The sequence below is a fragment of the Sesamum indicum genome, linkage group LG3, assembly GCF_026168435.1.
Source record: "Sesamum indicum cultivar Baizhima isolate 11 linkage group LG3, ASM2616843v1, whole genome shotgun sequence".
Classification (NCBI taxonomy): domain Eukaryota; kingdom Viridiplantae; phylum Streptophyta; class Magnoliopsida; order Lamiales; family Pedaliaceae; genus Sesamum; species Sesamum indicum.
Genome location: NC_142659.1, coordinates 2,925,496 through 3,069,674, shown reverse-complemented (window position 1 = coordinate 3,069,674; position 144,179 = coordinate 2,925,496). Strand labels below are relative to the sequence as shown.

At 34.0% G+C, this 144,179-nt stretch overlaps 10 protein-coding genes, 1 non-coding gene and 2 pseudogenes across 13 annotated transcripts; 6 read left to right on the top strand and 7 right to left on the bottom strand.

The window, feature by feature from the left end:
- Positions 1 to 6,744: 6,744 nt before the first annotated feature.
- Positions 6,745 to 11,130, bottom strand: LOC105157113 (protein NRT1/ PTR FAMILY 2.11). Its single transcript, XM_011073414.2, has 4 exons — positions 10,895 to 11,130; positions 10,576 to 10,793; positions 9,904 to 10,460; positions 6,745 to 7,726 (listed from the first exon to the last, which is right to left on the bottom strand). The coding sequence occupies exons 1-4, from the start codon at positions 10,980 to 10,982 to the stop codon at positions 6,850 to 6,852; spliced, it is 1,740 nt and encodes a 579-aa protein (XP_011071716.1). The 5' UTR covers positions 10,983 to 11,130; the 3' UTR covers positions 6,745 to 6,849.
- A 16,218-nt stretch (positions 11,131 to 27,348) lies between these two features.
- On the top strand, positions 27,349 to 31,980 carry LOC105157146 (ent-kaurenoic acid oxidase 2). 2 transcript variants are annotated; one of them, XM_088878301.1, is made up of 10 exons: positions 27,349 to 27,470; positions 27,576 to 27,801; positions 28,129 to 28,453; positions 28,641 to 28,790; positions 29,860 to 30,114; positions 30,200 to 30,283; positions 30,416 to 30,494; positions 31,156 to 31,262; positions 31,338 to 31,456; positions 31,652 to 31,980. In XM_088878301.1, exons 2-10 carry the CDS (start codon positions 27,707 to 27,709, stop codon positions 31,740 to 31,742), a joined length of 1,305 nt encoding a protein of 434 aa, XP_088734427.1. In that variant the 5' UTR covers positions 27,349 to 27,470; positions 27,576 to 27,706; the 3' UTR covers positions 31,743 to 31,980. The 2 variants fall into 2 exon arrangements, with proteins under 2 accessions (XP_088734427.1, XP_020548506.1); XM_020692847.2 differs by lacking the exon at positions 27,349 to 27,470 and having other exon boundaries at positions 27,531 to 27,801.
- Positions 31,981 to 35,946: 3,966 nt separating this feature from the next.
- Positions 35,947 to 36,027, bottom strand: TRNAL-AAG (transfer RNA leucine (anticodon AAG)). Its single transcript has one exon. It is a non-coding gene; the product is annotated as a tRNA-Leu (tRNA).
- Positions 36,028 to 41,721: 5,694 nt separating this feature from the next.
- On the bottom strand, positions 41,722 to 46,163 carry LOC148788583 (zinc finger protein VAR3, chloroplastic-like). The gene is made up of 7 exons (XM_088879015.1): positions 45,730 to 46,163; positions 44,995 to 45,112; positions 43,535 to 43,815; positions 43,059 to 43,157; positions 42,822 to 42,955; positions 42,287 to 42,665; positions 41,722 to 42,085 (listed from the first exon to the last, which is right to left on the bottom strand). Exons 1-7 carry the CDS (start codon positions 46,161 to 46,163, stop codon positions 41,722 to 41,724), a joined length of 1,809 nt encoding a protein of 602 aa, XP_088735141.1.
- Positions 46,164 to 48,984: 2,821 nt separating this feature from the next.
- LOC105157112 (Leucine-rich repeat protein kinase family protein) lies at positions 48,985 to 53,628 on the top strand. 2 transcript variants are annotated; one of them, XM_011073413.3, is made up of 13 exons: positions 48,985 to 49,393; positions 49,531 to 49,666; positions 49,777 to 49,848; positions 49,952 to 50,023; positions 50,132 to 50,203; positions 50,298 to 50,369; positions 50,478 to 50,549; positions 51,305 to 51,411; positions 51,554 to 51,724; positions 51,813 to 52,145; positions 52,270 to 52,524; positions 52,836 to 52,969; positions 53,073 to 53,628. In XM_011073413.3, exons 1-13 carry the CDS (start codon positions 49,306 to 49,308, stop codon positions 53,295 to 53,297), a joined length of 1,809 nt encoding a protein of 602 aa, XP_011071715.2. In that variant the 5' UTR covers positions 48,985 to 49,305; the 3' UTR covers positions 53,298 to 53,628. The 2 variants fall into 2 exon arrangements, with proteins under 2 accessions (XP_011071715.2, XP_011071714.2); XM_011073412.3 differs by having other exon boundaries at positions 51,305 to 51,420.
- A 9,329-nt stretch (positions 53,629 to 62,957) lies between these two features.
- On the bottom strand, positions 62,958 to 64,186 carry LOC105157111 ((+)-cis,trans-nepetalactol synthase NEPS2). Its single transcript, XM_011073411.3, has one exon. The coding sequence runs from the start codon at positions 64,113 to 64,115 to the stop codon at positions 63,306 to 63,308; it is 810 nt and encodes a 269-aa protein (XP_011071713.2). The 5' UTR covers positions 64,116 to 64,186; the 3' UTR covers positions 62,958 to 63,305.
- Positions 64,187 to 76,412: 12,226 nt separating this feature from the next.
- On the top strand, positions 76,413 to 77,468 carry LOC105157144 ((+)-cis,trans-nepetalactol synthase NEPS1-like). The gene has a single exon (XM_011073454.3). The coding sequence runs from the start codon at positions 76,501 to 76,503 to the stop codon at positions 77,323 to 77,325; it is 825 nt and encodes a 274-aa protein (XP_011071756.1). The 5' UTR covers positions 76,413 to 76,500; the 3' UTR covers positions 77,326 to 77,468.
- Positions 77,469 to 82,477: 5,009 nt separating this feature from the next.
- LOC105157143 ((+)-cis,trans-nepetalactol synthase NEPS2) lies at positions 82,478 to 83,691 on the bottom strand. Its single transcript, XM_020692400.2, has one exon. It carries the CDS (start codon positions 83,452 to 83,454, stop codon positions 82,648 to 82,650), a length of 807 nt encoding a protein of 268 aa, XP_020548059.1. The 5' UTR covers positions 83,455 to 83,691; the 3' UTR covers positions 82,478 to 82,647.
- A 2,908-nt stretch (positions 83,692 to 86,599) lies between these two features.
- Positions 86,600 to 87,704, top strand: LOC105157110 ((+)-cis,trans-nepetalactol synthase NEPS2 pseudogene; annotated as a pseudogene).
- A 553-nt stretch (positions 87,705 to 88,257) lies between these two features.
- LOC148788582 ((+)-cis,trans-nepetalactol synthase NEPS1 pseudogene) lies at positions 88,258 to 89,299 on the bottom strand (annotated as a pseudogene).
- Positions 89,300 to 97,624: 8,325 nt separating this feature from the next.
- Positions 97,625 to 100,045, bottom strand: LOC105157141 (uncharacterized). The gene has a single exon (XM_011073451.2). The coding sequence runs from the start codon at positions 100,043 to 100,045 to the stop codon at positions 97,625 to 97,627; it is 2,421 nt and encodes an 806-aa protein (XP_011071753.2).
- Positions 100,046 to 108,599: 8,554 nt separating this feature from the next.
- LOC148788581 (beta-glucosidase 24-like) lies at positions 108,600 to 111,994 on the top strand. Its single transcript, XM_088878970.1, has 13 exons — positions 108,600 to 108,774; positions 108,868 to 108,937; positions 109,036 to 109,094; positions 109,194 to 109,269; positions 109,337 to 109,414; positions 109,519 to 109,606; positions 109,688 to 110,051; positions 110,126 to 110,244; positions 110,317 to 110,528; positions 110,627 to 110,661; positions 110,906 to 111,014; positions 111,125 to 111,233; positions 111,552 to 111,994. The coding sequence occupies exons 1-13, from the start codon at positions 108,652 to 108,654 to the stop codon at positions 111,808 to 111,810; spliced, it is 1,701 nt and encodes a 566-aa protein (XP_088735096.1). The 5' UTR covers positions 108,600 to 108,651; the 3' UTR covers positions 111,811 to 111,994.
- Positions 111,995 to 139,525: 27,531 nt separating this feature from the next.
- Positions 139,526 to 142,709, top strand: LOC110011519 (oleuropein beta-glucosidase-like). The gene is made up of 12 exons (XM_088878995.1): positions 139,526 to 139,669; positions 139,771 to 139,840; positions 139,948 to 140,006; positions 140,106 to 140,181; positions 140,279 to 140,356; positions 140,462 to 140,549; positions 140,631 to 140,746; positions 140,798 to 140,991; positions 141,077 to 141,195; positions 141,269 to 141,468; positions 142,117 to 142,225; positions 142,448 to 142,709. The coding sequence occupies exons 1-12, from the start codon at positions 139,547 to 139,549 to the stop codon at positions 142,707 to 142,709; spliced, it is 1,494 nt and encodes a 497-aa protein (XP_088735121.1). The 5' UTR covers positions 139,526 to 139,546.
- The last annotated feature ends 1,470 nt before the right edge of the window (positions 142,710 to 144,179 follow it).

Genomic DNA, 144,179 nt, shown 5'->3' with positions numbered 1-144,179 from the left:
TCACCAGCATATAAAAAGAACTGTGGTGTGAGATGATGAGAAAAAAAAATTTGTGAAAAAAATAAATCATAATTATATATTATAATAAATGTACAGAAGTAAAGTGGGAGAAAAATGTCAAGTATGGGCAGTTAAGAGGGGAAAAAAATATAATTGTGAGATTATTAAAAAATATTAAAAATATTAAAATTATTAATCTGACCAATTTTTTTAAAGGTGAGAAATGAATTAAGGGTAAATTTGGGTATTCAAAGTCTGATACGAGAAAATATTTTCTTTTATAATAGTATGGATGGCATAGATTAGATTAGTTATTTATTGAGCTTTTTTGGGAAATTAATGGAAAGACTCAAATAAATAAATAAATTTAAGATAGCAAAAATTTATGTGACTTTGAAAATAATTCTACTTTCATAAGTTTTATATATTACACTACAAGAAATAATGCTAATTGCAACGGAAGCTAGAAGCCGTGCCTGTTGCAGGCTTGTAATTAAATTTTGGGATAATTACATTCACATTCTCTGACTTCATAGCCTACTTATACAAATTAAACGTCGACATCATTTATACAAACTGTCCCTACTTTTTAGAAAATTACACATAAATCCTCCAGAAACGTCAGTATCATTACATAAACTATCCATGCTTTTTGGCTGCTGAAAATGATTTTTGTAATTATGCAAAAAATATAAATAATTTGTATAAATAAACTAGAATGTAAATGTAATTATCCCTTAAATTTTCTATCCTATAGGGCGGGAGCCATAGTTAAAGAATGATATTTTTGCTTGATAGCTTTGGGTCTTGCTAGGTTAGGGAGTCTATTAATCCGAGTTAGGCTGAGAAGTAATAGTTTGTACGTAATTGAATGATTAAATTTATATTCAATTAATAAAATTGAGACCTCGTGACCTTAAATATTATGGATTCAAACCCTAAAAATGCATAAGATGTTGTTGTACTGCATAACGAGTGTTGTTTAGATGTAATTTATCTGATATTGTTGATTAGGGTATATTTATTGGAATTGTTTTTATTAAATAGAGATATTCGAATGACTATAATCTATTTATTTTAAATAATAATAATCATCGATTTCACATAAAAAAAAATAACTACTACATAACCCTTATTTCTTTTTATTAAAAAATTAATTATTCAATATATTAATATTGAAGGCAGCATCTACAAGAACGAAGAGAGTGTAGGTGAAGAGAACATGGGCATTATTTTAGGTAAAATATATAATCATGGAAATTAAGGTTCATTATATTCTCCAATGAAATAATATATGATTCCAATGGACCAAATACTATTTTATTATGGATGAAAATATGTTTTTTTTAAACAAAAAAAAGAAAAAAGAAAAGAGAGAGAAAAGAATTGACCAATGCCAAAAGAGAAACATACATCTTTTATATTCAATTGGCAATCATTAGTTGTTGAATGCAATTTTAATTAGGGATAATTTTACTTCCATGATAATTGGTGCAATTATACATAAATTTCTATGATTTAAAAAATTATATTTAGGACTTCGAGGTTTGTTTTTGTTGAACGAATAGGTCCATTGATTAGTCAAGAATAGAGTTGAAAAAATAATCAAATTATTCGATACTTGATTGAATAATATCGATAAAAATCTCGTTTGAACTCGATTTGTTAAATTTAACAAACCAAAACTTGAACAAAACATTTTGTACAGTAAACTTTTGAGCTCGACTCGAGCTCAATTCGATTAGTGCAAAAATAATAAAATATACTTAAAAATGTCAAATTACTCGAGCTCGACTCGAGCTTGATCCAATTAAAGCTCGTTTGAGCTTGACTAGAATAATAATCAAACTAAATTCAAACACAATATTTGAAGCTCGATGATAAATCAAACAAACTTGAATAATAATGCGTTCGGCTGGACTCAAATTATTTACACCCCTAGTCAAGAATCACTGAATTTGTTGGTATTAACAAAAAATAAAAAAAATTGAATGAAAATCGATTTTTATCCCATATTGATTTATTATTAACTTATTGCAGGTCAAATTTTATTTGTTGTAAAATTATTTATTAACCAGACACACAATCAATATCTCTCAGGTTTTCGTGCATATACACTTGATCAGGTAGATTGCTTAATTTTTGGATTGGCTATTACTGATTTTTTAAGTTGGTTGACCAGGTAACAACAACTAATTTTAAGTTTTTTGTGTTAACTAATTAAATTAATTGTAGTTTACTTATTTTAATTTTATGATTTTTTTGATCTTACATGTTATGTATTCTTAATTAGTGATGTAATATTTATAAACTTATAGACCGAATTTAGTAAATATATATACGTATGAATATGCATTGATATATCATAATGTTACAACAACTCAGGAGATGGATGTATGATAAGAACCTCCGTAGGTGGACAGGTCTTACACAAGAGTTTGAGGATGGGGTTAAAACTTTCATAGAATAAGCCAATTATTAGCATGGACATCTGGATGGAGACAAAATTAGGTGCCCTTGCTGGAAGTGCAAACATACAAAGTTCAGAACACCCGACGATGTCTATTATCACTTGTGTATATGAGGATTTGTGCCAAAATATTATACAGTAAGACCTCTATAAATTAATAACCTTGGGATCATGAAATTTTATTAATTTAGAGAGATATTAATTTATCGATAAATTAATATTTTATTAATTAAAAGAGAGACTTTTTAAATTCAACAAATTTAGTACATATGTATTAAAAATAAATGAATTCATATATGTTTTATTGATTATATTCATACATCAATCAATTCTTTGTAACTAATTAAATATATTTATGTATAATATCAATTCATTGTATATAATTAACTATTATATTCATAGACGCATGTATCAATTTATTGAAATTACTTAAATATACATGTTTACATTAATTTATAGCACTTAAATAACTATTATAGCCAATTAAATATATTCATACATGATGAATGAAACATATACTATATAAATCACAATATGAAAATAAAACAATTCATAACAACCCACCATATCTTCTCATCTAAAAGGCATCATAAAATCATCCATGGATGATCAAATGCGTAAAGCATTACAGATTTCATATTTTAGCAAATTACCATAATATTTATAATTGTAATATTTATGAATTATTAATTTAGAGTTTTAATGGGACCTAGTATTTATAAAGGAATTTTCTGAAAAATTATTATCTTATTATCTTATCGAATTTGATGATTTTTTACAAAGGCCCAAGTCGGGACCGGAAGATTTTATTATTTTAGAGAGTTTATTAATTTATAGAGTATTAATTTATAGAGGTTTTACTGTAATTGGACTTCGCATGGTGATGATGCTGTAACTGTCATCCTGGTGCAAGAGGAGCAGCTCCTGATGAGGAACGTAATTATTCATACTGGGGTGATGAACAACAGATGGATTGACGCAGAGGATGATTTTTTATGCAGCGGGGTGAAGTTATTTTTCTTCTTCTCACGATGGTGTGTCTAATGAGGGTAGGAGGTCCTGCTCTACTAATGTCGGTTCTAGTTCATATTATTACGATGGTGGCCCCTATGATTATGTGTCAGGATTGACAGACCGTTTTTACGATGTAGTGCATGCTGCTGACCAGCCATTATAGAACGATTGCACTTAATCTTAGTTGACATCTGTTGCTGAGTTGGTGAATATCAAGGTGGACGACCATATTTCCGAGCGATCGTATGATCGAATATCCTACTAGGCTAATCACATATTGCCTTTTGGTACACCCTGCCGAGAGATTACAACAGTACGAAGAAGTTGATAAAAGATTTAGGTTTACCTATTGAGAAGATTGATGCAAGTAAGAATGGCTGCATGGTGTACTGGAAAGGCGATGCCGATTTAGAATACTACATGTTTTTAGGAGACGCTAGGTACAAGACGAAGCAGGAGCGAGACCCCGGCCACAAAAAGTCCCCGTATGCCATTCTTAGATACCTGCCGCTTACTCCCCTCTGTAAAGGTTGTGTGTTTCAAGAGCAACTCCGGAGCACATGACGTGACATGCCACACATCGAACGGAGGAGGCCCCATGTGTCATCATTCCAATGCAAAGGCTTGGAAGTATTTTGACCAGACATATCCCAATTTTGCAAAAGATCCGCCTAATATTCAGTTGGGTCTTTACACAGACGGTTTTGGGCCGCACGGGTAGTACGGTCTTACTTATTCATGTTGGCCCATTATCATACCGTATCTAATGGATCTTTCCGTTCTAATACTCTATCTGTACAATCTTCCCCCCGGTATGTGCATGAGTTTTGAGTACATGTTTCCTATGATGGTGATCCTGGGCCCTTCTAATCCGAAGCGTCTGATCGATATGTATTTGGAATCATTGATCGAAGAGCTATTACAGTTGTGGCATGTGGATGTTCGAACATACGACAATGGCACGGACAAGACATTCATTATGCAAGCGGCGTTGATGTAGACTGTGAACGACCTATCCGCCTATGAGATGACGTCAGGATGGAGTACCGCCGATTTTATGGGGTGTTCAGTTTGTATGGATGAGACAGGGCATTCCATCTACAATACCGTAGGAAGGCGTGCTACTTTGATTGCCATAGGCAGATTCTCCCTACCAAAGGAACGAGAAAGTCTTTACAAAAAATCATGTGGAATATAAGGTTGCACGTTTGAAGCTGACAGGAGAACAAATCTGCGATTGGGTTGCAGACATCACTCCTACAATTGAACAGCCGTTGACACTCCCTTCCAGCTATGGTAGCAACCACAAAGGAACAAAGAAAAACATCTTTTGGGATCTTCCATACTAGATAACACATATGATCCGAGACAACCTTGATGTCATGCACATTGAGAAAAATGTATTTGACAATATATTCAACACGGTGATGGACATAAATGGAAAGACGAAGGATAATTTGAATGCACGAAAGGACTTGAAGATCATCTGTAATTGCCCGGAGCTTGAGTTGGAAATATATTCATTTTTTTAGAAAAATAGAAAATAATAAAATATGAGAAAGACCAATAAATTAAATTATAAAAAAAATTGATGGATAAAACTACAATATATAGAAAAACAATTACGGTACAAAGATACAAAAGAGTAAATATATAAAAAGAAATAAGTACAAATGAAATATTAAGTAGAATGAAACAAATAAACATTAAATCAAAATATAAACCTATTAACACCAAATTAATCTATTTCTTTTTGTACAAAAATTAAATCAAGCAATCATAATAGAAATGTAAAAAAAAAAAAAAAATAACACCATAAGAGAAATAAATATTAAAATTTAATTAAAAAAATATAAGAAAATAGTAGAGATTATTATCTCAATAACTTTCAAGTATTATAAAAAAATATATATAAAAAGTAAAATAATATCATGATATATAACAAAACTATATATAGTCTAGCCACATTGAAGATGAGTGTCAAACATAAATAAATATTAAAATTTAATAAGGATATATATCATTAATTCAATAACCACAAAAACCTAAAAAAGTATTATAGAAAAGTGTGAGATGTCCACTGCAGTATAAAAAAATAATGAAAATAAGCATTTGGACTTTGGAGTGTTAAGTTTTGAAATTATTTAATGGAGAATAGAAATTTGACAGAATTGAGCTATCTACAAAAATGAAAAAATGCATAATAGATCTCGTTCTATTTAAAAGATTTCATTTATTAGATAATTATTTAAGATAAATTAAAATTAAATTAGTATCATAGTTTTGGAGATAAGATTTCAAACAAATGAAGAATAAATATTTAATATATTTAAAATAGATGATGTTTCTAACCATAAGACTTTTATTTTATAAATAAAATTTTTGATAAATACAAAATAAACATATAATATATTTAAAATAGATCATGTTTCTATAAGCCCATGATCATTAGAAAGGATAAATATAAATTAAATTAGTTCTTATGTTGGCATAAGATTTCAGATATATACAAAGTAAATATTTAATATATTTAAAAATATTATTAAGTAATTATTTAAGACAAATACAAATGAAATTAGTTTTAATACCGGAGATAAGATTTTGTATAAATACAAAATAAGTAGTTGATATTTAAAATAGATGATGTTTCTAATCAATAAATTTTTTCCTCAACGATTAAATAATTGAAAATATAATACTGGAAATATGATTATGAACAAATACAAAATAAAAATTGAATATATTCAAAATAGATGATTTTCTAACCAATAAGATTTATTTTTATAATTAAAATATTGTGTAGATGATTTTACACATAAATACGGATTAATTATTAATTTTAAAATAAATGAGATTTTCTAACCAATAAAATTTTTTCTTAGTAATAAAAAATTCAAAATTACCAGAAATTAGTACTTGGTCAAAATTGACTTAATTGTGTGCAACTTCGTTCTCCTCTCTCTCTATATATATAGATTTCAAATTCCTTTATATATTAGATTCCAGTGGAAGGATTTGAACTCCTTTGAATTCGTTTCGATGGTTTTAAATTCAAAAGATTTTAAATCTTTCAATTATAATTTTAAACTATGTTTTGTTGAATGTTGATGGATTTTAATTTTTTATCAAATTGAATCATTTCAAATTCTTTTTCTAAATTCTTACCTCAAATCCAAATCTATCAATCCAAACACACCTTTAATATAAAGTAATTTGTAATACTTTTTCTACCCTCAAATCCAAATTCATAAATCCAAACATAACCTAAAAGTGAGCATCCTTTCTCAAGATGAAGGCATTTTCCATTTGTTATTACATTAATGTATTAACTTAAACACTAACTATAGCCTAAAACCTTGTACAAATCAATTTTTGGCTTCCATTTCAATATCAAGAACACTACCTTCTGCCCCCTTGTACCTATACCACTTGGCACAAACAAGAAAGTAGCAAAAATTCAACACACAAAGGGCAGCCACCAAGTAATAGAAGTAGTCCAATCTCCCCTTGTTGAGATCCTCCGGCAGCCAGTTGCCCGTCGACGACCCCTCCGTGGCCCGGTGCACAACCGATATCAAGAAACCGTTCACATAGTTAGCCACGGCCATGCCACAGAAGAAGAACGAACCCGCTATGCTCCGCATATTCTCTGGGAATTGCTTGTAGAAAAACTCAACTTGACCTATTGCACAAAATGCCTCGGCCAGCCCACCTAGAAATAGTTGTGGGACGAGCCACAGGGCCGACATGGACGAAACGGCACCCCTCTTGGCATGGATCCCTTCCATAGGCCTAGAGATGGCCATATCCCTTCGTTTTGCTTCCACCAATCCGGCCACTAACGACTCAATTATCGTTAGGAAAATGCCGATGCCCATCCTTTGGAGGATCGTTATGCCACCTTGTTTACCAGTGAGCCGTCTGAGGAAGGGGACGATAATTCTGTCGTAGATCGGTACCCAAATGGTGAGAGTCAGCATGGCAAAGATGTTGTAGGTTGCGGGCGGGATTTGGAAGCTGGTCGTGCCGACGTGCCGGTTGGATTGCATTGCCTGGAAGACTATGTATTGCTGCTTTTCTCCAACGTGGTAGAGAATGGCTGCAGCCCATATGGGGATCACTCGCAGCACACACTTCACTTCTTCCACTTGTTGCAAGCTGCATAATCGCCACGGATTAGCGACGGATCCGTCGGGTTTGATTTCGTCTCTGGGGGCCGCAATCGCAGCTTTGTCTAGAAATCTAGAAAAAAGTTACTGTGAGAGCATTAGCAACATTGAGTTTCAGATTGTAATAAGGACGGAATTACGAATAAGGAATATCGGAAAGGACAAATAACGTGAGTGTAATAGCATTTACGTGTGATTAATTTATTTGAAAGTGCAAATTTCACACGTTGTTAAGCTTTTCTTACCAATTACAATCACATGATGTTGCTTTCTATGTCTCTTGAAAGGCTAACTATTTGAAAATTATGGTTTTTTGTTGCATTGAAATGAGCCGTAGTTGGGATTGTTTATTGCGTTACCGTCACAAATTTGTCTAAGGTTTTCAACTGCGTGAAAAGATTCTCTAGTGGCTTAATTACTAGCAGACAAAACGCAGTTGAAATATCATTTTCCCGTGGGGATTTAGACTAAGAAACTCCACTGTATCACTGAAATATACTTGTCATATGATTGATATATAATTTAAATAAAATTTGTGCAAAAATTGTGCAAAAAATTCTCTTTGAATAATGAAATAGCAAATTATTCCTCGTGTTTTGGAAAATGAAGTAAACTACCCCTTATCTAAACCGTTGATTGGGATAATTTGCTTTATTTTTCAAAATACAGGTGGTAATTTGCTATTTTTTTAATAGGGACTTATTTGCATATTTCACATATCATTGGGGATAAATTGCATTTAACCCTAATTTAAATAGAGTGATAAGTCATACGTAACATAAAAAAGATTAAATATGATAACTAGCTATTACCTATAATATATATAGGATAGATTACATTGACATTCCCTTAGATTAGACCAAATTATATAAACACCTCCTTTGTTTGACAAAATTACAAGTGTACCCGTTGAGGGGTGTTAATGTAATATTTTTCAAGAAATGTTTGTATAAGTTTTGCATTTGAATAGGGTGTGTAGTTGTAATTATAACTATAACTTCAGAGGTAATAATTATAATTTTATAAAAAAGTAAAGGATATTTATATATTTTGATTTAAATCAGGAGTGTTAATATTATGTATCTTATAAAACATTGGTTAATCAGAACTATAAACCACTTATTTTTTTTTGTCCCTAATTTGATTAAATCCAATTAATAACATGTGAATAAGTGGTGATCCAGAATAAGCAAGTGTGGATAGTGTTGAAAAAGTTGGATTGTTATGAAAAAGGATGATTATACGCCAATCTTTTAAAGTTTGATATAATTATATGTAAATTTTTTATAATTTAAAAAATTATATCTAGTACTTCTAATTTTGCTTTCGTCTAATAACTAAGTTCCTTATCAGTCAAAATTCAATGAACTTATTGATATTAAAAAAAAAAAGTTGAATGAAAATTCATATTTACACTCGATTGACTTTTACTTATTGCAGGTCAAATAAATTTTTTTTATGACCAAACTACCCTTATACATCTTCACACGTTCATGCATGTGAGAGAGGTATATTTTCATCTTTACAAAGGTAGTTTAGTCAAAAAGTATTTATTTGACCTGCAATAAGTCAATCGAGGGTAAATATAGATTTTCATTCAATTTTTTTTTGTAATAACTAACAAATTTGGTGAATTTTAACTAATGAAATGATCTATTTATTAAACAAAAAATAAATCTCAGAGCTACTAGATATATTTTTCAAACCACATAAGGTTTACATATAATTACACAAACTTCAAGGAGGTTTTGGGGAGACTTATAGCCTGTGAATTTATGTTTTCATTTTCAGTGAAAAATGTGTATTTTTATATTTGTAAATGTTTTTGCGTGAAATGAGAATATATTTGAATTAGTTAACCAGATTGTGTTTTACATTAAACCGTGCTATCAGATCAATATATTTTGTGTAAAAATACGCAAACATATTTTTACTTTAATTATTTCAAAAACAGAAAACTAAAAGATAAAAACTTAAACCAAAACCAAAACCCTGCTCGAAGCGTTAATTTTCCAGCAGGTAGGTAGGTCATGCAAAATGTGGGGGCAGGAATCACGACTTTTTTACCTAAACCGGCTGTAGCCACGAGCAGTGACAATTTTTACCAGAAACATTTCTTTTACGTATATGTATTTTGACCTGGTGTATAATAGATTGAATAATTTTAATTTTTTCAGAAAACACGATTTAACTCGAAAAAAAAAAGAGGGAAAAAATTGTTACTAAATCAAGTAATAGTTGAATGCATACCTGAATTGCTCTGTGTGGGGAAGCTTGGAGTTGATAGACTTGAGTGGTGTGTAATTGAAGAGGCTAAGCGACGGATGTTGAAGCGACTTCAACCGTCTCTTCTTGATGGCGGCCGTCACCACCTGGGCTATGCTCGTCAATGGGCTCCCTTCCGGCCTCACTATTACATAAATTTTGGTCCCCATGAAGAAAAGAAAACATGATATCAACATGAAGATTGTCGGTATGGCAAGTCCGATAGGCCAGCTAACGTCGGATTGCACGTAGACGACGAGTGTAACGGATACCATTTGAGCGAAAGTGAGTGTGAAGAAATACCAATTGAAGAAACTATCGATTCCTCTCTTGCCAGACTCTGTATTGGGATTGAATTGATCAGCACCAAATGCTAGGTTACAGGGCCGGATGGCGCCCGCGCCTAGCACCATTAGGCCAAAACCGGTCAGCAGAAATGTCATTTGCCATGGCGTTGGGCCGATGCATAGAGTGTCCTCCTGTCCGCAGTGGGGCGGATGCAGGTTCTTGAATGCAGCCGTCAACATTATCACCAACAAACCCTTCATATGAGCACGAGTCATTTTTAGTAGTCGAGATACACGTACTCGAATTACTTAAGCACAGTTCCGTGTTTAGTAATGCGAAAAACTAGGAAATGTTGAAATTGAGAATTACCAGAAATGAGGCGAACGAGCCGAATCCAAGTGTCTTGTAGCGACCAAAGTAAGTGTCGCACAAATAAGCACCAATTAGCGTTGCAAAATTTGTCGTGCCGTTGAACACATTAAGAAGCATAGTGGCATTAATCCGTGTCATGTTGAAAACCGTCGTCAAATACACCTGCAGATTTGCCAATGTCCCAATTGCTCCAAGCTTCTCAAAAGTCTCATTCCCTGTCAATTTTTCCCACAACAATTCATAAAAAAAAACAGAACCATTGTAGAAACAACCAAAAATCAAAAAAAGAAAAATTAAAAGAAATTACATCCCTCACCTATAATAAAGGGCATGGCTTTAATTCCCCTGTAATTGATCTCAATCTCATCATCATTTTCGACGCCGATTTTCTCCTTCGTTTCCATACTTGCTCGTCTCTCAGGCTCTCGCTCTTGTAGACACAAGTTTGTTGAAGATGAGGAGAGCGACAGTAACTCATATACCTAGGCAATTTGTTTATGTTGTCCCCTCCAATATATAGCAACCTACTGGTCCTGCTGCTTTGAATTAGGTGGACCAGTTTTTCCTGTGCAAAAAGAGTTGGGTGGGTGCACAAAGAGACGCTTTGTGTGGAAGAAATTGGCCGAAGGGACAAATTTTGATACAGATGTAATCAAGAAAGTGACAGATGTGCAATGAGGTGATAAGAAGATTGATGTCCGTAATCAGACAAAATGGAAGCGTGAGGAAGAATCTTATAAAGTGGATTACCAAAAAAATGAAACTTTTATTTAAAACATGGATCTTGTTTTTGTGCTTTTTACTTGTTTATTTTAAGGCCCAAATTATTTTATTTTGAATTTCGAGTTATATATACAAGCGGTATGTATAAATTAATGGAGCGGCATACTGCACAATAAAACACCAATTTAGATAGATGTCACATGTTTGTGGATGTTAGTCTGTTTTAATAGTGTTGTTTATCTATTCTAACAATAGTTGTTGGTTAATTATACATATTATCTAATGATATGTTGACTTCAGTACAGTAAGGGATAATTACACCGTCCTTTTCTGAGATTTGATGTAATATAGACCCCATGTGGTTTGAGAATTTTTATTTAGTATCTATGAAGTTTATTTTTGTCTAATAAAAGATTCATAGATTAGTAAAATTCACGAATTTGCTAAGATCAACAAAAAAGTTGAATAGAAGTCTATATATGTGCCATATTGGCTTATTTTACAAATTTATTGCAAGTCAAACAAATTTTGTCTGACCAAACTGTCCTTATACACTTCACAAGTTAATATCTGTGAGGAGGTACATCTTCAATTTTATAAGGATAATTTGATAAAAAAATTTTTTTGACTTGCGATAAATTTGTAATAAGTCAAATATGAATTTTTTTGTGGATATTAGCAAATTCCATAAAGTTCTGGTAACTGATGGATTTATTTGTTGGGTGGAAATAAATATTAGGCTAGTCGGTGTAATTTTTCAGATCATAAAGGGTTTACATGTGATTATATCTAATTATAATTAATTAACTCAAAACCAGAACAAAAAATAATTTATCTTTTAAAAAAAAAAACCTAAATCGTTTTCCCTTGGTAAAGAGAACATTAATTTCATACAATAAATATATACAAATAACATTAATATAAAATTGAAAATAACGCCAGAATTTCTTTTTTGATTATTATTTTTTACTTTGTCAATATGCACTAATTCGTTAGAACACTATTTTGTCATTATCTTGTAAGAAACAAGAAATGCTTTGATTCATTTGATGTAGTCACAAATAGAAGTACAATACAAGAAAGGAAAATTGATTGTGGTCAAAATATATTGAAAAACATATATTATAAAATTGTTAGTAATTTATCAAGAGTACACGAAAATAAATTACATGATAGAAAAATATTAAAATATTATAAATTTGATTTTTGTATAATTTATATCAAATTATATGTTTAATTGTACATTACTATTTTAATATTATGAGCGTATATATAACCCAAAATTTAATTTTCTTCTTAGGTAACAACATTTTGTTTTGAATTAATTAATCCGTAATAAATTTTTATGTTTACTATTTTTATTGATTTAAGTAAAAATACTTCTAATTAACTTTTCCAATTTGTATTCTATTCTATATTCTTCTTATTTATTATATCATCATATTGATATCATACTATTTTTATTTTTTTTTATCTTTTGTTCTCTCTGCATGGGAGTCTTTGTTCTCTCTAGATGAGAGTCCTTGATTCTGTTGAACTCTGTCTTATGTGGGGAGGGAAGTTGTTATTGGTTGGAGTGGAGGGGTGAGTTAGTTGTGTTTGTCCCAGTCCATGGTGTACGGTGCCTTACTACCATCAATGTCGGAAGGGTCTTCTTTCCCCGGGTTTCTTGTTTGTGTTTGGGGTTAGGGTTTGCGCAGCTTCACCCCTAAACCTTTAGTCTGTGTTCTATTTTTTGCTGCATTTCTTGTTTATCCAACAACTCTGATTGGTTCTTTTTGTTTCTCGTAGTTGTGTTTGTTTTGTATTTTTACTATCCTACTTTTACCTTTCCTTTCTCTATGTTTTGTTTTTCATTTGTCCTGTGTTTTTGCTCGTTTTTTGTTTGTTTCAGGTTGTGCGTGTTCTTCTCCAGGTGTCTGAAGGTTGTTCTTCATAGTAGTAGTGTGGGGTTGTCCCCACTAACAGCGGCCTCTTCTGGGTTTCTGTTATGGATAGTGTGGAACCATGTGGATCGACTAAATAAGGTTTGAAAACTCACAGATGATGAGGAAAAGGGTCTGTTCCTGCCTGTTGGTTTTGTGGCACACCAAATCCAATTCTCTTACTCTTTGTCTAGTGGGTCGTCTTTTATCGAACAGGCCATATCGTTTCGAGGAGTTATGCTCTTCCATCCAGAGCATGCTTTCACCCATTAAAGGGCTAAAAATCAATTAGCTCCAAGAGGGTCAGATACTATTATTCTTTTCATGGCGTTTCAAAAAGAATATTTTTATTCTCAACACGATTGGGGAGTATGAGAATCCGATCCAGGTAGACTTAGAGAAGTGCGATTTCTTTGTGCATATTCACGATCTACCGCTGAATATGATGAATTTGGGAGTTGCTAATTGATCAGGAATAGGATAAAGGGTCATTCTGGGACATGGAGGCGGATGACTCTGGTTGTTCGTGGAGAGCATCTTTGAAGATCTAGATGGGCTTGACTGTTAATCAAACTTTGATGAGAGCTCTTAAAGTTCGCTTGACTTCAGAGGAGAAGCTTCTTATTCATTTCACGTACGAGCGGCTTCCAAACTTTTGTTATTTGTGTGAATGCCTGGGTCATATTGACAAATACTGTGAGGTGCAATTCGAGGCAAATTTCTAAGACATGGGACAGACTACTCCATGCGGACCCTAGCTGCGGGCGCCTGTTCCAATGGGGGGGGGGGCATCAAGTTGTCCCCGATTTGAAGAAGCAATCTTAGACCTCGTCCAGCCATCAACGCCCTCCAGCTTGTACCAGTGCAGCAGTGTTCATGATGATACATTGATCTTTGGGATAATTACATTTACACCACCTGACCTACGGTCTATTTATACAAACCATCCTATCTTTTGCATAACTATAGAAACTACCTATGACAATCAAACAATAGGGGTAGTTTGAGTAGTAATGCTATCAGTTTTAGGGAAGGTGTGTGTAATTTTTCAAAAAAGTAAAAGGTGGTTCATAATAATGCAGAAAGAGACATTCGAACTTATTGAACGGTTGGCTACTCTTCCGGAAGGAACAAAGGTGTCTGCTCTCATCACTCCCGAGCATCAATGGGATATGGAGGCTGAGTTTTTGCCTAATTGATGCTTATTGTATCCTAGGAATTGGCCTTCGAGGAAGACGGGTGAGGGACGAACTGGTTTGGCATTTTGAGAGGCACATCAAATTTTTTGTTCGGAGCGCTTATCGGGTTGCTTATTATCTTCGGGCCGAGGCAGAATGCTCGTATGTGGGACGATCATAAGCTTTCATTCGAAGCTCAAGGGCCCTGCCTAAGGTCGTACTATTCACTTGGAAGTGTGCGTTAAACACATTGCTGACCACAACTCAATTGAGGCGATTGGGGGTTCAAGTGGATGATGGATGTGGAGGTTGTTTATTGGAACAGGAAGACTTGATGCATGTGCTGCATTATTGCAATTTCGCCTAATTGGCCTGGGCTTTATCTTGGCTGCCATGGAGGTCTATTGCTTGTACTGTTTGCAGCACTGAGTAATGGCTTCAGGGGGGTCATAGGGTGCTTGGGCGGAAAGACTAAGACCCTTTCCTTTCTGTTTGCTAGGCGATTTGGTGGATGAGACATATATATGAGGCTCTTTGAAGCCGAAGTATAGAAGCTCATAAGATTATTCGATTGGCACAAAGAATATTTGAGGTCCCTTGTGTTCTGACCGTGTAGGGTGTGGGTGGGTCTCCTTAGGACGTTCTTCATGAGTATTCCTTTCCTTTGAGCTTTGTTGTGCTTCATGAACCTATTTTTATTTTTTCATTCTATTGAAATCTACCGTAATTTCCTCAAAAGAAAATAAAAATAAAAGAGATAGTCATATCATACTATATCAAGAGGGAAGAGTCAAGTTTCGTTTACCCTGAAAAAGAAGAAGAAAAATGAAAGAACCATATCTGAGCGCGAGAAGTCATTGGTTGCTCCAATTTGAACCACTGTTCACTCTCCTCCCGGCGGAATCTCAGGAAATTTCAGATAGTTGAAGAAAAGAGAGTAAATAGCAGCAGGAGAGCGAAAAGAAGAACAGACTGAAACAGAGCGTAAATGGCGACCTCAGGTACTGCTGCAGGAGAGCGAAAATGGCAGATCTTCAGCTCAGCAGCGAAGATTCGCTTCTCACCTAGCTGCTCCGCCCCTTCTCCCCACAAACCAGACCCAACAGCATCCCAACTCCACTGTGTGCGGTTTTCACACACTTACTGCCGCCACCATCTTCAGCCACTGTCATAGGCAAAAGAGGGACTCCCCAACGGCTGGCGACCTCCCCACTTTTTTCTGGTCCCTTTTTCGGCAACCCACGCTCCCTCACGCGCGTTCGACAGCAGCACCTCCTCCCCCCTCTTTGCTCATTTTCTCAGTTTCGATCTCCGCCGTCTGGCACCGCGGAACTTCGAGGAATCATCTGGGCAGAAAATCAATCATGCTAAAAGTGCCTTCATTCCTAGAAAAAAAGCTAACCCGCTGGCACATCGAATCAAATATATTACTGGATTATCAAGGAAGGTACTTCCGATTACTTACCTTAGTGCTCCTCTTTATAAGGGGAACAAAAAAAAAATTCTTTATGAAAATCTGATTGATAAAGTCAGAGTCAAGATTGCAGGATGGGAACACTGCCACCTCTCTTATGGGGGTAGACTTCAACTTGTCAAAACTGTGCTCTCTTCTATGCCAAGTTACCTCCTCCAAGTATTGAACCCTCCGGTGGGAATCATACAAAAAGTCAAATAAATTTTTGCTAAATATTTCTGGGGTAGCACAACGAAACAAAGAAAAATCTATTGGACAAAGTGGCAAAATATTTGCTATCCTACCAAAGAAGGTGGACTTGGAATTAGGAACCTACGTGAGATGATCGCAACATTATCTTATAAAATGTGGTGGAGATTGAGGCTCAACAATTCTCTATGGTCTAAATTTTGCATAAGTAAATACTGTGGAGGATATTTTTCCACGCTTTCCAAAATCTTCATGACTGACTCGAGTATCTGGAAAAGACTCGGTAAGATCTGAACAAAAGCTCAAACCAATATCTTCTGGAGCCTAGGGGCTGGGACTATCTCTTTCTAGCATGACTGGTGGCTACTGGAAGGCACACTAGCGAATATCTTGGGCACTCACTGCAACCTTCATGTACCCATTAACTGGTTCTGGAACAACCATGAGTGGGATGTCAACAAACTCCAACAAGCGGTGCCACAACACATCATCGAATTGGTCATGGAAGTTCCTATTACTGATAGCCAAACTGACTTTCTATATTGAAAACTTTCCAAAAATGGAGCATCTACCACTAAATCAGCTTGGAATGAAATTAGAAGCCATCAACCTCCTCAGGTCTTCTACCGTACTCTCTGGTCTAAATTGATTATCCCCAATATTTCAGTGTTCGTCTGGAAGTTGATCCATAATTGGGTACCTGTTGATGAGAGGCTTAAGCAGAAAGGGATCACAGTAGCCTCCAAATGCTACTCTTGCGAAGTAGAAGAAATCATACTGCATCTTTTCTTACATAATAATAAGTCTTTGGAAGCTTGGGTTATTTCGCAGCTAAATTCTAAATCAATATCCCCCAAACAAATGACATCACCATTTTCATTCAGTCCTGGAAAAATAGAATCTGCACTAAATCACACATCAGAGACATTATCCCAATCTTGATTCTCTAGAACATATGGAACCTCCGAAATGATGCTAAGCATAGGGGGTTCGCATTTAAGGCCAACACCATTATTCACAAAACACTGGCGTATCTGCATAACCTCTATAAAAGTGGGTTGCTAAAACCTGTGCACGTGCAAGGGGATTTTTCCGCTATTAACACTTTCAATATCCCCCTCCAATCGAAGACTAAGCAACAAAAAGCTACTATTGTCCAATGGAGGAAACCTCAAGAGGGGTGGTACAAATTGAACACAGATGGAGCCTGCAAAGGTAACCCAGGCATTTTCGGTGCGGGCGACATCCTCAGAGATCATCTCAGTCAAGTCATCTTTGCCTTTCAAGAACCTCTGGGCATGAGTTCTAACACCTAGGCTGAACTTCGAGCTATACATAGAGGACTGAAACTATGTATTGAAAAGGAATTTCACAATATTTGGATTGAAACTGACGCAATGGTGATTATCAAGCTCATCTCCATACCACAACAAGGGGCATGGAACCATCAGATTGTCCTTCAAAGGATCCGAAATCTCTTGAGGCAAATAGAATATAAAATCTCTCACATTTTTAGAGAAGCTAATCAAGTGGCGGATTTTCTGGCTAATCAGGCATGTACATCTCAACAACTTAGCATCCTCTCCAAGGAACATCTCACAGGTAAAGTAAAAGGTATTGTCAACCTTGATTATTGCAGTCTCCCTCAAGTTCGTTTCAAAATTGTAGTTGATCCCCCCGAGTACTTCTCTTGATATCGATTGCCTTAGTTCCTTTTACTGCAATGTTATCTGCTTACGACTGTGAATTTCTATCTATTATAGCTTATTCTACTGCTTGTGATATTGCATTGTTATCTGCCTTTGGCTGCAAATTTGCATCTGTTGTAGCTAATTATGTGTTGATGGTTGTTGCAAATTTTTGTCTGTATTTCATGCCTGATACTGCAGGGTTCATGGCGGGTAGATTATGCTCATATTTCTTGGTTGTATTCTCTGGAGCACTCTTACCTGTTTTTTTTTTTTTTTTTTTTTTTGTCTTGTGAGCATGCTTGGGTTGTGCCCCAATTTTGTGCATACATAGTTATTACTTTGATGCTCATCTTTTGACTTGTTTAGTGTGATTTGTTGAGAGAGCTGAGGTTTATGTGACAAATGTATAGTTAGCTCTCCCTCACTTTGTCGTATTCTATCCGTTAATGGTACACTACTTTGGTGGTAACTGTTGGATTGCTTGTATAGCTTGATTTGCAAGCTAATTGGAATCGATGATTCGAGTGTAGTGGCATAAACTTTTTGACACACTGAATTATCGTCTCTAACTTTTACTCCCATCTTAGCTCGTTCACTTTTGTAAGGGAGTAGTACTTCTTGTTTATACTTTTGTGATTTATTGTAAGGGAGTAGTACTCCTTGTTTATACTTTTGATGAATATCTGTAAGATAGTAGTACTCCTTTTTTTTTTTTTTTTACAGCTTATTAGAAATGATAGGGAGTACTCCCCGTTGTAAATTTGCTCACTTTCTGATCTTAATAAAGAAGGGTCGGAGACTACGAAAAGCTCCCCCCACCCCGGGTGGTTGAAAAAAAAAAAAGATAATTTACTTTTGATTCCTTAAGTTTGTTACTAAATCATTTTTAGTACCCCACGTTTCAACCTTATCAATTTTGTCTCCCTAAAACTTCTTAAAATAATAAAAAATAATTAGTCATGAGCATTAATTGACCGTATAAACTAACGATCAAACGCACATGTCATATCAAAGAAATGCTTTGGAGTCATTTTATGAAAGTAATCGAAGAAAATTGGGAGAAGAAGATTTCAGATGTAGGATCTTTTGAGAGAGAAGTTGGGAATTAGAAGTTAGAAGTATGAAAATGAAAGTTCCAAACCCTACACCCTTTAATTTATTCTTTTTATTATAATTATTAAAACCAAAAAATCGTTTGAAATCGTATAAAATCGCACTTTCGATTTTAGTTTTTAAAGTCACAATTTGATAAATTATATAAAATTATCAAAGATAATTCCATTAAAAGAACAAAAAATTGAGTGCGTGTAAAATGTAGTAAGTAATTCATTAAAGTAGTGTGAAAAGAGAATTGCGAGTGAAATGAGGACGTGATGGAACATCACTTTCGTGAGGACCGCTAGTTTGGACACACACACATATATATATATAAACCCAATCCCCAAACGCGGCTTCTTCATACATATCACCACACAATAATAACCCTACCATTCACATCAATTTTGATTGGCTACCTCAATGTTGCTCAGTTCCATATAATAATACAAGGTTAGTTACACGTAGCATTCCTATAAAAATATGAAATTATATTTTTTTAAAACAAAGATTTTAAGTTATATTTATGACCCCTTCGAAAATTCATTATTTATACTTGACACGTTTTTGTTAGACTTTGGACTAAAAATGCTAAAGTCAGCAAAAAAATTGGAAGGTAATTTTTACAATGATCGTCTTGAGCTCTAACCTTAGATCGCATAATTTTCTTTCGACCACAATTAACTTAAACATCGAAGGTCGTCATTGGGGACGAACCCGACTAGCTTAATTAATCTACTTGTTTTATCCTCAGGCCCTATCACAGATTTGAGGAGATGACGTGGCCAAGATCGAGCTCGTCGATCCAGGTCGCATAAATTGTGCCGGATTATTTCTAGAAAAATATTTATGAGAATGTTACATGAGGGGCAAAAATTGATAATTTATGTGATTTGTTTTGCTAACATCAGTATTTCTCGTCCAAGTTCTAACGAAATGGAATCGGGTGTAAACAGAAAATTTTTTAGGAGCGTGTAAGTGCAGTTTCAAGATTCTTTTTGGAGGAAAGTATAATTTCATATTTTTGGATAAGATTTAAGTGTAATTAATCCTGAAAATATATGTTGGGATTGATTTAGAAGCAAAAGTCTAAAGGGATCCAAAAATTATTTAAAATATAAAGTAAAAGAATTGATTAGATAATTATGTATATAATTCTGACACTCAAAATATTTATATACAGATAATTTTATGTTTTATTTTTTTTTTCAAATTATAATTCTTAATTCAAAAGTTGCGATCTTATGCAAATATGGTTTTTTGATGAGATGGTTATGAATGTTGCTCTGAACAATGATTTTGGACATGAATTTATGTTAGGAAAGATTGATGGGCATAGCCACCGTTGTGGTCTTCAACATAGATATAATTATGACGATGATGTTTTAATTTAGTGGTTGAAATTGACGTCCCGTAAATATATTTAAAGTGAATTTCAAAAATAAATTAATATTCATCTCATTTTTATGAATTTATTAAAATTGTATATTATTTTTTATTATATTGATACATTAATCGTCCAAATGTATTACTATTATTTATTAATATATTAATGTAATTATACGCTTATTGCTTTTATTTTAAAAAATGAGTAAATTAAAACAATTTTTTTTGAGGTTTGACATAATTACGAATACCCCATAATTATTTGAAAAATTACCAATAACCCCATGATTTGAACAGTCTTCTAACAATTAGTCCATTCTGTTAGTCTCCGTTACTCCCATTCTTTTTTTGTGTTGAACTGACCAAAATGTTCTTGTAGGCTAAGAATCATAATTTTATTTATTTTTTTTATAGTGTTTTCATCCACTTCGTCTGATTTTTTATTGAATTTTTAATTTTTTTTAAAGAAAATCAACCAGGACATAATTGATAATTTCATACTTCAATTCCAGAACTACATAATTTCATAATCAGGAAGTATTTATAATTTTTTAAATAATAAAAAAATATTTATAATTATGTCGAATCTAAAAAAAATCGTTATAATTTACCCTTAAAAAAAATATAACAACAAGAACAACATAAATACGGCACCAATCTTGACCGTGAAATGGACTTAGTGGGTGTTATAAGTGGACCGCCTTCTTTCCTCTGGAAATTGAACTCTGCACCGCATATTTGCAAATATATTTTTTTCCAGCGGTAATTATATATATATATATATATACGACTATATTAATATATCAATAAATTAAAAAAATTATCAGAGAGATAATTTCTTAGAGAGAGAGAGTACGTAATGACTTGTCTTGTTTGTGAACAGAGAAGTGAAGTTAGTTTAAAAAGTACTATATGGGGCATTTATAGCGGTATTGAGAGTTTTTTAGTATGGTAAGATGTATGCGTTTATTATGTGGCTTGTATATGAAATTACATTTATATCCTTACAAATAAATGAATATTGCTAATATATACATCACAAGTAGAGTAAAATAAATATTTAAAAATTTGGTGGAACTCAAGCACATAATTTGAAACTTATTTATAAAACTTCAACCTTAACAGCACGCGTAATATTTTAACGTCCTCATTGTTAGAAAAATTACAAACACCCCCTGATTTTAACGTCCGTTAGTTTTCATTCAATTTTGATTAATTGACAAAAATGCCCTTTTGGATTATAAATTATAATTGTATATATTATAATTTTTTAAAATATTTTTATAAATTAATATTTCCTATAAATTATTTATTTTGTCTATCCTTATTTTTTTTTTATATTTTCTCAAATACGCTTTTTTATTTTTTTTAAAAAATCAACAAGGGTAAATAGTAATGTTTATTTCGCCGTCTATGGGTTACACAATTATTTTTAATTTGAGAAAAATATTTATAATTTTTCAAATAATGAAAGGGTATTCGTAATTATATTAAATTTGATAGAAGGTAGTTGTAATTTACCCTTAATTTTATTATACCAAAATGATCGTCAGCCACTACGTGGACCTATCAATACATAACTCAATACAGTTTTCAATAACAATGAAATAAACAAATTATAATTAAAAAAATGAAACAAATATTTAGGTCACTTTTGTTATTATTGAGGAATTCAATTATGATATTTGAATTATTTTAAATTTTAAAATCAAAATTGTTTGTCTCCGGCCTAACATTTCCTAATAAACATTATAAATTATTTGGGAAATCATTTATGGCATGACATCAAATGCAATATATATATATATATATATATCTAGATAAATAGATCGTGAATAAATTAAGTTAAATTAATTAAATAATATCCATATCTTAATTTGTTACATTTTTTCTTCTAATAATTCATGTACAATCACTAGAAAAATAATTATTATTGGTTATGTTGATTATGGATTAAAGCCGTAGTAAATAACTATTATTAATTACGAAAAAATAAAAATCGATGAAGAAACTTAATTTATTTCACCAGGCAAACTATTTTTGGCATGGGTATGAGTCATGATAAATGTTTTTGCGATGAATTTTAGCCATAACAAATATATTAACCATATTAGCAAAAATCACGAAAAACAATCATTGCATGACCGTGGTCAATAATTTTTCACTATAGCTATTAACTGTCATGATTAAATATTATATTTTTTGTAATGAAATGAACGCTGATGTGGTTACAAATTAGATATAGAAAGAGGGTGTCGAGTCTCTTGAGATGAGGTCAGACTGTAACACAATTGAATGAGTCCAGAAAGTATAACAATTACAATTTACTCCCTACTTTGATTATTTGTGTATGATTGTTATTCGTTCGCCAAAAACGAATGGATAATGTTGCATGTCAACATTCGATATTTTTAAAGACAAATTTACCTTTTTATCCTCAAATTTATTTTTATTCCCCACCAAGTATCTAGAACATAGGAACCATGAAACATGCGAGAACACGAGGAGAAGTGGGCAATCCTCTTCTTCAAAGCCAACATCCCACATGTTGCTTCAAAGTGCACCAAGTGAAGATGAATTTTCAAATATATTTGTTGACACAAAATTTTGTATCTACAAAAATTGCAAAATAAGAGATAATACGGACAAATGAAATATACTAATTTAAATAAGAGTGGCTATAATCTTTGTGGTTTCAAATAATCCCATGATTCTTTGTTTCAAATATCGATACAAGAGTTAACAGTTGTTCTTGAATTGGACATATAATCTCCTCTGAACTTGTGAAAGAAAACTACGAACTTCTTTGAAATAGACTATCAAGGCCTTGAGGTTTGCGAACTTCTTCGTGATAGAAAACTTTTGAACTTGCTCTTGTTGTGGATTTGTTGCATGTGTGTTGCCTGCGATGTGTGGATTGACTTGGGGTGTGGTGAAGGCCGCGTTTTATAAGCATGAATTGTTTTGACTTACAGTTCCAGCTCACTTCTATTAGACCTGAACACTATAAGTTTGATATGAATTAGTCTTCTTACGGCCTTATTTGAACATATTTTTGGCGCAATTTAACCAATTTAAAATAAATAAAATAAATATATATTTTATTTTGGAATGACCCATAAAAATCCAAGTGGACGCTTATATGAATTTGTCACCTTGAGCATATGTAAAGCCTAAATTTATTGTGGAGTTTAATTTAAAACTAAATTATTAGTCAATTTGTTTTTAACTTTTAAGTAATAATTTATTTTATTTCAAAATATTTTGATGTCCACAATATTTATTGAGAATTTCAAATATAATTGTATACTTTTCACCTAACTCTAGGTTTGAGTGTGTGACAAGTACTTGCTAACTTACTATTTTTTTTAAAAAAACAAATAAAGAAATATTAGGCTATATTCAATTTTGTTTTCATTTTCAATTTTCAGGTCATAAGGCCCATAACATATCTTGCTTTAGTGGGAAAAAAAAAATCATTATTTATCTTTTCAATTGGGATAATTATAATAAATTAAACTCAATTTGACCTTTCTTTGATTAAAAAAGAAAAGAAACAACTAAACTAGAGCCTATGAATAAAGTGTACATATCAAGTTGTGAAGGACGCAAGTCCATCAGAGGTTGTTTGGTTGAGTTTATATGATTTTTAAAATTTTCAGATGTTTTAGAGCTTATAAATTCTACTAAATTGTTTGGTAATTATTTTTTATAAAGAGTTATAAATTTTAAAATAAAATATTTAGAATTTTATAAGTTCTTTAAAGAAAAAAAAAGTTCAACCCTCTTTTTTTTTATAAGATCTTTTAAGTTCTTTACTTTTAGTATCTTAAAAGACCGAAACATCCTCATTATTTTTATTAGTTGATGCATATCAGAAATTTGGCCACACCATAAAGGTTAAAGGATCTTCAAGAAAATTCTAAAATTATCAGAGGACTAGCCCTGCAAAACTGATATTAGCACTCTAATGTTTAAGTTAGTAACAGTTTATGAAGAAATAAAAAAGAAAACATAAAATAATGTGAGAATAATGGTATAAAAAGGTGATAAGGAGGATATATTCATGTGAAGTGTAGGTTATAAGTTTAGAATAGCTTAAGAACCTAGAGAGAGTAGTGGAAAAAATCGTTGGTACACAGTTGGATACAGAGATAGTTTGAGAATATGGAATGATGTTACCAGAAATTTGCACAAGACCTCTATTTATAGGCTTGTACAGAGTTGGATATAGGGTCAATTACTAAGTTTCGTACTCCATTAGAAATCTCTTTGTGTTGTCTGTCATCCGCAACAAACCGCTAGTAATTTGGATAAATATTGACTAAGATATATGAGTTAGACTAAACCCTGTCAAGCTTTCGGGAGTTGGTTATTTATAGAATTTTTAGCTCATTTTTCCACCGACTTAGTTGGAACCACTCAGAGATATTTCAGAGTGTTGTGTGCAAATGTCTTGGCAAACTATATGATGCATCCTCCCAGCTGTATGACGACATGTCTGGATAGAATGAACTTATTTCTTGAGCCTACCAGTTCAATAAAGTAGCAAATAAGCCCCTGGGCTTTTCTTCCTTACTGATGGCCTTTATCCATCCTGTTGGTGGGCTTTATCCAGCCTGCTGATGGGTCCTTATCCATCCTGTTGATGAGTCAGCTGGGCTCTTAGCCGGTTGAGCTAGTATATCTAGCTTGTGGGTTTGACCCAATAATTATAGGAGGCATCATTAGTATTCATTTTACCCTTTTATAGTTAACTTTTTTTTTTCTTTTGGCCAAGTGGAAATGCTTATTATATGATTCAAAACTCTAATAATTTGGGCTTTTTATTATTATTATTATTATTATTATTCCAATATAAGGATCTGATTATGCCAAATACTTTATTAATCATTTTTGTAAGATTGTGCAAGGTAAAAATGTATGATGAACTTTCAGCCTGAAATAAGGGTCAGGCCAAGTTTATAATGAGTATTTTAATTTATTTCATGAAGTTTCTAAGTTTTATTGTATGTTGTTATAGACTATTCTTCTAATGGAGGTTGAATGATCTTATAAACTTCTTAGGCCTTGTTTATGTCTAGTATTTGATTAAACGGGTGATAGAACTATCTTTATAAATGAATGATTAAAAAATTTTGAGATCATTTGTTAGTTGTTTACTTTGTTGTATTATATTTTAAGGTTAAAACTTAGTAAGATGTTTACTTAAAATGAAGTTGTTGCCCTCTTTTGTATTTAAGTCCATTTGAAAAATCTTCATAGCATAGATAAATTAGTTCAAAAAGGTAAGTTCTTACATCGTGCATTATACACTGTGACACACACATTTAGAAAAATTTCAAATAACATCGCGGTCGTCACCATTAAAATTAAAACAGAAATAATAGGTAACAAATTACATAGAGTTTTATAAACAACGTAATTAAAATAAACTTACAAACAAAAATTATTCACTATTACTAAATAATCATGCGGAAATATATTGCTACATAAAATAAAGAAATTAAAATTACCAACATAATTGTGAAAGTAAATGCAAGTGAAGAATTGGGGACAAAAAAGACATTTCAAGTCCTTGCCCAATGGACGAGCTATTATCATGATAACTCAACCCATCAAGGTTGGTGGGATGAGTTATGGGGCTTGTATAATGAATAATATCGGGCTCAAGCTATTATACTGGGATCCAATCTTGCAAAGTAAACAACGAAGAAGAGAAATAGAAAGGGTGGCGAGCATGAGCTTATACCTGCAATATGGAGGGCCCATATATATAAGGATCCTAATTGTACGATTTCATATATGCTGTAGATGTTAGAATGATCTAACAGTCATTGTGGGTCGAACATATCAGGCCTATATCAGTGGAAAAGGTGGTCTAAACAGACAATACGGACCATTATATCAGACAAAGGCGAATGTCCTTTTCATAAAGTATGAAGGTCTACCGGAGACCTTGAATACTCTCTGCAGAAAGTCTCTTGGAAGCCCTTAACCATAATATGAATAGATGAAGATCTTAGGTCTCTAAAGGAAGTGCGGAGGTCTTTGCTTGATACCTACAAATAAATAATTTTTTTAGAGAAAAAAATAGAGATAATTATATTTATACCCCTTAATCTATAATCGATTTACACAAAGTACTTCTATTTTTTAGATAATTACATATACATCCACCAAAATGTCGATACTACTTACACAAACACTCCTTACCGCACACCCCCAAAAATTCTAGTATCATTACACAGACTACTCTATTTTTTTGCAATCAAGGATAGTTTATGTAATTATATAAGGTTTGTGTAAGCAGACCTTAGGTGAGGGAGTATAAATATTATTATCCCAAAAAAATTTAATTATGTAAAAAGTAAACGTAAAATACTAACAAGATTATGAGCGTGTTTCAATTTATTATATATTAAATTGAAAATTTTATAAGATGTTTGATGAAGTTATTTTTTTTTTTTGAAGAGCTCAAAAAATTAAAAAGAAATTATTTTATAATTTTATTCGCTTTTTCATAGAAATACAATTTTTTAAAGTTTATAAACTCTCAAAAATTTTATAAGAAATTACGATCCACTAATAATCCATCATATTTTTAGATAAAGCCTTATAACTTTAGAAGTGGGACAGTATAATTCAATAAATAATTTTATACTGTATAATGCAATTTATCCGCTGTAATATAGAAAAGAGCAAAAAATTCTCTGCGAAAAAAAAAATATATAACAAAATATCTCATGTGTTTTGAAAAATAAAGCAAAAACCCGTATCTAAACAGTTGATAGGAGGATAATTTGATTTTTTTTTTCAAAACACAGAGCGTAATTTATTAAAACAAAAAATCATAATTTTTTTTTTCTTTTTGCTCATTTCCAATACCATTGAATATAAATTTGCAATTAATCCTAATTCTATATATCATCCTACCAGATAAAGATTAATAAAAATTGTGATTTTTGGAGCTCGTAGAACAACAGATACGTAATCTAGAGATTACACTGCATTCATCACCTTGTTTACGTACATTAAACCTGTTTATTTTATTCTCTAATGATAGTTGATTATTTTATCCTAATCTGCATTAGGCCTACATCATAGGCTTGTAGCATATGCGGGTTGCATCTCTATCTGTTCGACAAAATAAACATACTATATATTGCTGCTTCCTTTTAGAGCAAGTTCTGTCGCTATGCTGCGTCAACTTGAGGGAATCGTCCTCAAGGTATCTTTTTTTGTTTTTTTGCTTTTTTATGTTGAATTAGTTTTCCAGTTTTGTGCTAAGGGACTAAGGCCTAACTAGCTGGTGAAAAAATGGAAATGGCGACAGGTTTTTGGGTGGCATTGTTGGTGGGAATTCTTGCAGTAGTGGGGTGGCTCTTGTGGTGGTGGAATGACATTTTATATGCCCTGCGGAGTCTCCGGCGTACTGGTGGTGGCGCAAAGCTTCCTCCAGGATACATGGGAATACCATTTCTTGGAGAAATGTTGACGTTTCTTTGGTACTTCAAGATTCTTGGCCGCCCTGATGACTATATCAATTCTAAACGTCGCAAGTACGGTTTCTTTGATCCATTATTGCTAGACTGTTCTTTTACTTGAATATTTGTTTATCCCACAAGTTTGTATCACTATACTGGTAAGATTAATATGAGGAGGGGTAAGTTGGGCACGGGTATTACTTGATGGCCTTTTCTATTCAACTTCATTCGTTGTTAAAATGAGGATGAACGGTGTTCCTGATGGCAGTGTTCGGACAATGATTGATAAGAACTGGGAATGTAATAAGAGGTTTGAACATCATTTGCACTTGGAGACAGTCCAAATGAAGTTGTGTTTATAGAAGGAGATGAACACCTTACTTTTTTGTTGTTAATAATCAGGTATGGTGATGGAGTAGGACTCTATAGAACACACCTATTTGGTTCACCAGCCATCATAGCTTGCACTCCATCTGCCAACAAGTTTGTATTGCAAACAGAATCAAGCTTTTTCTTGGAGTGGCCTTCTGTGGAACTTGTGGGAACTACGTCGCTCGTAGCAGTACAAGGGTCTTCACATACCAGGGTGAGAAGCTTTGTTGTGAGGGCCATCAATCAACCTGATGCTCTTCGTAAGATTGCCCTTATGGTGCAACCCAGAATAACCATTGCCCTCGAGTCATGGGCACAAAAGGGTAGAATCAGAGTCTATAAGGAGGCCAAGAAGGTAGCGTAATCAGTTCATTTGACGAACCAAACTATATTAAATTACTCATTTTAGCATGAAATTGACCTTCCTGGAAAAGAAAAAGTCTCCTGAGTATGCTGCTGATACACTTAATAAATAATCAAACCTCAAGAATCAGTCTCATGCTACCCTTAATCATAAGGTCATTATATTTTTACTCCTGCAGGTCACATTTGCAAACATTGGCAAGTATTTCGCAAGCTTTGAGCCAGGCCTTGTTTTGGATACCCTTGATGAGTTATTTAAAGGTCTGACTGCTGGAATTAGAGCTTATCCTATCAATTTCCCTGGAACTGCTTTTCACCATGCCCTGCAGGTATGAATGTCACAGCTAAGTAATTAATATGTGCATGTAATGTTCTTAACTAGCCCTTGATCATGTCAAAATGCTGCACTCCTTGATACTTAAGTTCTTGTGGAAAGTTGAAGGACAAGGTGCATCACGGGTTGGGCCCAACACGGACTAGTCCGAAAAAGCCCGGCCCACTATCGACCGACTACTTTATGGGTGGTCTTATCTGGGCTTTTAAATGGGTCCTAATTGGGTTTATTTTTAAATTTGGGCCCAGCCCACCAAAAGTTTGAAACCTGGATGTGCCGTTTTATTTTTAGTTTTATGAAATTGAGGTTTTATTTTGAACAATTACTTAGAACTTAGGTTGTATTATGAAATAAATAAATAATAAATTAAATCACACAAAAATTTATGACTAGAAAAAATAATAGTTAAGACTATATAATGAACTTAAATAATAATATGACTAACAAGCTTATAATAATAAACTTAGATAATAATAAATTAAAAAATGACTTAAAATAAACTCAGGAGTATTAATGAATTAAAGTACTAAAAATTTAAAATTAGATCACTAAATAGAAATAATTTTAGAGTTTCAAAAGTATAAAAAAACTACTGAAATAGTCAACTTAGAAGAATAAAATGAAAATTATATACCATGCATTATTATGAGAAAAAAATAGCTCAGTAGACCTGGCCTAGGTCCAACATAAGACTAGATGGTACTGGGCCATTCTTGCTTGGATTAGCCCAGGATCGGCCCAGTCCCAAGCAAGCCTCGGCCAATCCACCCCACCTTTTTATTGGTTCAATCACTACTTGGGTCTAGTTGCCTAATCCGACCCACTACTCATCTTGATGAAGAAACTACTGGTTATGTGCAGTTTATAAATAGTTGATTTCTATTTCATTACCTCATTATGTTACAACCACTATAAAAAATATCAGTTGATATTGCTTAAAATCATGAAATTATGAAGAAAATCATCTCTCTTTTAATTCAAAAAGATTGAGAAATTCCTAGGTATCAATTATCATGAGGTTAAGTCAACAATAACTGATGAAAAAAGTGTAATGCAACCGACAGTGTCGCAAGAAAGCAATGGCAATATTTAGAGACGAGATGGAAAAGCGGAAGAAGTGTGATACTTCAAAAGGCAAAAAAGATCTGATGGAAGGGCTGATGCAAGTGAAGGATGATGATGGTAAGCAATTAACAGAAACTGAGGTGCTTGATAATATTGTCAGCCTTGTTGTGGCAGGATACACATCTACCTCTGTGGCTATCATGTGGGCTTTCTATTATCTTGCAATGCATCCAGATGTTGTCGAAAAGCTTCGGGTAAAACTTGCAACGACTCTATGTGAGTATGATGTGCTATGGTCTGTTCGCTACGTGTTAACTGGCCGACATAATTAAATTGCAGGAAGAGCACACGCCGATAACCAAGAAACTGAACGGTGAGTTCATAGCATACGATGAAATTTCATCGTGCAAGTATACGGGTAAGGTATGTACGTTAAGAACCACGTTGCAATATCTGCTCTACAAGAACAATAAGTTTATTTGCCTAAAATCTTACTTTCTCCAGACCTTTGTTACTCATGAATGTCTCTTCATTCCAGCTAATTGTCTGTTTTAGGTGGTGGAAGAAATAATTAGATTGGCAAACATCGCAGCGTTTATTTTCCGGACAGCTAAAACAGATGTGGAGTACAAAGGTAGAAACATCTTCATTGTCATGGAAACAATAGGAGAAGTGGTAGAAAACCATATAAAGGCTCATGAAACTAGTTACAGACCATGATAGAATGTGATTATGTGAGTTTTAGAACAGGGATACTCCTAAAATTGTCCTGCCTGTTATCCTGGTACTTGTGGGATGTCCAAAAACAAGAAAAGTAAGGGAAAGGAAGAAAATATGAATACGGTATCTGATACAAGTATAGGATTATCTGGTACAGATTGGATACAATGGAGGCACATTTGATATTTTCCAAAAACTTCAGGTCAAACTAATTTTTTTTGTATCATATTCTACTTTCTTTTAGGATTCGTGTGTTTGTCTCCGTAAGGGCATCATAGACGATGAGAATCTAGTTAGGTATTAGATCCTCATAAGTTCCGTTTATGCCTTGATGAATATATGTATCTTTTTCTCAAATAAACTTGTCACTTGAATATGTTTACCTTGTTTCAAGAACTGCATCACGATGTTCTAACTGTATATAAGACCAGATTCACATTACCGTTCAGTTTAACATCTAGCCATCTTCTACCATATTAATACTAACAGAAGATCATTTGACATGGCGTCGGACTTATTCTTAGCATACATGTGATTTCAAGAAGCATAATCTATGCTGCTAATCTTTCAAACAGGATACATAATTCCAAAAGGTTGGAAGGTGGTTTGCTGGCTGCGATACCTTCACACCAATCCAGAAAATTTTGAGGATCCCATGTGCTTCAACCCTGATAGATGGAACGTAAGCAGAAAATTACAGCGCTGAAAGATCCAAGACTCTTATACCTGTTTACTGAAATTCAGTTTGCTTCCTCAGGAACCACCAAAGCCAGGATCATATTTGGTGTTTGGGGGAGGATCAAGAATCTGTGCTGGAAACATGCTTGCTCGATTACAAGTTGCAGTTTTACTTCATCACTTGGTTGTAGGATACAGGTAATGTTAGAACTATTACATTCAGGTTTCGACCGTTTTCTTTAAGACAACTTTGTTTTAGCCATTTAAGATTGTGTACTAATGATGGTGAGAATATGTGCCTCAAAAACACACAGACAAAAAAAAAAAAAAAAAAAGTTTATCAGTGAGAAAGAAGTGATGTAAATTTAACGTAAGTTTTCAATCCGATTCCAGGTGGGAACTGGTGAATCCTAATGCGACAATGTCATATCTTCCCCATCCAAAACCAGCAGATGAAGTTGAGATTGATATCTGCAGAATTTGAACTTTCTTCTTCTGCTTTGAGTTGAAGCATTTGATTCACTACCATTTTACTTCACTTTCTTTATGATGGATTTTACTGTACTTTGCAGATTCTTTTTGTTGAAATAAATCCATGTGAATTGCGCTTTCGAAAAATTTGAAAGTCCACCATATATCAAATTCTTATATTTTACATGTTTATTGTATGAAAGATGTATATTTTATTCTCTAAGTAGTTTAGAGGTATTAGAACTATTAAATTATCTTCTTCTGTTTTTTATAGAATTTATTCTTTTATAACTATTAACTTATTTTATTTCTTATAGTTTAGAGGTATGAGGTTCTTTCTGTAATGGGGAACAAACACTTAGGCCGTGTTTACTAGGTAGTATTAGCATGGATATCTGGTCTTATTTATGCTACCAGTTTGTTTACAGAATTTTTGCATGGCCCGGTACTTTTACCAAGGCCCGGCACTATGCTGCAATATTTGTTGGGTTAAAATTCGGCCTCCAAGGGTGGGATTTAATTATCTCGTTCAGCTTGGAAGACTCCTTCATTCTTGTTTCCCTAATTTACCCCTTTGGTTGCTTCAAATAATATTCTCAAATCCTATCACCCCCAATCTTGTGCCAAATCACTGAGTTGTTCTCTTCTTGGAAGGAGGAAGAGTCGAAGCAGCTTGTAGTTAATGGGAAGCAAGAAATCTGGGAATTGCCGGAGCAATGATGAAGTTTTCTCCTCCAAGAGTGAAACCCTTTTGCAACCGGAAGAAGTCATTAGCTTTCTTATGTTCTTCTGCAACCCCATTGATATACATTGGTAAAAATTATTAATTTATAAGGGCAAAAATGTAATTTATTGTATAGGAGGCATACACTAAACATATACAACCCACCACACTATATAATTTACAACACCATTATAAATACCAAAATATTAATTTTTTATGCAAGTTACTATTCATTGAGTAAGACCCATTCTTCTTGAAAGGAGTACCCTTTTTCGGAAATTACATTTCACCTGGTGTGCAATTGCGTCGTGGTAAAAATCCCGATTTTATTTTTTAGCAGAAAATCCTCAACCACATCACCCATCATTTCCTTCAGCACCTTCATCTCCACATCTTTCAAATATGGCTGCTGCAATACTCAACTCCCCAACCGCACAACAGGCATTGAGGATTTTCAACTCAACTTCGAGAAATGTGAACCCTGTGAAAACTTTAAAACTCCATTCAGCCATCGTTCATCTTTTAACCAAGGCGAAGTTGTATGTGAAGGTCAGGTGTTTGATAGAAGGCCTGATCGAGATTTTGAGGAGAACCCGGAAGCCCCACAAAGTGTGTTCCTCGATTTTCAATGCGCTTAAGTATGTTCAGAAATCAGGGTGTCGTCCAAATATGTTTGGAGTGATGATTGGTGCTTTGTGAAGGCTAGATTGTTGCTTGAAGAGATGATTGAGAGGGGAATAAAACCGACAATCTGAGAAAATGGAGTTCTTAATGTTTGATATCGACCGTATACTGAGGGCTGGTGGATTGCTTTGGTTGGACAACTTCTATTGTTCGATCGATGACAAGAAAAGGGCTTTAACACGATTGATTGAAAGGTTCGGATACAAAAAGTTGAAATGGGTGGTGGGAGAGAGAGTTAATGGTTCAGGAAAATCAGAAGTTTACCTGTCTGCTATTTCTCTTTGAATGCAGGGACAAAAGAGAGAGAGATAGGAGAATTTTTCTTCTTCTATTCCATTTTCTTGCATCATCATATACATATATATGATCCAGTTCTCATCTTGTGCTCTCTCGATCCTCATTGCCATTAATTCATTCAGTACCAACACATCATCTCCATTTCTTTATCTAGCTTCAGAATGAAAAGGAGATACAATATGTCAGTCGTCATACAAAAAACAGAAAGTTAATTGACTAAGGGGAGATCAAGAAATGTAATTAGATGCCTAGCTTCTCTTCCCAAATGTATATCGTAATCTTGTATCATTATTGATTTTCTGTTTACTTTGCTCATCACTGTGAGGCTCTCACTCTGGTGGGAGTAGTGACACAATTCTATGAGGGTAGGCAAAGGTGAAATTTCAAATTCAATGGTACAATAAATTAATTTTACAGTTAAATGATCCCACTTAATCCAGGATGTAAACACGTTTTGGCGGATAAATGCGGATTGTGTATGCCTAGTAAACATATGTATAGTCTGTCCCATTTGGGACAATCCACTTTATTGTCCCAAATCAATCTCAAGTAAATATATCATATCCCATCAAGTAAACACAGCCTTAGGCCATTTTTAGTAGGGGGTATAAAGTGTAATATCCTAATCAATCCTTCTTAATGTGTTTATTAGCTAATTGTCCAATCCGTTATAAATGTGTATGGCCCGGAATTAAGCTTCACTAGCTACATGACTCGAGTCCCGAACTTTTTTGGGTGATTAACTTGTCCCTCAATTGCCCATTTGGGATTCTTTTTTTTTTACCCCTTTATATCCTCCATTTTTAAGTATCAAATTCCCACACTACCCCCAATTCTTGTGCAAATTACATATTTTTGTGTCAGGTGCAAAAAATTGAGTTGTTCCCAATTCTTAGATTAAAACGCACAACTTTTTTTGCACATAATATGATTTGCTTTCATCTTCATAAGTACAAAAAACTTAATAAACTACCCTTCATAAAAATAAAATCCCATTTTTTCAGAATAAAGAGTTGAAACCAACACCGATTATACGACATTTTTGTGATTCATTATTAATTTGGGTTTTTAAATTATCCAAATAAAAAAAAACAAAACATATAAAATTCATAACAAAGATTGAAGGATCGCTACAATATTGAAAATAATTGACAAGATGTTATATTTCGTCCTACTTGGGGGCATTTGAGTAATTTCCCAAAATTATCGCCCAATTTGTCCTACAAACCAAATAAACTATTTATCCCGTTTATTCCATACCCCCTAGTAAACATGGCCTTAGGAAATTCACACTATTTATGTGACCCGTATATGTAAAAGTATAATGAAAACTGCAACATTAATCTGCAGTAAATGATAATCAAAATTCAAAATATCTTGTATTTTGAAAATTTACATTAATTATTGTATCTGTTAAGATGTTGTAATCAATTTTATTTTCTACCAGTTTGAACTTTTTAATGAGTTGATGGTACGTGGTATGGTATCAAAGGAAAACCAAATAAAATATTTCACATTTGAATTTCATTGCCCCACTATTTGAAAGGTTGCAACTTGCAAAGTTTGCACGAGAGGGTTTAAATATTAATATTAAACGATTATATTTTCTAACCGTTTAAACTTTTAGATGAGATTGACTTGTCCAAATATTAATATGGGTTAATTACACTGACACTCTTGGTCTATGATCTGTTTACACAAATATGGGAAGTTTATATAAACACGACAAGGGCAAAATAGAAATTTAAAGAGGGGCTGGATTGGGCTACGAGTAGGCCCAGAAGGAATAAATTCCGTACTTAGGCCCGGAGTAATCATCAACATCCGTTTCAATTTGGGCCGGTCCGTCGTGGACACCTAAGCTTGGCGTGGGTTAATTCTCGGGTTTGGCTAAGTTCGAAACATCTTGTGAATCATCATATGACTAAAAGAAGTCATTGCAATTAACATTACGGAAAATATATCAATTTATGTTGATATTCGACTAGCATGAATATAAATAAATATTATTTTGATACAAAAATTTAAGTAATAATCCGTCAATTATTTACTTTTGCAAAATAAAAAAAAAACACATATCTACGAAATTTTTATTTGAAGTCAAACTAATATGTATTGTTTATGAAAATATTTTAAACACAAAATATGTCAAGAAATAGCAGTTATTTAATTCTAATGGTATCGTGTTCTTTTTTTGTCATTTTACAAAAAAAAAAAAAACCTTATTACGTCAAGCATTTTTATAAATTTTAACATCTTATTTTATTCAAATACTTTAAAAAAAATCAAAAAAAAAAATCAAACATTTTTATAAACTCCAAAAACAACTTAGCCACCTCCATAAGAGATCAGTAATGGATACAACCTGCAGTGGTTGGATTATACATCAAAGAGTCTACACATTCCCATTACTTGAACAAGAGGGGGAAGAAAGCCAACTGGCTTCCGAAACGCCTGCAGAGGAAATTTGTGAAGAAATTAATTAAAGTGAGTTTTCAGTGTTGTGAATATGTGTGGAGAGTGGGATTTGAACCCACGCCCTTTCGGACCAGAACCTTAATCTGGCGCCTTAGACCAACTCGGCCATCTCCACGTTTCAATCTAATGTTGATTTTTATGCATTATATACTGAACCAAATTGGGAAAAACAGAGCCTAAAGCAATTATAGGGTGATTTTGAGACTTCGGCGGCTGCAGACCGGTGGTGCGTAGTTGCTTAAGGGGGCGACCTCGAGGATGCTCAGCCACCCGCTATCCTGACGCACTAAAGCAATTATAGACTTCGGCGGTGCAGAGCGGGCGGAACATCCGAGTGTGAACTCCTCCATGAGAGGAGATGAGGACGACATCTCTTCCTTGGGACAACAATCATCCAAGCGGCGGAGGGGGTCCCTTTAGGGCTCTCCGCCTCGAGGTGCTCGACCTCCAATTTCTCCTTAGGGCTCTTCTGCTCGATGACATACATGTCTTTTAGAGGAAGAGTCCTTCTCAGTGAGATGACACTTCTATATGTAAGGGTTTTTGGATGAGGATGTCTCCTAACACTCCTCCAAGATGAGGAGGTTGCTCGACCTTCCCTCCTCGTAGGGCGCTCGAGGATCCTCCTCGAGGACCTTAGGGGAGACGAGGGGGTGTAGTAATTTATTTGAATCAAGAGAAACCAACAATTTAAAAGTAAACTAAATGGAACACAAGAAATCAAGTGAACACAAAATTAATCAAAGCACAAGAAATCAAATCCACTAATCTAATTCAAATAATTAACCAAATTGCATAAGACGCCCACAATGAAGTGAAACCAACAACTTATATTAACTAAATGGAACACAAGAAATCAAGTAATTAGAAAATCCATGATCACAACGATTAACCAAAGTACAAGAAAATCCACTAAACCAATTCAACTAATAAACTAAATTGCACAAGATACCCACAATAACATAAACCAATTAGAACACAAAAGATCAAATAATTAAGAACTATACAATCCATATGATCACAACAATTAATCAAAGCACAAGAAATCAAAGAAAGCCAAAACCAATTCAAATAATTAACCAAATTACACAAAACACCCACAATCACATAAACCAATTAGAACACAAAAGATCAAATAATTAGGAACTACACAATCACAAAAAGATTAATCCAAAATTCAAATAATTAAGTCAAAGTGCAATGAAATGAAAAATCAAATAAACTAACTAGAACAGGAAATATCAAATAATTAGAAAATGCACAATCACATAAATTAATCAGAACACCAAAATATCAAATCCAAGAAACTAATCAAATAATTAAGTCAAGTTGCACAAGAGAACCACTACCACATAAATTAATTAGAAAACAAAGGATCAAATATTACAAAATGCTCAATCACAGAAATTAATCAGAACATAAAAATAGAAATCCAAGAAACCAATTTAAAAGAAACCCACAAGCACAGAAATTAATTACAACATGAAAAATCAAATAACTAGAATAATTTGTTCTGAAAGAACAATAAAATACCTTAATCAAAATATTTTTCCTTGAGAAGACCACTCCCAACATTCTTTGAGGTTGGCACAATCGCATGTGTGAAACATCCCGACACACCTGCAGAAAAACTCCGATCCTTGTACAAAGACATATGGATATTCGATACAATCAAACTTAAAATAGCTATATAGGAACATACAAATAAGTGCGACATGTAGAAGTTAATTTACAGAAATAATGCACTAGGGGAGAAAAATATCATGTTACAAATAGAGAAAAGTACTGAAACAAGTTTGAAGTTTGAGAACATGCCTTTATTCTTTCTGCCAGAACAAAAAATGCCACATTTGCTTCGTATGAGCTGCACGTCAACATCTTCAAAACACAAGAAAGGCATCTCTTCCGCCAAGCTCAAGAGTAACAGGTATAAGCATCCACAGCATTCTCATTATCTATTATTCAAGCACAAATAACAATGGTGCCAATGAAGTTAGAAAAATGAGTTTTTAGGATTATATGGTTAAATAAATAGAGATAATTTTTTTCAAGGTTTCATTTTAACAACTTTTTTGGCTCAACTTACCATTTTATCTCGGTGATCCAACAAGGGTCATATTGTCAGCTGAAGACACTAGGGCTTCTCATTTATGCAAACCTTGTAGGACACTAACTTCACACAAAATTAACCAAACCAAGCTTGTAGCAGAAACAAGGCATCAAAGCATACCCCATCGTAACTTCAACAAGATACCCTAAAGCAGAAACGACAGCTTGGATTATGCGGAAACAGGATACCATCACCAACTTGCATGTTCCGAAACTTGCAGCAGAATGTTGTTCCCTAATCAGATTTCTGCCACATTGGAGATGACTCCAAAAATCCAAGGGGAAGAGACTCCACTTAAGTTGTCTTGTAAAGCTGTGCAAAAGAAAGAGTTGCATTATCAGATTGTGAGTCAAGAAAGCAATAAAACAAAGTACTATTGAGAATCCATGAGATTTTATCAAAGGTTCTCATAATCCTCTCAATAAAGCATCAACCACGGTCTTCCTAGAATCATGTGAAGAAACTCTAATTAAAGTGGCTCTGAGTAAGTAACAAACCACAGTCATGTAGCATAGATATATAAATAAGGGATATATGGCACAATCACAAGAAACCCACTCAAAGTGCACAATCACAAGAAACCCACTCAAAGGTTCAAGAAGCCACAGTCGTAGAAATTACTTTGAACAACTTATCAAATCCAAGAAACCCACTCAAATTGCACAAATATCAAACATAAGTAACAGAGAACAAAAATCAATCATATTCGAATTCAAGAAGCCACAATCACATAAACTAAATGGTACACAAAAAGATCAAATAATTAGAAAATTCATGATCACAACAATTAATTAACACAAGAAATCAAAACTAACCAAGTTGCACAAGACACCAACAATCACATAAAATAACTAGAACACAGAAGTTAAAGAATCACAACTGAACAATATCACGCCAATATTTAAATCAAGTTGTGCATCACCAGATCACAACAAGATCAACTAATTAGAAGAGGAAAATTCAAGAATTACAACCAAAAGGGAAAAATTCAAGAATCACAAACAAAATTCAAATACATACAAGAAATACAATTGAAAAGACAAATCCAAAAAAGCGATTCAAATAATAAAGTGAAACCCACAATCACATAAACTAAATGGAACACAAAAAAGATCAAATAATTAGAAAATCCACGAACACAACAATTAATTAGAACACAGATATCAAATCCATTAAAACAATTCAAATAACAAACCAAATTGCACAAGACACCCACAATCACATAAAGTAACTAGACACAGAAGATCAAATTGTTAAGAGCTTAATCAGAACACAAAAGTACAAATCCTGAAACCAATTCAAATAATTAAGTCAAGTTGCAGATGAAATCCAAAATCACATGAACTTGAACAGGAAAGATCAAATCAAATAATTAGAAGAGGCACACAATCACAAACATTAATGGGAACACAAAAATATCCAAGAAACATAATCAAATAATCAAGTCAAGTTGCACAATACACCCACAATCTCATACATTAAATACAAGATCAAATAATTAGAAAATGAAATTAATCACACAAAAAGAGAAAAGAAGTAACCAATTCAAATAATTAAGTCAAGTTGCACAAAAAACCCACAAATCACATAAAGTAATTACAACACGCAATATCAAATAACTAGAAAACTCACAATACAGACATTAGTCCGGCCACAAAAAATAAAATACGCAAACCAATTCAAAAAATTAAGTTAAGTTGCACACAAAAACCACAATCACATGAACTAACCAGAACACAAAAGAACAAATAATTAGAAGATGCGCACAATCACAAAAAGAAATTCAAATTCAAGAAGCCACAGTCGCAGAAATTACTTTGAACAACTTATCAAATCCAGAAAACCCATTCAAATTACACAAATGTCAAAACACAAGTAACAGAGAACAAAAAGTCGATCATAAATAAATTCAAATTCAAGAAGCCACAGTCACAGAATTTAACGTGAACACAAACTTATCAAATTCAAGAAACCCATTCAAATTACACAAATGTCAAAATCAAAAGTAACAGAGAACAGAAATTAATCATAAAAAAATCAAATTCAAGAAACCACAGTCGTTGAATTAATTTGAACAAACTTATCAATCCAAAAACCCATTCAAATTGCACAATATCAAAACAGAAGTAACAGAGAACAAAGTTTAGAAACAGTAAACCCTAACAAAGATAATTCACCAAAGTAGCGAAGAAAGAAGGAGAAGAAAGTCAATACAAACGCAGAGAACAAGGCGATGAAAGCACCGGCGCTAATGCTTGACGGAAAATCTGGTGATTACTCCAGAGCCTGAAGGGAATGCAGTTGTGCACAACCGCACAACCGCATTCCCTTCAGGCTGTGGAGTAATTTGTGTTGTTGACATGCTTAAGACAGAGAGTGTGGAGTGGGGTTTTCTTATGGTTTACGAGGTAGGTTTTTTCAAGAGAGGGGGGAGTTTTTTTTATAATTAGCTAAGAGAGAGAGAGAGAGAGATAGCCGTTGTGAGAGAGAGAGAGATAGCCGTTGAGAGAGTTAGAGAGATAGCCGTTGAGAGAGAAATAGCCGTTGAGAGAGAGAGCCGTTGTGTGTGTGAGAGAGAGAGAGAGCAGTTATGGTAATAACCGTCAAGAGAGAGAGAGTTTTTTTCTTTTGAAAAATAATAGCCGAAAAGTAACAGTCATTTTTCTTTTTTTTTTTCTATATTTTGTTGTATTAAAAGGGCAAAGATATGTCAATTTATACAAACAAAATTAGTTCTTATAATTTAATAAATGGGTAAGTTATAATCATCTCTCCTAAAATTTAACACAATTTTAAATATCTTAATATTATTTAAAAATTAATAAATACCCTCTAATTCTAATGTTCATATAATAAAAAATCTATTCTGTTAGCCTCTATTAGGTTTTTTTTCAACTTTTGTAATGAATTGACCAGAATATCATTTTGAATTATAAATTATAATTTTATATATAATATTATAATTTTTTAAAATATTTTATCAGCTAATATTCTCTATAACTTGTTTATTTTACCCACCCTTAAATTTTTGTATGTTTTTTGAATTTTTTTTAATAAAAGTAAAGTAGTAATGTCGACACCATTATTTGAGAACTATATAATTATTTTTTATCTAAAAAGATATTTATAATTTTTTAAATAATAAAAAATATCTATAATTATATTAAATTACAGGAAAAAAATATAGTTGTAATTTATCCTTTAACAAAATTCAAAATGCATCAGTGGTATTCTGGTCGGCTGGATAAAAAAAAGCATGGTTGAGATCGTACGTGGAGCCTAGGTTCGGAATTAATGGTCTTGGACAACATCAATTTTTCATTTCAATTTTCTTTGTCAAAATTAAGTCAAGATAATCATATTTTGCAAATATATAAGTTTAAGAGTTTTGAATAGATCACTTTATTAAAGATGGACTAAAAATTGAATACGTATGAACTTAAATTTGCAACATAAAAACACAAGAAAATAAAATACTAAATTTGATTCTTTAAAGTGAATAAAATACTTCTTTAGCATTTTGTGTAGTAATCAATGTCCAAAAGTGGCCTTGTAAATCTACTTCGAACAAGTGGGATTTTCCTATAGTTCTTCACCATATAAGCATTCACTCATTTTCTCAACCCAAACAAAAAACAAACAAAAACGAAGATCAAAATTTGTAATACAACATTGCCTAAGACGATTATGTTCAATTCCTTAGCTATTGTCATTTTTCTTCTTCATAGGAACACTACCGACAATCGGTAGGTTTCTCCTATACTTTTGGGATGTCAGCCTCCTCTCAAGCGGCATCTTCCTCTTGCTCACAACGAACCTATTTACACCCTTGCGCAGAGGCATTATTGATGGAAAGTCTTCATCTGGGATCTGGCTCAGCTCGGAGATATCCTTTGTCTGTGCAACACGTTTGAACCACCTTTCGTCTTTGACCTCTTCAAACATGTCCAGAGGATCAGATTCCTTCACAGCCAACCCCTCCAAGTTGTTTCCTGTCCAGCTACTTCTGATATTTTCACCAGAGAACTGTGAATTTCTTGAGCTCGTTGGTTGGTTTACAACACTGGGGCCAGTATTCATATTAGCCACAGTCTCCCGAGAGAAATTTGAACGTATTGAGCGCATTGATTTGCTGTTTTTTGCCTGTATGGTACTTGCATCAGACATTCTGTGTGTTGCATCATTCGGCCTCTTGGTATCAACAGTTGTTTCATTGGAAGAGGTGCTGTCCACAGTTTTTACCGGGGACTCTGAGCCACTTGGCTAGTCAGTGTTCTTTCTAGCAAAGTAGCCTGGAGGGAATGGGACGAAAGGGACAAAATTTGTATCAGTTGGCTGATCCATGGTTCCCTGTTTACTATACTTGGGAAAAGTCCGCGAATGATCTTTGTTCCTTGTAGCTGCAAAACGGTTTTCTTCCTTGTGCATTGGCATCATCCAGGTGAAGTCCTTGTCTGAAATGGCAGTTGGCAGGTCTTTGGCATCATGCAGTTCCACCATCCTCTTGAACCATCTTTCTGGTGTTTCAGCTCCCTCTCTTTCTTTTTTCTGGGTATCTATCTGACTTGCTGAATTTCTCAGAAACTGAAAATTCTCACCAAAACTCTGGGACTCACTACTTGTGGTGTTTTGATTCCTGACACCTAATGGGGCAGTTTCATGGGGTCCTATTTGTACCTTGTTCCCATAATCTATCTCTGAGGTTCGAGCTCTCCTGTATTGAGGCATGATTTCAGGAAAACCTTCAATGCCAGAGGCATTATTAGTATCTGTCACATTATTCACTAGGGAAATTCTACTAAATGAGTGTTGTGCCTTCTCTTCATTCCCCAAACTAGATATAAAGTTCATGGTATTAAATAATAGTGTACCATGTCGTCTGCAGTCACATCTTAAGCAAACCAAATTCCTTCCGTAGTTGAAGAAATTGCATCTGCAACAAGGAATATTGAATGTCACTACATCATTCCGATGACTAGGTTTTGGTCTATTATAAACTTACAAATTAAGCCTCTCTACGTTATAAAATTGCTTACTGAGGACATTGCCACTCCCCACCAGTTAGCTGTTTCTTTGGTCTGGGTTCCTCACATTCGAGGCATTTCATGTTTCTTGCAAAGTTCATAAAATTGCACCTGCTCAATCAAAAAAATCCAACAGTAAGCAAACATGAACTAGAATAACCAATTCGCCTCTGGATTTAAGTATCATTGGACTACAGGTGGACAAACTTTCAATAACCAAATTTGTTTTCATGAAAGAGGAAGAATTAAGAGTGTTTCCTTAAGGGAATTATTGCTATACTCGTTTTTCCTTTTTCTTTCTGAAAAGGTGGTTTCACTTCCTCCGGGAACAGGAGAATTTATATTTATATTTGGACCCACAACCAATTTAGTCTGAGTACTGGCCACAAAATTTTCCTTCTATCTTTTATAAACCTCATACTGAAAAATCTACTCCAAGGTAAGCACAACATAAAACATAATATGGGGACAAAAAAGACCAGTCATACTTTAGGCATATCCAGTCGCCTCTCTTCATTTCAATATTTCGTCCAAGAGGTCTGCAGATTACTCTTTGTCTACCTGACAACTGATAATCTGAGGCAGGCACATAACCTGTGGGATCTCCGCAGCTTACAGTGCCCAACTCTTGCAACAGATTCCGAATTGATGAGTTAACAAGTTCCCCACTATACAGCCCATTTCTTTCGAAAGAAACAATTGGATTGCTTGCATAACTTAGTACATATTTCATAAGATCGACAGTATTTGCTTTATCAAATTCTGAGACCTGAAATCAAAAAACAGTAATGATTTCATACAATAGAAAGGAAAAAGTTGACTAGTGTTTGTAGTTTCACAGGTCATAGGTATTAAAATGTTCGCATGCATGAACATAAACACACAGCCAGAAAGGATCAATTGGAATTAACAATTTATTGAAGTCTTTTCAAGAGAAGTACATGCTCAGTTAAGTGGAATTTTAGCTTGTAAAATATAAGTTAATAAATTCAGTGCAACATAGTCCCCTGTTTGCTCTCACATTTTGGCAAACTAATTTTGAATAAAATTGTATTAACCACAGAACTTCTTAATGTGAATTCAAAGTATTATTTCAACCAAACTAGTATAGCCAGTTCTCATAACCGGTATGGAGCCAGCTTTGTGCATAGAGCCCCTGAAGTTGAATGGACAAGAAACTTCCAGAAATGTTCAAGATTTGAGCTTGAAGTTGCAATTGTGTAACAGAAAGCACTATTATAGCCAGGTTGGATTTGCAGGTTGATCATATGAGATGGAAGGTCTCAAAATTGATTAGTCTTCATTCAGAACTTTTATTAAGCATTTCATAACCCTCCACCCCAAAGAAAAAGAGAAAAGGAAAGCAAAAGCAAAGGCAACAACAACAACAACATTAACAAATGACTGAATTCAGATTTAGCCTTTGGCATAAAAATTTGATGCTAGCTAAGCTCTTTAAAGTCATAGTGCGGTCTTGATATTTCAGTACATATGTAATCAGTTCAAGTCAAAACTCCAACTGAATGCTTTGTTTTGACTTTGCAGTCAAACAAAATGTTATCATTATATATCAAATTTTTTTCCCATCATCATTAAACACAAAAGACTTCGACAGAAGTATCTCATCAAAACTTCCCACCAGTTAACTCTTTTGTGCCTGAGAATAAATAAACTCAGAGGAATTAATAAAAAATACTTCTAACTGAACAACAGAAGTTGCACGGAGCTGCTCAAAGTAGGGGGCAGCAAGTTCTGTAAAAAGGGGGTTGCACTTGCAAGGAATCCCCAGAAAACAAATAAGTCATAGAAACTCAATCTTAGTGGAGTCCTAGGAGTATATTAATAGTTTGTCAAGATTAAAATTAGTGTTTTATACCCCTAAGATTAGTTCATTACCAAAGTGATTCAGCAATATCAACAGATGAGTAGGAAAGATTCATTTACATACATTGTCTCCGTCGGTTCCCAAAAATGCCTTCATCTTCCTTGCAGTTTCTATTGCACTTTTAAACAAAAAGGGGGTTCCATTCGATACAACTGCTTCAATGTCCCTCCTTGAAAGCAATCTGATTCAACAATACATATCAAACTTAACTCAATGAGCAAATATGACACTAAGGCCATTATATCTTTCTAGAAAGGAAGCTGAAGTCAAAATTTACATCAGTAGTAAACAACAAGCTTGATTTTACAATAGAAAGGAGTAGCTTGACTAAAGAGAATTTGTTTTAAGCACCTTTGCACTCGAACATAAAATTTCACATCCCAAAATTCCCGAACATGTAAAAATTGGAATAATAAGTGGAGTAAAAGGTGAGACCATTCAAGACAATGATCCTATTACTTTGAATCACAATGAAGTTACAATACCATTGTCATAAGTATTCAACTTTACTTGCTTTCACATAACTAGAAATAAAAAACTGATTGAAACAGGAGAAAAACCAATGATTAAGTAAAGAATTACATTTGCTAAGAACATGAACTATCAAAACCTGAACCTTGCTCCCTCCAGAAAATTGCACTAAACATGTAAAGAAAGTTCAAGAACAGGTAACCAATCAAAACAACAAACTACTTAGAGTGCAACACCTCCAAAGCAAAGTACTTAACAGAAAACAAGCAGCTTCATCATCGCAATTTTCTCTAAAAACTCAGAAACGTAAACGAAACGAATTCAAACCTTAGAAGATCCAGCCGGGCCCTAGCGAATGCTAAGCACGAGGCGGCAGAGCGTACAAAATCATCGAGAACTTCCTCATACACTACGAACGCGTCCTCAGGGAGAATTCCGTTGTCCGCAGGGACATGTAATCCCTGCCCATTTGACAAAATTTGGAGAAAATGTCTCCATTCGGACCACGGATGGTCGTGCTGCTGTTGATTCTGAGCGGCGGAAGAGTGGAGTAAGCATGCATAATTATTACCTAGTTGGGAGTGGAAAGAGTTGACTGATTGAGGAGCATGGGATTCCGTTTTGGAGAGGGAGGACAAAGTGAAGATGCTGACGGGCGAGGAAGAAAGAACAAACAGGCGGTGGCAGAAAAGGAAGAGCGATTGGTGGAAAGGCGGAAAGGGGGCCCTTAGGAGGGTCCTGAGCCTGGCTGCGCTGCCCATTCCGGCAGAGGGACGGTGGCTCTGCCTGTTTGGGAGAGAAAATTCAGCAGTGTCAGCTGTGGGAGCATAACAAGATTTTACATGGGTTCAGCCCTTCCTATTATCTAATCACGCTTCTATCGTACTTTATTGTCAACTGGTAAAATCGTCTTTCGAACTTCGGGTTCAGCCTAAACTTATACTGTTACACTATATATATATAAATATATACAGGAAAAAATGCAAGCAACCCCCTTATGATATTGCAAATGAGCAAATTACCCCCTTATGAAAAAAACAAATAGCGTTTTACCTCCTTATATTTTCTAAAATACAACAATTTACTCCCCTATAATTTTTAAAATGAAGCAATTTACCTCCTTATAGAAGGAGTTAAATTGCTTCATTTTAAAAAGTATAGGGGGGTAAATTACTATAATTTTTTTATAAGAGGGTAATGTGCTTATTTTCAATATCATAGGGGATAAATTGTTATTCACCCAATATATATATATATACACATTACTTTTTTTTAAACCAATTTATATATTTTTTAATATTTTAATTTAATTAATGTGTATTTATTAACTTCCAGACGTATTATGTTTCATCGATATTCCAAATGTATTACATAAAATATATTTGTAGTACATTATACACCTCTAATAAAAATAAAAACCAAATATGGCACAACATTGTACACCTCTAATAAAATTAAAATCAAACAGATCTCATCTAGTTTTTCAAATACTACACTCGACATGAAATACACAAGATAATCACATAATTTATACACAAATGCAAATTGTCGATTGTAGCATGAATTTAACACAAATCAACGAGTATATTTTTTAAAAAGTACAAACTCTATACTCAGTATCGAACACACCAAGTAATCAAATAATTAACGAACTTTCCACTTGTTAAAAATGACAGTATGCACGATGTGCATCAAGTGCGAACCATTCAAATTAGTGCAGTAAGCACCGAATGTAACATGAATTTAAAGAGACAAGAAAGAACTATATGTCTTGGGGAAAACGTTAATGAGGTAATTTTTATTTTTTTTATCTTTTCATGTAATAATTCTATTTTATCCCCTTGACCTAACCTTAGGACGAACACATTAAACTTGTCAATTAGTATGCAATACCTAGATTCAGACCCAAACTCATTTTGATAGTTATGACCCATATTCGTAACTAATATTTTTACATTAGATCCAGACTTGAACACATATCTATTATAATATTCTTTTTGAATTTGGATAGAGCCTATACCTTAAAATACTTGTGCGTAAAATTTTAATATGCACAAATTCATCTTTATTTGTTAATCTAAAATTAGAGATTTTATAAATCTTTGTTAATTATCAGTACGACTATTTATACACTCAAATTTGAAATAATTATCTGTACATGATTAATTTATACGAATCTAATATTAATTTATAAATATCGTAGTTAAATAAACTTTTTAAATTGATTAATATATATTTAATAATAGAAGGTATTAATATAAACATATCGTATTATTAATAATCAAGGATATTTTTGTTATTTTTTATTTAATTTAACGAATTATCTAAAGACAGGGGGTATGAATGTCTTTTTAGTTCATGGGGGGTAATTGATGAGGTAACATATTTAGGGATGCAAACTGTATTTAACCCTTTATTATGCAAGTAGAATACTAGTTAATATATAAGAGAAGACTTTTTTTTTTTTCACAAACATCGTTTATGTGACACTAATTTTATAATTATGTCAATATACAGTTAAATTTATTTTCTTTTTCTTATTGTATTTTTTCCTTTTCCGTTTTGAAAAATTTAATGTATTGATTTATATACATATTTTTATTGTATTATATTTTAAAATATAAAATATTATTTATTATATACACAAATGCAGAGTCACCATCACTAATAATTTACATGATGTTTGATTTTATGTTTGAACATTTTTTGAGACAAGATAAAACACAGCTAATGCTTATTTTTGTATTTTTTTATACCTTATTTGTGTATTTTTTTATTTTTCGACTTTCAATATATATAACATATATATATACACTTATATATAATATTAAAGAGACATGATTTGACAATAAATATTGATTTTTATTTTTTAAAACTACAACATTAAATATACAATACTTATATATACATATTTATATATAAAATATATATAAAAAAGATATAATTTGATAATGAATAGTGATTTTGTCTCACGAATCCCAATATCAAATTTACATCACTTATTTTAAAATATTTTAAATTATCTCAAAATACAAATCCAAAAAATACTATTAAAATATTTTAAATTATCTCAAAAATAAATAAAAAAAATACTATTAAAATATTAAAATTAAATACTCGAAACACAATTCCAAATACTATGCCAAATTTCAAGGTACGTTTTGAACCCACACCTACCCCTAACCCATCCACAGTACACCTTTTCTCGCGCGCGTGAATTTCTTTTTCTCCAATTTTCGAACTATTTCTTTAATTTTCCTGCACGAATTCAGACTCGGGCAGTGCAACATTGGACTTTTATTCAAACCCAAATCAGCATCAAGTCCACAAAATCTCACGCGCTGAATCACCAAACACCCACCACTCTCCACCTCTGCACCGCCGATTCTGTCCTTAATGGATCTGAGCCTTTGGATAATAAAACTGCAGTTCACGCACATTTTATGAGAGTATTTATATAACTCAGCTTTTTGAACACCATTGCGACAACGGCTATGTTTCATTGCACGTATCCCGATACAGTTTAAAAGAGAAGCTTACTCCTTACTTCAACAATTATAGAAAAGGATAAAATTTAAGTGAAAAGGAGGGAAATAAAAGGAGAAAAAGGAAAATGCTGCTTCAGGTGTAGAAGTGGTAGGTTTTTGTGAGTGATGATTATGAATTTTTGATAATAAACACATTTGTAATTATAGCAGTACCCACCCTTATAACCCCACTCCATTCTTTTTGCAAGTTTCAGCCTTTTCATCATCAAATCCTTTTTCTCTTCTCTTTTCATTCAAATTCTTCTAAAAATCCCAGAAAAAAAAAAAAAAAAAGAAGAGGAGAGAAGAAGAAAATTGCTTTCTTGAAGAAGCTGGAAGTTAGCAGTGGTGAGGAACTTCACTTTTAAATCAAGAAATGAAAAGGGGTGTTTTAGTTTTGGTGTTCTTGGCAGCTTTAGCAAGAGCCCTTTTGTGGGATTGCTCTCTTGCTCTTACTCCAGATGGTAAGCTATTTATATGACATTTTCTTTTGAAATATTTTGTAAAGATTTGGTCTTTAGTTGAGCTCAAGTGTGTATTTTAAGATGGGAAATTGGTGTTTGAATTTGGTCTCTTTTCCTTTTGTTTTTTTGGACATTAGGTCTTACATTGTTGGAAGTGAAAACTAGTCTGAATGACAGTAAGAACATTCTGAGTAACTGGAAAGATACTGATGAATCTCCATGTCAGTGGACTGGTATTTCTTGCAGCCCAGAAGACCAAAGAGTTATATCTATGTATGTGACTCTTTTCTTGCTAGTATAGTTCTGATTTTTCCTCTTTCTTGTGCTTATCTGCTTTGTGATTACTCCAAATCTTACTAGGAATTCCCTTGTTTTGCCTGTAGAAATCTACCATACATGCAGCTTGGAGGAATTATATCCCCTAACATTTGTAAACTCAGTAGATTACAAAGACTGTAAGTCCCCATTGCTATTGCCTTAATGCCAATTCTCAAGTTCAATGCTTTGTGTATTGTGTATTGTGTATTGTGTTAACATTTTCGGATATCGAGAATTTAGGGCGCTTCACCAGAATAGTCTTCATGGTTACATTCCTAATGAGATTGCAAAATGTTCTGAACTTAGAGCACTGTAAGTGGAAATGAGTAAACTCTTTTGGGATGTTTTCCCAGTTCTTAGTGTTCTTCAGCATGCATCTGGTATGAGATTAATTCACATTTTGTGGCATTGTATATTTAGGTACCTTCGAGCTAACTATTTTCAAGGAGGCATACCTTCTACGATCGGGAACCTTTCTTCATTGACTATATTGTAAGATTTCTTATACATGATTTGATCATCTAATCAAAAGGCCTGTTAAATTATTTATCTCTTTGAATAATACACATGTGTAATTTTTGTGTAGGGATTTATCAAGCAATACACTGAAAGGTGCTATACCTTCTTCTCTTGGTCGTTTAACACGTCTGGCATATCTGTGAGTAAAGCGAAATCTCTGCCTTATTTCATGCTTTTGCTTCTTAGATAACTGTATATAGTTGTTTCAGGAAATTGATACATAATCTACTTTATGCAATTTTTCCAGAAATTTGTCTACCAACTTCTTGTCTGGTGAAATACCGGATGTTGGAGTACTGAGCAAATTTGGTAACAAGTCGTAAGTTCCTTTGTCATAAAACTAATTCTGAATCTTGACATTTCCATATCCATTTTTTAATTTCATTTGCTTTAGCTATGGTTCTTGGGGATAACAATATAAAAATACTTAACAGGGAAATGTTTCAATAGCTGAAGCTGCTGCATTCCTCTCTTCTGTCTTTCATAATAGGTTTCTAGTATGGAGTACATGAAACAATTATGTTAGTGATTCAAGATTGATGACTTGATGTTTTCATTTTAGAAGGATTTGTCTAATGAAATTTATGCACCTCTGATGAATTGTTCATAGTGGAAATGGGAAACAATGGATCCTTATCATTTTACTTCTTACTATGTCATATGACTTTTCAGGATAGTTCTGTATATTGCATGTAATCACTCCAGCCTAATGAAGGTCTCAATTGGAAACACACACTTATTTATATTCCTTTTCCATATTGAATTTCAACCAGATGATTCACCAGTTTACCATATCCACTAGCGGGCTTGCTGTCCCAAAAAGATTCTGAATTTGACTGCCACTGACCACAGTATAATCACATTGTCGGTTTCTGCAAATGTGATTCTCTATGATGAATATTTAAGCATTATTTCAGATTGAAATGTGCTTTTAAGGATGCATCAAATTCATACATGAAAATTTTGGTCTTGCTTCTAAGATTTGTGCATTTGTATGGTGATTTGAACTCTCATTCTTTGATGGTATCTTTAGTTATATGGAGATTATCCTGAAGTTCTATACCTTATGCCTAGGTTTATTGGTAATCTAGATCTTTGTGGCCAACAAGTGAACAAGCCCTGCCGAACCTCACTTGGTTTCCCTGCTATGTTGCCTCACGCTGAAAGTGATGAAGCAACAGGTATTGCTTGTAAGTAAACTATGTAATACAACCTTCTAAAACTGCAAAGCCAGGAAATATTACTCCTGCTGTGATATGAAAATTTTACGTCATGTTCCATTAGCAGTGAAATTATTAACTTGTGAGTTTCTAAATTCGACAGTGCATAAGCGACCCTCCCACTATGTCAAAGGGCTAGTGATTGGAGCAGTGTCCATGCTAGGGTTTGCTGTTATTTTGCTTCTTGGTTTTGTCTGGATTTGGTTCCTGACTAAGAAGGAAAGGGCTGCTAAGAGATACACAGAAGTCAAGAAACAAGTTCATCAAGAACCAAGTAAAACTGGCTCCCCTTTTGTTATCTTTGCAATTTTCCTTGATCTTCTTTCTCTCTTTTGTTATTTATTTTTTGAATTTTGTGTAAGGAGCCAAGCTTATCACGTTCCATGGCGATCTTCCATACCCTTCTTGTGAACTTGTGGAAAAGATTGAGTCTCTTGATGAGGAAGATGTAGTTGGCGCTGGAGGATTCGGTACCGTATATAGAATGGTTATGAATGATTGCGGAACTTTTGCTGTCAAGAAAATCGACCGGACAAGGGAAGGTTCTGATCAAGTATTTGAGAGAGAGCTTGAAATCTTGGGTAGCATCAAACATATAAATCTAGTAAACTTAAGAGGTTACTGTAGGCTTCCTACGGCAAAGCTTCTTATCTATGATTACTTAGCCATGGGCAGCTTGGATGATTTCTTGCATGGTATTTTCCTGTGTCTGTATCCATTATCGTGTGGACAAGTTGCCTGAAAAGAAACAATTTACTCCTTTCCCATATTCTTGAGCTTCGTTGCATTAATCGCCTTTTTATCATGATATTTGATTAGGTGAGGTGTCCGAAGACCGTGTTCTGAATTGGAATGCCCGTTTAAGAATAGCCATTGGTTCTGCTAGGGGATTAGCTTACCTACACCATGACTGCTCTCCAAAGATAGTTCATCGTGATATAAAATCTAGCAACATACTCCTTGATGAAAACCTTGAGCCTCATGTTTCAGACTTTGGACTTGCCAAACTATTGGTCGATGAGGATGCTCATGTCACAACTGTGGTTGCAGGCACATTCGGCTACTTGGCTCCAGGTTTGTATTTCAAATGCGTCTAATATGTTCATCTTCAACAGCTGAAATGGTGTTAGAAGCTTACATCCTTAAATTAAAGACATAACATCCTTGTACTATTACGGCCAATTCCTTAAGTGTCCAAGTTGATCATAATGTATCAAATGACAACAGTGTGCAGATACGGTCATTTTCAAGTTCTGGAATGTGTAAATACATAGTGCTACTTAGAGTGCTCTACTAAATCTATGTCTCAATTTTTGCCAAAAAAAAAAATCTCGTTAGTCATCATACACGCATACCAACTCTGATGCTGTTTTTAACATGTGCAGAGTACTTGCAGAGTGGAAGAGCCACGGAGAAGTCCGATGTCTATAGCTTTGGTGTCCTACTTTTAGAACTCGTAACTGGAAAAAGACCCACCGATCCATCTTTTGTGAAGAGGGGATTAAATGTTGTCGGCTGGGTATGTTACTTGAACAATCTAAAGCTATTATGTAATGTAGACATCCCCCTACTTGTTACATTCATGGCAATTTTCGTGCTGATAAAAATAAATCGATATCCAGATGAACACACTTCTGAGGGAGAACCGACTGGAGGATGTTGTGGATAAACGGTGCACAGATGCAGAAGGGGAGACTGTAGAAGTTCTCATAGAAATTGCAGCAAGATGCACTGATGCAAACCCAGACGACCGGCCATCAATGCAGCAGGTGTTGCAGTTCTTGGAGCAAGAGGTCATGTCCCCTTGCCTCAGTGAGTTCTACGAGTCTCATTCGGATAAATCTTGATTGTTTGATACTCGTAAAATGATTGTTGAATCTCATGTCTCATGGGCTGAGCTGTATCGTAGCCGGTAAATATCCACTGACTTGTGGGTATTATGATTCTCGACCGTGTCTGCGGGACTGTAAAATCGTGTTCAGGCAGTTCTGAATGTGCATTTTTCTCTTGCACTGTTCTTGTAGATTATTAGCTTCTGTATCTATCTATCAGCTGTTTGGTTGCCAACAAGTTACTTGCAATTATTTCATGGAGGAAAAATACGTGAAATCATGGATGGTTGAGGTGAGATTGTTGTTATTACATGAGGAAAAGTACCAATTCAGGCTGTTGTCATTACATTTGTGTCGTTGGTTATGTTTTTTTGAATTGCATAGTATACTTATCGTGTGATTGGTAATTGGATGCGCACCCAATTGAGTGGCTTGGGATCCCATTTTCCATGCTTTTCAGTTCTTTCCTCCATTCTTGTGTGAGTATATTATAAAAATATTTCTTTTAATGAAAATCGAAATATAAAACTCGATCGATACAACAATAACATCAAAATGTCATTTTAATTTATATTTTAATATATTTAGTTTAAAATAACAATTTAGTATTTATCAAAATGTCTAATGTTTCATTTAATAAAATTGAATTTTGATATTAACTCATTACAAATATATATTCTCACAAAAAAAATTAATGTGGAGGAATATTGAAAATTGTTGGCATTGATAAGGACTCTACGTCGGCTGCAGGTGAAATTTCGACAATGAGAAATTTTTTTGTGATGAGTGATAAATATGTGGTGAATAAAGGGTAGAAAGTAAAAACAAATATACCTTAATCAAACATAAATAATCAATTTTAAAAATAATTAAAAAAAGAGATAATTACACTCCTCTCTCCTTCGGGTTTAGTGTAATTACAGGTAGACCTCATGTAGTTTGAGAAATTAAATCTAGCGTCCATGATGTTTGCTTCTGTCTAACAAATAAATCCCTACATTTACCAAAATACACTAAATTTGTTGATATTAACAAAAAAACTGAATAAAAAATTGATATTTGCCTCGAGTGACATATTTACTGAGTTCTTGTAGGTTAAATAATTTATTTTGAACTAAACTACACTTATAACAGTGAAAATATACCTCCTCACATACAGGTAATTTGATCATAAAAAGATTCATTTGACTTCCAATAAATCAATTGGGCTTAAATATATTTTTTTCAAATTTTTTATTAATATTAGAAAATTCGATGAATTTTGACTAATACAAGGACTTATTTGTTGTATAGAAGCAAATTTCAGTGGTGCTCGATGTAATTTCTCAAACTATAGAGAATCTACGTATAATTACACCAAATTTCAAGGGAGGAGAGTATAATTATCCCTTAAAAAAATAAATACAAATTGCCACATGTCCACTGGCAATGAAGTTAGGTGGGCACCCACTCGATTGGTGTCGATTGAGCCGTAATTTGTTTGATTTGATTAAACTTAATTCAAATTAGAAGTTTTCGTCAAATAAATTTTAAATTTGAATATTGTTTTTTTTTGTCCGATGTTGGGGTTGGGATAGTGTAAACAATTTAAAATTTTGGCTAATCTTATTAACATTTTATAAGTTCCTATAGATGTTTTAAAAGTTTAAAGATGTCGATTTTATTTTAAAGATAAATTTTTTGGGTGTGATTGGTATACAGGAATAGAGTGAGAATAGAATGAACATTATCAAGTTCATTCCTACGTCTTGATTGGTATATTAGAAGCTTGAGAATACTTATTTTATTGGGAATTCTTACCCTTCGAATATGTTCGGTTGGGGTGAAAAGTGGGATTATAAAAAAGGTGGAAGTAAAAAGGAACATATGAGAGATAGTTTGGTGTTTAGTTAGGGGGAAGAGATGGAGTGGAAGTAAAACTCGATGTATATGAAACCCCTCTTGAGTTCAATTTTGCTTCTATCCGAAATTGCGCAAAAAGACAAAAAAAATATTATTTTATGTTTATCTACTCTACTGCTCATATATATATATATATATATAATTTTTCTCAAATTCTTTTATCCTTACCGTTGATAATATCGTACATAATTACCAATGAAACAACGACAAAATTGTTGTAAAAACTATTGCATCGAAGTCAATAATGAATATTTTTATTAATAAAAAATATTCTTGTTCTTGTTTGATAAATATTTTGACTATTAAAATTTTCAAATATTTTTATATACTAAAATCGTATTAGTATAATTCTAATCTCTTTGTTTTATAATCCAAAATGAAGAGACGGGTTATTCAGTAAAATTACAAAACATAGTCTATTCTTCTCAATCTGCTTTCCTCGTACCAACTAAGTGAAAAAATTTTAGATCTACTCCTTTTCCGATCATTCCAAATAACTTTAACAAAAACTATTGTTCTTATTTTTTCCTTCCCTCTCTCACTTCCCCTCCCACTTTGACTTCCCTTTCCTCTCACTGGAAGGGTCCACTCTCAAATACTCTTTGAAGTTTACAACCTATAAAAAGGGTCCACTTTAGTTAATGATGTTGAATTGGTTTATATGACCGTTGAATATGTGTTTGTTGGAATTATTTGGACATTTTTACACCCCTAAATACCTACAAATATGTTTGAGTTATTATGCACACTTGTACAAAAAAAATTAAAAAAGAAAAAGAAAAGAAGCTTGAGTGGGACGTTTAAATTGTAAAAGGGTTTTTGCGATTTATGACGTAGACAAGCATTTCATATAAATTACAAATTAGGAGTTTGAGTAGTTTATAAACCCTAAGACCTCATTCTCTCTAATGAGGGGCCAAACCTCATTGTGCGAGGTATTGTCCGCCTACCTTCATATGAGCCTCACCGGTTTGTCTTGAAAAGACGCCTCGCTAAATTTTTATTTTATTACTAATATGAAAATTTAACTCATACTGTTTTTTTTTTTATCTATAATATCCCTAAATTAGTTTTATTTTATCTATTTATTTATTTATTTTTAAATGTAATGTGTTGGTTTATATATCTCATTCTTATTTATAATATATTTTAACATAATAAATAATTATTTATTATATACACGTAGAGACGACGTGCCACAACAGCTAGTATTTGAATACTTTTAGTCCATGAATTACTTATTTGTCTACTTGAATTACTTATTTGTCTATTTGAATACTTTTAGTCCATAATATGAGAAATGAGCAAAATATCCCCTGTAAAAAATAAAATAGCAAATTACTCCCTATGTTTTAAAATATGAAGCTAATTACCCTCTATCTAAATCATTGAATTGGGGATAATTTGCTTAATTTTTTGAAACACAGGAAAAAAATTTCTTATTATTATTTTTTTACAGGAGTTTATTTGCTCATTTGACATATTATAAGGATATATTGTATTTAACCCTTGAAAAATAAAAGGAATAGCTGCTGAAACAGCTCATATATATACTCATTTTATCGACTTTGATCAGTTATTCATTTATTTTTCTTCTTTTTAATTTAATTAAGCAAATATATACAGTACAAATTAAAGTATACACTTGAATCGTATGCGGTTTCAAACCTGTATACATAAATGACTCAGATTATCGTATTTCAACCAGACATCTCACAAATACAAGTAAACAGTCCCTATATTTTTCTAAAAGCTTTATTATATTTTTAATCCTATAAGTTCAGTACTTCGACAATTTTATTCTTTATCTTTTCAGAATTGTAAAATAGTCTTGTAACTTTTTGAGATTTTATATTTTGGTTCTTTCGGTACCAAATTTTGCAAAAATTGCCAGAATAAGTCATGTGCTATTCGCAATTTTGGCAGTTTTTATCTTTTTAGGAGTTGCAAAAGAGTCCTGTAAATTTTTAAAATTTTGCATTTTTGATGTTTCGGTTCGGGATTTTGCAAAAAATTATTGGAATAAATCATATGCTATATTGTTGTTTTAAAAAATTTTCGTTCATGTTGATAAAAATAAACCAATTAGAACAAAAGCCCCAATTTAAATGAATCACGTGAAGTGAACGTGATATATTTCAACGACTTTTGCAAAGTCCGCCATCGAAAAGACCAAAATTAAAAAATATCAAAAAGTTACAAGACTTCTTTTACAATCCTAAAAAGATAAAGAATAAAAGTGCCGCCATACCAAATTGAAAGGATAAAAAATATATTTAAGCCTTTTTCTGAATTTGAACTGGAAGATGGTTCAGATTAAATACATTGACTGATCTTAATTGTTAAAAGATATATATTGGAAAAAAAAAAGAACTCCTAGTTGATCATTAAGTTATTAATAAATTTAATTATCTAAATTACTGAATAAATTCTTTTGAATTTAGACGTTAAATTGCTAAAAAATTAAAAAAAAATCAAATGCTTATTATCCTTAAATTGGGCATGAATTTCTTTGGATTGTAGTATTTGTGATTAATTATGGCTTAATTAAATTTACTACCGTGTATATGAAGGGTGGAAAACTAAGGATGCTAAATATATGAGTGGCAAATGATACATAATTTTTTTTTTTTTGATAATTACAGAATTTCGATCATCGAAATTTTAAAAGTGCCCGTAAATTGCTGAGGTGGACAAAATTATTGCTTTTTTTTTTTTTAATTTGGATTTTTGCTGACTGAATATTTTTTCCCCTACCATGTATGTGCTTATATGAAAATATTTTCCTACCACATTATAAGCTATGACATGGAAAAACAAGAGGGGACACTTTTTTATTTGTGGATATTTTTAGTGATTGGACATTTTTTTGTCTTTTCTGCCACATAAGAGTTTATATGAAAAAAAAAACAATCAAATGGCATCAAAACAAATTTTTAATTTATATATTTTATATTAGGAGTATGCCCCGCGTGAATATAATAAATAATTTTATACGTAATACATTAGTATAAAAAACCCAATATATATATTAGTGTAGAAAATAAGAAAATCGACTTAAAGGGATTAAAAACACAAACATAAAATTATTATTTATCAATAATTATAAATTTAAAAAATAATTATTTATATATATTATTATTTTAAGCTGAGGGGGTGACATCATCGCTCAGCACTTGTAGCCCACCTCTGTTGTGGACCGCGTCGCCCCCTTCAGGGTAAGGGGGAGGGGGCGGGGAAAGGGGGGGGGGGTGGGGATTAATTATTTTTTAAATTTATATTATATAATAGAATTATAATTATACACTTTAAATTTGTGTTTATGTGGCGTGGAATTTTTAAGTTAGTGAGCAATTCTGCCAATTTAGAAAATTATAAAATCATATATGTCAGTAAAATATGGTTACTTTTTAAAATTGGATGACCGAAGTCCTGTAATTGTTAAAAAAGAATTTAATTCTACAATATTAATTGCCATCCTTATATATATGGTTCTTATTTTGTCACTATCTCATATATACGAGGCAATCAATACAATTAAACCTTAAATTATTACCAATTCATATAATTTTATTTCTAAAAAATTAATTACATACATAATAACATAAGATATTGATTCTAGAAAACAATAATTATGACTAACCTTTACCAATTACAAACATTAACAACCAGCGACAATCCGTTAATAAGTCATCATAATTAAGATACATAGACGAATGCCAATATATCTTACTACAAAAAGGTATCCTCTTAGCGATGGATTTTTGACGGACTTTGCGACGGCCTTAAGTTGCTTTTTTCTATCTAACGATATTAGTGATGGATTACCGACGGAAAGATTTTCATCCAAAAAAGTTGTGTTGGAGAATACTATATTGCAATTAGCAATGAAATCGCCTGTCTCATTGCTTTTACGACCCAAATCTCATGCATAAAGGATGTCAATTGAATCGTCTGGATATACCAACCTTTGTTGCACTTAGGTTGGTGAAGAGGATATGGACGTTAGGAACAATCCACTTCCAAGCTAACAATGCAAAACATCTCTTAGTCTTCTAGCAAGGTGAAACTGTTCTGGTCATTGTTTATGGTAAGAAATACACGTCTTCTCTCCAAAGAGAGTCCACACAATTTGTGATAGAATCTCCTATAACAAGTGTTTTTAGAATTGAACCCGATCGGACTAGATTGGCCAGTTCGATCAGGAACTATTCATGTGGTCGACCCAATGCATATGTCCAAAATCGGTGGGGACTAGTGAAAATTGGCCAAAATCGGTAAAAGCTGGTGACCCGATAATCATTGGGCCAAGCCCACAAGTAACGCAAACTAGCCCCATCCGACTAAAAGCTCAACCGGTCCACCAACAGGACAAACAAGGCCTACTAGCAGGACAGATAAAGCTAAACCCACAAGCTTACCTGCTATGTTTCTAAACTAACAAGTCCAAGAGATAAGCCTATTCCAACCGGACACATCACCGTATAGCTGGGAAGACACGTCATATAACTCACCATTTATTTGTACCTAGGACAGTCAAAAGGTGCCGTCCCCGCTTGTGTCCAGGTGGAGGAAGAGTTACTAATCATCTAATTGGTGCCTGGAGAGCAGGATAAAATTACTAGGATTGGTTCCCAACTTCTATCTACACTAGCAGGACAATCAACCGTCTTCTTGTAGTAGAATGTTGACGTCTTTGCTTGGACAGCTAGTGACCTTGTAGGGATTGATCCCAGCATAGCTGTGCACAATCTGAATATAGATTTGAATTTCCCCTTGTAAAGTAGACAAAGAGACATTTTGGACCTGAGAAAGATAAAATCATACAAGAAGAGGTAAGTAAGTTGTTATCAGCATGGCATATAAAAGAGATCCGATTTCCAGAATAGTTATCCAACGTGGTGCTAGTATCCAAACCAAGTAACAAGTGGCGTATGTGTGTTGAATTTCGTGACATCAACAAAGCATGCCATAAAGATTTCTATCCTTTACCTCGTATAGATCAACTGGTGGATTCCACCTCTAGCTATGAATAATTGAGTTTCATGGATGCTTCACAGGACTATCACCAAATAATGCCAAATCTCGATGATCAAAAGCGTGTTAGCTTCATTACTTCAGGGGGAACCTATTGCCATGTTGTTATGCCTTTTGGATTAAAAAATGCAGGGGCTACGTGTCAATGCCTAGTGGATCGCATGTTTTGAGTACAACTAGGACGCAACATCGAGGTGTACATTGATGACATGCTGGTAAAAAGCCGATAGATGGACCAACACCTTGCTGATCTAGCGGAGACAATCAATACATTAAGAAAATATCACATGAAACTCAATCTGGCCAAGTATGTCTTTGGAGTAAGAAGTGACACATACAAGCAAAGGACATGCTATCTTATCGAATATGACGTATCCCTTGAATTGTCGAGGGAGAACCCATATTCTGATTATTGTTGTACTTACGACTGTACCCTTACTTAATGAAATTTACATTTACAAAAAAAAAAAGGACATATTATGTTGTGTCCCCGCTATATAGACAAATCCTAGTAGAGTTAAACCTTGCTTATTCATAAAGATCAATATAAGCCTTTTTTACATTCAATGAATCTTGGCCTCATTTCTTTTCCGATCTCGAGCGCTTGGTGCTTGATCTCAATTTTCAACTAGACCAAATTCAAATTCAATTAATTCTCAATTAATTGAATCCATGTTTTGATTTGACCCAATGATGTTTAAATCCTTATGGTGCATACTGAATTTCAGCAACATCACAATGATCGAAGTATTTCCACGAAAATTCTAAAATTATCGGAGGATTAGCTTTGGAAAAAAAAGGTTAGCACTCTTATGCTTAACTCAATAACGATATAATTGAAGAAATTAATAGAAAACTTCAATCAAAGTGATATAATAGTTAAAAATAGTGCAAAATTAAAGAAAATCATGTGCAGTGCCAAAAACATTCTGAAAATAGCTTAGAAAATGAGAGAGAATGAGAGTTTGAGTGTGATAGCTTATGTTACCAAGATAACTGTACTATACCTCAATTTTTATAAATGTCCATAGATCAAGCTTCAAGGGTGAGTTGCGGCAAATCTAGTGTCGTTAGATAGCTGCACGTGTTACCTTTGTAACAAAAAAAGAATAATGAAATTTAAACTTATCTAGACAAAATATGACCATTTGATCAAATATCTAGACAAATTTAAACTTAGTATATAGGGATGCAGTTATTTGCTGACTAAAGAGTCAATTCTAACCTAGCCTCTTGGAGTTATCAAAATTTATCTTGTTTGGTGTTTTAAAAATTTTATTTTGACATGAACACTTAATATTCTCACGGTCCATTTATGCATGTTGAGACTTGGCCATTTTAGAAATGCACTAACACCATCCTCAAACTCCAGAGTAAGATCCGCCCTCCTTGACGGGTTTTTTTCATACATCCATCTCCTGAACTTTCTTAAAATGATGATTTCTACACACACACACACACACACACACATATATATATATGCATGTACTTTAATCGACAAAATTAAAGTAGTACAAACAAAATCAGTTAATAAGTACTTCATTTAATTGATTAAAAATGGTTCATGTTGTTACCTGATTAAAATAGCTCCAAAGATAAAAAAAAATTTGAGAGAGATCGAGGAAATTTATTATCAATTGTATGAGAATGCAAGAGAGACGATGAGAATAAATAAAATGAAGGCAACACATATATAAGAAAATTTGGAACAAGCATTGGAATAGTTTTTGGAACCCCAAAAATTGCCGTTAGAATATAGCTGTTGCACCACATTTAGGAACGAAAAATGGAACATGTTTTCTAACAAAAAAATAGTCGTTAAAATTTCGCTGTTGCAACGTATTAGGAACAATTGTTGTGACACAAATTTTCTATCTATTAAAGCCGTGCCAAATTGTTACTCACGTTGGAATGATAATTGGAATGCAAACTGTTTTCCACAAATACCATATTTAGGAATGGTTATTAACAAGTATTTTTAAGTACTAAAACCGTTTTAAAATTTGTACCTCATTTTGGAATGTTTTTTTCAATTTTCTCATATTTCAACAGCCTTTGAACCGCATTTTGGAACGATCCTCGTCTACCATTGGTGGGCCGTTCCAATGGTTATAAAAGCGTTCCAGATTATGTTACAATATTTTATCATTCCACTTCTAGTACAATAGTAGGAACATAACTTGTGACACAATAATTGAAACGGTTGTAGCAACAACCCGACAATTCAAAAAACAAAGGATGGAATATAAGAGAATTATGACGTCGATGACCTGATTCTAGATTCCTCAATCGTCTAATGAGCATTCCAATTTGAAACTGTCTTTGGATCCGCTCCATGCAAATCCCATTTCTTTTAATAGTGTATATTACATTTAACTTTATACAAGTATAACAACATTATTTGAAAAATATAGAATCAGGGATAAAATTGAAAGTTCATGTATTCTTTTGCTCACGACGCCATCATTTTCCATTCAAAAGCTAATAAAAGGGGCAACTATAAATAGAGAATTTTCAAAAATTTGAAAAAAAATATAATTTCACATATTTAAAAGAATTTAAGTGTAATTAACCCTCTATAGAAATGAGAATACAAATCTATAACTTTCAAGATTTTTTATTTTAAAAGTCCTTAATTAATTATTGCTAGAGTTGATATTAGTTTACATGTTGCCATACCAACAATCAACTAAGTTACAAAGACAACCTAATTATGCAAAGCAATAATTAGTAAAGTTTTCAAAGTAAAACACACTTCATTCAATTCATAAAATAAAATTACAACAGCAGCACATACTCAGATTGTGGGGAAATTGTAGCTGGATAGTTTTGATCAGATCAAAAACCAGCTACAAAATAAAATTTAATATACTTTTATATGATTAGTATATAATTTAAGAAAAATAACTAATCACATAATAAGTATATTGTATATTTATTGTGATTGATTCAATTTGATCTGACCTGATTTAAATTATAATTTTTCATATAATTGTGATCACCTACACAGGTTGGTAATCTTATTTGTTTATTAAATTTATTACGAGAATCACTTCTCAGTAATTATATCTCTTCATGTCGATTTTATTCTGGCTTGAAGAAGGGTAGACAGATCAGCCCACCATCGACCCTCAAGTTATGCCCCGTGATAAAAGCCGAGTCATCGGAAGCCAGAAACAGGACCGCCTCCGCCACATGCTCCGCCGTCAGCGACACCCCTTTCAAGCTAGTCAAAGGCCCGAAAGTCTTTTCCAAATCCTCGGCCGTAAGCCCCACTTTTTCGACAAACGGCGTCGGAACCGCCGAGGGCGACACGGAATTAATCCTTATCCCGTGCAATCCCAGCTGTTGTTTCGCCCCTCGCACCAGCCCCACCACTGCATGTTTGGACATGGTGTAGTCTGCCTGGAGTATTCCGCCGACCTCCCCCGCCACACTGGCGGTGCAAATAATAGCTCCTCTGGTGCCCAGCTCCACCATCTTGCGCCCAGCCTGCTTCACACACACAGCCATGCCCCGTGCATTGACCCGCATAACCGCGTCGTACTCCGAGAAGTCTAGCTCCAGTATGGTTTGGTGGAAGCTGCCAGTAATTCCGGCATTGCTGTACATGATATCGAGTCCACCGTAGGTTTTCACGGTCCACTCCACCATGGACTTGACTTGTTCTTCATCTGCGACGTCGCACTGGAAGTAGCTGCAGCGCTGCGAGCCGATAGATTCTGCCACGGATTTGCCTTTTTCCGGTTGGATATCGGCGATCACCACCCCGCGGGCACCGTGTTCGGCGAAGAGGCGGGCGGTGACCTCTCCGATGCCGCTAGCGCCGCCTGTTATTATGGCTACTTTGCCTTCTAGCTTTTTCTTGAGGGAAATTGATGGGGCATCCGCCATTTTGGGTTATGAAACTGTTCTTCTGCAGCCAATAGTTTTTAGGGGTTTTCTATGAATTCTGCTCATATCCAACATCACACACATATATATATAATTTGTCGTCAAGAGATGTTTGTTGTGAAGTTACTTTGGTCAAAATTATCCTCAATAAAAAATACTTTAGTCAAAATTATCAAAAAAAAAAAAAAAAAGAAATTCCAATTACTAGCAAATTAAAAATTGCTTTGGTCAAATTATCACCAAAAGAAAAAAAAATTTGGTTTCGTCAAAGGAAAATAATATATTTAAACATAGTTGTGGGGCATAGCACACTTAATGATGTGTAAGAATATATAAAATATATAATTAAATATTTTTAATCAAATTGTAATTATTAAATGTATTTTTTCTAATGATTTTTATATAATCAAAGAAAATAAATAATTTTCAGAATATAATGGAGAGAAAATATCAACTTTGTGTTATTATAATTGACAACTAGATACGGTGGCACGCAGTACCTGCGTGCATAAATTTTTAATAATACTTTTATTTTATTAAAAACTCATAGTTTGTTTATTTGTATTAAAATTTGACAATTTTACAACTTCACATAAAAAAGTTGTCTGGTAACTTTTTCTTAATTCATTAATTATCAATACATATTTTACTCAAATTAAATTAAAAATTAACACTTAATTTGTATAATATACGTTATATTTATAACGATGACAATAAATACATACAAAACAAAAATCAATATGTTATTTCAATTTCAATTAACAAAAATCTTAAGCAAAATGGGAGTAAATTTAATTTTTGAGTATATGTAATTGTATAAAATTATTTTTTTAAAGAAACTTGAATGAGTAGTTGCTTTAACATGAGTTGGGACGTTGAAGGGTATTTTAGGTATTAAAATAATTTAGTATAATGGTATCAAATTAACACTTTAAATCTATAAACTCTCTTCCCTTTATGATAGTATAGATATGAACTGGAGTTGACTTTATAGCTGATACATAGATAATATGTAGGGTAAAGTACACCAAAATTTAAACACTATAACAAAAAGCAATATAATTAACGATAAAATATCAAACAACAACTGAAGTCACTATAAGAAATGTAATATTTAATTATAATTAATTATCATGGTTAATAATAAATATTCGTAGCAAATAATTATTGATTACGACCACACGACAGTAGTTGGCCAGTGAAGTAACAATAGGCATGGCACCATAGGGAAAAATAAAAGAGACCTTGATCGACACGTACGTCAGTTCTGGTGGGAACATAGACATCTCACTCTGTGCTATGAACAAAGGAGCGCGTAAATTATAATTAATATTTTCGAGTGGCTTTCAACTAGTCTAAGGTGCGTCCCTAGCGCTTTCAACACATGCTTCCTTTAGAAATGCTTGCTTATGGTATGATATACGCTGATCCTACATCTTACCTTATGTAGAATCGATAGGTAGAAGGCACTATTCTTTACATCCTTTCTCCGGTACATCAAATCAACCAAGGGAATAGGTACATAGTTTTTGACTGGCAAAAATATTTGCCATGACTAAATGATTTTACAATGGTTCTTACTTGTGGTAAATAATTTTTTTACGATGAAAAAAATCAGCTTTTCATGTCGATTTTATTTAACCATAGATAATTATTTACTATGATTATTAGTTATAGCTATTAAAATTGTAACCGATAGTAATTTTTTTCTAGTGAGGTGTCGTGAAAGACATTTGGTTAGGGTAAATTACAATCACTTTATGAAATTTGACATTATTATAAATACCTTTTCGTTTTTCGAAAAATTACAAATACATTCCTAAATTTAACATTCATCTAAGGATGAAACCAATCTGTAATATCGTGAGGTTTTCATCCAATTTTTATGGTCAACTGATCAAAATGTCATTTTGAATTATGAATTATAATTTTATATTTTTTCAAAAAATTAAAATATTTTTATGAACTAATATGCCTTATGAGTTATTTATTTATCCACCCTCATGATTTTAATATTCCCACACCAATAAGAAGCATCGAGCTATCATTTTCATGTAATATTTCAATAAGAGTAGGTATATGTCGTACGCTCACCCCAAAAACAATTCAAAATGTTATATTCTTTAGAATTGTTTAAACTGAATTTAAACTTTAAGTTAAAAAAAATAACTTTTATGTTTGAATTTGACCGAGTCCTATTGCAAATAAACTTTGACTAATTCTCTAAAATCATACATATTATTTGCTCTCAGAAATTTATTTTCTTAATTAACATTTCAATTATGTCTGTCACTAAATATTTTATTGCTCGATCGTATCGTTATTGGCGAAATTCAGAGTTTATGATCAAAAGATCATGGGTTTGGGTCCTACCAATTAATGAGGCCTACATATTATTATTATTTTTGGATAAGATTAAGTTCATTACAAACAAACAAATCCAGAAAGAAATAGAAAAAGAATATGACACTGCTGTTAAAAGTAGACGATATATTCACCTTCGTGGGACTGGACCCGATAACCTATTGATTGCGCGACATCAACCTTATTATTCGAGCAATTATGTCCCATTGGTGTTAGTTATACTGATATTAATAACGGATGAATATTCACTTGTTAATAATTGAAATTCATAATATAATCGTAATCAATTCACTGAAAAAAGAAATAAAATGTCCCAATCTTTTTAAATTAAAAGATTGATCATTAATTTTCCTTAATTAGATTAATAAGTTCATAGAAGCCAACATGGTAATCAATCAACTTTATTGTATATAATTGAAATTAAATTAGTTAATGTTTTATGATGAAATTAAATAAATTCTTGCATATTTTTCAGTTTTGTCGTCTCAATCCTTTTGTTGATTTTCCATTTCCCCAACATTATAATTAAGACCAAATATAAGTATTATATATATTTATATAATTTTGTCATTGGCCGCAGCCCACATAAACAAATATTCAATTATTGACCGCAACCTACATTATTGTTGTCTTGGGTTTAATTTTCGACGCCGTAAGTGGAAATTCATTCACTTGAATAACATCATCGATATAGAAATACAATATTTTGGAAGAGAAACGCCGTACTGAAACAACCCCTTTCTTTCTATCTTTTTTTTTTTTTTTTCCAATGAAAATGATGATATATATATAGGGAAAAGTATTATTTTAGTCCGCTAAGTATGCCTAATTTTAATTTTAGTCCGATAACTATGTCCATTTTTATTTAGGTCTAGTAACTTACGAAATTGCTTACTTTTAGTCATTTGGCAGATTTTCGGACAATTTTACCCCTATGCAACTTTTGAAAGGCAGTTTTAGTTCATACGCACTCATAGTGGTAAAATTGTCCGAAATATGTCAGAGAACTAAAAGTAAGCAATTTCGTAAGTTATTGGACCTAAGAAAAAATAGACATAGTTATCGGACTAAAATTAAAATTAGGCATACTTAGCGGACTAAAATAATACTTTTCCCATATATATATATATATATATATATATCTTTTTCATCTATTTAAATTTACAAGAATCTAAACTTCATATCAAATTGAGAAAAGCTTTTTAACATCATAAAGTCTTTTAAGAAGATCAGATAAAAGATTTATGAGATATGGGATATAATCCACCTTAGTGCTTTATTTAGGAATTTGTAATTTATTACTAGTCTACGGGTTCTTCTTTCAAATTTAGCATTTTTCTAAACATAGAAGGCTGGATAAGACCAACCTTTTCAAGTAAGCTGACTTATTATGTGTTGAAGTCCAATTCACAAACTATGAATATCTTTATATGGATATATTCAAGAGTTGCGTGGCTCTGATGCCATTTGGTACCAAGATATCATGACAACCAAAATAAAATTGAATATAAAAATCATTATTGAACCAGGAACTTTAAAAATATAAATATATAAAATAAGAAATTTGAAACAATGTGAAGCGAAGGTTGGAAATGAGAATAGTGGTGAGAAAACTCACTCAACAAATAATTCTGAACTTGGAGATGTTTCAATTTTTGTCTATTTTTTTTGGAGTTTATTGAATGACTGTTAATTTATCTTTTCCATATGTTTGGAATAAATAAGAGAAAATAGGAATATTCTGTTTAGTATATAGCATAGGCACATACTCAGATATGATATTTGATCTTTGAGATTCAGAAAAGTTACTCATTAATGTGTTCCTATGTTTTCTTGTGAAAACAAGTCTCTTTTAAGGGAATCTTTGTCAATTGAAAATTCTTTAGTAATTGTGAGAATCTGTGAAGGTGCAGAATTATGAGGTCCTCTATGGATAGATTTCTCATATATAATCTTGGTAGACAAGTTGTGCAAGGTATTCTTATTTCCTAGAATTTTGAGATATTGGGTCTAATAGTTTTTGAAGTTGAATGTCTAGAAGGAGTAGCAAATTGAGAATAAAAGCTTCTATTGTTTTTAGAGAAATTTGCCGAAAGAACTTGACTCCTAAAGATCCATCAGGATGTTGGGTAATTTGATCAATCTCTGAATTTTTTATAGGTCGAGATGGGGTATAGAATCAGGAGGTAGATTTTATATTTCAGGTAGGATGACATTTTCAATTCAATTGTTTTTGGAACATAAGGTTGGATTTCGCTCTATTTATTTTTCAAAATATTGTTTGGCCTGGTGACTTAGTATGAGATATGACATGAATATCTAAACTAGTATTTGTGATTTTATAATGGAGCCTATGGAATATTTCATAAATATGAGATCCAAACTTCATTTTGTAGTTGTAATTTTGACATATAAAGTAAGGATATCAATAATAAGAGCATCATTAAGAGAAATAGTAAAGTTTGAAATAAATATGACTGTTACAAAAACTAGTCTCAACAAGCCTAAGTAGGGAGTCACGGAAATCCAGATGTCTACAATCTCACAAGGCGAGAAAAACACTAGTATCCAATCCTTCTCTTGTTAAGGGCTTTATGGCAATTTGTACAAGACTAATACACATAAATTTATATCTATTTTTTATATGTTTAACAATCGAAGATTTTAAAAACAATTGCAAAGTTTGTTGATCTAAACTAATAGTAAGACTTGCTCTTCAGTCTTTATGGTGAATGTAGATTTAAAATCAATATATGAATTTTTATAAATTTCTTTACTACTAGCCATAGGAGGTTTCCAATCAAATAAATCTTTATCTTCTCACATCATTTCCCCTGTAGTAATTATATTTGAAAGGTTGTCCCTTGATGAGGAGGCTCCAGAAATTCATGCTCCTTCCATATTTTGTAGATATTCATATTTTGCTCTATCGGATCAGACAACAATCTATTCCGACAGAACCGTTGAAGTAAGCTGACTTATTACGTGTTGAAGTCCAATTCACAAACTATGAATATCTTCACATAGATATATTCAGGAGTTGCATACTCTGATACCATTTAGTACCAAGATATCACAACTAAAATGAAATGGAATATAAAAATCATTGTTAAACCAATGTCATGAATTTGAAAATTATAAATATATATAAAAAAGAAATTTGATATAATATGAAGCGAAGGTTGGAAATGAGAACAATGGTGCGAAGACCTACTCAATTAATAATTCTGAACTTGGAGATACAAGAATTTTACAGAATGAAGGGATATACAGATATATGAATTATTAAACACATCATTTCTCTATATTCTAAAACATTACAACATAACTTGCTGGAATGAATTGTTAGAGAATAGTGACAGTGTAAAATTCTCAAAGATGAGTTATTTATTTCCTCTTCAAATTATCTCTATTTATAGAGCCTTAGTGAATTGGTGCTATTTTGATGGTCTTCCAGTACTTGATTTCCTTTGCCGAAATGTTGGCAACAGTTCTCACTGATGGAGAAGTTTAGCTGATAGTGATTGTCATTTCTCCATAGTGGATATTAGAAATGACATGATGAAGTCCATAATGGCTGTCTTTCTTTCCAAGTGGGTGTTTTACAATTTTCAATTTTCAAAAGATCTACTACTTAGCTCCAAATTGCATGACAGGCCATTTTTCATAACTTGTTACGTATGTGAGCGAAAGGTCAACCACATATTAATTGATGGAGATTCTGCGGTCAATTCTATGAAATTATGCACAACGAATTAGTTGGGGGGTTTCCATGGACGAACAAACAAATAGTTGTTTAATGATCAAAGGCTTCAACTAAGGGGGCAAAGGGCTCTCGACACCATAATAATAAACTTATCGATAGAGGATATGGCTTCAACTGCATTGTTTCATGTCATTGATTCCAAGAAATTGTACAACATGCTCCTCGATTGACCTTGGCTACATGAGAATGGCATAGTTCCTTCTACTTGGCACCAGTACTTCAAGTATTCATGAGATAATGTTGTGAAGAAAGTGCTTGCTGACGATAAACTATTGTCGAGGTGAGTCTCATTTCGTTGATGCTGAATACTATCTTGGGACTACAAAAGCTAAGCAAGACTTGTCTACTGGAAAAGCCGAACAAAAAATCAATCAAGATGATGGAAAAGCAACCCAATAGGGAGCAGCGAAAATGGCCCAAAGGAAAAATCCTCCCTCGTAGGATTTGATTCATTAGAAGAATTGGTACTTCCATTGATCAATATCGATGCCAGGAAGCCTCAACCACTCAAGATGTTTGTCGACCAACTCAAGGACCCGAAAATAAACATAGAGAACCTTCAAAGCTACAAACTGCAAAAGGCTTTAATCCTAAAGCCTACAAACTTCTTGTTGAAGTTGGGTACAATCCACCAAAAAAAGATGCTTTAGAAAAACTCTCTCCAGAAGCTAATGGTGGACAAGTACATGGGTTTAACACAACCAAAAAGATGTTAAGAGAAAATGGATATATTGTTCAAAGCTTTCAGTTAGGCCTTAGGTTCACTCCCCATAATCCCATCCAAATAGCCATGAAAAGAGCCAGCACTAACCATATCGTTGAAGAGAATGCTCGTCAAAAAATGACATCTGTCTTTGATAGGCTTGGACCTTATAGAATATTGAGACGGAAGAGAGCTAAAAATAAGAAGTTGGACAAGGTCCAGACACTAGAAGAAAACATTAGAGTCACAAGCACATCAAGTATTTCAAAGCTTGATTCTATCCCACATGAAGCGATGCACCAATTTGATCAAATCATGTGACAAAATTTTGAAAGTTAAATTGCAAATTACTATTTTCACTAAAGCACAAGAAGTTGAAGATGATGATAAAGAAAGTGCAGCATCATCTTACTATATGAATTGTGGTGACGAGATAATTGGCCATGTCAGAAATGAAATTGCAACAACACATCACATAACCTTGAGCGAAGAATATTCTGTCGAAATAAAGGATGTAGAAATTTCCCTTACTCAGCTCGAAGAAGGTGTTAAGACCACTTTGATGAATTGAAAGAGATCAACTTGGGCATGTTGAAAATCCTCGCCAATCTATATCAATGCTCAATTGACTGATGACGAGGAGCAGTCATATGTTGAGTTACTGCATGAATTAAACGATGTGTTTGCATGGTCATATAAATGTCCGGCCTACACCCAAAGGTGGCAGTCTATCAATTGGTCAATAAGGAAAGAGCTTCCCTTGTCAAGCGAGCTCAACGTCGATTCCGAATCAAGTTGGTCCCTTTGATTGAAGTCAAAGTTAATAAACTCATCGAGGTTGGATTCATTCGAGAAGTCAAATATCCAACATGGATATCATCGTCCCCGTGAGCAGAAGAATAGAAAATTCGGGTATGTGTCTATTTTAGGAATTTGAACAGTGCTGCCCCAAGGATGATTTTTCCTTGCCCATCACAGAACTCATGATTGATGCCACAATGTGGTATGAAGCCTTGTCTCTCATGGACGGGTCATCTGGTTACAACTAAATACGTATGGCCCTAAGAGATGAAGAATTGATGGCATTTTATATCTCGAAAGGGATATACTGCTACAAAGTAATGCCGTTTGACTTAAAGAATGCTGGCACAACATACTAAAGGTCTAAGCAAAAGATATTTGATGATATACTCACAAAAGTATTGAGTCTTATGTCGACGACCTTGTCATGAAATCAAAAGGAGACAAGATCATCTCCAAGATTTAAGGAAGATATTCGAACAACTAAGGAGATATCAACTCAAGACAAATCCACAGAAATATGCACTTGGTGTCACCTCGTGAAAGTTCCTCGAGTTTATTGTTGGCTGCAGAGGAATAGAAATAGAACAAGCCAAAATCGATGCAATCTTAAAGATGCCCGAACCTCGAAACATCCACGAACTTAAGAGTTTGCAAGGAAAGTTGGTTTATCCAGTTGGACAATGTCAACTCTTTAGTCTCATCATGAAAAAGGGTGTCCAGTTTGATTTGGATGAAGTTTGTCGTGATGCTTTTAGAGGTATAAAGTCCTACCTAATTAAAGTTCTTATCCTGGTTGCACCCATGCTTGGACGCCCACTAATTCTCTACATTGCTGCTCAAGAATGTTTAGTTGGAGCACTACTGGTACAAGAAAATGATGAAGGAAAAGGGGAGTGGTTTGTACTACTTGAGTAGGATGATGACGCCTAACGAATTGAAACACTCACCAATTGAAAAACTATGTTTGGCGCTCATCTCTGCAATCTAGAAATTAAAGCAGTACTTCCAAGTACATACCTATAGTTCGTTTCAAAAGTAAATCTACTAAAGTGTGTCATGTCAAAGCCAATCCTATATGACAGAATTGCAAAGTCGTATCTTCAATTGCAACATTTCGAAATTGTTTATGTTCCTCAAAAAGCCATGAAAGACAAGTATTAGTGGATTTCTTGGCAGATCATCCTATCCCTATAGAGTGAGAGTTGTCTAATGATCTCCAAGATGAAAACGCCCTTGTCATTTAAGTCACCCCTTCTTGGAAGAAGTACTTTGATGGAGCTTCACATAAAAAAGGAGCCAGTTCTCGAGTCATATTCGTTGCATCTAATGGTGAAGTATTGTTATATTCCTTCATCCTGACTCAGAATTGCTCAAATAATATTGCTGAATATCAAGCTCTTGTCCTTAATATTGAGATGGCAGTTGACATAAAACAGTTGCATCTAAAGTGTATGGAGATCTAAGTTTGTCATCAATCAGCTCCTCGAATTATATGAGGTTAAGAAACCCGAGCTATTTTCATATATTAATTATGCTCAAGCTCTCATCGGATGGCTTGGAGATAAATTGAGTTGTGTGAAGAAAAGATATGCACTTGCCAAACTTGCCTTTACACTCACGATACTTGAAGATAATTCTCATGTCACGATATGCAAGAGTTCGGTGGTACCGCTAATTTTTTATGATGCTAATTATGGCCCGTTGTGTCAACATGAAGGAGATGAGTCTTCACGGCATGAAGAGTCATGATCGTTACGTATTCATGCAAAAGTTGATACTAATTATCTTCCGTGAAATGCTTCCTTAGCCGCTGTGGAGCGCATTGACTGAGGTAAGCCTTCTATTCCAGATCCTATGTTCGATGTGAACAAGGTAGTCGCAACCATATTGTGCAACCTCGAGAAAATATTTTCACCGGCTTTCTTCGACTCAATGGAGCACCTAATTGTTCATCTGCCATATGAAGCGCGCGTGGGAGGGCCTGTGCAATACAGGTGGATGCATCTATTTGAGATGTAATTGTTACACAAGTTATTCTATTTTTTGGAAATAGTTCTAGTGTCATATGTTTATAATAAATATCCAGTTATTAGATTCCTTCGAGGCTTGAAAATGAAGGTGAAAAACAAAGCACATGTCGAGGAGTCCCTGTAGAAGAAATCAGTCTGTTTACATCGTAATATGGCGTGACTACTTCACAATTGGTCAAAATGTACGTCTAGATGATGTGTCGTTCTGGTCCACTGAGCCATCTCTGCTTCGAGGCCCCACTAGCCCTACTAGGGTAGTTGAAAATAGATTCCTTATGTTCGACATGATTTTTCGTGAAGGCTTTCTTGTTCCTTCGGTAAGGATGGTGCTCAGGGAAAACTGTCTGTGGTAGTCAAAGTAGCATGTCTTCCTACTGTGCTGCAGATAGAATGCCCGTCTGTCATCTATATAAATCGGACAACCCATACTACCAGCAGTACTCCATCCAGACGCCATCCCATAGGCGGGGAGGCCATTCACCAACCACATCAATGCCGCCCGCATGATGAATGCGTTGTCCGTGGCATTGTCGTACGTCCGAACACCCACATGCCACAACTACAGCAGCACTTCGATCAGCAGTTTCAAGAACACATCGATCAGATGCTTTGGATTAGAAGGACCAGGGATCATCATTGTCAGGAATATGTACTCAGAACTCATGCACATACTAGAGGAAAATTGTACGGTATAATGATAATGGGCCAACATGAATCAGTACGAGCTTACAGACAGTGAGGCGCAAAATCGTCTGTGCGAAGGCCCAACCAAACATTACGCAGCTCTTCTACAAGCCTCGACATCGGATGGATGACACGTTGACCCCTCTTCTGTCTGATGTGTGGCATGCGACATCATGTGCTCGACAATTGCCCTCGAAGAATAGAACCTCTGTACACAGGGAGTAAGCGACAGGTACTTAAGGACGACGTATCAACACGTCCTATCCATTATAAATCTGTTACAAATCCTACTATTTTTTTTTTGTAGTAAATGCATAAATTAGGGGTGCAAAGTGTATTTGACCCTACTTGAATTAATTAATAAAGTTAATCATGTAATCTAGAAGATAACTTTAATTACTTCTAGACTTGAATTATCTACCACATTACTCATGCCGGAATGTGTGTCACGTGATTCCTTAGCAAACTAATTAATCACTCACTTCCTTCTCTTGGAAGAGCAAAGGGAGTAAAATAAATGGCTTAATTACATTTTTCGTCCTTCAACTACATTTTTTTTGTATCTTAATTATTTATATTATTAAATTGAAAAATAGTCTCTGCATGTTTTTAATTTTCTGGAATTTAGGACAAAATTAGCTGAAATTTTTAAAATCAATTAGAAATTATAGTACGTCTTGCACATGCAGGTGGAAGATCAACGACCAATTTTAATTTTTTCAGTCAAATGTGTCCTAAATAAATAAAAATTGAAATATACAGGACTATTTTGCAATTCTAATAATACGAAGGACCACAACACTAAACATAATTAATTAAAGGAAGAAAAATACAATTGAGCCTAAAAATAATTACAACGATTGCTTTCTCTCTTTAACTAAAGATCATATAAATGATGGCGTAGATATGATCCATGTGATTATAGGATAATAAATAAAGCTTTTCTTATGCAAAAATGATTATTTTAAGATACGACAATGATCCAAATGAATTATTAATATTAGATGATGGGAACATATGAACCGGCCGGTTTTAGCTTCCCACACAAAGCTGATACTATTCAAAATTATAATTAATGTCTGTATTACTATTGTTAATTATTTGCTCAAATATTTTTGGTCATAATACTTTTACCAATCATAAATGTTTTATAATCCGGAATTTAATTATATATAGCTTCTTTCCATATATATAATAATTAAACTTCTATAAATATAGTATTAAAAAATAGAAGTTTTTCTATTTTTTTAAAACCTTAATATTGAAAAAATTAAAGATTAATGGAAATGTAATATTTTAAAAATTATAACACATATGTAACAAGTCGACTTGAGATTCTTTATCTTTTTATTTCTTTTCAAATGCCTAAGTCATGGATGGTTTCGTGGATGAGTACCACGTACGACTCCAATTTTTATTTTTAATTTATGTTTTGGTCTTTTTAGATTTATTAATATTATAATCATTAATTAGTAATTATAAATTAAATATTTTATTATTTTAATTAATAGTAAATCTAAAAGTATATTAATTAAAAAATGCAATCAACAATTATAAATATTATTTATTATTTGCTGCCTCACATTGACTTAGGTTGTCTTGAAATGGCTTATTTATTCAAATAAACCAAAAATAGAATAACAAAAATGAAACTTTTTTTTAATTAACAATTTTGTGGCAAATTGGGATGGCCACCTACGACTTGTCATTTTTAATTTTCTTTTTTAATATGTATTGTTTGATTTTGAATAGGACGAGTAGAGACACTAAAAGTAATATTGTGAACGATCTCAAATTTTAGAACATTACGTGTAAGAAAAGTACAAAGTTTTACAAATTGATTCCGTAAATGATTTGTTTGATAATTTTGATGACAGTAATTTCACTTAAATTTAAGAAAAGTAATTGATAATTATATATATATATTTTTAAATGGGAATTACATATCTATATATGTCGGGTGTTGGAAATGAGCAAAATTCATAGGAAGCCTTAAAAACTATAAGCTGTAGAAGAGCAGGTTCATAACCCAACATGGCGGACGCCCAATCAGTTCCCCTCAAGAAAAAGCTAGAAGGCAAAGTAGCCATTGTAACGGGCGGCGCCAGCGGCATCGGAGAGGCCACCGTCCGCCTCTTTGCCGAACATGGCGCCCGCGCGGTGGTGATCGCAGATATACAAGCGGAAAAAGGCCGATCCGTGGCGGAATCTATCGGCTCGCAGTGCTGCAGCTACTTCCAGTGCGACGTCGCCGATGAGGAACGAGTCAAGTCCATGGTGGAGTGGACTGTCAAAACCTACGGCGGACTCGACATAATGTTCAGCAATGCCGGAATCATTGGCAGCTCCGACCAAACCATACTTGACCTGGACTTCTCGCAGTACGAAGACGTTATGCGGGTCAATGCCCGGGGAATGGCTGTATGTGTGAAGCAAGCTGCGCGTAAAATGATCGAGCTGGGCACTAGAGGAGCTATTGTTTGCACCAGCAGTGTGGTGGCGGTGGTACCCGTGCAGATGTTCACCGACTACACGATGTCGAAGCATGCGGTGGTGGGGCTGGTGCGAGCGGCTAGCCAGCAGTTGGGAGCTCATGGGATAAGGATTAACTGCGTGTCGCCCTCGGCAGTGGTGACGCCGATGGCCAAGAAAGTTGGGGTTGCCACCGCCGGAGACGTGGAGAATCTTTTCGGGCCTTCGACTAGCTTGAAAGGGGTGTCGCTGACGGCGGAGCGTGTGGCGGAGGCGGTGGTTTTTCTGGCTTCCGATGACTCGGCGTTTATCACGGGGCATAATTTGGTGGTGGATGGTGGGCTGATCAGTATGCCCTTTATTCAAGTTGGAACAAAATCATCATGAAAATAATCACTGACAAGTGATGTTATATGAAATTTAATTAAATAAGATTACCAACCACCGTAGGTGATCAATAAATGTGTGTGTTTTTGCTGCTGCTGCTGTTGTAATTTTATCAATTGAATTAAGTGTGTTTACTTTCAAAATTTTGCAGATCGCTTTTATTAATTGGGTATTTCTTTTTCGATGGTTAGTGTTTCGGAAAATTGTATTTTTGGTGTTATACATTAGAATTTTTTTTAATTTAATCTCATTTATTATGATTTTACCGTATTATATCTGATAAGTAATTAAAACATGCTTTACAAATTGTTAAAACATGTTAACATGCTTATTCACATAAAATCTATAGCCTCTACATCGAATTGGGCTCTGATACCACTTGAAGGATAGCGTGGTACGACCATGGAATGTGCTGGCGGAAGCGGTAATGCAAACGCATACAATAACTAAAAATTAAAGTGTAAAAAATAATGAATCCAAAGGGTGTACCCTTGGAGTTCCTAAGCTTTTGATGTAGTACGAAAATTATACAAGGATAAAGGATTAATCACATGAGGCTATGGTTGAAAATAAGAGGAGAAGCATAAATTTTAAATTCGGAATTTGCCTCTTAAAATTTCGAGCTTCCAACCGATTAATTTCGTTGCATGTTCACCTAAGATTCTAATACAGGAATCCTCAAAGATGATCAACACCAGACCAGAATTAACGAGGACTTGATCCCTTTACTAGAAGGAATCAAGACAAAAAATCTCGCCCTTGGTGAGAAGAGGAGGGGTGGCCGAAAAGCATGATGGAGGAGAAATAATTTTGTTTTTGTGTTGAATTGTGTAATTAATTATTACCCTAATAATTATACACAATATATATTTTTATACCTTGAATAGATAAAGAAGAATGTGTCTAGATACATTCTATTGTCTATAAGGCAACTCCTCAATCCATTCCAAATGGAGAAGAGTCTAATTATGACCAAGTTAGCACTTTCAGAAAATACAAATCTTTAGTCAACTTTCTCCCCACCAATTTTGGTAGTGGGCCTCAATGAATGGGCCAATTTTATCTAAAATAAATTCAACGTCCAATGAATTTTAATTAAATCCAATTTAATAAAAATCCATTTGATTGATCCCACTAGGTATTTAATCTAATTAAATACTCAAGCCCAAATTGTCTCTTATTAATTAATGGAATCCAATTCATTAATTAAATAAACACACGTCCAATATAAATTAATCACATTAATTCAAACTTGGGCCATCCATCCAATGGACACTCATGTGTTAGTAATCCAATTACTTACACCGTATGGAATTAATTTCAAATTAATTCCTTGTTCTTTCTCGATGATTTGTGTATGACTCTTTAGGTTCACTTTTCAGTTAGACTTGGGCTAGTGTCCAATTCTATTATTAATTATATCTAATTTAATTAATAATTTTTTATTAATGCTTAATCAAGAAAGCCTGTCACCATGGGTGACTGTCTAGCAAAGGCTCTGGAGTCCATACAGGTACGGTCCTTCCGTCTCCCGACCTTAGTCTAGGACATAGAATTTGGTATCGGTTCCCATCCTAGATTAGGCATCTATGCTTAATACTTGTGATCGCGTTATGTCAAGTTCTCGACATAGAAACCTCTTTTTCCTATTCGATCAACCACTGTGGCCATAGGTTCATAAGGCGTGAACACATCTTCAAGTGCATAAGAGATACTACATACTAATAGGGGACAAATGTTCTTCTTGGAACTCATTGTCCTCGCTACATACTCCGACTACACTAGACAAGCTTTATGATGATCATGTCTGTGACATAATCACCTCTCGGGCAGATCCAAGATACAGTTATCGATTCACGTGACTAACATGATTCTTCAAGTCTAAGGACTACTCTTATACTATTAGAGTCGGGGATTCGAGTTATACGGATCAAGCTTCCAAGGCATCCATATAATGATCCTTGCGAGTGAGTTCGGTCAGTTGACCACCTTTTCAACTAACCCACTGAAATTACATAGACGTCCAATGTCTGTCGCCGACGAAATGCGGCACTCATTCAATGAATGCAATACTCAGTGCAAGTCTTAATAGGACTCTTGATGTCCAGTCTCGAGATCCTAGACTTGCAACGTTGCAGACCAACCCTCAAAAGTTGGTTCCCTAGCCGCCATCCAATACACAGCCCAACTACCTGGGTTATTAAATGGTCTATGGGCGTTTATTATGACGTCAAAGCAGTTTTTGACGTATTTATTATCACAACAGACATATGTACCAAAAATGAAAACTTACCATATTCTTCGAAACAATATTACTTAAGTAAAGATTGCTTGAATGATTTTCAAAACCGTCAATCCAATTAATTTTTTGGTCACCTATTCCAACGTGTTACACCTGTCGCAGATGAGCTGGGATAGTCTACTGCCCCCAGGTTGCAGATCCAGCCCATCCATGGGCCGCATCACCACCAGCACCACCAGTAATCCCCTCACCATCAGCGAGCCATTATATTAGCCTCGATGATGCTGGAAATTTTTTTTTATAATGTTATTTTTACATTATTCTATTTTAAACATATTAATTAACATATTATTTTAGGTCTGGACTCAAATTTCATGAGCGCATAAATGCGGTGGTGCGAGGGCACTATCCAAACACAAATCCCTGGGGATGTTTGCACAGTGGGCCACCAGAGCACTAACAGTTCTGCTTCAAGAGCTTGAAGCTAATTTTTTAAAATTTTTATGTTATCGTATAATTCAATTTTTTCTAAGATCTTAATAATTTTTTTCCTATTATGTGATATTTCAAGTGAACTGCTGGTGCAACTCTGATGATGAGCCCATATTCTGGGTTTTCCATTTGTGGGTGGATAAGTTCATTTGGAAATAGTTCGCCATCGCCAGGAGTCAGTTGAACAAATCGATTTGGCTGGCCAATAAGGTCTAGCACCAGCTGTTGCTATACTGGGCCAGCGTGGACTTCAAGGATGAGTCCACCAAGAACAAGGTCAACTAGTCGGCTAACCCCGAGGTGGCATCTACTGTCTATCGAGAGAGATTTTTCTCTATTAGCATTTACAAGAGGAAAATGGTAGGTAGCATTACAAATACAAAAAAAAGGTGTTCCAAAGAAGAATTTACATTTTAAGATAGTCGGATGTATTTAGGAACGATAAATGAACAAGTGATACAAAATTCCTTACTAATTAAGAATCGTCACAACACAACCGTTCCAAATAATTATGAACAACGTCTATTAGGACGGAAGGGCTCCCATTCCATGGTCCTTCCAAAATCCGGTCTGACAGTGTCTAGCTAGTAATTTCTCATTCTAAATTTAAAAAAAAAAAATTCATTTCTACGCCAGCTCCAAATTCCACATTTTTTTGTAATCCTCCCTCCCTCTCTTTTTTCCAATATTCTCTCAATAACTTTCCACAATTTTTATTATTTTACTATTTTTTATTTATTTAATTAACGTATATATATATATATATTTTTCAAAAAGTAATGATTATATTCTTTAAATTTTAAATTAATTACACTAACATAAAATGTGTCACAAATTATTAGTATACATAACTAGTAACTGTACTCAGTCGATACTTGAGATTCTAAAATATATATATAGTTTTATATGTATAAATTAATTCGACTAACAAAATAAATACACTAATTATACGTGATTGCACAATTGAATATCGCTTGAGGAAGTGAAAAGTCTGTTGACGGAAAAAATTCTTTTTTTTTTTTATCTTAAATATAAATATAAGTAAAATTATATTTTTAGTTTCAAAAGATTGGGAGTTCAACTTTTTTATCCTATGTTTTAAAGATGTTTCAAAATGATTTTCTAATTGAAAAAAATTGAAATATTTAGTCATTTTTTTTATATAATTTTTAAAATTGAAAAATTTCAACACATTTAATCTTATGTTCAAATTCCTTAAGAAAAAAAAAAATCCGCAATAAGGACACGTTCAATGCGCATTACACGTGTCTTTTGACATATTTTCAATTTCCCATATATATATAATCAATCATGACGATGTATTTAGTAAATAATATTATTGTCTTTTAGCCTTTTCAAATAGTTTTTCATTTATATATATGTATATATATATATATATTCTCGAATTAAGCTCTCCCTCTATTGTACAATTAACTTTTATATAGATATTTTGTTGAAATGTCTTTCAAACTTTCTTGTCCAACCAATCGAACTTTCTTGTTGAAATGTCTTTCATACTTTCTTGTCCAACCAACCAATCAAACTTTCTTGTCCAACCAATGAAATTAATATTACATCTTCATCAAAAGATAATATTTCATTAATTTTTAACTTTTCTACTGATTTGAGGACAATAATATTTCATTAATTTTTAAACTATATATCAATTACGAGTTTCAGAAGATTCGAATGATCAATTATTGCATCAACTACATAAAAGATATATATTATGATCTTAGGTAGAATAAGACAGCTGTTTTGGTCGGTTGTCGATTTACAAAAGTAGCCCATGGCAGTAAAGTAATTAAGTATTATGTATATAAATATGAATTATAAAAATAAAATTATTATGTAATATATATAAATATATATATATTTTCCTAACAAAATAACCCTCGCACACGTCACCCCCGAGAACGATTGGGTGACGACGAATGTGCTTGGAGACAACGCGATTCGAACTCATAATCTTTAAAATCATGGGATCTCAACCTTACCAATTAAGCTGAACTTCATTAACAAATGGACAATTAAGAGTCTATTAAGTTACTTATATAGTAATTTTGTTTACATATATGTTTAAAATCTGTAATATATAAATATGTACATGTGCACACAGGGGAATTCTAGTCTAGATTGGGCTCGGCCGAACTTGAACTAATTATATGACAAGTGTAATACACGTGCTGTATGATGGTATATAGTATAGGAAAAGTCACCAATTACATAGCAAGTGGAATACACTTGTTTTGTGATTGGTTTAATTCGACCAAACCTGATTCGAGTAAGAATTTGACACATATAAAAATCAATTATTATTTTTTAATTGAACAAAGCAATTCAATTACCAATACTACACTTCTCAATTATATATAAACATCTCAAGTTTCGATCGATGACAAGAACTCAGATCCTGGATTAGAAATTATCAAAGCAAAGTTCAATTCATAAACTCACAATATCAAGACAATAGAGATTACCAGCACTCAGATCAGACAAAAATCCTACAAATAACATAGAATTTTTGTTCCTTAGCATGGTTGGTAATCTTCTTATTATTAAATTTATTAAAACGGTCGAATAATTAATTATTTATTAAGTCTTGGGAAACAAATGAGTCCACCATCGACCACCAAGTCGTGCCCGCTGATGAAAGCCGAATCTCCCGAAGCCAAAAAGACCACCGCATCCGCCACATGCGCCGTCCTCGGCGTTACCCCTTTCAAGCTGGTGAATGGCCCGAAAAAGTTCTCAACAGCTTCGTCGGTGCTTAGCCCAACTTGCGAGGACATCGGCGTCACCGCACACGACATCGACACACAGTTAACCCTTATCCCATGAACTCCCAACTGCTGGCTCGCCGCTTTCACCAGCCCCACCACCGCATGCTTCGACATCAAGTAGTCCGTGAAGGTTTCTGCGCCGATCGAGCCCGTGACAGCGGCCGAGCAAACAATGGCTCCCCTAGTACCCAGCTCAATCATTTTACGTGCAGCTTGCTTCACACAGGCGGCCGTTCCCCAGGCATTGACCCGCATAACATGGTCGAACTTTTTAAAATCGAGGTCAACAATGGTTTGCTCGACACCGCTGAGAATTGCGGCATTGGCGAACATTATGTCCAGGCCGCCATAGGTTTCCACAGTCCACTCCACCAAGGACTTGACTTGTTCTTCATCGGCGATGTCGCATTGGAAGTAGCTGCAGCTCGACGAGCCGATGGACTCCGCCACGGATCGGCCTTTTTCGGCTTGGATGTCGGCGATTACTACGCGTGCGCCGTGTTGGGCGAAGAAGCAGGCGGTTGTCTCGCCGATACCATTGGCCCCGCCGGTCACTATGGCTACTTTGCCTTCTAGCTTTCTGTTGACGGGAATCGATGGGGTGGCTGCCATAGTTTAATAGCAAACACCTGCACTTCTATAACTAATAGTTATTTGGTTTTTCGATGAGTTCTTATCATCGATCGAAACTTGAGACATATATAATTTAGTAGTGCAGAAATGTTGGTAATTGAATTGCTTTGTTCAATTAAAAAATAATAAGTAATTAATATATGTGTGCACATGAACACGCACACGCACATATTTATATATTACAGGTTTTAATCATATATGTAAGTGTAGTTACTATAAATGTTATTTTATAGATTCTGAGTATCAGTACAAATGTAATTAATTTGATATGTAGATTATATTTTAAGGGAGGGCACCTCTTTGATATTTTCTTTAATTTTGACATGCTACTTTTCTTTTTCTTTTTTTCTGCCCACTAGCTTCTATTTTTCCCTCCACTATTTACAAGTAGTAAAATCTATATTTTTAAATAATTATTTATTTTTATTTTTTAAAATTATTTATCTTTTTATCATAATCATTATATCATTTTTCCCATGATAAAAAAATTTAATAAATAATATTTAATTATTTTAAGTTTTTTGTGCACTTGCATTCACTGTGCCACATAGCGCTAGTGTTTTTGAATCAACTGGCTTCATTACTTCTATTTACAGTGATATTTCTATTATTTTTTGTTCTTTTTTGTTTCCTTCTCTTTTTTACTTTATCTAATGTTTATCTTTTTTCTCACATCATCCATTATTCAAACATAGGGTTTAATGCCAGTTTGGTCTTGTATCTTTAGGGTTTTGGCGAATATGTTCTTTATCTTTCAGTATGGAAAATTAGTCCTGTGTCTTTTTAAATATTCGGGATTTTGGTCCTTTGGCTGAATTAAGCCAAACTAATGCCCATTTTGCACTTCTATTGAAAATGCTCTTCTAAATCTGTACACATGCTCTTAATATATCCCAACATGCTTCCGTAATCAAATTATGCTCTTATAAATTCGTACCACTTTCCGACCGCCTTGCTCTTGGGTATTTCAAGTCCCCAATTTTACGAACTTCTCCAACCACACTACCACAGTACATGGTTCGTAGGCACTGGACTCATTCAGCAGCAGACAATACAATTCTATTTCGTTTCCTACCTTAGGATGAGAAGACACTCCAATATAGGGAAATAATAGAATTTTGGACAACAAATTAAATAGAAACCTCACTTTTATTCAAAAAATATATGAATTATTACATGTATATTATTTTCTCTGTTGGTGAAGGCAACTGTTTAGCCTCTCATAAGATAGAGGACTTGACTCGTTGGGGAAACCCCCATAAACTGAAAGTTTAAAACTACAGAGACTTAAAAGACTCAATCTATTATGAATTGAAGAGTAGGAGATAGTGCAAACTCCTGATGATTGGGTCATAGAAAGTGTAACAATTGGGTCACAGAAAGTGCAAACTCCTGATGATTCAAGTCAACCCAGGCTTTATACCAATGACAAACACCTCTAAGGCTAATATAAACTAGTTGATATCATTTTCTTCTTCTGCTTGGCATGTATACCAGCGAATGTGGGAACAATTAATTTTTCTAAAAAAATAAATCCAAAAAAGACCATCATGGAAACATTTGAAAAGTAAAAGTTTTAGAATGTAAAAAATCAGTAATAAGACTATCGACAGAAAACAATAAAGACCAACAGTCAGCAAAGCAGGAAAGCCAGCTAGCAATCAAATGACTGACAAACCATCATGACCACCATCTGAAAAGAACGAGGAGACGATGAACGCAATGTCGTCATCCAGAAAAGACAAGAAGATGATGAACGCAATGACATCATCAAAAAATCTAGTTTGAAGTCCATGTTTGAAATTCGTAGACGGCTATAAATAAGAAGGCAATGAAGCAGATGAGGATCATAAAATTTTTTCTCCTACTCTTCAATTTATAATAGATTGAGTTTTTTAAATCTCTGTAGTTTTAAGCTTTCAGTTTATGGGGGTTTCCCCAACGAGTCAAGTCCTCTATCTTATGAGAGGCTAGATAGTTGTCTTCTCCAACACAGGAAATAATATACATGTTATATTTCATAAATTTTTGAATAAAAGTGAGGTTTCTATTTAATTGGTTATCCAAAATTCTATTATTTTCCTATATTAGAGTGTCTTATTGCCCTAAGGTAGAAAACGAAATAGGATTGTGTTGTCTGCTGCTGAAGGAGTCAAGTACCTACACACCATGTACTGTGGTAGTGTGGTTGGAGAAGTTCGTAAAATTGGGGACTTGAAATACCCAAGAGCAAGGCGGTCGAAAAGAGGTACGAATTTATAAGAGCATAATTTTATTACAGAAGCATGTTGGGATATATTAAGAGCATGTGTACGGATTTAGAACAACAATTTCAATAGAAGTGCAAAATGGGCATTAGTTTGGCTTAATTCAGCCAAAGGACCAAAATCGCGAATATTTAAAACAACACAGGACTAATTTTTCATACTGAAAGATAAAGGACAGATTCGCCAAAAACCCTAAAAATACAGGACCAAAATGGCATAAAACCCTAAGTTTGATGTGAGAAAAAAGATAAACATTAGATAAAGTAAAAAGAGTAGGACAAAAATGAACAAAAATTAATAAAAATATCTCTTTAAATAGTAGTAATGAAGCTAGTTGATTAAAAAACACTAGCAGTATGTGGCATAGTAAAAGCAAGTGCACAAAAAACATAAAATAATTAAATATTATTTATTAATCTTTTTTATCATGGGAAAAATGATATAATGATTATGATAAAAAGATAAATAATTTTAAAAAAGAATATTTGGAATAGGAGAAACAAAAAACAAATTAACTAAAAATAAATAATTATTTAAAAATGTAAATTTTACTACTTGTAAATAGTGGAGGGAAAAATGGAAGCTAGTGGGCAGAAAAAAAAAAAGAAAAATAGAATGTCAAAATTAAAAAAAATATCGAAGAGATATTCTCCCTTAATATATAATATTAATATCAAATTAATTAGGTTTGTGGTGTTCATGCTTTATACGTCATACTGATACTCAGAATCTATAAAATAATATTTATAGTAACTACACTTACATATATGATTAAAACCTGTACTATATAAATATGTGCGTGTGTATGTGCATGTGCACGCATATATAAATGTAGTTATTATTTTTTAATTGAATAAAGCAATTCAATTACCAACATTTCTTCACTACTAAATTATATAAACGTCTCAAGTTTCGATCGATGATAAGAACTCATCGGAAAACCAAAGAACTATAGAAGTGCAGGTGTGTACTTTGCAATTCAACTATGGCAGCCACCCCATCATTTCCCGTCAACAGAAAGCTAGAAGGCAAAGTAGCCATAGTGACCGGCGGGGCCAATGGCATCGGCGAGACCACCGCCCACTTCTTCGCCCAACACGGCGCACGCGTAGTAATCGCCGACATCCAAGCCGAAAAAGGCCGATCCGTGGCGGAGTCCATCGGCTCGTCGAGCTGCAGCTACTTCCAATGCGACATCGCGGATGAAGAACAAGTCAAGTCCTTGGTGGAGTGGACTGTGGAAACCTACGGCGGCCTGGACATAATGTTCGCCAACGCCGCAATTCTCAGTGGTGTCGAGCAAACCATTCTTGACCTCGATTTTAAAAAGTTCGACCATGTTATGCGGGTCAATGCCTGGGGAACGGCCGCCTGTGTGAAGCAAGCTGCACGTAAAATGATTGAGCTGGGTACTAGGGGAGCCATTGTTTGCTCGGCCGCTGTCACGGGCTCGATCGGCGCAGAAACCTTCACGGACTACTTGATGTCGAAGCATGCGGTGGTGGGGCTGGTGAAAGCGGCGAGCCAGCAGTTGGGTGTTCATGGGATAAGGGTTAATTGTGTGTCAATGTCGTGTGCGGTGACGCCGATGTCCTCGCAAGTTGGGCTAAGCACCGACGAAGCTGTTGAGAAATTTTTCGGGCCATTCACCAGCTTGAAAGGGGTAACGCCGAGGACGGCGCATGTGGCGGATGCGGTGGTCTTTTTGGCTTCGGGAGATTCGGCTTTCATCAGCGGGCACGACTTGGTGGTGGATGGTGGACTCATTTGTTTCCCAAGACTTAATAAATAATTAATTATTCGACCGTTTTAATAAATTTAATAATAAGAAGATTACCAACCATGGTGAGGAACAAAAATTCTATGTTATTTATAGGATTTTTGTCTGATCTGAGTGCTGGTAATCTCTGTTGTCTTGATATTGTAAGTTTATGAATTGAACTTTGCTTTGATAATTTCTAATTCAGGATCTGAAGTTTATTTAAAATTAATAATTCATAATGTTACTTTAGACTAAATAAGCAAGACAAGTACATATTTTTTTATTTACGTATAACTTTCGTAAATATACATACATGTGCTTCAACTTATTTTAAATTGCAATCGTGTGTGTAATTTAAATAATATCTATTTTATTAAACAAAAGAAAAAATTATAAAGTAATGATTTTTTAGTTCAGTCTCATTTATTACGATTTTCTTACATTATATTCTATAAGTTGAAAACATTCTTAATATTAGTCCTAACATGCATTTTTCATCTAATAATACCAACAAATATACAATAAAAATGTACGAAAAATGCTTAGAGTTCCATTAATTATTGCACATAAAATATATGTGAGTATTAAAATTGAGAAAAATTTCAAGTTATATATGAAATGCAATATAACATCATACCAATAAATGGAACTAATTTTAAGAAAAATCTTAATGTACGATTAGTAAAATCTTCCAAAGAAACATGCGTCATTCATTTCACAAAATTAAAATAGCAATACATTGTGATCATTTGCCTGGAAAATTCTCATTCAGATTTCATTCAATCGATCGTATAATAAATATAATATACTTTATAATAAATTTGATTCGACTAAACTTGATGTGGAAATAATTTCCGAACTGCACCGACAATTTGATGTGGAAATAATCTATTTTATTATTATCATCACTTCCCGGCAATTATTTTCATGTTGATTTTATTCCGACTTGAAGATGGGCATACTGATGAGCCCACCATCCACCACCAAATTATGCCCCGAAACGAAAGCGGAGTGATCCGAAGCCAGAAAAACCACCGCCTCCGCCACATGCGCCGTCGTCAGCGCCGTCCCTTTCAAGCTAGTGAACGGCCCAAAAACATTCTCCACAACTGCGGCATTGAGCCCAACTTTTTCGATCAGCGGCGTCACCACGACGTTTGGCGATACGCAGTTAATCCTTATCCCATGTGCTCCCAACTGCTGGCTAGCGGCGCGCACCAGCCCCAACACTGCATGCTTTGACATCGCGTAGTCGGTGAACTTCTGTGCGCCGATCGCTGCCATGACACTGGCGCTGCAAACAATAGATCCCCTGGTGCCCAACTCAATCATTTTTCGTGCTGCTTGTTTCACACACACGGCCATTCCCCGGACGTTGACCCGCATAAGGGTATCGTACTGAGTAAAGTCGAGCTCGAGAATGGTTTGCTCGGAGCTGCTGACAGTTCCGGCGTTGCTGAACATTATGTCGAGGCCGCCGTACGTTTTCACTGTCCACTCCACCATGGACTTGACTTGTTCTTCATCGGTGACATCGCATTGGACGTAGCAGCATCTCCACAAGCCGACCGATTCCGCCACAGATCGGCCCTTTTCGGCTTGGATATCGGCGATCACTACTGCCCGTGCGCCGTGTTCGGCAAAGAAGCGGACGGTAGTCTCTCCGATGCCACTGGCGCCGCCGGTCACTATGGCTACTTTGCCTTCTAGTTTTCTGTTCACGGGAATTGATGGGGTGGCGGCCATAGTTTGAATTGCAAAGTACACACCTGCACCTCTATAGCTGATAGTTCTTTGGTTTTTCGATGAGTTCTTATCATCGATCGAAACTTGAGACATTTATATATAATTTAGAAGTGAAGTAGTGTTGGTAATTGAATTGCTTTGTTCAATTAAAAAATAATAAGTAATTAATATATGTGTGCACATGCACATGCACACGCACATTTTTATATATTACAGGTTTTAATCATATATGTAAGTGTAGTTACTCTAAATATTATTTTATAGATTCTGAGTATCAGTATGACGTAAAAAGCATGAACAAGAAAAACGTAATTAATTTGATATTTTATATTAGGGTAAATTACATTTTTGGTCCCATAAGTGGACTCGATTTCAATTTTAGTCCCATACTAAGGGCAATTCGCACATTTGGTCTTGTAAGTGGATTTTTTTTTCAATTTCAGTTCCGGTTGGGGATTTCCGTTAAAACTTAACGGCAACTGCTGAAATCCGTAGATGCTGTTAAATATGGAGGGAAGGCATGTAGATTTGGAGGGAAAGTATGGAGAATTGGAGAAAAAATCAACAACTTGGTGGAAATTACACTATACCCTCTTCCTTCTAAAACAACACCATAAGCCAAGATACAACCAAAAAATAAACTAAAACAGTTTGTCTTCGTTGCATCTGTGCAATTTTGTCCTCCATTCTATTAAGTTTTTGAAGCAATCCGGGTATGATAACCTTTGCCCTTGCACACATCGACGGATCTTTCCAATGAAAAAAACTACATCCGCTTCTTTTTTTCGTATACCCAAAAAACCTCGTACCTGGGTTGTCGTCGATCCATGAGGTTTTCAAAATTGCAAGCCTTCCACAATGATAAAAATTTTCTCTATTACCAGCTATATTTTGTGAGATTTTTTTCTACTAAATGCAAGAGAGAAATGAAGAAATGGGATTTAAATAGAAGGAAGAGGGTATAGTGTAATTTCCACCAAGTTGTTGATTTTTCCTCCAATTCTACATGCTTTCCCTCCATATTTAACAGCACCTAACAGATTTCAGCAGCTGCCGTTAAGTTTTAACGAAAATCCCCAACCGGGACTGAAATTGGAAAAAAAATCCACTTACGGGACCAAATGTGCGAATGACCCTTAGTATGGGACTAAAATTGGAATCGGGTCCACTTATGGGACAAAAAATGTAATTTACCCTTTATATTATATGTTAAGGGAGAATACCTCTTTGATATTTTTTTTTTAATTTGACATGCTATTTTATTTTCTTTTTTTTATTTTTGTTTAATAGCTTCCATTTTTCCCTCCACTATTTACAAGTAGTAAATTCTGCCTTTTTAAATAATTATTTATTTTTAGTTAATTTGTTTTTCTCGTACTCCAAATATTCTTTTTTGAAATTATTTATTTTTTTATCATAATCATTATATCATTTTTTCCATGATAAAAAAAATTAATAAATAATATTTAATTACTTTAAGTTTTTTGTGCACTTGCATTCACTGTGTCGCATACCGCTAGTGTTTTTTAATCAACTAGTTTCATTACTTCTATTAAAAGATATATTTCTATCATTTTTTGTTCTTTTTTGCCCTACTTTTTTTACTTTATCTAATGTTTTAATCTTTTTTCTCGCATCATCCATTATTCAAACTTAGGGTTTAATACCATTTTTAGGGTTTTGGCAAATCTGTGTCCTTTATCTTTCAGTATGAAAAATTAGTCCTTTCTTTTTAAATGTTCGCTATTTTGGTCCTTTGGTTGAATTAAGCCAAATGAATGCCCATTTTGCAGTTCTATTGAAAATGCTCTTCTAAATCCGTACACATGCTCTTAATATATCCCAACATGCTTTCGTAATAAAATTAAGCTCTTATAAATACGTACTTTTTTTTGACCGCCTTGCTCTTGGATATTTCAAGTCCCCGATTTTACGAACTTCCCAACCACACTACCACAGTAGATGGTTCGTAGGCACTTGACTACTTCAGCAGCAGACAACACAAGTCTATTTGGTTTCCTACCTTAGGGCGAGAAGACACTCCAATATAGGGAAATAATAGAATTTTGGACAACAAATTAATAGAAACCTCACTTTTATTCAAAAAATATATGAATTATTACATGTATATTATTTCCTCTATTGGAGAAGACAACTGTTTAGCCACTCATAAGATAGAGGACTTGCCTCGTTGGGGAAACCCCCAAAAACTGAAAGCTTAAAAGTGCAAAGATTTAAAAGAATCAATCTATTATGAATTGAAGAGTAGGAGAAAATTTCTTATGATCCTCGTCTGCTTCATTGCCTTCTTATTTATAGCTGTCTACGAATTTCAGTAAATAAGTGTATTTTGAAAATAGAAGGTATATTTGGATTTGTATTTTGAGATAATTTATACTATTTTAAAATAAGTGGTGTATGTTTGATGTTGGGATTTGAGAAACAAAAAATCACTGTTTATTGTCAAATTTTGTCTCTTTTATATTATATACATGTAACTATGTCTATATATATTATCTAAATAATTAAAGATAACAAAACACACAGATAAGGTGTAAAAATACTAAAACATAAAACTAAAAATAGTGTATGGAATTGGTGGAATTAATTTGGAAGTAATTCAAAAAGAAACGAATTAATTTAATTGGATTAAATTAATTCAAGGAGAATATATAAATGATTGGATCATTTATTTAATAATCCATTTGATGAATAGCTCAATTTTTGGGCTTAACACCTTAAAATTAATTGAATTAATTTTTTAGATATGGCTTAATTAAATGATTGGATAAATTAATTAGTATTTGGGCTTAGATTTATTTAATTTGATAAATAAATCTTTAGACTTAATTGGGTTATTATAAATTTAATTAATTATTTTCCAATGGACTTTAGTTGGATTTGATTTAATTTGTTTAAATCAAGCCCGGTGCATATTTGAAGTCCAAGCTCATTTGAGGGAAGTTGGTTAAGAAGGTTTTGAAATTCCTCACCATGATGAACATGATGGAGTGACTATATCATCATGGTTGGAGGTTATATGCATGTGATTGTATAGGTCGCCTTGGAGGCAAACTTGGTAGATATTTGAATTTTGAATTCAATTGTATGTGATATAAAACTACACATATATCCAACATAACCTACCTCCTAAGCGATGAATTTTGCTCTCTTTTTATCTCTAAAATATTCTCCTTTTGCTTTATATTGAATTGGATTCACGTTAGAACATAAAATAATTCAAAAGCACTAAACATCATTGTTTGTTTGGAGTTATTTTTCTTCTTGGTTTTTATTCTATCTAGCGAATAGAAAAAGAATTATATCTATTCCATTTTGTAGTATGGTCAGCTGAGAGGAATTTTAGTTTGAATTCTCAAGTAAACGGAATAGGAGAACGTAAAGGGAACAATGCACGTTGCTGCTCATCTATTGAAACAAAAAGGTAAAGTTTTGAAAGCAATAACAAATTCGAGTGGATTCGTTCGGATGCACAAGCGAAAACAGTAAGTAAAAATTCGTAAATTTAAAATCAAACATAATAATACATGATTCCAAGGGGTGTTCTCAGGTGGTCGATTTCCCTCCATGAACTGCAAATTTTTGCAAAAATCATTGGAGCTACTATTCTATTGCTACTCCACTATGGAAGAATTGCAAAACAGTAGATATATTCATCTATTGCGCAGATGCTCTTTAATTCAAGGCCAAAAAGAGCTTGTGCATATTCTCAAACCTTTTATGCTTTACATCATTCGAAGTATCCATCTCCGATTAAGTGTATTTTTATAAGCCTTCCTAGCCGATTTACTGAAAGAATCGGTATGACCTGAAAATGCAATGAAAGCGTCAAACAAAAAATTAAATAGGTTCAAAGGGGTGTTCGTTTTGAAATATTTGGGCATTTGATGTTTGTCAAAAGAATAGTAGTCAACATATAAACATGCTAGACAAGTGGGTAGATGATAAAACAAAAAGCATAGAAGCAAAACATGAAACCTATTGGAATAGGTGACCAAAAGCCAATTAGGTTGGTGGTTTTGAGAACCATTCAAGCAATCTTTATTTAATCAAGATTGTCCCGAAGAATATGGTAAGTATCTTTTTTTGGCACACATAATGCTTACCGGACTATGTCAAGCACTGCTTTGATGTCACAACAAATGCCCACAGACCACTTAATAACCCATGTAGTTGGGCTGCGCATTAGATGGCGGCTATAAAACCAACTTTTGAGGGTTGGTCTGAGATATTCCAAGTCGTGGACCTCCAGACTGGGCATCGAGAGTCCTATTGGGACTTCCATTGAGCATTCATCGGATGAGTGACGCATTTTATCGGCAACAGACGTTAGACGTCTATACAAATTCAGTGGGTTAGTTGACAAGGTAGTCAACTGACTGAACTGACTTACGATGATCGTCATATGAAAGCCTTAGATTTTTGGTCGATATGACTTGAGTCACTGGCTCCGATAGTATGGAGTAGTCCCCATACTTGAGAAATCACGGCAGTCACGTGCATACGATGACTGTATCTTGTGTTTGTGCGAGAGGTAACTGTGTCGCAGACATAACGATCATAAGCCTTATCCAGTCCAGTCGGAATATGTAGCGAGGATGGTGTGTTCCAAGAAAAAGATCGGTCCCCTATTAATACATGATAGAGGTATCTCCTAAGCACTTGGAGATGCGTTCACGCTCTATAAACCTGTGGCCACAGTCATTGGTTAAGTAGGAAACGAGGTTTCTATGTTGAGCAATTTGATGTAACGCGATCTCAAGTACTAAGCATAGATGCCTAGTCCAGGATGGGAGCTGACACTCAATTTCATACCCAAGACTAAAGCCGGGAGATGGTAAACGGAAGGACTGTACCCATATGGACTCGAGAGCCTAAAAGTTCAAAATGGCCTCTATTTTTACTTGCTAAAAAGTTCATGTTAAAAGTAGATAATACTAATGTTAAGGCTTTCTTGAAAAATAACTTAGAATCTAAAAATCAGAAGGCTCGTATTATCAGATAGCAAGTTGAATGTCAATATTATTGTTATAATATTATCATTATAAAATCTTACGAGAATATTTTTGCAAAGACGGAGGCATTTGAAACAAACTCCATCATGTTGAGAGTCAAGCATCTCAGAGAAAATCTTTAGGAGCTTGACAAGAAGTTTGGATGGCTAGTAGTGAGTGCCCAAGTAGCCGGACAAATTCAAAGAGCTCATCTTGACACTGTGCAAGTCACAATAAGGAGTACCATGGTGGTTTCAACCGCTCTATGGAACGACCTACCAGAACCAATTCAAAAGGCAGCGCCCTCGGGAATGACTCGCGAATTGAGGGAACATGGCTTTAAACATACCCTTGGAGTACAGAGCTCTAAACCTGTAGCGTAGGATTCAAATACCGATTGCATAAAGCCATCGCCAGACTCTAGTGAAACGATAATAAATGGATTACAGGAAGTGCAAACTCCTAATGATCCAAGTCAACCCAGCACTTGTGATAAAAAAGGGAGAGATTAGTGATGGGTGTCGAATCCACCAAAAATAATTCCTACGAACACTTTTGTAGATGTGTGAGTAGGGTCGAATCCACAGAGATTGGTTTTAAATTAATTCCTTCAAAAACGAAAATAATTAGGGGGAGTTTTGATTGTGAAAAAGAATAAAACTAAAAATTAGAAGAGATAAATATAAGAGAAGAGTATTCCAGTTAAAGATAGGATCACACTTAATTCCACGGTTGATCATAGATGCAAAGATAACAATTATTCATGATAGATAAATTGGTTATGGCAATTGGTACGACCTAACGACCTCACCTTTCCTTACCTTGTGGATAGTCAAGGAACGTCCGTTGACTAAATCCCTAATCAGTAAACAACCTTGGGAACGTCCTCAAGATTTAATTTACCGACAGCATTAAGAACTAGAAAGGCCCAATTCTAACCAATAAATTCCTACGAGGATTTATTTAAGTTAGATTGTGCATTCCCCACAACATAATCGAAAACTTCTACATAATCAATTATGTTGTGTTACCACTAGTTATCGAACTAAACAAACAATTACGGATTTGAAAGTTCAATTGGCTAGGCAAATATTCTTGACAATAAATCAGATTATTGTAATAAAAGCACAGAGAACAACACAAATACCAATATGAATAAAAGTAGAAAGCATAAATTAGATCTCACAACCCGTTGGATTTAAGCGTTCACCAAGTCTTCAACCGGAATGAGAGATTTAGCTAGACATGCTCATGGAAGAACGCATGAAAAGCAAAATAATATAAAAACGTAGAGAAATAGAAGAGTTCAAAAGTTGTCCTTTAAAGTGAATTACATCACCTATTTATAATAGCAAGATGCCTAGTTCTACTAGGATTAGAAGTAGATTCCTAGTTGAACTAAAAGACTTATAGAGATAAAATCCTAATCCTAGTTAAACTCTTCCTTCATCAGAGGTAGCCCAAGCAGCTCCAAACTCTTGCCAAAAATTGAGTTTGAGTCTTGTTTAAATTTCCATTTTGGTGCTTTTCTTCATTTTCCATTCCTTTTGTCCTAATGCTGCAAAATAATATTTAATTAGGAGCATTTGGTCACAAAATAGGATAAAATATTATATAAAATAAGCACAAAATGCGATCCTATCAAATATCCCCCCACTTAACCCTTTGCTCGTCCTCGATGCAAAGAAATAGAGATAAAATAGTTGAACAAGTTCAAACTTTATGGATCGCAGACGAAAGTAACAAGCAAGAATCTAGTTGAGTGTTCAAAAAATGACACATCATATGATAAAAGACAACTGAATAAGTTTCAAACAAGTTTTCACAAGATGATCTTCATGAAAACTAAGCATGGAAAACAAGTGGACTATGCTCTCACATCTCCCAATCTCTCAAGTGTTTTTGGTTGAGTGTTTCACTCAAATGCTTGCTATGAAAATGCTTCACCATAGGCTTGATTATACACCAAAATCTCCACCACTTATAAATATGCACACACTTGAATCAAGAGGTCTTATATTTTGGTTGTAATGGGGCTTTGGTTTGGGGGTAGGAAAAATAAGGAAAAATGAGGTGAAAATCCAAGGAACTAAATTAGAGCACCAAGTAATAGATGTAGGAATCCAAGTTTTTCAAAATTAATTTATCTCATACTCTTTCATGTCCCACTTTCCTCAACTTGAGCTATGCCTTTCTTTTAAAGAGAGAACATATATTTTTTTCTTCTCTCTTTTTTTTTTTTTACCTTCCTTTTCTTTTTTTTTTTCTTTTTCTCTTTTTTTTTGTAAGGCATTTTCTCTTTCATTTTTTTTTTATTTAAGGCATAGAGCAAGATTTTCATGTGACATGTTAGCTCATAAATGTCCTTTATAATAATTGAGATATCCCCCCACTTAATGTCAAAACATATACTTAGAATACATCTTTATTTCCTTGACGCTCTACTAGTCCTTGGAAGGGCCAAACAAGGATAATAAAAAGACGGTAGAGTTTGTTTATACTTGGGGTTGCATAACAAGGAATTAAGGCTTATAAGGCTCAAATGGGCTTACTAAGGGGATTTGTATGTAGGTGGTCTTTTTAAGCTAAAGGGGTTTTTATCCTAGCGCCTAATCATTTTCAAGTGTATGCATAAAGATGTGGCCTCGATATGGTTCAAAGCAAGTTCTAGGAAGACAAAATCATGAAGCATTATCTCTCAAGAAAAGAAAAATTGTAGATTTTTATGAGTGTATAGGCTCAAAATTCCTCTCTAGGTAGGTTATGTCCACCAATTTTCCACATTCAATTTTCAAATTAAATCACCATTTGCAAAAATAAGTTCTTAACCGTAAGTTGTCAGGAGTCATTAGATGCACATCCTTATCACACATTATCAAATTATTACTTGATTAACCTAAGTCTTTGATCATAAAGCTAGTGTGAGAACAAGATACAGTGATATTTGCTTCAACAATTATGGAAGGGGTAACAAGCATCAATCAAAATAATTAATCCACCAAGACTTATTTTCTATCAAAGCAATCAAAACACCCTCCCCCCACTTAATTCCACATTGTCCCCAATGTGGTAAGCATGCATATCTAGGAAGATAAAATAAAAAATAAGAGAAAGGGAGAAAGAGAGCGTCTCTTAGTGATTCGTGGGTAGATGGTGGAACTGCGGGAGCTCGAGAATTGTGAGACCTTGGATGAGAGGAAGAGTTCCTTGTGGATGTTCATACCTGCGAAAAATCGATTTTAGTGGTATAACAACATTCACAAGAAGAGAGAAATAAACAATTGAGAAAAATAAAAGGACATGGGTTGCCTCCCATGAAGCGCCTTTCTTTAGCGTCTTTGGCTAGACGTTGTTGTGGCTCAACTCAAATGAGTTAGACACTCTAAATCCACTTCTTCTATGTAATGCACCCGGTGATGGTGTGGATTTAGGAGAACTTGGCGGTCCATGTATGACTTCTTCCTCGAACTTATTTTGTCGTGAAAGACTTTATTCTTGTAAGTTTTTGGATTCGAGGTGAGACTTTCGGTAATTGCTGTCTTAAATGCTCCTCCACCATCGAACACAACATTTTTTTGCACCAAAGGGTCAATAAAATCAATGAGAAAAATAGAATGCACATCATTAGAATATTTCATGGCGCCACCAATTTTAAAACTCATAACCTCATTATCAAATTCCATAGAGAGAATTCCGGCATCAACATCAATTTTGGTTTTTGAGGTTTTAAGAAATGGTCTTCCTAGCAAGATGGATGTAGAATTAGGAGAAATATCCCCCCTTATATCAAGTACATAAAAATCAGCAGGAAAAACCAATTCATTAACTTGCACAAGTACATCCTCAAGAACTCCTTTGGGGTAAACTACGGAATGATCAACAAGTTGAAGAATAACCCCCGTTTTTTTCAATGGGCCAACATTTAAAGATTCATAAATGGTAAGAGGCATAATATTGATAGAAGCACCCAAATCACACATTGCTTTTTCTATTCCAATCTTTCCAATTTTGCAAGGGATAGAAAACGTACCTGGATCATTGCATTTAGGAGGTAGTTTTCGTTGAAAAATGGCAGATACATTTTCTCCCATACTTACCCTTTCATTATCTCTCAATTTGGATTTGTTGGTGCACAATTCCTTGAGAAATTTTGCATAGCGAGGTACTTGTTTAATTGCATTAAGTAGGGGAATATTTATCTCAACTTTGAGTAAAGTTTCAAGAATCTCCTTTTCCTCTTCCTCCTCTTTGGACTTGGATAATCTGTCTGGGAAGGGGGGTTTGGACATGAACACCTTGGAATTGTCCTCGCTGACTTGGTTGGGTTTTTCAATTTCTTTTGGAGGAATTTCGAATGCATCCTCTGTTTTGCCCTGTTGTGCGTGCCCACGCCTGGTGCTATTTTCGAGTTGTAGCTCTTTTTCACTGTACAAGGTAATAGCACTAACGTTTTGTTTAGAATTAATAATAGTTTGGGAGGGGAACTTACCTTGAGACTCCAAACGGCTAACGGAGGAGGCTAGTTGGCTCATTTGGGATTCCAAATTTTGTATGCTTGAGCGGGTTTCTTGTTGGAATTGTTGGGTGCTCAAGGCGAGTGTCTTCACGATATCCTCCAAGGGCGTACCATTATTGGGATTGGTTTGAGGTGGTGGTGGTGGTGGTTGGTGTGGAACTCTTTGAAAGTTTTGAGGTTGATTGTCATACCTCAAATTTGGGTGATCTCTCCATCCAGGGTTGTAGGTATTGAAAAATGGGTCATGTCTCCTTTGTTGTTGCCCAAAAAATCCACCGACGGTGTCAGCATGTTCGGTTGATTCTTCGTGAAGTGTAGGACAAGCGTCGGTGTAATGTCCCGAAGATGTACATATCCCACAAGTTTTGACTTGTTGAATGCTTCCCCCTATAAATTTTTCAACAAGAGAAGTACTTACCTCGTTTACCCTTTGTGGGGGGTTGTCGTTTCTACTACCGAATTGTTGATTATTAGCCGCCATGGTTGTGATTAGTTTGCGTGCTTCGGTAGGAGTTTTGTCATACAAAGCACCTCCACTAGCTGCATCCACCAAGCTTCTATTTGCCTCAGACAATCCTTCATAAAAATATTGAATTAGAAGATGGTCGGGAATTTGGTGATGAGGGCAACTCTCCACCAATTGTTTGAATCTCCCCCAATACTCATAGAAACTTTCACCGGAGAATTGGCGTATTCCACTTATTTCCTTCCGGATGTTTGTAGTCCTTGAAGCGGGGAAGTAGTTCTCAAGAAATAGTTTCTTGAGCTCGTTCCAACTAACAATAGATCCCGAAGGTAAGGAGTAGAGCCAATCTTTTGCTTTATCGCCCAATGAGAATGGAAAAGCTCTTAGCTTGACTTGTTCTTCGGTGACTCCTTGAGGTCTCATGCCGGAACACACCACATGAAATTCCTTGAGGTGTTTGTGTGGGTCTTCACCTGCAAGGCCACGAAAAATGGGAAGTAAGTGGATGAGACCGGATTTAAGTTCAAAATCAACATCTAAATTAGGATATTCAATGCAGAGTGGTTGTTGATTTAAGTCAAGCGAAGTCATCTCTTTGATCGTTCGTTCGGGATTTTGGGCCATGACTTCGTCTTTAGAGTTGTTAGACGTGGACACGTCTAACTCAGAGTCTGCTGCTGGTTTGGAAGAAGTAGAGGCCTCTTCCTTATGTCGCTTGGTTTCTTTTCGAAGTCTACGAGCGGTTTTCTCGATCTCTGGATCAAATTCAAGTTCACCTGTACGAGAAGAACGTGACATAAAACCAAGTAACAAGAAAAAGAAATTAATTTAAAGACACCAATCCCCGGCAACGGCGCCAAAATTTGATGGGTGTCGAATCCACCAAAAATAATTCCTACGAACACTTTTGTAGATGTGTGAGTAGGGTCGAATCCACAGAGATTGGTTTTAAATTAATTCCTTCAAAAACGAAAATAATTAGGGGGAGTTTTGATTGTGAAAAAGAATAAAACTAAAAATTAGAAGAGATAAATATAAGAGAAGAGTATTCCAGTTAAAGATAGGATCACACTTAATTCCACGGTTGATCATAGATGCAAAGATAACAATTATTCATGATAGATAAATTGGTTATGGCAATTGGTACGACCTAACGACCTCACCTTTCCTTACCTTGTGGATAGTCAAGGAACGTCCGTTGACTAAATCCCTAATCAGTAAACAACCTTGGGAACGTCCTCAAGATTTAATTTACCGACAGCATTAAGAACTAGAAAGGCCCAATTCTAACCAATAAATTCCTACGAGGATTTATTTAAGTTAGATTGTGCATTCCCCACAACATAATCGAAAACTTCTACATAATCAATTATGTTGTGTTACCACTAGTTATCGAACTAAACAAACAATTACGGATTTGAAAGTTCAATTGGCTAGGCAAATATTCTTGACAATAAATCAGATTATTTGTAATAAAAGCACAGAGAACAACACAAATACCAATATGAATAAAAGTAGAAAGCATAAATTAGATCTCACAACCCGTTGGATTTAAGCGTTCACCAAGTCTTCAACCGGAATGAGAGATTTAGCTAGACATGCTCATGGAAGAACGCATGAAAAGCAAAATAATATAAAAACGTAGAGAAATAGAAGAGTTCAAAAGTTGTCCTTTAAAGTGAATTACATCACCTATTTATAATAGCAAGATGCCTAGTTCTACTAGGATTAGAAGTAGATTCCTAGTTGAACTAAAAGACTTATAGAGATAAAATCCTAATCCTAGTTAAACTCTTCCTTCATCAGAGGTAGCCCAAGCAGCTCCAAACTCTTGCCAAAAATTGAGTTTGAGTCTTGTTTAAATTTCCATTTTGGTGCTTTTCTTCATTTTCCATTCCTTTTGTCCTAATGCTGCAAAATAATATTTAATTAGGAGCATTTGGTCACAAAATAGGATAAAATATTATATAAAATAAGCACAAAATGCGATCCTATCAATTAGCCTTAAGCCGATGACAGATGCTTCTAAGGTTAATAATAACGAAGCGATATTCTAAGCTAAAGTTCAAATCAGCGGCTCTAGAAACTACAGGAAAAGGGTCTCATACGGCAATCCATTTTATCAAGCTGTAAAGACCAGACATTATTCAAAATGAAATCAAAACAAATTGTTTAAATTATCTTGAAGTTTTTTGCTAATTATATCTGTCTATAATTGTATAGGAAAAAATTCAAAAGTTGAATGATGATTGTCTATTACTTCTGAACATCTGCCAGAGTCATCATTAAACACTTCGGTTAATGATCTAATGTTGTTGTTGGAGGCAATTGGAGGAGTAAAGAGAAGCAGAATTTGGGGTATGAGCTCCTAGACAAGATTATCCACTTCTCTTACATCGATTACCACTAGCACTCTCAATCTAGTGCCGGAACACGATGGATCAGAGTTAGTGCACAAGTAGCTTCTTGGAAACAAGATAACGGTCGGGAAATCAAGTACACACGAAAATAGTTGCAAATACTAAATATGAATTCGCAAATAAATATAATATGACGTTGTAAGATGCGAATGAATCAGAAGATGACTCCAGTGACAATGATCCACCATCCCGATCTGGTCAACAACCTTTAGATGATTGTAAAAATGATGATGACCCCCCATATTGAATATTGGATATTAAAAACAAAAAATTTATTTAGTGGACATGTATTGAATTATGTTTTTATATTTTATTCAGATTAAATATTTTGTTATGTTTGAATTTTATAAATTGTTAATTCTAAATTAAATATAATCTAAATTTAAAAAACTATGCATAAAAATTTTGAAACTAAAAATATTGTAAATGAAAATTATGAATTTTATTGCAAAATTTTATAATAAACATTTGCAACGGATTCTAGCAATAAATATCGTTGCAAAATCTGCAACGAACTGAAGTTTCTTAACATGTCGTTGCATAATTTGCAGCAGCTGTCGTTGCAAAAAATGCATTGCAGTTTTGCAACGGATGTTAGATGCAAATGTCGTTGCACTGAGATAACATTGCTCCGAAATTGCTGCAAATTTTGCAACAGAAATAATATCACAAAGTTGTTGCAAATATGTATTAAATTATGCTGCAAATATCATTGCAAAATTCGTTAAAAGTAAAATTTTGGATAATTTGCAATGAAATTTTGCAACAATCAATTATCTTGTGGCTAAATTTGCCACGGATGGAGAAACTGGTGCAACTATAGCTGTAGCTATAGCAAGGAAATCACCCATTTTATCGTTACTATATAATTTAATTAAGCAACAATACATATAATTACATATTTAGTTAAATATAACAAATCTAATGATTTAATTAACCAACTATATCATTTTCATATCAAATGTGATGTTTAATTGAACATTAATATAAATTGCCAAAAGCATAAAATATTTCGGTTAAATAATACATCGCTCAATATAAACTATATTTAATAAAAGGACTAATTAAATAATATAATTTTATAAATTATTCACAACGAGATGGATTGGGAACAAATGCGTGCAAGACAACAATCCTAACAAAGAAATTCTTCTATACAATCAGATGTGCCGGTATCGAGTTGTTAAGAATAATTGTATACTTTATGGTATTTTTTACAACTACAAAAAAATTGCGACTCGTTATATTATTATTAATATATTTAAAAAATTTATATTAATATAATTTTTTTATAATAAAAAAATTAATAACTCTAGAAAATGGCCATTGAATTTTTATTTTTTCTCAAATAAAAAAAAGCACCGCGAAACGAAATTGCGGTGCCTCTAAATTTTTTTTTTTTTAATAAAAATGGCAGGCACCGCGGTTGCAAATCGCGATTCCGCCTAATTTTTTAAGAAATTCACAGCAGCGTTACTTTTGTAATTTTGTTTTTTTTTTATATTATTTAAATAATTACCCCTTTTTTATTCTCTACATATATGACTAAGGGAGTTTATAAAATAGTCACAGAAGCTCATCAATAACTGTTGGTTTCAATATTTGCAATCCATCGTATCTCATTATTGGACTTGGATTTATACCATATCAAAATTGGTTTTGATTTAAATTTTGCATTTCTATATAAATATATAGGGGTTTAGTGTAATTTACCTCTATGATATTGTAAATAAACAAATAACTCCTATGAAAAAAAGGACAAAATGCATAAAACCCCCTTGTGTTTTAAAAAGTATGTAAAAAACAGTTTAAAATTTAATGGTTGAGATTAATAATAATAATATATTATTAAATATATAATATATTATTTTAACATATATATTAATTTTTTTTAAATATATAATAATAATATATTTTTAAAATTTTAAATTATTTATATATAATATAAGTTAAATAATTTGTTGAATCTAAATCTTTTATTTTTTTAAAATCTAATAGTTGAGATTAATTAATTAGATCTAACGATCAATATTTAATAAAAAAAGATCCAACGGTTATTAAAATAAAAAAATATATATATTAAATATAATAAAGCATTTGCCCTTTAGTCGTCAGGGTTTGCAAATATTGCTGGAAAAATATATATATTAAATATAATTTTTGACCTGTTAAGTTCTCCTAAACCATGGAATACTACTGCTGGAAAATAGCACCAATATGCTTACAAGACATTCCCACTTTTGGCATTTCGGGTAATGAAATTGACATATATGATGTCTAAACCTAATCTTTTCGAGTTATTATCATACTAATTAATTATCACGAATAATGTATTTAATATTGCAATTCAAAAAATGAATACAGAAGTTTGTGTCAGTCGTAGTGTTTTACAAATGAGCTATCTTTCTGTTTTCATCAAAAGATTTATTTTCAAGATCAATTTCCCCAATTTTAAAAAAACAATATATTTATATATATATACATATATAAGTAATTAGTTGTGGAAGGCCAAATTTTAATGATTGAAAATAATAATTACTATATGATTGTTTTTGAAATAGTTGTCATGCCACCCTAAATAATTAGTATATGTGCTATTAATTAACTGACGACGTTTTACATGAGCAGTGACTATATAGTAAAATATAATGACTAAAAAACAGATAAGATAATGGGAGATTCTTAGTCAAAACTCTTGAAATCCTCCCATAAAAATGACAGCCAACGAATTCCTGCCCCAGCCCATAAAAATAACAATTTTTTCTTGGCCTTGGAGATGAGGATTCCACGAAACGATGATCTGATCAATTCACACCTCTGTCATGTGATATATATAAAAAGTGTTTAGGGTTGTGTGTTTGCAGCAACAGTGTGATGATCATGTGATTATTTATGTAATATATTCTAATGAATTTATAGTAACAATTATGATGTATTTACAAAATCATGCATACATCAAGAATACATCTTCGATTTATGTGTCGTTGTGTTCTGTGTACAAGAATATGTATGTTGATTGGGGTTGAGTTTCTTACCCATTTTAGTTCTGATTTGATAATGATTTTATTATGGTCTGATGATGATCTGACAATTTCTTGGAGTATAGGTCCACATGATTACTTCGATCTAAATGAATAGATTGACCTGTACACAAAATGTTAGGCTCGCTAGGGTAGCCTTCAGCTAATATTGAGGTCAAGAATATTGGTCAAAGAGTACGATCTGATAGTAATAAGATGTATACCTTATGCAATGGATAAACTGAAATACTATGTGTCAAAATTATATGGGCCACGTATTGTTTAAATAGCCATCGATGGGTTGAAGATATATAATTAATAATTTGGGTCCTCGAGTCATGCAGGTCGGGTCGTTCAATAAGACGCGAACTTTTTCGGACTTATTTATATTATTTTTCCTATCATATGTTGATTAAATAGATAAAATGAAAAAATAGTGTTGTTCTGTGTTAATGGTGATAGAGGTTAAAATCTATACAAATTACATACCTCGTAAATTCTAGATTCAATTGTAACATATATATTACGGTTATATACTACAAAATATTGTTTCACAGTAAATTATTTAGCATAAATTAATCTACACATATCTCATATATATAAAAATATATGGCTTAAATGCAGTTTTTTGTGATATATTTTTTATTTTTTAACGTTTTAGTCATTTATCTTTTTAGATGGCATATAATTTTTGTTATTTTTTATTTTTCTCAATTTTATTCCTTTAGTCGCCAGGGTATGTAATATTATTGGGGTTTTTGTTTCCATTGGTCAGTCTACCATAATGTGAACAAATTTTCATCATGTATCTTTTGCATTTTGACATTTTAGTTCTTTATCTTTCTAGGTGTACAAGCAAATAGCTTTATAACTTTTAATTTATTGCGATTATGGTCCATTAAATTGACTAATGGGAACAAAAGTCCCAGATTTTTTTAAAAAGAAAAAACATGTGCAAAAAGGAGCTATTACTGTCCAGACAAAAGGAGGTAAGACCAATATCATCAAATATATTTTCTATGTACTAGAACTAACTCAAAATTTATTGAGTGTGGGGCAACTATTGAAGAAAAATTATAAGGTAAGTCCCAATTTTAAAGTTATGTGCTCAACACATGTACTTTTTAATAAAAAATAACCAAAAAAACCCTTCAAACTTTCTATGCCTAATAAAAAACAAATTCGAACATTTTTTAATTTTAAAAATAAAGCATTGTTCATATTATACATAAATGTACACTTTAAAATCAGATTAAAATTACAAATTATATTTTTTTTTAAATTGGACATTTTGCTGACTATATATGTTTTAAAAATATTTTGCCACCTAAACATTAACTTGACAAAAAAGATTGTATATAAATATATATAATTATAAAATAAAATTATTATATCATAAAATTTCAAAAAAGAAAAAAAAACCCAACTCCTACCCCCTCCCTTGACGCCGGTCCCCTCCGTCCCCGCATAGAAGGCGGCAACGGCGCCCCCTTTTAAGGATAGAAAGGTATCGTCGTCGCCCTTTTCTTGGAGGGCGAGCGTGGGCTAGGGTCGGGGGTGGCGGTGGGATTGTGGGTGGGGTAGGTGGTGTGGGGGTTTGTATTTTTATTTACATATATATTATATAAAATATTAATTTAATTTTTAAAATCTATAATTATCTATAATTTATAATAGAGATAAAAGTATGTGAGACGATTATTTATTATATGCATGCAAAATTATCATGTTACAAAAACTAGTATAAGATAAATTCAAAGTTTATTGTAATTTGACCTTTTTTTATATATAAGTGGTTATGTAGCAGAGAAGAGAAAAAATAATTATTCAATAAGTATAAAACCCTAAAATAAAAAAGTATTTTCTCGTTCTTTTTTTTTTTTTCTGTCATTGATTATGTGGTAGGAATTTTTCCATGTCAGTGTTTATGTGGCGGATAAATAGTAAAAGAATGCCCAATCAACTTTTCGCCCAATTAGAAAATTATAGATTGGCCACCTCAGCAAAGTCTGGCCACTTTTTAAGATTTGGTGGCCGAATATAATTGTCACCCCTACATCTACGATCCTTATTTTGCTACTACTCCTTATATGCAGGACGTGAAATGCAATTAACTCCAAATTTAAATATCAATGTATGTATGAATATATAAAATCTGTTAATAATGCAAAGATGCCAATCAATATATGTGCTCTTAATTAATTGGCAACGTTTTAATTCATATGCATAAACTATATATATAGTAACCTGCAATAATTAAAACAAATGTAAAATAATGGGAGATTCTTAGACAACAAACTTTAAAATATTAGTCATATGATGCACGAGAATATTTTTCAAAAAAACATTCTTAGTCAACACTCTTGAAATCCTCCCATAAAAATGACAATTTCTTGGCCTTGGAGATGAGGATTCCAGAAATGAAGATCTGATCAATTCACACCTCTGTCGTATAACATATATAAAAAGTGTTTAGGGCTGTGTGTTTGCAGCAACAGTGTGATGATCTTGTAATCATTTATGTAATATATTTTAATGAATTTATAGTAACAATTATGATGTATTTACAAAACCATGCATACATCAAGAATAAATCTTGGATTTAAGTGTCATTGTGTTTTGTGTACAAGAATATGTGTGCTGATTTGGGTGGAGGTTCTCAATGATTTTATGTGACTATATGTTAAAAAAGTCTAACAAATGGGATTAAATTGAAAATAAGCTTAATATATGGGACGAAAAATGCAATTCCATATGATTGGTTCAATCTGAATAAATAAGATTGGCCTGCACACAAAATATTAGACTCGTTAGGGTGGCCTCCAGCTAAGATCTTTAAATAGTTAAGTTAGTATTGAGGTCTAGAATAATAGTCGCAGAATGCGATTTGATAGTAATAAGATGCATACCTTGTGCAATGGCTAAATTAGTATTTATAGATACTTATGTTCAGAATCATATGGGCTATTGGATGGATTAAAGATCTATAATTAATAATTCGGATCACCGAGTTAAATAGGTTGAATCGCTGAAAAAGACTCGAACTCATTGACTGTTTAAACTTTTTCTCATTTCTGGGGACAAATGTATTGTTTCACACTTAATGTATTTACCCTATCATATGTAGATTAACAAATAGATAAAATGAAAAAAATAGTGAAGTCCTGTGTTAATGGTGATAGAGGTTAAAATCTATATACATTACATAATAGATTCAATTGTTACATATATATTACGAATATATATTACAAGATACTGTTTTACAATAAATTATTCAGCATAAAATAATCTACGCGTATCTCGCACATTTAAAATATATTGCTTAAATGCATTTTTTGTAATATATTTTGCGTTCTAATAATATTTTAGTCCTTTATCTTTCTAAAGCAGTAAATAGATTTTGTAATTTTTTTAATTTTTTGAAATTTTAATCCTTTAGTCGCCAAGGTTTGTAAATATTGCTGGAATTTTAATTTGGGACTTTTGTTTCCTTTGGTCAATCTAGTATAATGGAAACGAATTTTCATTATGTAAGTATTTGGCGTTTTAATCCTTTATCTTTCTAGGATATTAATAAAAAGGTTTTGTAACTTTTAATTTATTGCGATTATAGTCCATTAAATTGACCGACAGGAACAAAAGTCCCAAATTTACAAAAAAAAAAAAAAAAAAAAGAGTTTGATCCTCATCGTTACAGTAATAAAGAAACTTTTATTTCAAAAACTGGATACACATAAGGATTAAAAATAATAAGTTTCTTGAAGAAAGAGAGTACCTAAATTGTTAAAGATTCATATGGCAGCATATAATTAAACAACTCTAGCATGCAGGCGAGTTAAGTTCCTCTAGCATGCACCGGCTATAAATAGCAGCATCTGCTCTTCATTTTACATCAAGCCATACATAGTTCCTCCAGCTACCAGTAAAGAATTTCTCAGTCTCTTTGATTACTTTGAGAATCAGAATGCAGGCTAAAAACGGCACTGTTAACTCTGCACCAAACAAAAACCTTAAAGATAGCAGCTATATATCCCGCAATGATTTCCCTGAAGGTTTTATCTTTGGAATCGGTACATCTGCTTATCAGGTAGTTAATTTTCATGCAATTACAAGAATAATTACCTGTCGAACACTACTATCTTTAGTTAATCAATTTTGATGTTACATATTCATTTTTCAGGTCGAAGGAGCTGCAGCCGAAGGTGGTAGGGGTATAAGTGTGTGGGATGACATCGCTTTGAGGACTCCAGGTGATCCCCACTCTTTAATTTACTAAATTTTTTAAAATTTTAAGTATGTATATATTTCTGATTGCAATTACAATAATTGGATTTAATGTGGGCGGCAGGTATGATTGCGGATGGATCTAATGGAAATGTTGCTTGTGATGTGTACCATAAATATAAGGTAATAAAATGTTTATATTTTATCAATTTATTTTTGCAATTGTCTCTAGATAAATACATTAATGCATGTTTATTTTAATGTTGCATGCACATATTGCAGGATGATATTAGGTTGATGAAGCAAATGGGTTTTGATTCCTATAGATTTTCGATTTCATGGCCAAGAGTTTTGCCAGGTAAGTACTTTGGGTATGGTAGAGTTATACGTTTCTATTAACTCTATTAATTAATAATCTATAATAGGTGGAAGAACTTTCGCTGGAATCAATCAGGAAGGAATCGATTACTATAATGACGTTATCGACACTGTCATCGCCAATGGTTGAAATGCAACTCTACATATCTCCACGCTTTCTGTATCGTTTCTTATTTTCTCAAGTATTATAATGACGAAATATTAACATGAATTATATCACTTTGGTAAGGCATGACACCGTTTGTAACTCTCTTTCACTGGGATCTTCCAAATTGCTTACAACTGGAGTATGGTGGCATGTTAAGCGACCAAATAGTGTAAGTGACTATATTCGATTTTTGTTTCTTATGATGTTTTAAAAATGATATGTACTTAGTTTATATTTCAATGATGTGCAGGAAAGATTTTGTTGAGTTCGCAGAGCTATGCTTTCAAGAATTCGGTAATCGGGTGAAATTTTGGACAACATTCAACGAGCCATGGAGCTACGTAGTTCATGGATATACGCCTGGGGATGACTTCAGTGAAGACGACACTACAGGCGACAACTCAACAACCGTTCAACGTTCATCTCAAAGAGCTCGGATGCACCTTCCTCCTAATAGACTTTCTAGAAGAATAAGACGATTTGACTCCACAATCGAAACCACTAGGGACACTTGGTTCCCTGTGAATGATCCGGCCACAGATGCATATACTGCAGCAAGAAATTTGCTTCTTTGCCACTCAGCAGCAGTCCAATCGTATAGACAGAAATTTCAGGTATAAAACTTTTAATATGAATGAGAGTAATAGATAATTAGCCAACATTTTAATTTCAATTTCATTGTTTGCAGATGTATCAAAACGGCAAAATAGGAATAGTTCTCAACTCCAATTATCATTATGCTTTCGACAGTACTTCACAGGATGACCAAGATGCTGTTCAAAGAGCCTTTGATTTTATGTTAGGCTGGTAAGTCTGTATAAATCAAACATATATAGAGTCGTTGTGCACAAACACGTTGACTTCATTGTTTTGGTTCAGGTTTTTGGAACCTGTAATATATGGTCAATTTCCAGCAAGTATGTTGCAATACGCTGCGGGCAATATTGTGCCTTTCTCAGATGAGGAAAAGAAAGGGCTCGCGGGCTCGGTTGATTGGGTGGGTTTAAATTACTACACATCAGATTTTGTTGCAAATGAGCCGAACCCTCCAGGTGTAGGCTATCCTGCAGATCAACACTGTGTCTATAGTTGTAAGTTATTTATTCAAAACATTATATTTGAACCTCTTACATACATAAAATTGACGTACATCTTACTTATATAAAATATTCTTTTTATTTTCATGTAGATTATGATAAAAATGGTGAAGCAATCGGGATACCTGTAAGAGTTCTACTTCACTTATCTATGCAATTTTGAAATTAGGAATTATTATATATAGGCTATTATTTAGCCATCGCAAATATATTAGCTACCCTCGCAAAAATCACGGTCGACAACTGTTGCAGGGCCTTGATTAGATGACTATTTGCTACGACTATTTATTTGTTACCATGAGAATTAGCTATAATTAAATGTTATATTTCTTTTATTTATAATCTTACTTTTCTTTCTCATTTCTTAATAGACTGCTTCGTCATGGTTGTGGATAGTTCCAAAGGGACTATATGATCACTTGCAATATCTACAGAATAAATATCAGGAAGACATGCCTCCTCTATACATTACTGAAAATGGTAGTATTTCAGTTCATTATATGCTGATTTATGGATTATTTTGGTAGTTCAAGGGTTATAATTATGAGATTTCTTACAAATGTTCCCAACCGTTTGGCGCACATATATAGGGGTTGCTGAGAACAATAACTTCAGGCTCACAGCCAAACAGGCCTGCGTCGACCCAATAAGGATTCAGTATCATGCAGAACATCTTGCCTATCTTCTACTAGCAATAAAGTAAGTCTTAAGACAACCTCATTAACTTTACCTTAAATTCAGAAATTTACACCAATATTACACTTTGCTAATTAATGATTATGACATAGTAGTAGTGACTACGATAACAAACCAATTATTTTTGTTGTTACTTTGATTGTTACCGTATATGTATCACATATAATATACGTTAGTCTCAATTTTAATTAAGAGCAACGTTCTGTCACTAAACTTTGTTACTATTGAGACAATAAATTCGTTATTATGATAAAATAAAAATTTATCAGTGATACTATTAAAATTGGGTTTTTCTTTGTTGATCTTTCTCTTCTTTTGTAGGGAATTGAACTTTGATGTAAGGGGTTATTTTGCTTGGTCATATTGCGATAATTTCGAGTGGACCTCCGGATATCAATCAAGATTTGGTATAATCTACATTGACTATGTCAATAGCTTGACACGATACATGAAAAATTCAGCTTTCTGGTTTACCAAGTTTTTAAAGCCCAGCTCGGCGACACCAACTTCAGATAAGAGACAAGTTGAAACGGGTGTGGAGCGTGCATCTAAGAAAAGGAGAGCTACATCGAACGTTTGAAGATGTGGAATGATGCATTAAGTACTTTTCTTTTGGATTCGATGACTGAATAAATATAGAATGGAAGCGATGTTGCGCATCCATACCTGTAATGTTGTTAGTTTTGTGTGTCATTTGTATGGACTATGTGTTATTTCTCTTGCTACTTATCTTTTTTATCGGAAAAATGGAATAAGAATTTACTCTCAAATTGTTTTTTGAGTGTTTCATTTTAATTTTATAAGTACTTCTAGGAATGACTAATAAGGTGCACACGCATTGCACGTGGACAAGTAATATATATTTTAATTGTTTTTGTTGATTTTTTGAAAATGTAATTATAAAACTATAAACATATTACAATTTTTAATTGTTCTGAAAAATATAATTAAAAATAATTATTTATTGTGTATTATATATAATGATTATATGTCTTATAATTACTACAACTATTAGATTGTTATTTTAGGATATGTAATCTGTATTTTTTACTTCACATTTGACAGCACCTAACGGATTTCAGCACCTGCCGTTAAGTTTTAACGGAAATCCCCAATCGGTACTGAAATTGAAAAAAAAATCCACTTACGGGACCAAATGTGGGACTAAAATTAGAATCGGGTCCACTTATGGGACCAAAAATGTAATTTACCCTTCAAACATATATACAGTTAATTAACTGACCCTTGTAACTATGAAAATTTATACTAAATTCTTCCTTACTCCTACGATAAATAATTTTTGACCTATATTTGCAGGTATTACACTATCAATATATTCAAATAATATAATTATAATTTATACAAAAAATAAATATTTTTTCTCCATTGTTCAAGGAAAAGAAAGATAACTAATATGATGTCATTGATGCCACTAAAAGATGTATAAAACCTTAAATTTGTAAAAAGTCTTTAACTTACAACATAAGTGATTTATTTTGTTCTCATTTGTCAATAACCTATTTTACTCTTTAAATTGTTTGCTTTACATTTCTCTTTAATCGAATTTAACATGACAAGTGATCTAACTAATTATCATTTAATTTATATCTATGCTTAAACAACATGCTAGAAATCTTCTAAATGCACTGAATCCTTAATTTTCATGACTTTTTGTAGTTGTTTTGTATTATATCATGAGGGTATTTTTTGATCAAATAAGTAATTTATATTATGAACATAATATAAAAAAAAATTAATAAACAAGTATATTGTGAAAGGGATTAATAGCAGTAAATACGAATAATGTAAAAAATAATTAATAAGAACAAATATCTATGCTGTGAAAGTAATTAATAAAAGTAAATAAAATTGTAATGTGAAAGTAGTAGAAATTAATACTTTTACAGATATAGATATAGATATATATATAAAGACATACATATCAAAAGATTACATCTAACTCCTTTTCAAAATATTATTTAATCACACTTTTCTAGAAACTTTCAAAATTGAACCTCTTTTATAAATGCTCGATTCACAATTGCAATCCTGTTATTTGGATTTTACATCGAAAATATTAATATCTTCGAATTTTCAATGCTACAGCTCATTGTTTGATGGTCGTTATATTATATTGACCAATTTGTCATCAAAAACAATTTTGAAACTTGTAGGGGTAATCAAAACGGTGTAAGTATATTACTTGTCTTGGACTTATAACCATTTAAAATGGAAAAAAAATCATTTCTTAATATTTTAGTAATTACATACAAGGTGACAGCGCTGTCCAAATCAGAACGAGCAATTTCGGAATCAAGAAAATATTTGGCATCACCAATATCTTTAATGCTGGATAAGTCATCCAAGTGCTTCTTCACATCCTAGATCAAAGCAAGAAAAGTTCCAAAAATGAGAACATCGTGCACCCGATGGCTTTCTTCCCAAAGGGATATCAGGCAACTCCCAAGTTCCGTTGTGTTTCAGAGCATGAACTTCCACATTCATGGCTTGTTTCCACTCATCTTGTGTGAACACTTGAGCGTAGGTTCTGAGTTCCTATATTGTAGAAAAAACAGTCACAAAAGCAGTATCTGTAAGAGTAAAATATGAACTAGGAATGATATGTTTATCACTGGTGTTGGAGTTACAAATAAAATCAACCATCCAGGCTGTAGGATGAGATGTACTGTGAAACGTACGAGGAAAGCTGGGAAGTAGTGCAGGATCAAGTGAAGGAGAAGCCGGAGGAGGAAGTATAGTATTTGTCTCAAGAGAAGGAGCATCAGGAGCTGCACGAATCGTCAACAATTGGGACAATTAACAGCACAGGGCGAGGAGGAGTATTTGTAGTATGAATAGATTTGTAAGGAAATGTGTCTTCATGAAATTTGACGTCCCTAGATATAAGAACTGTTTTCCTGGAGAGATCATAGAGTTTATAGGCCTTTTAGCTTGGTGCATAACCAAGCATGATAAACTTAAAAGCTCGAACATCAAACTTGGACTTGTTGGGACTGACGTTGGAGGCAAAACAGAGACATCCAAAAACTCGCATATGAGCATAGGAAGGAGGCTTTCGATAGAGTAATTTATGGGGTGATTTCCAGACATAGACCGGGGATGGTGATCTATTGATGACGTATGTGGCTATAAGTCTGCCCAAAAACATCTAGGCAAGTGAGACTCAAACATGAGGGACCAAACCTGAAAAAGGTGTTCATGTTTCCGTACCACAACCCTATTCTGTTAGCGGGTGTAGACACATAAGTGTATAATTCCATGAGTTATGGAAAAGGATTGACAAGCATCACCAAGAACTTAGACCCTTTGTCTGTGCTAATAGTTTTAATTTTATTGAATTGAGATAGAACCTGTGAATGGAAGGAAGAAAGAATACATGTGGTTTGAGATTTATGCATCATAAGAAATATTCAAGTGGCTCTACAGAAATCATCCACTATAGTCAGTACAAAGTCACAACCAGATTGGGAGGGCTGTTTTAATGACTCTAGATATCAATATGCAAGAGAACATATATAGCAACCAAGTGCTTTGGCTTATTGCAAATGCTAGTCTTTGCATCTTAGGTAACAAACACGTTTGAGAAAAAGTCATCAATGAGCTATGATGATTCGTTCACTACGGGGTGAAGGGCCCTAGGTAGGTTGGTTTTCACTATTGTTGGACCGCTTTAAAATCCCTAGACATGCTAGTCTTTGCATTTTAGGTAACAAACACGTTTGTATACACTGAATTGTGTATACAATAGTGCAAGTCAATTGCATAAATGTGTTTTTTTACATCAGACAAAGCATATCCTAATCTCTTGTGAACAAGAGATGCAGTATTCATTATAGAAAAGCAAACCGAATTAAAGGAAATGCTAAGCCCGCATAATTGTGTTGTTGGAGAAAAAGAGTATTGACTATCTAAGATGTATAGCTTTCCTATTTTATTGTCTATTGTCAAGACGACTTTAGTCTTCAAGTCCTACAACAGGCACAAAGAGTCAAGAAATCTGAAAAAACATGCAAGGGCCTACAGAGTTGGCTGACAGAGAGTAAATTATGGTGCAAGTTGGGAAGGTATAGGACTTGAATGAGTGTGAGTGAGTCTGTGGAACTAAATAGAGCCACATTGAGTAATCTTATTTTTAGAAGATACTATGATCATACTTATCCTAAAATATGTATTTTCGTTAGTTAAATTTCTAGCAAAATTAATAAAAAATAAATCATGCTAAATTCATCGACGAGTTAAATAAAAATTTCTCACGTCTTTCTTGTGTTAAATTTCTAGCAAAATCAACAAAAAAGGAAATCATGCTAAAGTCATCAATGAGCTATGATGATTCGTTCACTACGGGGTGCAGGGCCTTACGTAGGTTGGTTTTCACTATTGTTGGGCCGCTTTTTAAAATCCATAGACATGCTTTTGTGTTATGGCTGGCGATTCTTGGTAGACTCTCTACTATGGATGAGCCTTGGTTGGCACATCTTAATAGTTCCTGCGTACTTTGTCCTGATGGTGCTGATGAGACCCATGATCATCTTTTTTTTTTCACTACACTTATTCGTGTGGCTACTTGAGGGTGATTCGACGCACACTTCAGTTTAATGGCCAAACCGAGCTTGGGCTACTGACGTCTTATGGGCTGCTCGTAGATGGAGAGGCAAACACTATGTTTTTACAGCCTACCGTGCTCTTTTGGCCTCGTGTGTGTACCATATTTGGTGTGAGCACAACATTAGGCGATTTGATGGAGTACATAGAGATACACGCACTGTGGGTGCACTGATGGTTCGAGATGTGCAGCAGAGAATTCTTAGTGTAGAATTACCTACTGCTATTAGTACTTGTGCGATTTATCACTTATGGCGGATTCCTTGACCTGTCGAGTAAAACCGCTTAAATTAGGCAAGTTGTATTGTACTATTATACTGTTTTTTTTATTTAATGAAAATTACCTTTAAAAAAAAATTAATTGCCAACGGAGATTAGGAACAAATTCTTCTATTTTACATGAAATTTTTATTGTTTCTAGTGACATTATTTCTTGTAGCGTCGAGTATGTTGTAGTGCTAAAATTACAAATGAGCTATGTTTCTTTCTTTTTGCATAACTGTAGTTCTTATTATTCTCGATAAAATATATTTTAAAAGAATCGTGTGATTTAGAAAATTGCAAAATATATATCTATATATATATTTATTGTGTTAATACAATCTTCCTTTACTACTTTTAAATTTTTAATTTTATTTTTTCGTCCCCCCCCCCCTCCCTCTCCATCCCACTGGCCACCATCATCTTCCTCTCTCCTCTCTCTTTCCAGATTAGAATTTTTAATTTTGGAAAATATAATTAATAAATAATTTTTTAGGAAACAAATTTAATAATTGAATCTTTTAGTAATTAAAAGATCCAAATCAGCATTTGTACTCCTAACTAACACCAAAGAGATCTAGTTTAATTGGTGAAATTGAGGTCCCATAATCCTAGAGGTCATGAGTCCAAACCCTATATGCGTGGGATATTGTCTACTGCATAATAAGAATTGTTGCTACTGTAATAATAGGTAGTATTTGTTAGATATTGATGTCGACAGAAATGATTGTAATTATAATCAATTTATTTTGATTAATAATAGTTCATCGCTCTTACTCCAAAAAAATAAATAAATAAATAAGAGACAATGTTTCAATCAATACGCATGAACTTTATAGTAATTAACATATAAAAATTAAAATACACATAAAATAATAGGAGATTCTTAGACAGCACTCTTGAAATTCTCCTAATTATACAGGTTATTCTTAGGGTTTAAATCCATTTTGACCCTCTGTGATATATAAAAATATCAACAATCTCCCTATAAAACTATTCATATAAAAAATCACCCCCATGTTACGAATAAATAATTACACCGCCTCCTGGTCAATTTGAGCCTATTTTTTTAGAAACAATGACTAAAATACCCCTTTTAGTCAAATGATCAAACTAGACCTATTAATATATAATTATTTTAATTTATAATATATATAATTTAATACTATTAAAATATATTTATAATATATATAATTAACATATAAAAATTAATAAGAGACAATGTTTCAATCAATACGCATGAACTTTATAGTAATTAACATATAAAAATTAAAATACACATAAAATAATAGGAGATTCTTAGACAGCACTCTTGAAATTCTCCTAATTATACAGGATATTCTTAGGGTTTAAATCCATTTTGACCCTCTGTGATATATAAAAATATCAACAATCTCCCTATAAAACTATTCATATAAAAAATCACCCCCATGTTACGAATAAATAATTACACCGCCTCCTGGTTAATTTGAGCCTATTTTTTTAGAAACAATGACTAAAATACCCCTTTTAGTCAAATGATCAAACTAGACCTATTAATATATAATTATTTTAATTTATAATATATATAATTTAATACTATTAAAATATATTTATAATATATATAATTATAATTTATAAAAAAAAAAAATAATAATTATAAACCCCAACCCCAAACTCACCCCCCCCCCCCCCCAACCCTGTCTTCTTCCCCACTTTCCCCTCGCCCCCTTCTTCACCCCCACCACTCTCACCTCCAACCCCTCCCCCCTACCCCCTCCCCTACCCTCCCCCACCACCCTGAATGGTGGGGGACGCGGAAGATTTGGGCGACGGGCGCGGCACCCTCCTCTTCAGCAGTGAAGCCGCCGCCGCTGCAATTTTTTTTTATAATTTATTGTAAATAATATTTTATTAATAATAAAAATATATAATATTTTAATTAGATAATTATTTAAAAAATAATTAAATAATTATTAAAAAATAATATTTTAAATAGTTATTATAAAAATAATATTTTATTATTAATAAATATATAATATTATATATTAACTGTAAGAGAAGAACAAAATGTTAAAAGAAAAGGGTACTTTCATAGAAAAATCGCAGTCAAAGCGCGTGTGATCCAAATTTTGTACGGAGGGGTTATTTTAAACTTTATTTTATATCACAGGGGGTGGTATTTGATACTTTAATTTTCATATGGGGCTTTTTGAACATTTCTATTATCATAGGGGGTCTATGAATTTTTTCCTTATTCTTAGACATAAAACAATGATTTCTGCAAATGGCAATTAATTATTCATAATAAATCCGAATGACTGTTTGTGACTCATTTTTCGATGGGTAAATTTTTTTAAAACATAAATTTTAAATTTTATTAATAGTTTATAACTAAATTGTATTTTAAAATGTAAATGTTAGTCGCATTCAATTGGAAAATCTCAATTTTAAAGATTATGTGTTCGACACATTCATTTTTTCAATAAAAAAAGACCAAAATATCTTTAATACCCTTCACATTTTCTATGCCTGATAAAAAACAAATTCGAAAATTCTTCAATTTTCAAAAAATAAAGCATTGTTCGTATTATACATAAATGTACACTTTAAAATCAGATTAAAATTACAAATTACAAAATTTTTAAATTGGACATTTTGCCGACTAGATATGTTTTAAAAATATTTTTCCACCTAACCATTAATTTGATAAAAAAATTATATATAAATATATACATAATTATAAAACTAAATTATTATTTTATAAAAAAAATTTAAATAAAAAGCCCCAACCCCTACCCAGCACCCGTCCCCCATAGATGGTGGCGACGGCACCCCCTTTTGAAGGTAGAAAGGCGTCGTCAACTCCCTTTTCTTGGGAGGCGAGCATGGACTAGGATGGGGTAGGAGGAATATGGGGGTTAGTATTTTGATTTACATATATATTATATAAAATATTAATTTAATTTTTAAAATCTATAATTATTTATACAATAATAATTTTATTTTTTATAATTTATGGATTTATATATATTTTTTTGTTGTATCGATAATATATTTAAGTTCACCTTTTGTCTTTACTTTCTTTTGTTTCTTTCGAAGTTGATATATTGAGCTATATATTTTAGTCTAATTTATAATACATTAAAAAGTGTATGAGATTATTTATTATATGCATTCAAAGTTTGTTTTTATGTAATTTGACATTTTTTTAACTATAAGTGGTTATGTGGTAGACAAGAGATAAAATAATTGTCCAGTAAGTATAAAACCTTAAAACAAAAAAGTATTTTCTCCTTTTTTTCATGTGATTGATTATGTGCAAGGAATTTTTTCATATCAATCAACTTTTCGCCCAATTAGAAATCATAGATTTGGCCACCTCAGCAAAGTTGTCTGGCCATTTTTTAAGATTTGGTGGCCGAAGTCCTACAATCACCTAAAAAAATATAACTCTAAGGTATTAACTGTCACCCTACTTCTACGGTCCATATTTTGCCACTATCCGTCATATACGGGATATTGAATATAATTATCTCCAAATTTAAATATCTATGTATGTATGAATATATAAAATCTGTTAATAATGTAAAGATGCCAATCAATATATGCGCTCTTAATTAATTGGCCACGCTTTAATTCATATGCATAAACTATATAGTAACCTGCAATAATTAAAACACATGTACGATCACGGGAGATTCTTAGACAAGAAACTTTAAAATATTAATCATATGATGGTCGAAAATATTGTTCATATGCAACTTTCTGCAAGTGGCAATTCTTTTTAGCTTAATATTGTTGTTGAGCTAATTATCACATGTCTTTTGGCTATTTTAATTCATGACAAAGTCAACTTGTTCTGAATTCTTGGCCTCGTAGACGAGGATTCCACGAGATTAAGATCTGAATTCATACTTCTTTCATAATATATATAAAATTTACCCATGTGTGTGATACGAAAAATAGACAAATAATTTCTTGTAAAAAAAATACAAATCTACTCCCCTCAACTTTAAGAAGATGTGCAAAACACCCCCTTTCATGCAGGCGTTGTGCATCACGTGTATCGGTTGTGATTTTGCTTCATATTTTTAGCTATAAAATGACTATCCAGATCTAATAAACAGACCAATAATCTATATATTTTCTAATTTAAACCAGCTATCTATATTTGATATACAAATCAATGGCTTACATCCATTTGAATTAGATCAATACGTTAAATTTATCCAAGTTACAAAAATAAATTGATTAAAAGTGTTACAAAATCATTTTAAATTGTACTTCATGTTGTAATACATTTTCTAACTGTCATCTTTTCGACATTTTTTGTCACATATAGGTACGGTCAACTCAAGACGGTCCCTAATTCTAATATTGTATTCCATATAAAGTTCCAACTATTTATCGTTATTATTTTGGAACGGTATTTGGATCGAATTTTGTAACTGTTTGTTTGGAACTCATGTTGGAACGATTTGGCCATTCCAAAATTATAACCCAAAAAAAATATAAATCACGGCGTTACCTTTCGATATCCACTCCTTATGTGTTCCAAAGACCGTTCTAATATGGAACGGGTTTTGGAACGGTTGTCCCGACCATGCCAAAAATCCCACCTTTTTGTAGTAAATGAAGCAATTTACCTCCCTAGACAGGTAGGTAAATTATTTTATTGTAAGACCATAACGGGATAAATTGCTACATGTTAAAATATACAGAGGGAGAAATTGTTAATTTTTTTGCATAAAGGGATAATTTGCTCATTTCTAATATCATAGAGTTACTTGCATTTTTCTATATATATATTTAAGTAATTAGTTGTGACAGGCCAATTTTAATGATTTGAAAATAATAATTACTATATGATTATTTTTGAAATAGTTGTCATACCATATCAAATCTTTTAATAATTGAAAAATCCCTAATTAAGTAGTAACGTGCTATTAATTAACTGACAACGTTTTAAATGATCATTAACTATATAGTAAAACATAATAATTAAAAAACAGATAAGAAAATGGGAGATTCTTAGTCAGTACTCTTGAAATCCTCCCATAAAAATGACAGTCAACGAATTCCTGCCCCAGCCCATAAAAACGACAATTTATTGGCCTTGGAGATGAGGATTCCACGAAATGAAGATCTGATCAATTCACACCTCAGTCATATAATATATATACAATGTGTTTAGGGTTCTGTATTTGCAGCAACAGTGTGATGATCATTTATGTAATATATTTTAATGAACTTATAGTAACAATTATGATGTATTTACAAAATCATGCATAGATCAAGAATGAATCTTCGATTTATGTGTACAAGAATGTTTATGTCGATTTGGGTCGAGGTTGTTGACATGCAGATTCAGTCGTCATCTTCAAGTTCTTCACAGCTTGATTCTAGTTCTGAAAATAACATTCAAGGTGCTGCTGGAGTTGCCATTCAAGCTGCTGCCAATGTTGGAATTTTGGATAAAGGGTAGAAAATCGCATTTATGCGTTGAATGCGTGCCTACGTCTTTTGCTCTGTTTTCTGTTAAGTTTTGTACAGTCAGCGCTAGTCAGCGCTGACGTCATTTATTCGCAACACGATTGGGCCACACAAGCTGCCAAGTCGGTTGTTAGTTAGTTGGACAGTTAGGAAGCAGAACTGTATATTTAAACAGAGTTCCTCTTCTTCGTTAAAGACAGTAACAGAACAAAATTCAGAAATGAAACTCATGGCTCTGCTTCCGAATTTGTGCGATCAATTGTCCAAGTTTGTGTTTTTATCGATCTGTAAAATCTTCATGGTATCAGAGCCTGATGCCGGTCGTGGAAACGTTCCATCAATGAATGCAAGCTTCATCTTGCATCCAAGAGCTACATAGACAGCTCTACTCCACGTCAAGTAGTTAGTGCCATTCAGAGGCGATGAAGTGAGTACAAAACTTGAATTATCTGAGGGATGGAGATATAGAACTTCCCTCTCATACTGATCTGTTTCCACCGATGATGAATCTGCCATAACTTCGATTTGCAATTACGGCAAAATATAGAAATGTGATAGTACCTGTGATGTATCAAGAGACCTTCAAGAAGAAGAAGTCCGGCAATGAAGATTTTACAGATCGATAAAAACACAAACTTGGACAATTGATCGCACAAATTCGGAAGCAGAGCCATGAGTTTCATTTCTGAATTTTGTTCTGTTACAGTCCTTAACGAAGAAGAGAAACTCTGTTTAAATATACAGTTCTGCTTCCTAACTGTCCAACTAACTAACAACCGACTTGGCAGCTTGTGTGGCCCAATCGTGTTGCGAATAAATGACGTCAGCGCTGACTAGCGCTGACTGTACAAAACTTAACAGAAAACAGAGCAAAAGACGTAGGCACGCCTTCAACGCATAAATGCGATTTTCTACCCTTTATCCAAAATTCCAACATTGGCAGCAGCTTGAATGGCAACTCCAGCAGCACCTTGAATGTTATTTTCAGAACTAGAATCAAGCTGTGAAGAACTTGAAGATGACGACTGAATCTGCATGTCAACAGCCCCCCCACAAGTGGGACTGGGGGCAAAGCACACAAGGCCCAACTTGGAGACAAACGAGCCAAAAAGTTTAAGGGAAACAGCTTTAGTAAAAACATCTGCAACTTGATCGAGACTTCGAACCAGAACTGGATTGATGAATCCATCCTTATAAGCATCGCGCACAATGTGACAATCAATCTCGATGTGCTTCGTTCGCTCGTGAAACACCGGATTAGCCAAGATATGAACGGCGGCCTTATTGTCACAAAAAAGAGAAACAGGTAAGTTAAGTGAAACACCAAAATCAGCAAGCAGATAAGATATCCAACGTAATTCACAGACTGTTGCAGCCAAACTCCGATATTCAGCTTCCGCAGTTGATCGGGACACTGTTGATTGTTTCTTGGTCTTCCAAGAAATAAGAGCCGGTCCAAGAAAGACGCAGAAGCCAGTTAAAGAGCGTCTAGAGTCGGGACATGAGGCCCAATCCGCATCGCAAAAAGCTTGAAGGTCAAGAGAGTTAGCAGCGGGAAGAAATAAACCGAGGGAGGGGCAACCCTTCAAGTAGCGTACCACATGGATTGCAGCCTTCCAATGAGCTTCGCAAGGTTGATGGAGATACTGACTCAATTGCTGGACAGAGTAGGATATGTCCGGCCTCGTGAAGCTGAGGTAAAGCAAGCGACCAATCAACCTCCTGTACGAGTCAGAAGTAGGAAGCAAGGGACCAGTGTCCGAGCTCAATTTTAGGCCCGGTGGCAGAGGCGTAGGAGCAGCCTTGGCATCCATTAAACCAGTGTCAGCTAGTATGTCCATAACATACTTGGTTTGAGCCAGATAAATCCCTTGAGAGCTGCGTGCAATTTCTAAACCCAGAAAATAACGAGCACGGCCAATGTCCTTTATAGTGAAAAGTTTATGCAGGTAAGCCTTCACTTTCTGAATTTCATCTATGTCGGCTCCTGCAAGAAGTATGTCATCGACATACACAAGAAGCGAGATCATACCATTAGCAGAGTGTAAGAAGAACAAACAATGGTCATGTGCGCTTTGTTTAAAGCCAAATTGCTGCAATTTAAGTGTCAGTTCAACATTCCACTGGCGTGAAGCCTGCTTCAAGCCATACAAGGACCGTTCAAGTTTACAAACAACACCCGGATTCACCTTATACCCGGCAGGAGGTATCATGTAAATATCCTCTTCTAAATACCCGTGAAGGAAGGCGTTATTAACGTCTAGTTGTTCAAGAGCCCATCCACGAGCTGCAGCCAAAGTAAAAAACAGACGCACAGTTACCGCCTTTGCCACAGGCGAAAAACTCTCCGTATAGTCAATCCCCTCGATTTGATTGAATCCTTTGGCGACGAGACGTGCCTTATACCTTTCAATACTACCATCAGCCCTCAATTTAATTTTGTAAACCCATTTAGACCCTATAGGTCGTTTCCCAGCCGGTAAACTTGTTAATTTCCACGTCTGATTCTGCTCCAGAGCTTGCAGTTCGGCATCCATTGCTGCTTTCCACTCTGGATGCTTGACAGCCTCAGCAAAGGAATGAGGCTCACGTATAGTAGTTAGTGCAGCTACAAATGAAGTGTAACTGGGAGAAGTTGGCTGCAAGGAAGAGGAATCATGCTGACATACGAAATCATCGAGCCATAAAGGTTTTCGAATGGCTCTAGTAGACCTGCGAAGAGAAATGCGAGTGTCTGAAGAAGTACCAGCCTGTTGAAGTTCACTGGTTGTTGCAGGTGCTGTACTAGAGGATGTAGGCGAAGCAACTGGGCTTGGAATGAGAAGTTCAGTATCTTTATCATCAACTCCAGCAGTGACTGTGGGAAGAGGGCAGTGTACATCATCTGCAGCTTGTTCTTGAGCAAAAGGAAAGCTGAATTCATTGAAGATAACATCTCTGGATGTAAATAAAGTGTGGTCCTCCAAATCGTATACTTTATACCCTTTCTGTGTTAGTGAATAACCCAGAAACACGCATCTATGAGCCCTCTTATCGAACTTTGTTTTGTGTGGATTGGTGTTTGTAGCGAAGCAGAGACAACCGAAGACTTTCAGATGACTGTATGTAGGTACACGCCCAAATAGTACTTCAAAAGGAGTCCGCCAATTTAAGACATGTGTAGGAGTTCTATTCATAATGTAGGTCGCGGCCAACACGGATTCTCCCCAAAACCGAAGGGGAAGAGCAGACTGAAACATCAATGCTCGGGCAATGTTAAGCATTTGTCTATGTTTTCGCTCGATTCTGCCGTTTTGTTGGGGTGTGTAGACACAAGACGTCTGATGTATAATGCCCAATTTTTGACATAAGGTTTGACAGTGTATGTTCAAGAACTCTGACCCATTATCCGAACGAAACACTTTGATCTTGGCTCCAAATTGCGTTTCAACCATCGCTGCAAAAGTCTGTAAGTTAGAGACAACTTGATCCTTGTGTTTGATAAGGTACGTCCACAAGGATCGACTGTAATCATCAAGAACAGTCAAGACATAATGGCATCCTGTCAAACTAGGCGTCTTGTATGGACCCCAAACATCCAAATGCACCAATTCAAAAAGTGAAGTAGTGTGCGAGTCACTAGACTTGAAGGAAATTCTGCATTGCTTTGCTTTTGGACAAATTCCACACTTCAATTCCAATGGAACATTTGAAAGTTTACATTCAGGAATGTGCTTAATAGCATCCATAGAGGCATGCCCCAATCTAGCATGCCACAATTCATCATTACATCCACCAAGAGTAGTACAAGAAGTGTGAAAATTCTTGCTGAAAACATTTAAAGTTGCAGAAACAGAGGTTCTCAGAATGTACAACCTCTTGTTCAAAAATCCTTTAGCCAGCACCTTCTTAGTCACCTGGTCCTGCAATACGCGTCCAAATTGATTGAACGTACACATGCAGTGATTCTCATTGCAAAGTTGACTCATAGAAAGAAGATTGACAGAAAAATTGGGAATATAAAGCACTGACTGAAGCTTAATCTCATCTGTCAACTTCACCGTCCCAACATAAGCAGCTGCCTTTTTTGATCCATCAGGAAGATGGATGAAATGTGTATGAGTAGGAGCAGAGTATGATTCAAAGTTTGACAAGTGTGCGCATATATGATTCGTAGCACCGGAATCAAGTATCCAATCATTCACGCATAGTGCATTAGAAACAAATGTGTTACCTGCGAATTCCTCGTCATAGTGAGCGTAGTTCACAAAATTGGAAATAGGATCTGATGGTGTGTCTTTATTCCTCATGAGTTTCAGTATTTCTGCCATCATTCCAACCATATCTGCTTGTGAATTATTCTTAACAGAGGATGCATCCATTTTGTTCACCTCTTTAGAATCAATGTTTCCTGCGAAATTATAAGCTGCAGCAGGTTGTTTCTTCTTCTCACCTAATGCCTTATACCACTCCGGCGTGCCGTATATCTGGAAACAAGTCTCCTTCAAGTGTCCTTGTTTATGGCAGTGGCTGCAAACCATACTCCGTTTATCCTTTTCCAGCATTGTTCTGCGCCTTTGCATTTGTCTTTGTGAACCTCTACTTTCTCTCAGTGATATCTGATAAGCTGTGTTATTGACATTATCGGCAAGATGCGTTTGTATACTGCGTTGTTGCTCCACTGCAAATATCATGGAAAATGCTCTCTCCAAGTCCGGCAATGGATCTAACATGAGTAATTGGCTTTTTTCTTTATCAAAACTCTCATGGAGTCCCATGAGGAATTGCATAAGTTGTGTGGCAGTATTCATTTCTTCAATAGCTTTGTTTATTCCACACGAGCACCCTCCACAAGTACATTTAGGAGACGGTGCTAAACAGAAAAGTTCGTTCCACAATTTCTTCAGCTTCGTCAAGTAGTTTGTTAACGTCATGTCTCCTTGCGATATCGAGGAGATCTCTCGCTGCAAGTGATAAATTGTTGGACCAGTGCTGCGTCCATATCTCGCTTCTATCTCCAGCCATAGCTCACGAGATGAGCTTACATACATAAAGCCTTCTACGATTTCTTTAGAAATCGAATTCCAAATCCACGAAGTTACCATGAGGTCTTCCCTTCTCCACTGTTCGAACAAAGCAGAGCCTGATGCCGGTCGTGGAAACGTTCCATCAATGAATGCAAGCTTCATCTTGCATCCAAGAGCTACATAGACAGCTCTACTCCACGTCAAGTAGTTAGTGCCATTCAGAGGCGATGAAGTGAGTACAAAACTTGAATTATCTGAGGGATGGAGATATAGAACTTCCCTCTCATACTGATCTGTTTCCACCGATGATGAATCTGCCATAACTTCGATTTGCAATTACGGCAAAATATAGAAATGTGATAGTACCTGTGATGTATCAAGAGACCTTCAAGAAGAAGGCTCTGATACCATGAAGATTTTACAGATCGATAAAAACACAAACTTGGACAATTGATCGCACAAATTCGGAAGCAGAGCCATGAGTTTCATTTCTGAATTTTGTTCTGTTACAGTCCTTAACGAAGAAGAGGAACTCTGTTTAAATATACAGTTCTGCTTCCTAACTGTCCAACTAACTAACAACCGACTTGGCAGCTTGTGTGGCCCAATCGTGTTGCGAATAAATGACGTCAGCGCTGACTAGCGCTGACTGTACAAAACTTAACAGAAAACAGAGCAAAAGACGTAGGCACGCCTTCAACGCATAAATGCGATTTTCTACCCTTTATCCAAAATTCCAACATTGGCAGAAGCTTGAATGGCAACTCCAGCAGCACCTTGAATGTTATTTTCAGAACTAGAATCAAGCTGTGAAGAACTTGAAGATGACGACTGAATCTGCATGTCAACAGCCCCCCCACAAGTGGGACTGGGGGCAAAGCACACAAGGCCCAACTTGGAGACAAACGAGCCAAAAAGTTTAAGGGAAACAGCTTTAGTAAAAACATCTGCAACTTGATCGAGACTTCGAACCAGAACTGGATTGATGAATCCATCCTTATAAGCATCGCGCACAATGTGACAATCAATCTCGATGTGCTTCGTTCGCTCGTGAAACACCGGATTAGCCAAGATATGAACGGCGGCCTTATTGTCACAAAAAAGAGAAACAGGTAAGTTAAGTGAAACACCAAAATCAGCAAGCAGATAAGATATCCAACGTAATTCACAGACTGTTGCAGCCAAACTCCGATATTCAGCTTCCGCAGTTGATCGGGACACTGTTGATTGTTTCTTGGTCTTCCAAGAAATAAGAGCCGGTCCAAGAAAGACGCAGAAGCCAGTTAAAGAGCGTCTAGAGTCGGGACATGAGGCCCAATCCGCATCGCAAAAAGCTTGAAGGTCAAGAGAGTTAGCAGCGGGAAGAAATAAACCGAGGGAGGGGCAACCCTTCAAGTAGCGTACCACATGGATTGCAGCCTTCCAATGAGCTTCGCAAGGTTGATGGAGATACTGACTCAATTGCTGGACAGAGTAGGATATGTCCGGCCTCGTGAAGCTGAGGTAAAGCAAGCGACCAATCAACCTCCTGTACGAGTCAGAAGTAGGAAGCAAGGGACCAGTGTCCGAGCTCAATTTTAGGCCCGGTGGCAGAGGCGTAGGAGCAGCCTTGGCATCCATTAAACCAGTGTCAGCTAGTATGTCCATAACATACTTGGTTTGAGCCAGATAAATCCCTTGAGAGCTGCGTGCAATTTCTAAACCCAGAAAATAACGAGCACGGCCAATGTCCTTTATAGTGAAAAGTTTATGCAGGTAAGCCTTCACTTTCTGAATTTCATCTATGTCGGCTCCTGCAAGAAGTATGTCATCGACATACACAAGAAGCGAGATCATACCATTAGCAGAGTGTAAGAAGAACAAACAATGGTCATGTGCGCTTTGTTTAAAGCCAAATTGCTGCAATTTAAGTGTCAGTTCAACATTCCACTGGCGTGAAGCCTGCTTCAAGCCATACAAGGACCGTTCAAGTTTACAAACAACACCCAGATTCACCTTATACCCGGCAGGAGGTATCATGTAAATATCCTCTTCTAAATACCCGTGAAGGAAGGCGTTATTAACGTCTAGTTGTTCAAGAGCCCATCCACGAGCTGCAGCCAAAGTAAAAAACAGACGCACAGTTACCGCCTTTGCCACAGGCGAAAAACTCTCCGTATAGTCAATCCCCTCGATTTGATTGAATCCTTTGGCGACGAGACGTGCCTTATACCTTTCAATACTACCATCAGCCCTCAATTTAATTTTGTAAACCCATTTAGACCCTATAGGTCGTTTCCCAGCCGGTAAACTTGTTAATTTCCACGTCTGATTCTGCTCCAGAGCTTGCAGTTCGGCATCCATTGCTGCTTTCCACTCTGGATGCTTGACAGCCTCAGCAAAGGAATGAGGCTCACGTATAGTAGTTAGTGCAGCTACAAATGAAGTGTAACTGGGAGAAGTTGGCTGCAAGGAAGAGGAATCATGCTGACATACGAAATCATCGAGCCATAAAGGTTTTCGAATGGCTCTAGTAGACCTGCGAAGAGAAATGCGAGTGTCTGAAGAAGTACCAGCCTGTTGAAGTTCACTGGTTGTTGCAGGTGTTGTACTAGAGGATGTAGGCGAAGCAACTGGGCTTGGAATGAGAAGTTCAGTATCTTTATCATCAACTCCAGCAGTGACTGTGGGAAGAGGGCAGTGTACATCATCTGCAGCTTGTTCTTGAGCAAAAGGAAAGCTGAATTCATTGAAGATAACATCTCTGGATGTAAATAAAGTGTGGTCCTCCAAATCGTATACTTTATACCCTTTCTGTGTTAGTGAATAACCCAGAAACACGCATCTATGAGCCCTCTTATCGAACTTTGTTTTGTGTGGATTGGTGTTTGTAGCGAAGCAGAGACAACCGAAGACTTTCAGATGACTGTATGTAGGTACACGCCCAAATAGTACTTCAAAAGGAGTCCGCCAATTTAAGACATGTGTAGGAGTTCTATTCATAATGTAGGTCGCGGCCAACACGGATTCTCCCCAAAACCGAAGGGGAAGAGCAGACTGAAACATCAATGCTCGGGCAATGTTAAGCATTTGTCTATGTTTTCGCTCGATTCTGCCGTTTTGTTGGGGTGTGTAGACACAAGACGTCTGATGTATAATGCCCAATTTTTGACATAAGGTTTGACAGTGTATGTTCAAGAACTCTGACCCATTATCCGAACGAAACACTTTGATCTTGGCTCCAAATTGCGTTTCAACCATCGCTGCAAAAGTCTGTAAGTTAGAGACAACTTGATCCTTGTGTTTGATAAGGTACGTCCACAAGGATCGACTGTAATCATCAAGAACAGTCAAGACATAATGGCATCCTGTCAAACTAGGCGTCTTGTATGGACCCCAAACATCCAAATGCACCAATTCAAAAAGTGAAGTAGTGTGCGAGTCACTAGACTTGAAGGAAATTCTGCATTGCTTTGCTTTTGGACAAATTCCACACTTCAATTCCAATGGAACATTTGAAAGTTTACATTCAGGAATGTGCTTAATAGCATCCATAGAGGCATGCCCCAATCTAGCATGCCACAATTCATCATTACATCCACCAAGAGTAGTACAAGAAGTGTGAAAATTCTTGCTGAAAACATTTAAAGTTGCAGAAACAGAGGTTCTCAGAATGTACAACCTCTTGTTCAAAAATCCTTTAGCCAGCACCTTCTTAGTCACCTGGTCCTGCAATACGCGTCCAAATTGATTGAACGTACACATGCAGTGATTCTCATTGCAAAGTTGACTCATAGAAAGAAGATTGATAGAAAAATTGGGAATATAAAGCACTGACTGAAGCTTAATCTCATCTGTCAACTTCACCGTCCCAACATAAGCAGCTGCCTTTTTTGATCCATCAGGAAGATGGATGAAATGTGTATGAGTAGGAGCAGAGTATGATTCAAAGTTTGACAAGTGTGCGCATATATGATTCGTAGCACCGGAATCAAGTATCCAATCATTCACGCATAGTGCATTAGAAACAAATGTGTTACCTGCGAATTCCTCGTCATAGTGAGCGTAGTTCACAAAATTGGAAATAGGATCTGATGGTGTGTCTTTATTCCTCATGAGTTTCAGTATTTCTGCCATCATTCCAACCATATCTGCTTGTGAATTATTCTTAACAGAGGATGCATCCATTTTGTTCACCTCTTTAGAATCAATGTTTCCTGCGAAATTATAAGCTGCAGCAGGTTGTTTCTTCTTCTCACCTAATGCCTTATACCACTCCGGCGTGCCGTATATCTGGAAACAAGTCTCCTTCAAGTGTCCTTGTTTATGGCAGTGGCTGCAAACCATACTCCGTTTATCCTTTTCCAGCATTGTTCTGCGCCTTTGCATTTGTCTTTGTGAACCTCTACTTTCTCTCAGTGATATCTGATAAGCTGTGTTATTGACATTATCGGCAAGATGCGTTTGTATACTGCGTTGTTGCTCCACTGCAAATATCATGGAAAATGCTCTCTCCAAGTCCGGCAATGGATCTAACATGAGTAATTGGCTTTTTGCTTTATCAAAACTCTCATGGAGTCCCATGAGGAATTGCATAAGTTGTGTGGCAGTATTCATTTCTTCAATAGCTTTGTTTATTCCACACGAGCACCCTCCACAAGTACATTTAGGAGACGGTGCTAAACAGAAAAGTTCGTTCCACAATTTCTTCAGCTTCGTCAAGTAGTTTGTTAACGTCATGTCTCCTTGCGAAATCGAGGAGATCTCTCGCTGCAAGTGATAAATTGTTGGACCAGTGCTGCGTCCATATCTCGCTTCTATCTCCAGCCATAGCTCACGAGATGAGCTTACATACATAAAGCCTTCTACGATTTCTTTAGAAATCGAATTCCAAATCCACGAAGTTACCATGAGGTCTGCCCTTCTCCACTGTTCGAACAAAGCAGAGCCTGATGCCGGTCGTGGAAACGTTCCATCAATGAATGCAAGCTTCATCTTGCATCCAAGAGCTACATAGACAGCTCTACTCCACGTCAAGTAGTTAGTGCCATTCAGAGGCGATGAAGTGAGTACAAAACTTGAATTATCTGAGGGATGGAGATATAGAACTTCCCTCTCATACTGATCTGTTTCCACCGATGATGAATCTGCCATAACTTCGATTTGCAATTACGGCAAAATATAGAAATGTGATAGTACCTGTGATGTATCAAGAGACCTTCAAGAAGAAGGCTCTGATACCATGAAGATTTTACAGATCGATAAAAACACAAACTTGGACAATTGATCGCACAAATTCGGAAGCAGAGCCATGAGTTTCATTTCTGAATTTTGTTCTGTTACAGTCCTTAACGAAGAAGAGGAACTCTGTTTAAATATACAGTTCTGCTTCCTAACTGTCCAACTAACTAACAACCGACTTGGCAGCTTGTGTGGCCCAATCGTGTTGCGAATAAATGACGTCAGCGCTGACTAGCGCTGACTGTACAAAACTTAACAGAAAACAGAGCAAAAGACGTAGGCACGCCTTCAACGCATAAATGCGATTTTCTACCCTTTATCCAAAATTCCAACATTGGCAGCAGCTTGAATGGCAACGGGAGGCGGCATAGCTGAGATAAGTTGCTTCTCCCCCTAGAGTGTAGCGGGAGAAGGAAGGAGTGATCCTCGGGTGAGGAGCACGACAGACTGATGAAGTAAGGCTGTTCCGCGCGCGCGCGTGTATTCCTTGAATTATAATCGCGGCCTCCCTCTTACCAGAATCCTAAAACAATACTAATTGCCTAGACCCTCCCTGTCTTATATGTAGCTATTGAGCTCTGAGCCCTGTAGCTATTGAGCCCTTGCTGCCCTTATCCCTGTTGTTGTCCTTGTTTTTCTCTACTATATCTCAAGAAGAAGCATGAATATCCCGTATGGAGCCATTTTCTTCATCCAACGTACCCTATCCTAGATAGAGCGATATGCAGCGAGCCCCTCACCCCTTACTATCATAGCTCCGTGAATACCAATCATAGCCGTCTCGTCAAGTATTGATGCTATCGTTTTATGGGGGATATACATAATTATAAAATAAAATTATTATTTTATAAAATTTCAATAAAAAAAAACTCAACCTCCACCCCTTCCCCGGCGCCCGCCCTTATAGAAGGTGGCAACGGCACCCCCTTTTGAGGGTAGAAAGGCGTCGTCAACGCCCTTTTCTTGGGAGGCGAGCGCGGACTAGGGTGGAGGTAGGAGGTATGGGGGTTAGTATTTTTATTATCAAATATATTATATAAAATATTAATTTAATTTTTTGAAATCTATAACTGTCCACAAAATAATAGTTTTGGTTTTTTATAATTAATATGTTTATATATATTTTTTGTTGTGTCTATAATATATTTAAATTGACTTTTTATCTGTGCTTTCTTTTGTTTCTTTTGAAACCGATATATTGAGCTATATATTTTAGTCTAATTTATAATATATTAGAAAGTGTATGAGATTATTAATTGAGAAAAGTATTATTTTAGTCTGCTAAATATGTCTAATTTTAATTTTAGTTGAATAATTATGTCCATTTTTGTTTAGGTCCAGTAACTTACGAAATTGCTTACTTTTAGTCCTCTGACAGATTTTCGGACAATTTTACCCCTATGAGTGCATATGGACTAAAACTGCCTTTCAAAAGTTGCATAGGGGTAAAATTGTCTGAAAATCTACCAGAGGATTAAAAGTAAGCAATTTCGTAAGTTACTGGATCTAAACAAAACTGGACATAGTTATCCAATTGAAATTAAAATTAGGCATACTTAACGGACTAAAATAATACTTTCCCCTTATTTATTATATGTATGCAAAATTGTCATCTTACAAAAACTAGTATAAGATAAATTTAAAGTCTGTTTTTATGTAATTTGATATTTTTTTATATAAAAGTGGTTATGTGGTAGAGAAGAGATAAAATAATTGTCCAGTAAGTATAAAAACCCTAAAACAAAAAAGTATTTTCTCCTTTTTTTCATGTCATTGATTATGTGCCAGGAATTTTTTCATATCAATGTTTATGTGGCAGATGAATGGTAAAAGAATGCTCAATGAACTTTTCGCCCAATTAGAAATCATAGATTTGGCCACTTCAGCAAAGTAGTCTGGCCATTTTTTAAGATTTGATTGACGAAGTCTTACAATCACCTAAAAAAATATAATTCCAAGGTATTAATTGTCACCCATACCTTTACGGTCCTTATTTTGCCACTACCGCTCATATACAGGACATTGAATGCAATTAACTCCAAATTTAAATATCTATGTATGTATGAATATATCAAATCTGTTAATAATGCAAAGATGCCAATCAATATATGTGCTCTTAATTAATTGGCCACGTTTTAATTCATATGCATAAACTATTTAGTAACCTGCAATAATTAAAACACATGTAAAATAATGGGAGATTCTTAGACAACAAACTTTAAAATATTAGTCATATTATGGTCGAAAATAATTTTCATATGCAACTTTCTGCAAGTAGCAATTCTTTTTTGCTTAATATTGTTGGTGAGCTAATTATCTCATGTCTTTTGGCTATATTAATTAATGACAAAGTCAACTCGTTCTGAATTCTTGGCTCGTAGATGAGGATTCCACAAGATTAAGATCTGAATTCACACTTAATATAAAAAAGAAAGGGTGAATTGTAATTTATCTATGTGTGATACAGAAAATAGGTAAATAGTTCCTTGTGAAAAAAATAACACAAATTTATCCCCCTCAATTTTAAGAAGATGTGCAAAACAGCCCCTTCATGTAGGCGTTGTGCATCACGTGTATTGGGTGCGATTCAGATCTAATAAACAAATAATACTTATTTACTTATCAATTTTCTCTTGTGCATGCAAACTGAGGAAGAGCCCTCCCCCTCGGTTCACAGTCGAGGATGCTATGGGGTTCGCCGCCCAGTTCATCTTATTCTTGGAGGACTCCTGCTGGAGGTCCTCACTGGCCCAATACGCCTTGAGTAACAGTCAGATCTCGTTGATCAGTCATAGTGGCCTGACTAGGTTGGATCGGGCGAAGGAGAAGGTCTTCTGGATGTACTTCCCAGCCCACATGTGGAAGACCCAAAATATGGACTCATTGTCACAGTTCCACTAGTAGGTCATCTGCAGTAATAAGATTAAATAAAATATTAATAAAATAAATTAAACAATTAGATTATATATGAGATAAAAATAAATTAATTTTAAACTAATTAGTTTCATGCTCTCGAACTAGAAATGCTGGTGCTCTGGCGGTACCTGCCTCAGACACGGTCATAGGTGGGGGAAATGTCCCCACACAACCGCATTGACCAGCTCGTGGAACCGCCGATCAGACCTTAATTTAATTTGATATTAAATAATTAATTAATATTTTTAAGATAAAATAATTAATAATAAAATAATTAGTTAACAAACTTACCTCTCGTCATCGAGATTGATGTACTAACGTGTCGATGGTGGGGGGTTTGATGGTGGTGGTGGTGGAGCGGTCGCCGGTGTGGCAGTCTGCTGTATCGCATCATCCACAACCGTACATGTGGCTCCAAATGCATCAGCATCATTTGGCTGCGGGGCGTGGGACGGTGCGGGTGGTCGAGGGGATGCTTCCCCAACCTGCGAAGCATCTGATGGTGCTACTAGACATTATCTACACAAATTAATTAAAAGTATTAGTCTAAATTGTTAGATTTTTAACATTAATATGTTAATAAAAAAGAATATACTAATTTTTTTTATTATTATGTAAAAATGATCATATTGAGAAAATTGGTCTAAATGTAATTATATACATTATTATGTAAAAATGTTAGTATATATTGGAAATATTGTTCTAATTTATTTTAATTTTTTTATTATTATGTAAAGATATTAATATCGACAAAATTTATCTAAATTTATTTTGTGATGATTAATTTAAAGTATTATGTAAAAATGTATTATTGGAAGTATTGTTCTAATTTATTTTAATTTTTTTTATTATTATGTAAAAATATTAATATCGACAAAATTTATCTAAATTTATTTTGTGATGATTAATTTAAAGTATTATGTAAAAATGTATTACTGGGAATATTGTTCTAATTTATTTTGCAGCAGTTGTCGTTGCAAAAAATGCATTGCACGTTCGCAACGGATGTTTGTTGCAAATGTCGTTGCACTGAAATAAGATATTGCTCTGAAATTGCTGCAAAATTTGCAAGAAAAATATTATCACAAAGTCACTACAAATATGTAGTAAATTTTGCTGTAAATATCATTGCATAATTTGTTGCAAAATTCGTTAAAAGTCAGAAACTTAGCAGTGTAATTTGCAATGGAATTTTGCAACAATCAATTATTTGTGGCTGAATTTGCCACGGATGGAAAAATTAATGCAACTATGGCATTAGTACCTATAGCAACAGAAACTTTCATTGCAAATTTATGTGGCAATACTATTTTATAAAGGATTTTATGCAAATTTACGTCTTTTTTTTCATATCAATCAACTTTTCGCACAATTAGAAATAATAGATTTGGCCTCCTCAGCAAAGTAGTCTGGCCATTTTTTAAGATTTGGTGGCCGAAGTCCACCTAAAAAAATATAATTCTGAGGTATTAATTGTCACCCCTACATCTACGGTCCTTATTTTGCCAGTATCCCTCATATACGGGATATTGAACGTAATTAACTCCAAATTTAAATATCTATATATGTATAAATATATAAAATCTGTTAATAATGTAAAGATGCTAATCAATATATGTGCTCTTAATTAATTGGCCACGCTTTAATTCATATGCATAAACTATATAGTAACCTGCAATATTTAAAACAAATGTAAGATAATGGGAGATTCTTAGACAACAAACTTTAAAATATTAATCATATGATGGTCGAAAATATTGTTCATATGCAACTTTCTGCAAGTAGCAATTCTTTTTAGCTTAATATTGTTGTTGAGCTAATTATCACATGTCTTTTGGCTATTTTAATTCATGACAAAGTCAACTTGTTCTCAATTCTTGACCTCGTAGATGAGGATTCCACGAGATTAAGATCTGAATTCATACTTCTTTCATAATATAAAAGAACGAAAGGGCGAATTGCAATTTACCTATGTGTGTGATACGGAAAATAGACAAATAGTTTCTTGTAAAAAGAAATACAAATTTACTCCCCTCAACTTTAAGAAGATGTGCAAAACACCCCCTTTCATGCAGGCGTTGTGCATCACGTGTATCGATTGCGATTTTCCTTCATATTTATAACTATAAAATGACTATTCAGATCAACAAATCAATAATCTATATATTTTCTAATTTAAACCAGCTATCTATATTTGATATACAAACCAATTGCTTAAATCCATTTGAATTAGATCAATACGTTAAATTTATTCAAGTTACAAAAATAAATTGATTAAAAGTGTTATAAAATCATTTTAAATTGTACTTCATGTTGTAAATACATTTTCTAACTGTCATCTTTTCGACATTTTTTGTCACACATATAGGTACGGTCAACTCAAGACGGTCCCTAATTCTAATATTGTATTCCATATAAAGTTCCGACTATTTATCGTTATTATTTTGGAACGGTATTTGGATCGGATTTTGTGACTGTTTGTTTGGAACTCATGTTCGAACGGTTTGACCATTCCAAAACTATAACCCAAAAAAAATATAGATCACGGCGTTACCTTTCGATATCCACTCCTTATGTGTTCCACAGACCGTTCCAATATGGAGCAGGTTTTGGAACGGTTGTCCCGACCATGCCAAAAATCCCACCTTTTTGCAGTAAATCAAGCAATTTACCTCTCTAGAAAGGTAGGTAAATTATTTTATTGTAAAATACATAACGGGATAAATGGCTACATTTTAAAATATACAAAGGGAGAAATTGTTAATTTTTTTTATAAAGGGATAATTTGCTCATGTGTAATTTCATAGAGTTACTTGCATTTCTCTATATATATATTTAAGTAATTAGTTGTGACAGGCCAATTTTAATGATTTGAAAATAATAATTACTATATGATTATTTTTGAAATAGTTGTCCTACCATATCAAATCTTTTAATAATTGAAAAATCCATAAGTAAGTAGTGTACGTGCTATTAATTAACTGACAACGTTTTAAATGATCATTAACTATATAGTAAAATATAATAATTCACAGCTGTCATATAATATATATAAAATGTGTTTAGGGTTCTGTATTTGCAGCAACAGTGTGATGATCATTTATGTAATATATTTTAATGAATTTATAGTAACAATTATGATGTATTTACAAAATAATGCATACATCAAGAATAAATCTTCGATTTGTGTGTACAAGAATGTGTATGTCGATTTGGGTCGAGGTTTTCGGTGATTTTAGAGCCAATCCGACAGTGACTTTGCTATGATTTGATGATGATCTGACAACTTCTTGGAGCACAGGTCCACATGGGGAAAATCACATTTTTGGTCCCATAATAAGCTTAATTTTAATTTAGTCACATTTATTAGATTTTTCTCAAACTTAGTCCCATACTGTAAATGTTAGTCTGAAATCACTTTTTCATCCATTTTTTTACAGGAAAAATCTCTTTTCTATCCAATTCATGTCACTTTTCCGTTAAAAATTGGATAGAAAAGTGATTTGGGACTAACATTTAGAAATTTATAGAACAAATGGGACTAAATGTGAAAAAATATCTAATAAATGGGACTAAATTAAAAATAAACTTAATATATAAGACAAAAAATGCAATTTTTCCGTCCACATGATTGGTTTGATCTGAATAAATAAGGTTGCCCCGCACACAAAATATTAGACTCGTAGAGTAGCCCCCGGCTAAGACCCTTAAATACTTAGGTTAGTATTGAGGTTTAGAATAATGGTTGCACAGTGCGATCTAATAGCAATAAGATGCATACCTTGTGCAATGGCTAAATTAGCATTTATAGATACTTATGTTCAGAATCATATGGGCTATCGGATAGATTAGAGATCTGTAATTAATAATTCGGACTGCCGAGTCAAGTAGATCGCGGTGCTAAAAAAGACTCGAACTCATTGACTGTTTGGACTTTTTCTCATTTCTGGAGGACAAAGGTATTGTTTCAGACTTATTCATTGTATTTACCCTATCATATGTAGATTAACAAATAGATAAAATGAAAAAAGATAGTGAAGTTGTATGTTAATGGTGATAGAGGTTAAAATCTATATATATACATTACATATTGCGTAAAATTATTACATATATATTATGAATATATACTACAAGATACTGTTTTACAATAAATTATTCAGCATAAAATAACCTATAAATATCTCACACATATAAAATATATGGCTTAAATGAATTTTTTGTATTACATCTTTTGCGTTCTAATGTTTTAGTCCTTTATCTTTCTAAAGTAGTAAATAGATTTTGTAATTTTTTTAATTTTTTGGAATTTTAATCCTTTAGTCGTCAAGGTTTGTAAACATTGCTGGAATTTTAATTTGGGACTTTTGTATCCTTTGGTCAATCTAGTATAATGGGAACGAATTTTCATTATGTAAGTATTTTGGCATTTTAATCCTTTATCTTTCTAGGACATTAATAAATAGGTTTTGTAACTTTTAATTTATTGCAACTATAGTGCATTAAATTGACCGACGGGAACAAAAGCCCCAAATTTAAAAAAAAAAAAAAAAAAGTTTGATCCTCATCGTTACAGTAATAAAGAAACTTTTATTTCAAAAACTGGATACACATAAGGATTAAAAATAATAAATTTCTTGAAGAAAGAGAGTAGCTAAATTGTTAAAGAACTCAAGCATGCAGGCGAGTTAAGTTCCTCAAGCATGCAGCGACTATAAATAGTAGCATCTGCCCTTCATTTTACATCAAGCCATACATAGTTCCTCCAGCTACCAGTAAAGAATTTACTCAGTCTCTTTGATTACTTTGACAATCAGAATGGAGGATAAAAATGGCACTGTTAACTCTGCACCAAAGGAAAACCTTAAAGACAGCAGCGATATATCCCGCGATGATTTCCCTAAAGGTTTTATCTTTGGAACCGGTACATCTGCGTATCAGGTAAGTGATTTAAATGTAATTACAAGAATAATTACCTATCGAACACTACTATGTTTAGTTAATCAATTTTGATGTTTGTGTTTTACATATTCATTTTTCAGGTCGAAGGAGCTGCAGCCGAAGGTGGTAGGAGTATAAGTGTGTGGGATGACATCACTTTGAGGACTCCAAGTGATTCCCGCTCTTTAATTTACTAAATTTTTTAAAATTTTCAGAAATTTGAAGTATGTATATATTATGATTGCAATTACAATAATTGGATTTAATATGGGCGGCAGGTATGATTAAGGATGGATCTAATGGAAATGTTGCTTGTGATGTGTACCATAAATATAAGGTAATAAAATTTCTATGTTTTATCAGTTTATTTTTGCAATTGTCTCTAGATAAATAGATTAATGCATGTTTATTTTATTGTTGCATGCACATATTGCAGGATGATATTAGGTTGATGAAGCAAATGGGTTTTGATTCCTATAGATTTTCGATTTCATGGCCAAGAGTTTTGCCAGGTAAGTAATTTGGGTATGGTAGAATTATAAGGATCAATATTTTGCAATAATCAACGATACGTTTGAATTAAGTCTACTAATTAATAATCTATAATAGGTGGAAGAACTTTCGCTGGAATCAATAAGGAAGGAATCGATTACTATAATGACGTTATCAACACTGTTAAAGCCAATGGTTGAAATCCAACTCTACATATCTCAACGCTTTCTATATCGTTTCTTATTTTCTCAAGTATTATAATGATGAAATATTAACTTGAATTATATCACTTTGGGAAAGACATGATACCATTCGTAACTCTCTTTCACTGGGATCTTCCCAATTGCTTACAACTGGAGTATGGTGGCATGTTAAGCGACCAAATAGTGTAAGTGACTATATTGGATATTTGCTTCTTATGATGTTTTAGTAGTGATATGTACTCAGTTTGTGTTTCAATGATATGCAGGAAGGATTTTGTTGAGTTCGCAGAGCTATGCTTTCAAGAATTTGGTGACCGGGTGAAATTTTGGACAACATTTAACGAGCCATGGAGCTACATAGTTCATGGATATACGCCTGGGGATGAGTTCCGTAAAGACGACCCTACAGACAACAACTCAACAATCAATCAACGTTCATGTCAAAGTGGTCAGATGTACTTCCCTCATAATAGAGTTTATAGAACAATAAGACGATGTGAGATAACCAAAACCATTAGGGACACTTGGTTCCATGTGAATGATCCGGCCAAAGATGCATATACTGCAGCAAGAAATATGCTTCTTTGCCACTCAGCAGCAGTCCAATCGTATAGACAGAAATTTCAGGTACAAAACTTTTAATATGAATAAGAGTAATAGATAATTAGCCAGCATTTGGCAAACATTTCATTTTCAATTTCATTGTTTGCAGATGTATCAAGACGGGCAAATAGGAATAGTTCTCAACTCCAGTTGTCATTATCCTTATGATAGTACTTTACAGGATGACAAGGATGTTGTCGAAAGAGCCTTCGATTTTATGTTGGGATGGTAAGTTTATTTAAACATACATAGAGTCGTTGTGCAGAAACACATTGACTTGATTGTTTACTACTTGGTTCAGGTTTTTGGAACCTGTAATATATGGTCAATTTCCAAAAAGTATGTTGCAATTCGCTGCGGGCAATATTGTGCCTTTCTCAGATGAGGAAAAGAAAGGACTCAAGGGTTCGGTTGATTGGGTGGGTTTAAATTACTACACGTCAGATTATGTTGCATATAAGGAGAACCCTCAAGGTGTAGGCTATCCTGCAGATCAACATTGTATCTATAGTTGTAAGTTATTTATTCACAACATTATATATGAACCTCTTACTTTTATTTTCAATTTTTTATTTTCATGTACCTCTCACTTATATAAAATATTCCTTTTATTTTCATGCAGATTATAACAAAACTAAGAAACCAATCGGGGAACCTGTAAGATTTCTACTTAACTTATCTATGCAATTTTGAAATATGTATATATATAGTCTATTATTTAGCCATGGCAAATATATCAGCCACTCACGCAAAAATCATGATCGACAACTATTGGGTGGCCTTGGTTAGACGACTATTTGCTATGACTATTTATTTTTTACCATGAGAATTAGCTATAATTAAATATTATATTTCTTTTAGTATTGGTAGAAACGAACCAAATTCTTTATTTTTTTTTTTAAATTTATTTCTAATCTTTCTTTTCTTTCTCATTTCTTAATAGACTGCTTCGTCATGGTTGTGGATAGTTCCAAAGGGACTATATGATCACTTGCAATATCTAAAGGATAAATATAAAGAAGACATGCCTCCTCTATACATTACTGAAAATGGTAGTATTTTAGTTAATTATATGGATCATTTTGTAGTTCAAGGGTTATAATTATGAGATTTCTTACAAATGTTCCCAACCGTTTGGTATATATATAGGGGTTGCTGATAACAATGACGTCAAGCTCACAGCCAAACAGGCTTGCGTCGACAAAACAAGGGTTCAGTATCATCAGGAACATCTTGCCTATCTTCTACTAGCAATAAGGTACAGTCTTAAGACAAACCAATTATTTCTCGTCCTCATTTGATTGTCACCGTATATGTATCACATATAATATACATTAGTTCATTAAATTTTGCTAATAACAACTTTTACAAAATAATAGCCACTATTGAGATTGTAAATTCATTACTGTGATGAAATTAAAAATTTTCAGTGATATTATTAAAATTGCGCTTTCTTCGTCGATCTTCTCTTCTTTTGTAGGAAATTGAAGTTTGATGTAAGGGGTTATTTTGCTTGGTCATATTGTGATAATTTCGAGTGGACCGCCGGATACAAATCAAGATTTGGTATAATCTACACTGACTATGTCAATAACTTGACACGATACATGAAAAGTTCAGCTTTCTGGTTTGCCAAGTTTTTAAAGCCCAGCTTGCCGACGTCACCAACTTCAGATAAGAGACAAGATGAAAGGGGTCGGAAGTGTGAATCTAGGAAAAGGAAAGCTCCAGAGAATGTTTGAAGATGTGGAATGATGCATTAAGTACTTTTGCTTTGGATTCGATGACTGAATAAAATGGAATGGAAGCGTTGTTGCGCATCTATACCTGTAATGCTGTTATTTTTATGTGTCATTTGTATGGACTATGTGTTGTTTCTCTTGCTACTTATTTTCTTTATCGGAACAATTGAATAAAAATTTACGCTCAAATTGTTTTTTTGAGTGCTTCCTTTTAATTTACTCTTGCTTTTAATTTGTGTCATTTGTATAGACTAATGAATATTTTTAAATGATTCTTTTACTTTAATTTACTCAAATATCTTGAGAAAATAATTATAAAAATTATAAACATATTATAATTTTTAATTGTTCTGAAAAATAAAATTAAAAATAATTATTTATTGTGAATTATATATATTGATTATATGTCTTATAATAACTAGAACTATCAGGTTTTTTATGAAATGCTATATAATTTCATTGCATTGTTTGTGAGTTTTGGTGAAATTTTCTTTAAACCTCTCATGGATTGTGCTCTATGTAATTTCAACTTAAACTTGACTATTAAATGATAATTCTTCTCTAAGTTTGAGTGGATGAGAAATTAAAAAAATCTCATTTTATCATCGTTCTTCATTAACCAATAACTATATATAATAGGCCTATTAATTTAACTACACAAAAATATTTATATTTTTTGTTTATTAATCACTGTGTTTTGACCATGTATAAAGTCCTTTTTTTTTTTTTGGCATGATTGCATTTACAATTAAGTCATAAATTGATGAAATAATAAATTTATTAATTTCTTGAGTTTCTTCCAAAAATATTTAAGAGAAGACAATCGAAAATACTAAATTATGGGCATTGTTTGTAAAAAAAAAAAGGTGAACAATCATTACTTACACTAAATATTTTCTGACTCCTGCTATAAATTTTTTGACCTATGTTTGCAGGTATTATACCATCAATATATTCAAATAATATAATTATAATTTATACAAAAAAATGAATATTTTTTCATTGTTCAAGAGAAAACAAAAGATAATTCATATGATGTCATTAATATGTATAAAATTTTGCTAATGCCACTAAAAGATGTATAAAACTTTCAATTTGTATTTTTTCTTTTGTAATTTATTATATTTTTAGTTAATCGTCAATTTCTTTCTTAGATGACTTTTTAAACTATACCAAAACCATATACTAAGTTAATTTGTCATATTTAATTAAAATAAGCATACAATTAAGTAATTTTTTCATAACTAATGTGAGAAATAGAAAGTAAAATTACTTGAAATATGCAAAATATACGAAATCATAACTCATGTGTATTTATCATTTTTTAATTTTCAAAAAATAAAGCATTGTTCATATTATACAAAAATGTACACTTTAAAATCAGATTAAAATTACAAATTACAAAATCTTTTAAATTGGACATTTTGTTGACTAGAGATGTTTTAAAAAAATATTTTTGCCACCTAAGCA

What these genes read in the sequence shown, in the direction of transcription:
- LOC105157113 (XM_011073414.2), bottom strand. Translation starts at nt 10,982, where the DNA reads ATGGAAACGAAGGAGAAAATCGGCGTCGAAAATGATGATGAGATTGAG. An exon ending in AGCCATGCCCTTTATTATAG is followed by an intron (nt 10,794 to 10,894) that starts GTGAGGGATGTA and finishes AAAAATTGACAG; the next exon opens with GGAATGAGACTTTTGAGAAG. An exon ending in GCTCGTTCGCCTCATTTCTG is followed by an intron (nt 10,461 to 10,575) that starts GTAATTCTCAAT and finishes GCTCATATGAAG; the next exon opens with GGTTTGTTGGTGATAATGTT.
- LOC105157146 (XM_020692847.2), top strand. Translation starts at nt 27,560, where the DNA reads ATGGAAATGGCGACAGGTTTTTGGGTGGCATTGTTGGTGGGAATTCTT. An exon ending in TCTATAAGGAGGCCAAGAAG is followed by an intron (nt 28,454 to 28,640) that starts GTAGCGTAATCA and finishes TTACTCCTGCAG; the next exon opens with GTCACATTTGCAAACATTGG. An exon ending in CTTTTCACCATGCCCTGCAG is followed by an intron (nt 28,791 to 29,859) that starts GTATGAATGTCA and finishes TGCAACCGACAG; the next exon opens with TGTCGCAAGAAAGCAATGGC.
- LOC148788583 (XM_088879015.1), bottom strand. Translation starts at nt 46,163, where the DNA reads ATGGGCAGCGCAGCCAGGCTCAGGACCCTCCTAAGGGCCCCCTTTCCG. An exon ending in TGGGAACCGACGGAGACAAT is followed by an intron (nt 43,816 to 44,994) that starts GTATGTAAATGA and finishes TTTTGATTTCAG; the next exon opens with GTCTCAGAATTTGATAAAGC. An exon ending in GAAGGCACAACACTCATTTA is followed by an intron (nt 42,666 to 42,821) that starts GTAGAATTTCCC and finishes CTGCCCCATTAG; the next exon opens with GTGTCAGGAATCAAAACACC.
- LOC105157112 (XM_011073412.3), top strand. Translation starts at nt 49,306, where the DNA reads ATGAAAAGGGGTGTTTTAGTTTTGGTGTTCTTGGCAGCTTTAGCAAGA. An exon ending in AGCAAATTTGGTAACAAGTC is followed by an intron (nt 50,550 to 51,304) that starts GTAAGTTCCTTT and finishes CCTTATGCCTAG; the next exon opens with GTTTATTGGTAATCTAGATC. An exon ending in GATTAAATGTTGTCGGCTGG is followed by an intron (nt 52,970 to 53,072) that starts GTATGTTACTTG and finishes ATCGATATCCAG; the next exon opens with ATGAACACACTTCTGAGGGA.
- LOC105157111 (XM_011073411.3), bottom strand. Translation starts at nt 64,115, where the DNA reads ATGGCGGATGCCCCATCAATTTCCCTCAAGAAAAAGCTAGAAGGCAAA.
- LOC105157144 (XM_011073454.3), top strand. Translation starts at nt 76,501, where the DNA reads ATGGCGGACGCCCAATCAGTTCCCCTCAAGAAAAAGCTAGAAGGCAAA.
- LOC105157143 (XM_020692400.2), bottom strand. Translation starts at nt 83,454, where the DNA reads ATGGCAGCCACCCCATCGATTCCCGTCAACAGAAAGCTAGAAGGCAAA.
- LOC105157141 (XM_011073451.2), bottom strand. Translation starts at nt 100,045, where the DNA reads ATGTCACGTTCTTCTCGTACAGGTGAACTTGAATTTGATCCAGAGATC.
- LOC148788581 (XM_088878970.1), top strand. Translation starts at nt 108,652, where the DNA reads ATGCAGGCTAAAAACGGCACTGTTAACTCTGCACCAAACAAAAACCTT. An exon ending in ATGGCCAAGAGTTTTGCCAG is followed by an intron (nt 109,270 to 109,336) that starts GTAAGTACTTTG and finishes AATCTATAATAG; the next exon opens with GTGGAAGAACTTTCGCTGGA. An exon ending in GTGAAGCAATCGGGATACCT is followed by an intron (nt 110,662 to 110,905) that starts GTAAGAGTTCTA and finishes ATTTCTTAATAG; the next exon opens with ACTGCTTCGTCATGGTTGTG.
- LOC110011519 (XM_088878995.1), top strand. Translation starts at nt 139,547, where the DNA reads ATGGAGGATAAAAATGGCACTGTTAACTCTGCACCAAAGGAAAACCTT. An exon ending in ATGGCCAAGAGTTTTGCCAG is followed by an intron (nt 140,182 to 140,278) that starts GTAAGTAATTTG and finishes AATCTATAATAG; the next exon opens with GTGGAAGAACTTTCGCTGGA. An exon ending in CTATCCTGCAGATCAACATT is followed by an intron (nt 141,469 to 142,116) that starts GTATCTATAGTT and finishes GTATATATATAG; the next exon opens with GGGTTGCTGATAACAATGAC.